Here is a 144,179-nt window from a genome sequence, read left to right as displayed (position 1 = left end):
ATAGAATTAGGATACTTTATTTTAGGGGTGTACCATAAAAGCACACTGGTCCCTGTATTCTTTTTATCATCATTTAGGTTTTGAATTTTTGTTTGCTTTTTTTGTTCGTTGATGTTTGTTTTGTCTTGTTTTAAATTAGAAGAGTGAGAGAAATCTGTAATCAGGCCAAAATTGAGAACTTGCCCCATGCTTCAGCACTGTAGTTTCTGCTGACCTTATGTTCTCAAAAGGGCACTTTTACTTTCTATTGTGCATGTATGATTGGTTTTTTGTTTGTTTTTGTTTTTGCTTTTAGGGGGCTTTTGTTTTTGTAATAATGATGTGGAAGAAAAATGCAGTAGTAAGTAAATGACTGGTTACAAACATGTTAAACAATTTTATTTTATAAAATTTAAGGGGAAAGGTTTAACTCTGTAGATTGTTTCTTAGCTCTGGTAAAATGGCTTATATTACTCCTCTAAAACATACTCAGTTCAGGCCTTTGTCTTTGTTAAGTGCCTTTTTTTTCTTTCTTTTTTCCCTTCTTTTGAAACTGTTCTCAGATATCCTAAAGTACAGGCTAATACGTCAGGGGATTCAGGAGGAAGAATCTCAAAACTTGCCAAGATCATGTCATGCTGTAATATTCTTCCTTTTCCTTATATGAATATGGATATATGTGTAAGATACATACATACATGCATACATATATATATATATATATATATATATATATATATATATATATATATATATATATATATATATATATATCTGTATATATATGTATACATATGTAATATATATACAAAACTAGTAGCTGCTGTACCATTGCATCCTTTCTAAGCACTCCCCTATTAATGCTTGCAAAACTGCCTTGTTTATTCCATTGCTTTTAGTCAATTCAAATGGATAGATTGGGAAATTGTCTTTTCACAAGATACTATTTTCCCCCTTTGAATATCTGTTTGTAGACGTCAACAGCAACAACAACTATAACTATATATATATATATATAGATATATATAGATATATAGATATAGATATATAGATATAGATCTAAATAAAATAAGTCAGTTGTTACAAGTAAAATAAATTTAGTGGACTCACTGACTGTTCCTGGATGTAATCCACTACTCTGTGCCCTTCAAACTTGGCGTGCATAATACTAGAGAAAGCATTGGAATAACAAGAATCTTAGAGTCTTTCTGGGTCAAGTTGATAAGGTACACAACGGCAGGCAAGACTAAAGACATGGGAGAGCTAGAGTTAGAACCATGGTATTGTTTCTGAGTTTTGAAGGAAGTTAGCAACTTTGTCAATATTAAAAATGCATCATGTATTCTTCTGGGAAATAATTTTTGAAGAATTCATATAGCTGCATATCTGTCAAAAGGTTAATAAACTTAGAAGTAGAAAGACTTCAGATTCTGAGGAAAAACACTCATATAACCCATAGCATTCTTGAGAGAGCTTCAGTTTTCTTATTTGCCAAATAATTACATTTGGCTTAATACGATCTAATGGTCATTTATGTTTCTCCCTTGAGCAAAATAACATAATATTCGATAGCTAATATTCATCAGTTTCTTGTTGAAAACAGATGTGACATGTTAAGGGAGACTAAATTGAACCAATCCTCAAAGCCCAGTACAGATATATCTAGTAAATGCCCCCTTTTAACTACATTTTAACTGAGGAGACTGGTGGCCAAAAAGGAGAAAGCAGAGGCTCCTGGTGGTGTTACCTGATAGCAAGACTGTTATCAGGTGGCCTCAGTTCAGTCATGTTACTCTTGAATTACTGTGTTTAGGGGGAATATCATTTAACCTTTGTGCCTCAGATTACCCACTAGAAAATTGGGTATAATAATATTCACCTACCTCCCAGGGATATCAGAGACTTTTTCAAAAATATTTTGAGTTTTTCTAAAATGTCCTACATAATTAAAAAAGTATTATCATTTTCCTGCAGAGGCTAAAAAATGTTTCCCTATGATGGGTATAAAAAAGTACCATATGATTTTTAAGTTTAAAAAAAAATCACTGGAATTCTAATTTAGATACATATTTGTTATTTAAACATATTATATTTGTGGTTGGATAAAATGCTTAGTTTCAGGTTAATAAGTGGGGAGGGGGTAAATAACACTAAGTTTCTTAATTATAAGTAGATTTTTTTTTAGCCATTTATGGTATTATTACACGTGTGATCTTTGCCAAGGTTGTGGAGCTGAAGCTAGCTAAAGCTTGGACGATTGGTTATTGGAGTTGATTAATGATCCCAGACATTTTATCTGCCTCACTTTGCCATATTCTCAGTCTGATTTCCTTATATTACTTGTTTAGTGATGGATAGCTAAACTTTTAACTTTCTGAGACTGAATGGGGGTCTCCTCCTTCTTGTAAATCGAGATTGTGTACTCTTGCTGTAACTATAGGTTTATCCAGCTTTGCACTGAAGGGGCAAGCACTACATACAGTCAGCTGGGTGTACTTTTAGCCAGTCTACCTTTGTAATTTATGCTTCTTCAACCGTGAAAGAGTTGGAGCCATCAACTGCTCAGGTGGTAGGAAAATGGGAGAGGGGGGAGGCAGGATTCTTTTCCTATAGCTGGGGAGGGGGTGGGGGGGGGGGGGGTAGAAGGAAACATGTTTTGCTCAACTCCAAAGAGGGAAGGAAGGTCATCTTATCCTACCCTCCACTGGGTATATTAAGCAGTAATACATAGAATTTTCCTTTTATCATTGGAAACAACAACAACAGGAAAAAATGGATGCCGCCTCTCTGAGCTAATTGCTTAGCAACATTTGTTAGGGGGTGTGTGTAGATTTAAATTGTAGCACGTATTCAGGGTCAGGAAAGAGAATGTAGGGGGATGAGGAACAAATTATCCAGTGTGTAAGTGAGTCAGCAGAAAGCGCCAGGCCCAAGCAGACAAAGCCTCTGGGTTAATTCCCAGAACTAGCTGAGGCCCATTTAATCTCTAGTGATAGGATGTTTTTCCTTAAAAGTCACTTTTTGGTTTTTTTGTTGCTTTTTCCAGATAAAGCCTTAGTTAGTAGCCTCTAAATATCAACTATGCAGATAAACACACAGATTTTCCACACGTTTTCTTTTTGCCATTCTTTAAATGACAGATGTTAATTAAGACTTCTACCCAAAGAAATAAGGCATAAGGGTTTTGTTGAATGTGTGTTTGTTCCTCTAGGGAAAATTAATGGAAACATAAAAATAGAGATATTTTGTGTGTTCATCTATCCTAAAATGTGAACTTTATATTCAAAAACTAAGTGCAGATACTGGTGCAAACTGTAGTTAGAATCATGGAATGTCTTTGGGTTGTTAAGATAAAACCATCCCAGTGTTCAATTCTGAGAAAGTTTTAGATTCTGTGGCACAGTGTTCAGGTTTGTGGAGCTAAACAGATGGTCAGACTATAATTAAAAAGCTTTGAATATTAATGTCAAATTCTTTCTTCATTTTCTTTAGTCTTCATTCTTCTTTCCTCTAGTCTGAGCTCTTCAGTTAACCATTCCATCAACCAATTGCTACACTAGAATATAAGTTGCTAAGAGTCAGGGGAGGAAAGGTTAAACTGTCTTTCACCTCCTTTTCTCACTCACGTTGGCCATCTATGCTGTGTTCCCACTGAATTCAAAAGTAAAGACTATAGGCATTTCTAGGAGACGGTTTACATCCCAGCACAGACTCAGACAGGGACTGGTAGGATTTTAATCAGACTGCTTTTGAATAACTTAGTATTAAATTACATTTTTCTCAGATACTCCCAAAGTACCGTTTGCTTGAAAGTAACTATTTGTGATCTTTGTTTAATTTCCTCATACTGTAATACTTCTTTTTTCCAGCCTTTCTTACATATGTACATTTTAGATCGGGTTAGTACTTAAATTTTGGACACTTTTCCGAACTGTTACCCAAACAGGTCAAGAATACTTTTAAAAATCTCAGTAGTAAAATCAAAGGGGTCTATATGTCCAGAACTTAGAGTCATCACTGGTGACCTGAATTATTTTTCTCTTCTTTGTGTTAAAAATAGATTTCTCTACTATATAATGTAGTAGCAGCTACATTGCATGGCTTCCTCAATACTCTTCAAGATTATTCAGAAGAGACACAGACCTTTTTTAGGCCTCTTATTTCACATAATACTCTGCCTTGCTTATTTTCATTACTTCCCCTGGAATAAACCTACTTTGCAAAGGTCTGAGTCAGAGAGGCCATATGAATCCTTAGTACCAATTTTATGTTCCTCAGAAAACTCTCTATACATTATTTACTCCCATTTGCCAATAATAATATAATTCTATTTTAATCTAGTTTTAAAATATTTTGTAATAAAGCACTAATGGAAACCTAATTGAAATACAAACAAGATGATTATTACCTAAGATAACTTGGAGATACTTCTGTTTTTGAAGTTAACAGCTCCATCTACCCTCTAAGCACATTTAGGAGTCAGCAGTAACCAAGACCAGCCAAGTGGCATGTTTTTCTATGTGACAACCTGCCCTTTATTTGTCACATCTCAGCTATATTATATTTTCTGTCCTTGCGGCCATAAACTTCCCTCCTTTTTTTGCTTCTCTATTCTGTTTGCAGGGGTAGTGTGCCCTGTGCCCGCATATTGGGTTTTCTTTCCTGTACCTGTGAAATTACCAAGAATTACCCCAATTTTGGCCAGAGGCATTAAAAGAGAAGTTATTCTCAGTTGATAAATGTATTACTGTTTTATATAGGTAGTCGGAAAGTTGACCAAGTTTGGCCAACTTTTAAAATCCTGGCTATGTTACATAATTAATTACATATACCTTCTGAGACCTTCAGATAAGCAAGGGGCCCTTTCACCAGTAGAGGTAGGTTTCCAACCTATACGTAATTTCCTGGCCAGCCTCCAGAGAAAGGATTCAAGCTTTGTACTGTTCTTTTGTTGGCTGTCATTGAAAAACTATATTATAGAATGTATCAAAAATATCTAATTGTTCTTAAGAAGAGTATGTAAATCTGGAGCTTGCCCTTGTTTGTTGCTTGCTAAACATTGTAAAGCTTAAAAGAAAAGGAAAGGAAATCTCTGGCTGGTGAAAATTTTGTGCCCCAAATAATGTGTTAATCAAAGTTATCTACCACGGTAACCAAGTGATGAGTGTTTTCTCTTTTATTACAAGCAAGAAAATTTATTTGCAGTTGTAAAACTTATTGTGGGACTGCAGGCCTATTTACTATAAATGATTGGAAATAAGGATTCTGATTTTTAGTCTGGGTTAAGCACATATTTCCAACCCTTGCGGTATGAATTTTCATAAAGGAAAGACTTTTGTTTGGTAACAGAAGGAAAAACAGGACTTATTTATACAGTGAATGTTCACTCTGTAGAGGAGCTTCCCTCCAGTTACACATCATGTTCTTACTTTAGCCGCCTCCACGCTTGATATAGATGTCAACATGTTTTACAATGAGTCTTGAAGGAAGGAGCCTACATAATTGTTGCTCCTCCGGGTGAAAGGCCCTGGTTACTGTACTGCATTTGTTTGTAGGGAGGTGTGTTTTTGCTAACTTGAAGGGATATACTGTATTTTAAATAAGTGTGTGACTTAATATTTTGGGATTTTTTTTCCTCCTTTAAAACTGGACCTGAACACAGCTTTGAGTTGATATTTGTAATAATCTCAGGACCTGAAAGATTGTAGCATTTAGTGTGTCTTAAAAATTATGTACTGTACCAGCCATGGATTTTTGTAAATATACCTGTCTCCCTTTTTTGTATTATTTTAGTAAAAAAAAAAATAATAAATTTAAATACAATGGGGTGGTGACGACATGTGGATGGGTGTGGGTATGTATGTGTGTGTGTTTGTATAAGGCTCTTTTGAGATGAACTGGTGCTTGTTTAATTTCCGGCTCTAATGAGAGCAGGAATATGGACAAACTGCTGCTACTGAACCCTGCACTGAGCCTAGCTGTTTCCATTGCATTTCCTAGTGATTGACCAGGAAATGACTAAGTTAAATTCTTCTTCCCACTGCCATCTTGCCTTTGAATTCTCAGTTCTACACACTTTTTGAACTTCAGTGGTAAATCTTTCCAAACTTTGGGTGGTTTGCTGGTCTGTAGTTTTTAAAGAGCTCTTGTCACTATTTTCTAAGAAGAAAGAAAGGTAAATTTTTGTAACCAAAAAAAAAATCACATTTCATAAAATCCTGATGAATTTTGGACATGTGAGAGGACTTGAACATTCCTAAATGTGGATCTGTGAATTTAGTAAATTGACCCCATTGATATACTCTTTCGGTGCAGGGATTTCTTTTTTTTTTTTTCGTAACAGCCTTGCTCATATTCCAGGTGTAGCTAAGCAAACCCCTGTTTTAAAGCAGGAGCCTTATTTGATTCAGTGTAGATGTTTTCCTGTCTATCCTTTGTGACAGGGCCTTTTACATGAGTGTTTTTTCTTTTTGTATGTGTTATGTGTTTGTTGTATTAAATAAAGAGGAATGTACATATTGTTCTTGTGTCTGTTGTATCATTGGACTAACTTGGATTTTAATATCTCATTCTTTCAGTGGTGGTTGAGTATCTCTTGCCTGTTTCACACTGTGCTCGGTGCTGTGGGATACAGAAGTAAGGGCATAGTCCCCACCCTCCATATATTTACAGTTTGCAATCACATGAGAAGTTAAAAGACAACAGTTCAAAATTTATCACAAAGGTGTGGTCCATGGCCATCTGACATGTGAGTTCAGAGCAGGGGAGAGATTGGATTGGAAAGATCTGGGGAGAATTGTCAAGTTGATGGCATTTGAACTGGGCCTCCAAGAATAAGTGGGATTTGGCTGGGAAGGAGGAAAAGGGGGCATCCTGAGCGGAGTCAGGGACAAACAGGAAGGAGGCCAGGCTGGTGTGAGGCAGACACGGGGGTGAGTAGGAGAAGCCAGGCTGTGGGAGTCTGGAATGCAGGCTTACCAGGCTCTTCCTTCAGGTTATAGGGTGTGTGTGTGTGTGAGTGTGCCTCCAGGATCAAGGTTTGCAGTTGTAGATACAGGAATTAGTTGCATAGGTGAGCATCTTTTAGTCTTGTGGAGGACTTCTTTAGGAAAAATATTAAGAGAAAAAATTTAAAATTCAACCTTAGAAATCCAGGTAGAGTGTGGGAAAAGGATGAGAAGATAGAAAGCAACTTGTCAGAGAAATTGAACGGTTTTGTCATTTATAAGTGTATATGTGCATAGAAGATACAGAAAATAACATAAGCCCCCAAATACAAGAGTGGTGGTACTTAAGTGTATTTTCAGTGTATTGTCATCAGGATGAAGAATTTAAAAGGCCTGGTCCTCATGCAGGGAGGAGGGTAGGCTGCAAGTGCTTTTATGAAAAACTAGTAACATTTAAGGACAGTTTTGCAAGTGTGTTCTTGACAGTAACAAGAAATCTGTAGTTAAATAATAAGACTACACTTAACTATGTTGTCACCATCTTGTAAATGTGTGTTAACATATTAAAGGTGCCATTGTTAAACCAGGTTTTTTAAACCCATAATTTCCTGAAGCTTATTTGACCATGAAATACTTTTCTTCATGTAACTTCAATTAACATTAAATTATATAAGGCATGTGAAGCACTTAGCCCAATGACACATAGTAAGTACTAGGTAAATGTTAGCTTTTATTATCATTCATACTAGTTCTGTTTTATTATTTATTATATAGTATATATATTTTTAAAGTTTTTAAGAAGAAGAAACATGACCCAAGGAGTTGAGGATTTCAGAATAACCAAGTCAGTTTAGAGAGCCGAGAAGTAAGCAGGTAGAGAAATGCAACCAGTTCTCTAGAGTTGAACGAAGGACGGGTGTCCAGAAGGGGGGCTGGTTCAAAGGAGTATAGAAAACTCCAAAGCAGGAAGTACGTTTTACACTTGTCTGTGTAGTCAAGAAACCGTCTCAGACCTTAGCTTTGGCACAGAAAAGAGTGTGGCTAGTTACGAAAATCGACAACTGTAGACGGAGCTCGAAGGCGGAAGTTAACAAATTGGTGATGGAGCTACTTTGCTTCTGCAAATTTATTCTAAGGGGAAAATGGCCTTGTACAAAGGTTTCTGTACGAGTGTGTTCATCTGTGTTGCTCATAACAGTAAAAGTTTGAACCAATCTAACGTGCTAGAGGGGATTGGTTAAGTAAAAATACTACTACTAAACAAAATTGTTCTAACAGAAGAAATGATTAAGATGTCCATGTATTAAATAAAAGAGCAGTTGTAAGTGTTAATGCACACAGATAGGCACAGAAAAAAGTATATGGAGGGACATACACGCCAAAATGTAAAGATTGGTGAAATGAATGCTTTTATCTTTATCATTTTACTTAAATGTATTTTCAATGAACATGGATAACGTGAGCAAGTTTTTTGGTTTGGGGTTTTTTTTAAGAAACAGTAGGTGGACTTAGTTGAGGAAAAGGGGAAAGAAATGGGAAGGAGCCTCTTGCTGTCTCATCACTGGGAGAGGGAAAAGAAAATAATTTATTTCTTCCACTCAGACCCTGCTAGATCCCAGAATTGGATCTGGCTTAGAAGGAAGACACCTGAACTGCTTGATTTAAAGTAAAGATTTTTCTAGAAGATTAATCTTGCACTTAAGTTAACAAGAAAAAAAGTACCAAATACATGATTATGCAGTGAACGCAAAGCATCTTTCCTACCCATGGCCCCATTTTCCTCCCTCAGACCAACCACTGCTACCAATTTCTCCAGTTAAAAGTATAAATATGCATCTGACCTTTGACCATAAATTTAGTGTACATATCTGCTCTCCCATACCTAGCATTTTTTTCTCTATTATCTTGGAGATTATTCCACACAGTACATAGAGGTCTGTCTTGTACTTTTTGACAGCTCATAGTATTCCAGAGTTATAGTACCATAATTAATTGTATCCATTAATGGGCAGTTAGGTAACTATCACAGGTTACATTGTGATATCCTGTAGGTATTTGCATGTCAAACCAACAGTCAAAAGTTCGTTTTGTGATGGATGATAGTGACTAACATTCCAGATCTGAAAGTTGGTGTCTGGAATCTGTGGCATCGCTTCATATCTATGTAAAGCTTTGAGGAATACTTGAGAAAATAAATATTTTCTAAAACAGTTTTGAAAATTGGAAGTAAAAGAACTGCTTCTAGGTGCACGAAGGGTTGCGTTAGCTTGCATGTGGGATCGTGAGCTTTTCAAAGGACAGCGACAGCCCTTCTGATGCAGGTGTCATCTAGTAAGATTGCCCTTCCTCATCAGTATGTGCCTTGACATGGCTTGTTTTCTCTGTCTCTGTGTCTAGACCTCTTCTGTGTTCCTGTGTCGACCTTCCACTATTTCCCACTATCGTTTTTCTAGTAGGGTGACACGGCATGCAGAATAGGCTGACATTAAACAGACTTGGGTTCTCAGGTCCCCATTATGAAGCTGGGCACTTGAGACAAGATGTGGATCTCCTTTCAGCCTGTTTCCTCATTTCTGCAGGGATAATTTCCAGTGGTGGGGTTTGTTGTTGAATTAGAGACAAGATATGGAAAGCACCTAGCATAGTGCCTAGCACATAAGAAGAGCTAATGAATGGTGGCTACTATTATTCTGTCTCTTTTCTGCCTTTTTCTTCTTAAATTCGTGCTTCCTCTTGCTCTCCTAATTTCCCCAAATATAGAAGTGAAACCAGTGTTTTAAAAAAATCTTAAGAAATATATATATATATTTAAAAGTACAGGAGTGGATAAGTATCAGTTAAAATTCTTTCATTGCAGGTATCAAACCCCTGGCATAAAAAGTAAAGGGAGACTGCTCTAAAAATGAAGTCTGTTAAAACAGTTAAGGGGAATCTTTCGATTCATGTAAGTGAGCCGTCTAGAGGTAAACCTAGTTTAGGTAAAGCTTTATCGACTGATTCAGTGTCACCAAGAGCCAGCCATCTGTCTCTGCCCTGGCATTCGAAGTGTCAGGTTTCACAGGTAGCCCTCTGACAACTACTGCCTCTCCCTTCATAGCCAATTGGCTGCTGCATTTCCAAACTGTATGTTAGTATGTGTTGTATATAGTCTATTTCTGCTTTATTGTACCTCAAATGCAAAGCAGTGCACTAATCATGTGCCTCGATCCATAGCACATGGTTTTCATCACTTAATACAAGATCTCATTCCCTCATTTTATTATAAATTAGGTTTCTCCTTCCTTCCTTAGTCCCCATTCCCTCTGTCCCAAAGGTACCCTCCCTTATTCTTTTAATATGTGCCCCTTGTTATGCATGCTTTCTTCTGTAACTTGTAGTGTTATTTTGTGTGTATGCAATTTTAATTTATATAAATGGTCCTGTGCTATAAATTGTGCTCTTTTCTACTTTTCTCCCTTATATTGGTCCGTGTTGCTCTCTGTACATCCTACGTGTTGCACAGCATTTCATATGATGCGCCCACCACTTTCTGCATATCCGTCCTCCTAGAGGTGGATACCTAGGGTGTCTCCAAGTCCTTATTACCATGAGAAAAGCTATAGGTAGTCTGCGAATTGCCTGTTCATCTCTTCTCATTCTATTGCATTTTCATCTTTTTGTTGTGATAATAATCTCTTAACAGTTTCAGATATGTCAGATACTTTAGTCTATTACCTGTCTTTTTAACTTTGCCTATGCCATCCATTATTGACCAGAAAACCCTTTTTAATAGTCAATTTTTGTCTAATTTATGTTTTGAGGGGTTTGTTATGAAATATTTCCCTTCCCCTAGATCACAAAGATATCCTCCTACATTCCTTTGAATATTCGGTTTTTCATTTAGAATCCTTCTGTTGTCCATTATACCTTGTATAATGTAGGGGTCCAGCTTTATTTTTCTTCATTTAGTGGGCCAGTTTTTTCCCAGCACCATTTAGTAAGTCAGTATTTCTCCCATTAATTTTTGGTGCCATTTTTATCATATGTCAAATGCTCATATATGCAATGGTCCATTCTGAGCTCAGTTCCATTCCATTGTTCTTTTTATTTCCATACCAGTATAGACTTATAGTCTCCCTTAATATTTAGTAGGCAGAGTCTCCCTCTTTGTTCCTCCATGTTCACTCAACTAATCGTGAATTGTTACTCTTCTATATAAATTTTAGAATAAAATCTTCAAGTTCCATTCAAAAAATCTAGCTGAAATATTTATTAGGATTGAATTTAATTTGTAGTTTACAAAGAATGGAATCTTTAACGTTAAATTACCTCATTCATGGTATATCTCTTCATCTATTTAAATCCTCTTTCATGTCTTCTAGTAAAGCTTTTAAATTTCCTCTGTAAAGGTATTGTTTGTGTATGGATTTCTAGGTACTTTATAGTTGTAGATTTTAAGTATGGTATGTTAATCTCTATTATGTTTTCTAGTGACTTTTGCTAGGATCGGGGAATGCTGTTGATTTTCACAAGTTGCGTTTGTATCCAGCAACTTTGCTGTACTCTCTTATTCTAATAACTTGTCTGATTATTTTATTAACTTTTCAACTGAGTTAATCATACACTCTACAAATAATGGCAGTTTAATCTCTCCCAGTTTTTTTCACATTTTATGTCTTATTTTAGAGTATTAGACTCTTTAATAAGTACTATGTCAGACAGTAGTTGTGAAAATGCCATCTTTGTTTCCTTCTTTTTTTTTTTTTGGCCACACTGCACGGCTTGTGAGATCTTAGTTCCCCAACCAGGGATTGAACCTGGGCCCACGGCAGTGCAAGCATTGAGTCCTAACCACTGGACTGCCAGGGAGTTCCCACCTTTGTTTCTTATCTTAACGGGAAAATATCTAAATTTTCTCCATTAAGTATAGCGTTTATTCTATATTTCTGGTTTATAGTTTTTATGAAGTTAAGTAAATTCTATTCCTAATTTTCTGGAAATCTTGATCATAAGTATGATTTGAATTATGTCAAGTGCTTTTCCTATAACACCTATGTACAATCAACCCACTTGCAGAAAATTTCTTAGAAATGTATTCATAATATTTTTTATTCTTATAAACTCTGTTGTATCTGTATTTGTTTTCCTGTTCTCATTCTCTGTTTTGTTTATGTGCATCGTCTCCCTTTTTCTTATTCAGTCGTGGCAGAGGTTTGTTCTTATTAGCTTTTCAAGGAACCATGAGTTTTATTGAGTTCATTATGGTTGTATCTTTTCTAATTTTTAAATTGAAATATAGTTGATTTACAATGTTATGTTAGTTTTGGTTATATATACCCAGTAGTGGGATTGCTGGGTCGTATGGTAGTTCCGTTTTTAGTTATATCTTTCTGATCTATTGTTCTTTTCACCAATATATAATGTCGCTCATTTTTCTTTATGATGTGTTTTTGCCCTAATATTAAATTTAATATCCCAGCTATCTATATCCTGAATAATATTCCATTGTATGAATATATTATATTTTTATTTATCCATTCATTAGTATGGACACTTGGGCTGTTTCCACTTTTTGATTATTATGAATAATGCTGCTATGAACATTTGTGTACAAGTTTTTGTAGGATATATGTCTTCAGTTCTTTTGGGTGTATACCTAGGAGTGGAATTCCTGGGTCATATGGTAACTCTATGTTTAATTTTTTGAGGAACCACCAAGCTGTTTCCCACAGTAGCTGGATCATTTTACATTTCCACCAAAAATGTATAAGAGGTTAAATTTCTCTACATCTTCACCAGCACTTGTTATCTTCCTTTTTTTTTTTTTTTTGGTTATAGCTATCCTGGTTGGTATAAAGTGATATCTCATCCTTTAGATTTGCATTTCCATAATGACTAATGGTTTTGGGCATCTTTTCATATGCTTATTAAGTATGTAGTGTATTAAGTATAATTTACTTTTATTAGTATATTAAATATATAAAAGTACTTTTTCCAGGAGAGTTTTCTTTCTTTTTTTATATTTTTTATTATTTTTCTTTTTGAAGTGTAGTTGATGGACAATATTATATAAGTTACAGTGTACAATATAGTGATTCATAATTTTTAAAGGTTATACCCCATTTATTACTATTATAAAATATTGACTGTATTCCCCATGTTGTACAATATATCCTTGTAGCTTATTTTATACCTAATAGTTTGTACCTCTTAATCCCCTACCCCTAATGTTACCTCTCCCCCATTTCCCCTCCCCATTTTTAAGCACTAGTTTGTTCTCTATATCTGTGATCTTCTTTTCTATTATATTCACTAGTTTGTTGTATTTTTTCTCCAGGCTATTGTAAATAGAGCTGCAATGAACATTTTGGTACATGACTCTTTTTGAATTATGGTTTTCTCAGGGTATATGCCCAGTAGTGGGAATGCTGGGTCATATGGTAGTTAGTTTGTTGTATTTTGTAGATTCCACATATAAGTGATATTATACAGTATATGTCTTTCTCTGTCTGACTTATTTCACTTAGCAGGAGAGGTTTCAAAGAGACCCTTTGTGCTGTAAACTTTCTAAGGCCTTGTATGTCTGAATGTATCATCTTTCCATCCTTACATTTAAGTAACAGTTTAGCTGGGTATAATATTCTAAGTTATTTTCCTTCATCACTTAGAATATATAACTTCATTGTTTTCTTTGTCTCCAGTGTCTTTTAGGAAGACTAATGTCAATCTAATTCTTATTCTTTTGTGAACTATCTGCTTCTCTCCAGAAGCTTTTAGAGTTTTGTTTTTGTCTTTAATGTTCTTAAATTTCACTGTAATGTGTCGAAGTTTTGGTTTTTCCATATTTATCCCATTTGGTACTCCATGAGATCTTTGAAATGGAGTCCTTTTTATCTTTCATTTTTTTAAAGTTCTTACTTATGATTTCTTTAAATATCTCTTCCCTAAATCCATTTTCTCTCTTACTGGGATTCATATTGTACAGATATTGACATTATTATTATCTCTTAAATGTTCTTTCATATTTTCCATCTCTTTCTAGTACCTTCTAGGAAAATTCCTTGAGCTGATCTAGATTATTATTCATTTTTCAGCTAGCTAGCCATTGTTTTTATCCAGTCTGTTGGGTTTGTTCAGCTATTACATGTTTCATATATATTTCCATTTGGTTCTGTGTAACTGCTTGTTCCTTATTATTAGCCTCTTTGTGAGGATCTTTATTATGCTTATTTTAAGTTCTTGATCTGTGTTGTTCCATTCTGGTTTGTCTATTAGGGTATGTTCCATTAATTGTCTCTTTGTTGTGATTATACTCCTCAAGTATCTCATTATTTTCAGGTGTGAGCCTGTTTTTTTCTTGGGTTTGGCAGCTTTCTCGGCTAGTGATATATACGAAGGGGAGAGGCCAAGATCAGGGCCCTAGCATATGCTTAGTGGGTTGGGAGCATCAGACCCACAAGGTCCCAGGCACCAGAGTCAGACCTTGAACCAAACTGTAGGTCCAATCCTACAGTTTATTGTTTTCCACTAACTTGCTTATACTGGCTTATTTCTGCATGTGTGTGGTGATTTTTTATTATATATCCCTGCACTTTGGCTTTGGGCATTCTTTGAGGCCTTGTTTTAAAGTGCGTTCCTCTAAAAGAGTATTTGAGTTTGCTTCTTCCAGGCTTCTAGGAACATTACCAACCCAGGACCACTTCAAACTAAATGCTCAGCTTAAGGATTTCAAGGACACACAGAGGAGGATTTTCAGCCACAAATGTATTTGAGTGGTTACTGCTGGTGGTTAAGAATTCTTGTAGAAGGTTCTAGGGTACCCTGCTCATTTTTTTGGTGGTACCCTGCCACCCAACCCTGAGCTGAGGTTGAGACAGGTAAGTCTCCTCTTGGTGAGGTCAGGGATGTTTTTTTCATTCCCAGCAATAAGGTCAATTGTTGGGGGCTCCATCATTTTGCAAGAGTTTATGATCTGACCTCCTACCATGCTGCTCTGAGGCTTTCTTTCCTTTGGACTACCTGAGGCAAATTAAAATCTAGACTGTAGGCCACCAGGAGTGAGCAGATATCTTCGGGGCAAATGTTGCTTTTATTGCTCACTTACCTCCTTTTTCTGACCTCGGTTGTTCTGGCTTCCTTTACTGTCAGCTCAGTCAAACTTAAAAAAATATATTTTTATGTTTGTTAAAATTTCACCCAGGACTTTGTGTTTTATATGGAGAGAGATTTCTCTGCACATCTAATCTTCCATAATGTAAAAAACAAAAGTCTTACATATAGGTTCTATAAAAATAGTTATATCTCTATATAAACACATAATATTAAAATTTAATATAATTAATATAAGATTATACGTAATAATTAATATGTAAATATCAAAAAGTTCTATATTAACTGTACATTCACACAGTCCAGTTCACAAGTCAGACTGTCCCATGCTGCCTGCAGTGCATCAGGTGTCCTGCTGAGAGAGCAGGAGTTCCATAAGGAGGGTTTGACAGTGGTAACTTCATTTACTAAAGTGGGAATCTTTCTGTGTCAGTTTCACCAGAAACCCCAAAGGCTGAGAACAAAACAGTAGGTGCCAAGTCCATCCACATTCTAAAGGGAAAAGGAGCTAGATCACCTGTGCACCACATGCTAAGAGATTGTGAACTAGATACTGGGAAGCACTGGCTCAGTGCTAGGAAGGAAGAGCTCGGCACCCACCTTCAGGCTCTGTGAGAGAATGTGAGAAGATTCCTTTGGAAGCAGCTGTCAGTATGCTGGACGTTTCCCTTCCGCTCCCCAAGCAGGAGAGGGTGGAGGTGCTTCCTCTTCACCCCATGCCAAATGAGGAGGCTTCTAGAGGACCATTGGGAGAGCGTGACACATCCTGTGGAGTATGAGGAACACAGAAACTGGTGTCTGACTCACTCCTAAAAGTCTAAAGACAAATGAGGAGTAGGTGGCTAGCTCCTGGAGAAGACAGAAAAGGAGAGAAGGCTGCAATGGGAGTGGTTTACACTCCCAAAGTTTCCGAGTTCCTGTGGGCCTGATGTGGTTCTCAAGAAAGGGAGCCAGATTTGGTCATTTTAAGAAGGAACCCAAGCCAAAGGGAACACCTGGACGGATGGAATGACCTCAGTGGTGGGGAGGCTCCTGGAAACTAAGGGGCCGGGGCAGGAATTCTAAGTAACTAGAGAAGGCATGGCCTACAAGGGAACTACAGCTGAGAGATCCCCAGAGAAGGAGAAACTATTGAGAACCTATAAAAAAAAAAGAAGCAACACTGGAATCTGCTGCTCCCGGAGGATACGGACACCAGCTTATCTCTACCAACAAAGTAAGACCTTACCTCTTTCTTCTTTCCCTTGCTGTAACCGGCCCACAGGCCTGGAAGAGCAGCCAGCAAGGGGGCAGGAGGTAGTGAGAAAACAGAAATGACACTGATCCTGACCCCCGTTCTCCTTCACATTTCCAGACTGGAGGAGGAAAGAAATGTTAAATTAACTGACATTTGAAGTTTTGATCTGATCCTGGATGAGACTTGGTCATACCTAGAAAAAAGAGACTATTCTTAAAATGATCATGATAACTCTTTAACCTGTTTGTCACCTAAAAGAGTAAAGCTGTAAACTTCATCCAACCATAAGAACAAATCATTACAGCAAGTGTGTAGGGGCGCTCATGAGAAAACAAAGTTGCTTTCTGTTTATACAAGTCTAGATTATTCCAGGAAGAGGTTGCCTTTGAAGAGCAGAAGAGTAGGTGGGATGTGTCCTACTGCCCTAACTGCCCATTTTTCACCCTGTGGCAGCCTCAGCTGACAATGGGGAGAGGTCTTACGCAATGACGTTTGGAGTTTTAATGTTAAACAGACTGGACTTTTTTAAAACCAAAGGGAAAAAAAAAAAAAGCCAACTGTCCTGTTATTTCCTAGGAAAGCTGTGTGAGCCACCCACGATTTCATGCCGGAGAGGAAGAAATCCACAAGCAGCAGTGGAAGGAGGAATAAATTGCTCTCTGCTTGTATCTAGCAAGTCCAGCTTGCTGGGGCATAGTCACCTCTACTTCTGAGTATTATAATGTACTGCAGCCTATATGCTACAGGATGTTATCAGTAAGGTTAATTTGCTAAAGAGTAAGACATTTAAATGGCAGAAACTACTATGTAATGGGAAGTAAACGACATAAAAATCTGTAAACTACACAGATGGAATGATTATCTTGCTGAAAAGTATTTACAAGAGTTGTCAAACTTAAAAATTACCTATTTTTCTTTTACAAAAGAGGCAAGTGTTTCTCATTTGCTGTCCTCCTCTGTGATGACAAGAGGGTATGAGGAGTATGGTGCTGTGTGGTCTGCAGTCTGGTTTTTGGCAGCCAGCATTCATTCCCATATCCTTATGTATTACAGGGGCTAGATTTATGGAAACATTCCCAAACTCCTTGCCTTCAAGGTTCTGGATGTGATTTCTTTCTGCTAGATGTATTCACGTGGTATTTTGTAGGTGGGAGGAAAAAGTGATGTTTTTTCTTCTGGCAGCACCTAGCAAAACGGGCAGGCCGTGGGAGACTTAAAGTTCTGCCGTAGCTCCCAAGTAATCTCCTATCAGCCCCTATGTGAGTACTTGGGGACCAGCTCTGATCAGCAGTGGGGGGACCTGCATTTTTCTGACCTAGGTGATAGCAGCAATCTCCCAATACTCTGAACTGCTGAATGTTAGTGGCAGCTTTCCTTAACTCCTGCAGCTCTTCTAATAGTGCCGTCAAGTGTCTACTGAATTGAATGCCCTGCACTCAGTTCCTTTCTGCTTGAAAAGCCTGCAGTGGTTTCTCTTTTTCTGACTGAGCCCTGATGGATACAGGTGCATAGCTGATCTTCTGAAAGAAATGAACATACTTAATGGGTCCTTTTAAGCTAAAAGTGATATTTTAAAGCTAAGTGAGGCACTGACTGCCTTTTTAAAAGAAACTCATGCAATGAAGAAATTTGAAAATGGATGTTTAGAAATGTTTTATCACTATGTGATTTTGTTGCCCCAAATGATGTGTTAAACCAAGATTTTCAAAATAATATACTGTATTACATTGCATTTTCAATAAAATAAAGAATAATAATCTTTCTTTACTGAGAGAAATTAGTACTTTTTTACTGTTAATAAATAAAATAAAAATATTTTCAAAATATTGTTTTTCTTTTTTAAAATATATGTTTTATTTCTATTTTGTGCATGTTTTAAATGTATCTACTACATTGAATCAATAGTACATGTACATAATTTAAAAATAAATACAAAGGGGGAGGCACAGGATTTTTACCACAGTGGATACACAATCAAAGAAGTTTAGAAATCACTGCCTTGAGACACGCCATCTCTAGAATCACGATTGATGGAAGCGAGTGCCTACAAACGTCTACTCTCAGATACACCCGCTTTCATTAGTCCTGGCTCTTTCCCACCAAAATTTCCCCCAGATTCCCAAGCTCATGGCCAGGTAGCTAGCTAGTCACTGCTATAGTTGCAGTGTTAAGACTGGACCTTCAGGGTCTGTTCCTACAGTTTCACTGGGCATAGAAAACTTGTCCCAGAACTCCTCCTGTACCCTCCCAGAGCTTGAAGGACAGAATAATGGTGGCCTCACAGTGGGTGGAGACTGGAGGTAGGGTCTCTCTACTTAAAGTGTGGGCACTTCCCCACGCGCGCGCGCACACACACACACACACACACACACACACACACACACACACACACACACACACACACACACACACACACCCTGAAGGTGCAGATTCTGCAGGTCATTTGGGTCTGTGCTCAAATGTCACCTTCTCAGTAAGGACCTCCCAGAATGCATTAGCAGGTCTCAATCCCTGGCCCCTGGCTTTCTCTGTCTTCATAGCATTCATCACCATTTGATAAATTTTATGTTTTGCTTGTTTACTTGATTATTGTCTGTCTGCCCCTTTCTAGAATGGAAGCTTCATGAGTAGAACTCTTCTACTTGTGCTTTCCCTAGCATCTGGAAATGCCTGCCTCACAGCAGATGCTTAATAAAAATTCATCGAATGACAAAATATTTGCTTTCCCAGCCTCCCCCGAACAACATGGGAACATAACCCAGGCTATGCTAATTAGAAGTACTCAGCCCAGAACTCTGACTCTTAGGTAATGACTTAATCTATTCCGGCACAAGTGGAAGCAGAGGAGCCAGCTACTGCCAGTGTCCTGGAGCAACAGCTTTGATGCCATTGTCCAGCCCCTGTCCAGTGTCACTGTGTTAGCACTGCAACTGCAGCGACTGTGCCTGCTGGTGTTTTCACTGGACCAGATCTGGGACAGACTTTTAGGTGAGGTTTCTTGCCTGTGTAGCTTCTAAGCCTAGTGTCTAGCCTTACCAGGAAGTTCTGAGGATCACCCAGTATCTTTTTAATAAAAATCCCTTTTCTGCTATAAAATTTTTTTTTAATCTAAAAAATAGGCTTTGGAGTTAGATTGCCTGAGGTCAAATACCAGCCTTATCACTGAGCAGTTAGTAAGGTTGGCTAAACCAAGAAACTGCCCTGAGCTTGTTCCCACATTTCTAAGTAGGTAAAATCCGAGTACTACCTCATAGGATTGTGGTGAGGGTCGCCTGTGAAGTGCCCCAGGACATAGTTTGAACCCTGGCAACCCTAGGTTATATAAGGTCAACAGAAGTGTTTTGTTGGACAGACAGTAGTGTTTTTAACTGATTGCTAACACTTAAAGGGGCATTGCATAAAAATTCTGGATTTACAACTTCTCTTGAAAAATCAGAAGCTCTGGCAACACTAACCACATTCCTACTTGCAACTAGATAGAGCTGAAAAGTCTAGCTCCTGTGCAGGAGGTAGGAACCCACCTGCCTGATTCACTCTTGTTTACCTGCCTGCTGTCTTCTGTAGGGCTTTGGGTATGTAGCCCTGCACTAGGAATATAAAGATTTTCCAAAGTTGCAAAATTATGAAGTTTGGCTAAATTGTCTCTAAGAACTTTGCTAGACTGATTTGGTTTTCTGTTGACACACAGTAATTCTAAAATTTAGTGGAATTTATTCCCAGACAGCCATTTTATCATCTTTAATGTTTCTTTGGGTTGACTGGGTTTAGCTGGGCAGTTCTCTGCTCCATGTGACATTGGTTGAGACTGTAGTCATTTGGGGGTGCCACTGGATTGGGACACTCAAGATGGCTCACTGAACATGATAATTCAAGCTGTCAGCTGAGAGGTCAGCTTGGCGTATTTCAGGACTCTTCCTGGGCCGTGGGGTTTTCACAGCATAGTAGTTAGATAAGAAGCAGATTGTGAAAGTTGCCAGTTTTAAGGCCTGGGACTCCAGAGAAGTCCCAGAACATTCTATTTTAGTTAAATCTGGTCACAAAGCCAGCCTAAGCTGGCTTTCAAGTGTGGGAGGGGTGAGTAGGATGAGTAATAAGCTTCACCTCTTGATGTAAGAAGCATCATATGTATGAAAGGGGAAGATCTTGGGGGGCCATCTTTGGTGACTAGTGGCTACATAGAGCTAACATTTTATGATTATCTATTTACTCTTGCTTTAGTGTAAAAATGGAAGAAAAGAATCTCTCTGCAGTTCAGTAAAAAGGAACTCAGAATTATGTCTTATTGCCCCTTATCATAACGTATCAACAGTTATTGAAAACCTACTTCCAATTAATTCTCCCACTTACTCAGAGCTGGCTTAAATTTGCTACATCTTAGAAAGTTGGATAAACAAATTTCTACTAAGGGGAAAATAGCTGACAGCATTCTTCTTAACTCCCTGCATATTTGCCTTTTAAATATCAGACACTTGTGAATTACAGGGTGATAAAATGAATATTTTATGTGTGACAGGGAGAGATCAATTCATTCACATTAAGTCATACTGGTTTACTCTTGAGTTGATTCTGGAAGTGTCACGATTCCAGCCCACGTGAAAAATTGATCAAAGTTGGCACAGCTAGAGCTGGTGAACCCTGAGAGGGACCTATGAAGAGAGCCCCATGCAAATGGGGAGTCCGGAGTCTGCGCAGTTGCATCTTGGCTTGTGAGGAAGATGATGAAGCTGAGACACAGGTGATATAACTCGTAAAAGGTAAGATTACATAGAGAATCTAGAGGAGCCCACAGGAGGTGAAGTGAATCATTTTAACCTTGCCATGCTGACCATAAAGGCCTGGAGAAGTGTCTGACCTAGACTTCCCGAGAAAACTTGAAGCCCGAAAGGTGAATAGGAATATTAATGCGAATGGTTAAGATTCAGGCAAAGAGAATAACACAAAATGTGGAGGGGGGGCTTGCCTGGTCCTGGAAGATCCCACATGCTGCAGAGCAACTAAGCCCGTGTGCCACAACTACTGAGCCTGTGCTCTAGAGCCCGCGAGCCACAGTGCCATAACTACTGAACCTGCACTCTAGAGCCTGCGAGCCACAACTACTGAGCCCACAAGCCACAACTACTGAAGCCCACGCGCCTAGAGGCCGTGCTCCACAAGAAAAGCCACCGCAATGAAAGCCCGCGCACCGCAACGAAGAGTAGCCTCCACTCGCCGCAACTAGAGAAAGACCGCATGCAGCAACAAAGACCCAATGCAGCCAAAAACAAATAAAATTAATTAAATCTATTTAAAAAATGTGGAGAGGAAGACAGAGAAGTTCGGCTACACTGAGCAGAGGGTGAGAGGAGATGAAGGTTAAGACACAGGCAAGGGTCAATTTAGGTAGGGTCCAGTGGTCTGAAATTTACCTTACGGGCAACGGGGAGCCACTGCGAGATTTTAAGCAAGGGATTAGTCGGCTGAGACTCAGAAGTGACTTGTCCAATTTATTAAAACAGGAAAAGAAACAGAAAATTAACTCCTAATTGTTTATAATTAATTCCTAGTGAATTAACTAATTCTAATTCCCTGCTATCCCATGGTTACCACTAACCTGCCAATTCAGAAGGCAAGATAACCGTTTCTAACTGGCCACTTGCTCTGCGGAAATGGCCTGTGTTTCAACCGGAAACAAAATGACCGCCACGCACGCCACCTAATGGCAGGATGCAGCCAAGCCAAGGCCGGAAAGCCGCAACACCGGAAGGGGCCGGCTGTTTCCGGTGAAAACCCAACGAAGCACAAGCTCAGCTGGCGAATCTGGGAGATTCGGCTAGCGTGCCCAGTGCAGTCGGCTCCGCGACGTCGTATGCGCGCTTTTGCGCAGGCGCGGGAGCTACCGCGTAGGAAACGCGTACGCAAAACCGTGCGCGTGCCCGATCTCCGTCCGGCGCATCGGTGCTGCTTCGAGGGTAAAACCTTTGGAGCTGTGAGGCGGATATTTGTTCTCTTAACTACAACTCCCAGCATGCCTCGCACCTCATTAATGGTACTAAGTGTAGTTTCCTAGGATAGGTTAAAAAGAAACTGAGATGACGATGACGTACCAAGGAGGAAAAAAATTGAATACGTTGTTTGAGCACATTATTCACCGAAGCCCCAGTGGCCTAATGGATAAGGCATTGGCCTCCTAAGCCAGGGATTGTGGGTTCGAGTCCCATCTGGGGTGATTGTACTTTTGCCTTTAAAATAATAAAACTTTTTACCTTTCCCCCTTCTTAAACAATTATAGCGAAAAATGCGAACTTAATTTTACTCTTTAAAGATGGAAAATGTATGCGTGGTTTTTCTAGGTGTTAGGCTACAGTTTGCGAGAATCAACACACTCCCATTTCCTTCTTCTGAGCCGTAACCCCATTAAGATTTCTGCTAAGTCAGCACGTTGAATTTTGACATCCCTTCTAGACATAAAATCTTCTCAAAGTTTTCTATTTCAAATTGACACCCACTTCCGACGTGCCCTCATTTTCTCCAGAGTCAGCGGTCTGTCAGCGAATGGCGTCTGAAATGACGCAGTCAGGAAAGGAACTAGGACCTTCTTTTCCCTTGCCCGGCCTTTCTCCAGGCTCTTCAGTTACACTCGGCTTTCGTTTGCTTTCGTCTTAACACCTTAGGACGCCGCTCGGTGTTCGATTAATAACGCTCCGCAAAGAAGGGAAGTGAGACATTCCACTGTCCTGCAGTCGATAGGGGGAGCCGGCAGTCTGGTTCCGACCGTACCATTAAGCGGCTGAGCAAGGGGGTGGTGAGGGAGTAAGAGGGGAGTAGGGCGCCGTCCCGCGCCAGGCTCGGACGACGGGAAAATGGCGGCCTTGGGGTCACCGCTGCGTACTTGGCGAGGCCTTCTCCGAGAGTTGCGCTACTTGAACGCGGCCACAGGCCGACCCTATCGCCACACCGCGGCCTATCGGTACCTCGTGAAGGCTTTCCGTGCACATCGGGTACGGAAGCCCGTGTCCGGGGGCTCCAGCGTCCCTTTCCCGGGAAGGGAGGGAGAGTCGGGTCTGGGCAGGGTGGAGCGCGCCTGGCCTTAGACCTCATTTCTGAGGCTCTGGTTCCCTCCAAACAGATCGAGGACCGGCGGGAAGGCAAAGTCATCCTGGGGTGGAGCCGTCCCTGAGGATTTCATTGGCTGTCTTTGGCCTGTGTGGAGGGGAAAGTCAGAAGGAAGTGAAATGGCGGAAATAGAGAGGGACAAGAAAAAAGATGTCCTTGGTGGAGAGTGTAGCGTCACAGGCCACAGCATCTACCCAACACTCTCCTTCCCGGAGGAGAGCTATTCTGGGAACCGGTTTTTGATGCAGAGAGGAAATATTGGGCGCTTCTTGAAGAGCAGGACTACGCCGCTTCGGGGAATGGTGCCTTGCAGAGCTGAGCTAGAAACCTTTAATGAGGTGGTACTGTGAGTTACAACATTAACGCGATATGTGACCAGACAACAGTTTTTCCGCCTGTAGTAGATAAATACGTACATATGGGAGGCCTTCATTCTTGGAAAATCCCTTTGTGAAATCCGCACTCCTTCTACCCCTTAGGCAAGATCGGATGGAAGATAGTTTCTTTCTTCAAAAGGGGCAACTGAGGCTCGGGGACAGTTGACCTGTACAAGCACATGTATAGGAACAACTAGGCTCTAGGTTACTTGGTTCCCAAATAAGAGTCTTCCATTTAATTGCTGACTTTAGAGTTCCTGATCTGGCTTGGAAAGAAGTTGCAGCCTTTCTCAGAAATAATAAATTGGAGAGTCAGCTTGGGCTTTAGCAAAGGAAACTTAGCGTCTTTTGAGCAATGTGGGAAAGGGGAGAACCGTCATCCTAACTCTTGATTTTCTGAGCCATGGAAGTTAGAATGCAAAATGTTAGAACTAAACTTAAACTAATTTATTTTTTTTGCGGTATGCGGGCCTCTCCCTGCTGTGGCCCCTCCCGCCGCGGAGCGCAGGCCCTGGACGCGCAGGCTCAGCGGCCATGGCTCACGGTCCCAGCCGCTCCGCGGCATGTGGGATCTTCCCGGACCGGGGCACGAACCTGTGTCTCCTTCATTGGCAGGCGGACTCTCAACCACTGCGCCACTAGGGAAATCCTTAACTAACTTTTAAAAGGTCACAATATTAGGGACTGTTATGAACTTGGCTAAAAACGACGAATAAGAGCCACATGGGTGCTGTCTTTTAGGAAGCTTACAATCCACCCGAGGAGCCATATAACCAAGGACTTAGAATAAACAAGTGCTAAGGGAGTAAATAGACAACAGGGGTCCTGGCATACTGAAGGAGTAGGCTTTCAGTAGGAAATTCATTAACCAGGGACTTGAATAAATTAGAGTTAGCAAGTAAGTGGGGGTTGGGGAAGATGAGGTCCAAGTAAAGAAGGTGCATAACTGAAAGCCCAGAGGTGAGAGGAACTGACAGGTGAGAGCTGTTAAGGTTTAGGGTGTGGTGGAGGAAGATGAGGTAGGTGGTAGGCAGCAATTTAAACTTTATTGGAAATGTAATGGGAAGTCACTCTTAAGATTTTTAAGGTGACATGATTATAGTTGTACCTAATGGAGGCAACATTATTGCCCTTGAGAAGGCCTTGGTAATGGCTCTGAAATTCCTTGGAAATACACCTGAAATTCATGCTAAAAATTCCAGAAACACCACTCTGTGGAATGCATATGAGGATATGGGGAAGGGTTCTATTTCCTGCTGGCTCAGAGCTAACTCAATAATCTATGCCCATTTTCTGTCTCCTCTCCCTAGGCTGAAGGGATTCAGTTAGGGAGGGATCTCCCCTTTCTCCATAGAGAAAATACAATTTCCTATTTCATTAGATCTCTTGGTCTCTTGTGGTTCATTTACTATGTTATATTGCTGATCCTTCTCTCCTGACTCCTCTGATTCAGGCTGAATCAAGCTCAGTTACGTTCTGTCCTATACTAACATAGAATTCCTGTTTCAGATTCTATCAATTTAGACTTATATAATAGAAATGAATGTTACCCTTTGTTGAAGCTTGACATTAGTGTTGGTCACTCATAAATTTTTAATTATAAAAAGTTAAATTGATTAAAGCAGATGAATTTTATTTTTGAGCAGTTTATAGGTGCCATTTTCATATATGTGATCTGCAAATCTTAAAGCACACATTCTAGTTTTCAGATTCCAAACCTAGATATTCAAGTAAAGAAAGGTCAAAGAGAGACATATGTAGGCAGTGGTGTCCAGAGATTAATCCACACTTGAACAGGGCTCCCTAAGTCATTTGAGGCTATGCACACATCTTTGTCTTACCTTTCCTGCCCCTTTCTCACAGCCTCAGAACATAAAACTAGTTCAAGTAAAGTCTGTGTACTAATTTAATCTGGAAGTTAATTATGATGAAGAAAAAACAAAGTTTGTAGTCACTTTGGAATGGATATGGCATTTCCAGCTTCTAAAGGTCATCAAAATACAGATTTTTCAGATGAATAAGTAAATTGTGAGAGTGAGTATAATTAAGTAGTATGAACATATGCATATTACTTTTATTTATAAAACCTTCATTTTGTTACTGGTGAGGACAAAGCTATTTTTCAGAAAAATAAGTTTTTAATTTTCATTGAAATGAAAGGCATATGCCATATTAACCGAAGTCCACAGTCACATAAAATAAAGCAGCCCTTCACTTGTTTGAAGGGGAGAAAGTTCTGTATTTCATTCCTTAGGTGATGTTAATGATCAGTGACCTGACTATATTCCCCATCTCTGCCATTAACCAACCATAGAGCCTCTCTGGGCTTTAGTTCCCTCATTCGTTAAATGAGGGTGTTTAACCAAGAGATAAACTTTTTTCCAGTATTAAAATTTGAGGACATGATGAAATGCTTCAGTGAAACTCTTTGTAAAATTCCTCTTTGATTACTAGGTGCCAGCTTTCCTAATCAGCAGCAGTTACAGAGTGCCTCTATATACGTACAGAGTGCCTTTATATATGTTATTAAGATACACAAACACATGTTTGTATGTCCTCTGCAATTTACTTTCATTCTAGAGAATGCTTGTTTAATAAATCTTTCTCTGTGGACCTGTATCTGCAGCTGGGCTGTTAATAGAATATCTGACCTTGCTACTTCTCCAGGTCACCAGTGAGAAGTTGTGCAGAGCCCAGCATGAGCTTCATTTCCAAGCTGCCACCTATCTCTGCCTTCTGCGCAGCATCCGAGAACATGTGGCCCTTCACCAGGAATTTCATGGCAAGGGTGAGCGCTCAGTGGAGGAGTCGGCTGGCTTAGTGGGTCTCAAGTTGCCCCAACAGCCTGGAGGGAAGGGCTGGGAGCCATGAAAATGGAGAGATTCCTTGGATGCTGCCTTCATACAAGAATTTAATAATTTCTATCAATATGTATTTATCATTAAATTTTTTTTAAAGTTTAGGGGTTTTCTCTGAAATTTTGTTGACTGAATTTCTCTGAAATTTTGTTGACTGAGGTTTTCTTAGGGAGGTTTCATCTTTACTCTTAGTGAATTTTCTGAAGTTCCTACACTAGGCTGCTTGATGTTCTTGATTTACTTTTAAAACTCTTTAGTTTTCTTTTTAATTTAAAAAGCAATACAGCCTATTAAGGAATTCAAATGGTACAGACATAAAAGAAAGCCCTCTTCCCTTTTCCCTTGTCCCTCCCTCCTCTCGCCCAACCCCATTACCAGGTGGTAACGATGATTACTAACAGTTTGGTGGGCATGTTTCTAGATGTTTCCTATGCATAAACAAACAATTATACATATATACCTTTTATCTAAGTACACAAATATGACGTTAAGGTCCTGGTAGGAAACAGATGGCACACTCATACAGGGTTACTGAGGAGAGTTAATGAAGGGATATTTATAAAGATGTGGGTTGAATTAAGGTCAACAAGACAGTGGGGGGCTGTTATCTCCCAAGCCTGACAGAGTTGACCCTTAGGTATAAGAACATGGCCACCACTCATCTGCAGGCTGCAGGAAGGCCAGGGAGAGGGCAATGGAATGAGCACACTGACCGCTCTGCTTCTGCCGTCTACCCTCCATGTCAAATTGCTCTTCCTTCTGAATTCTGTCTCAGGGTGAAGGGCTCTATAATGCACTTGGCTGACCAAGTCAAGAACTTGGGCTTCATTCTGTATTTCTCTTTCTCCTCACTCTCCAGATCCAGTCAGTAAGTTCTGCTTTTGCAAGAACTGTTAGCATCACTGTCTCTGTCCTAGTTTAAGCACTGGAAATCTTTTGGCTGAACTATTAAACTAGACTCCTAAGTGGTCCCCTTGCCTCTAAAGTCCTGAATTCCACAAATAAAAATTCTCTGTGAACTACCAATAGTTCTTTATCTGTGCCCCCTTTGTGGTATATGTCAGTTTCTTCTGGTATTGTAATTGTAGACGTATAATCTCTTTTTCCCTGGACTGTCTGCTCCTTTAGAGTAAGGATGCTGTCTCATTCATTTCTGTAGTCTATAAAGTGTCTTCCACAGTGACTTACATAGACAATTATTCAATCAGTGTTTTGAATGCAAGTCTCAGTTCTACTCACTAGGAGAACAATCTGAACAGAAATAACTCCAAGCACTTCAAAACATCATCTCTTCTAAGAGATTAACATTAGAATAATAGTATTAAGAGGTCAAAACAAGCATTTGTTCAATTGAACTGATCAAAAAAATAAAAATGTTTAACATACTATTTCCCCCTGTGTTATTTCATGGACATGGGTATATTATTATCTGAAGATGTTTTACTTTGCTAAGATGAAGAAAGCAAAAGGATTAGGATAGATTGATGTTTTGATTCCTTTAGTTAAAATATTGTGTATATAACAAATAACTTTTTTTTTCTGGCCGAGCCAAGCAGCTTGTGGGATCTTAGTTCCCCGAATAGGGACTGAACCCAGGCCACAGCAGTGAAAGCGCCGAGTCCTAGCCACTGGACTGCCAGGGAATTCCCATAACGTTTTTAAAGAAAGAGATTTGAGGCAGAACTGCCGAAAAGGGTAAGAAATACTTATGGGCTTGCAGTCATATAGACCTAGGCTTTAATCCCATCTTTATCATTTACCAGCTGTGTGATCTTGGATAGGTTAGTTGTCCTGAGCTTGTTCCCTCTTCTGTAAAATGAGAATGCCAACAAGGTGGTTGTAATAAGTGAGAGTAATGTTTACATAAAACATTTGCTCCGCACATAAGTGCCTGACAGAAAAGAAAACCTTGTTTTCTTCTTAAACCACTGCACCCTTATCCTCTCACCGTGAACCCTTCCTCTAAGCCCTATTGCCACAAGTCTTCTGAAATACAGACAACTTATTTCCCATGGTTTAAATGATTTGTTCAGGCCATTGCAGTCTTTATATAATAACCTGGACCTCCTGTCAATGGTCTTACCATCCAGAATTAGGTGAACTCGATGTTAGAAATAGACGGAATTGACTCTGTATTAGTGATAAACTTTCTATACTGGGAATGTCCTAAAAGTAGGGACTCCTGAGGTTTTGGCACTGTGTTAACTCACTGTAGTTTTTGATGTGGTACATGCTTTATCACATTCCTTTGCTGTCTCTTCTGACTGTCCTTTAACTTCAGCTGCTTCCTCTCACTGAATTCTATTAGTATTTAAATATGCTCAAGCCTCTTCCATCTAAAAACAACTATAGTTGACCCTTGAGCAATTTGGGGGATTAAGGGCACCAATCCTCCACAGAGTCAAAACTCTGAGTTTAATTTATAGTCTGCCCTCCACGGTTCTGCATCTTTAGATCCAACCAACTGCGGGTCGGGTAGTACTTCGGTATTATTGAAAAAATCCACGTATAAGTGGACCAGCACAGTTCAAACACATGTCAGTTCAAGGGTCAGTACTCAGCTTTAACTCAAATATCTTTTCAGCTCCTATCTTCTAACTCATTCCTCTTCGCAAACAAATTGAGTGTTTTCAATGAATTGAATGAATTTATTCAGTGAATTGAGTGAATTTTCATTTTCTACATTTTTTTTTAAAGTCTTTATTGAATTTGTTACAATATTGCTTCGTTTTATGTTTTGGCTTTTTGGCCACGAGGCATGTGGGACCTTAACTCCCTGACCAGGGATAGAACCCGCACCCCCTTCATTGGAAGGCAAAGTCTTTTTTTTTTAATGTTTATTTATTTATTTATTTTCTTATTAGTCATCTTGGAAGGCAAAGTCTTAACCATTGGACCGCCAGGGAAGTCCCCACATTTTTTAAACTTATATTGAGGTATAATGTACATATAATAAATATACAGGTGAATGAATAATGACAAATGAATGCATCTGTGTAATAACCACACCAATAAAGCTATAGAACATTTTCATTGGACCCCAAAAGTTCCCTTGTGCCCATTTGCAGACAACCCCCCTTCCCCACACCTGGTCCTAGGCAACCACTGACCTGCTTGCTGTAATCATAGATTAGTTTGGCCTGTTCAAGTATTTCCTCCAAATGCAGTCATATAGTATTTACTCTTTTGAGTTGGCTTCTTTTGTTCAGCGTACAGATTTTGAGGTTAATAATCCATGTTGTTTCATGTACCCATTTTCTGCATTTTTCATGACCATTTATTCTTTTTTTTTTTTTGCGGTACGCGGGCCTCTCACTGCCGCGGCCTCTCCGGTTGCGGAGCACAGGCTCCGGACGCGCAGGCTCAGCGGTCATGGCTCACGGACCCAGCCGCTCCGCGGCATGTGGGATCTTCCCGGACCGTGGCATGAACCCGTGTTCCCTGCATCGGCAGGCGAACTCTCAACCACTGCACCACCAGGGAAGCCCATGACCATTCATTCTTAATCCACTGCAGTCTGGTTTTTCGCCCTCTATTAGAACTGCCTTGCAAATTTACAAATGACCTTCATGCCACTAAACCCAATGGATCATTCCTTATCTTGCTGACTCGTAGGGAGTATTTGCCACTGTTAACCTTTCCTTCCTTTTCTCTTGGCTTTCATGATACATTCTCTGCTTTCTTCTCTCATTGTAGCCATTTGTCTTCAGTTTCCTCTTCTGTGTATGGCTTATATGTTGGTGTTCCTCATGTTCAGACCTAGGTCCTTATCTCACACTCTACATGCTTTCCCTGGGTGATCACCTCCATTCCAAGGCTTTAATTATCATCAACAGGCTAACTCCAGTCCAGGCCCCCCTGCCAAGCTATAGACCCGTCCAGCGGCCAGACACCACCACTTAGGTGACTCAAAGGCATCTCAAATTCAGTGTATCGGGCTTCCCTGGTGGCGCAGTGGTTGGGAGTCTGCCTGCCGATGCGGGGGGCGCGGGTTCATGCCCCGGTCCGGGAGGGTCCCGCGTGCCGCGGAGCGGCTGGGCCTGCGCGTCCGGAGCCTGTGCTCCGCGGCGGGGGGGGGCCGCAGCGGTGGGAGGCCCGCGTACCGCAAAAAAAAAAAAAAAAAAAGAAAAAGAAAAGAAAATTCAGTGCATCTAAAATGGAAACTCCTCATTCCCCCATAAAATCCCTGGTGTTCCCTGTTAGTTCATTGACATTCTCACTTAGCCACTTAAGTCGGAAATCTGAGTTATTTGAGACTGCTTCCTTTTCTTCACATCCTCAGCTAAATAATCACTAAATTAGATTTTACCTCCTAAGAATCTTGACTCGCTATTGCTGCTACCCTAGCGCAGACCTCTTATCTCCTGTATCTCTTCTCTGAACCACTGCCCTCCCTAATTGGTCTCGTTAAATCCAAATTGCACTCTTCAATCAATCCATATTCCACTATGTACAGATCTGATCTTGTCTCTCTCCAGCTTACAACCCTTCAAGTTAAACTTTAACAAGGGCCTGCAGGATCTGGCCCTTGCCAAATATCTTGAGCCACATCTCTACTCCCCTTACATTTGACAGTCTAGCCATACTGAAATTTGGTTCTAGGAGCCATGGCTTTCTTTCAACATTCTGCTGTGTGTGGCTTGCGGGATGTTAGTTCCCCGACCAGGGCTCAAACCCACGCCCGCTGCAGTGGAAGTGTGGAGTCCTAACCACTGGACCACAAGGGAAGTCCCCCAGAATTTGAATTTTTTAATCTACATTTAAATTAACAGGAACCATGTTTATAAAATTTGATGTTAGGTATGTATTCATGCCCCAACGATAATTGCAGTATTAAATTTTACTATATAGCCTTTACTTATTTACTATATTAGTTTATAAGTTACAGTAAAATGCAGAGTTGTCTGCTCTGGATGGCTAGCAAAATGTATGCTACTTGTACCTATTCTAATTTTTAATTACCTCGTTTCTAGCATGTATAGATTAAGAGTTTATACTGTTCTTATAAGTTCCTGTTTCCTTATGAGACCTTATTCCTGAAGGAATGGATATCATTGCTAGAATGTACACAAAGACATATTCACAGAGGTTTTTGTTTTTTCAGATAAGAGTTACTAAATTTTAAAAATTAAAAGAAGTTTACAAACAAAGAGAACAAACTTCTGTTAATGATAGTCTAGGTAATTTGGATTAACCCTTCTGTTGAAGACAGCTAAAAAACGTGGATGAAATTTTTTTTTAATTCTTAAAATCATTAAAGAGCTATTAAGATAAGTAGGGAAATACTAGGCCAAATCTTAGAACACAAGAACCAAGAAAAGTAAGTGCAGCACACAAAGGCACATTTTTGGTTTCAGGGCATTTGCCAGTTTAGTAGCAATAGCTTCAGTATTGAAACTGACCTGTATTTTTGGTGGGATTATAGGGCTAGTGAGGCAAAAGACAAAGTCCAGGGCCCACCAAGGTGGGCACTCTAATAAACTCACACTCACTTTAAACTAGGACCCTGGAGTTCACCCTCAAGTTTGAACTGGAACTAAAAAAAGCCCTTGCCAGGCTTTCAGACCATATTTTTGCCATTTTGGTGTCAAGGGAAATTAAAGCATTGAATTTGTATCATGGTGATCCTTGACAAGTACTTCAAGTTACTATCAGAGAAAAATAAAATTCCTCTCTGGAGAAAGATAGCATTATATCCTACTTAGGGCTTATATTATGCCTACACATAGTTTTTCATATACATGTTCAGCACACAAAGATAACTAGACACAGAAGAAAACAAGACCCCATAAGTGAAAACCAGGAAATAGACACCAGAAACAGAAACACAGAAAACATCAGATATTATAATTAGCAAACTCAGATTACAAAACAATTATGATCACTAGGGTCAAAGAACAGCCAACCTTGGGAATTTCATCAAGGAACCAGAAACTATAAAAAATGACTTAGATTTGAAAAACCAAATAAAAATTCTAGAACTGAAAAACTAAAGAATTTAATGGATGGGTTTAACAACAGACTAGACACACTGGAAGGGAGATTAGTGTGAACTATAAAATTTGTCAGAAAAAAAGCATCAAGAAGGTAGCTTGGCAAGACAAGGTGGAAAATGTGAAGAGAGTAAAGAGACATAGAGGAAACAGTGAAAACTTTATTTGGAGGTCCAGAAGTTGATGAATGACAGTATTTGAGAATAGCTAAAAATTTCCTGGAATTGATAGATGTCAGTTCACAGATTCTAAAAGCTCAATGAATCTCAAGCAGAATAAATAAAAATAAATCCACACCCAGATACATCATAGTAAGTTGCAGAAAACCACAGGCAAAAAGAACAAAATTTGAAAGCAGCCAGCTGTCTTCAAAGGAGTGACAGACTGAGAACTGACTTCCCAGGAGCAACGAAGGCTACATGCTGAAAGAAAATAACTTCCAACCTAGAATATCCATCTAGAATTGAGAAAGGCAAAATAAAGGTCTTTTCAGAACAACAACAATGGAAGAGTTCCTTACCAGCAGGCCAACACTAAAGCAAACCCTGAGGCAGGGTAGGCAAACTTCCCTAAAAAGCTAGATAGTAAATATTTTAGTCTTGCAGGCCATAGGGTATGGTATCTGTCACAACCACTCAACTTTGCTGTTGTAGCGCAAAAAAACCACAGACAATAACAAATCAGTAAGCCTGGTGGTATTCCAATGAAACTATTCACAAAAATTGGCAATGGGCTGGATTTGATGGGTCAATTGTATATTGCTGACTCCTGTTCTAAAGTTTAAACATCAGACACAAGGGAAATGACCCCAGATGGAAAGGCAGAGATTCCAGAAAGAAAGCAAAGCAGAGTGGTAAATAAACAAACATCGATTATATGAAACTTGGTTTTAAAAAACATGAACTGGGAATTCCCTGGCGGTCCAATGGTTAGGACTCTGCACTTTCACTGCCGTGGGCCTGAGTTCCATCCATAGTTGGGGAACTAAGATCCCACAAGCTGTGGGGTGCGGCCAAAAAAACAAAACAGTAAAGAACTAAAACACATGCTTAACAAGAGCATGTATCTTGGGAAGAGGTTAAATGGAGTTAGTTTTCTAGGTTCTCTGTATTATCTCTCTGGGGGAAGTGTAAAGACTTTGATACATTAAAAACGCCCCTTATAACTTCTAGGGTAACTGCTAAAAGAATAAAAACAGACTAAAATTTTCAAACTACTAGAAGGGGAAAAAATGGAATGATTAAAAGGCAGACAAGAAAGGAGAGAAAATTAAACATAAAACAGGTGAGACAAATAGACAAAATAAGAGCTTTAAACTCAAGCACATGTGTAATTACATGAATATGAATGATTAAATGCTTCAATTAAAAGACAGTGAATATCAGACTATTGAAAAAAAAATGTTGTTTTAAAATAAGAGATACATCTAAAATGTAAGCAACCAGAAAGGTAGAAAGTAAGAGAGGGATAAGAACTAAAATCTCTTCACTGACACATTAACATTTCAACATTTTAGTTTATTTTCCTCCTAAGGGTATTGTATATGTAATAGTGCATTCCTCTCAGACATATTAATTTGTAAATTTTTCTTTTATTGTAAATAGTTTTCAAAGGATGATATTCCAAGTATTGGAGTTGTTTGAATTTTCAGTTCTCTGAATAACTGGTGGGAAACTATCTGGTCAGTTACTAAACACTAGGATGATTCTAAGATTTTTGTTGGCCCAGTATGCATTTAAAGGGATCTTGGGGGAATTCCCTGGTGGTCCAGTGGTTAGGACTCGGTGCTTTCACTGGCAGGGCACAGGTGCCATCCCTGGCCAGGGAACTAAGATCGCTCAAGCAGCGCAGTGCAGCCAAAAAGAAAAAAAGGATCTTGGTACTATGATTGTTATTTCACGTAAATTTTTTACTGATGTTGATATTAAATTATAAGTTCCAAGACAATGTATATAAAATCTTAATGAAACAAAAAAGTTTACCATTATTTCCTTGCAAAGTACCTATGTCTCATCTTAAGGAATTAATATTTTACAAAAAAAAGTTAAAACTTCAGGGCAAGGCTCTGGGCTAGGATTTTCTGCTAGCTCATTTAGTCCTCACAACAGTGCTATAAGGTATGTATCTTCATTAGACATGAGATTAAGAAATAAATCGCTGCATGTCCCCACAGTTAGTAATCGGTCGACCTACATCTGGAATGCAGGGTGATGGCAAGCTAAGAACCCACAGGCTTGCTTTTCTATTGTCAGGGCTGCTGATACACTGAAAATTTAGCTCTCAAGCAGGAAAAAAATTCTCTACAAGATGACCTCCTTTCCTTTGTTAGAATACTGCTTAACTTTTATAGCTTCTAATTTAGACTAACAGCTTCCTGCTATATATATAAGTAACGATGACAAATCCGAATGGGGTAGGTGGCCTGTTTCGTAGTGCAGTAATTTCAGGCGTTATTTCCTGAACCTGATTTATTCCAGTTGGGGGTGCTTAAAGCCTCCTTGCATAGATTTAGGAAGATGACCCAGCTGTCAGATCTCCAGGGCTCCTTCTGTAGAGGGTCGGGCAGCAGTGAGAAAGGAGTCGAGTCTACACGATTTTCAGGTGGGCCCTTGAAAACGAGTTAATCGGTCAATGAATATTCGTCAGGAATACGCCCGGATTAGCTCCTAAGACTGCTAACCTCCGTCGAAACGACGGGTATGGTCTCTATTTACTTTCGACTCGGGCTAACCCTCTGGCACACTGGCTAGCTTGGGCTGGTTCGCCAGCACAGCGTGAAACGCTGCCCTAGCGGACCTGCAGCCTGGAGCGTTTTCGCGCCCGGGGCGGATCCGGCTCTAGGGTCCGTTGAGGCACCAGAGTCTCGCGAGATCTGGAGGGCTGGGGCGGGAGAGGCCCGCGTGCACGCGCCCGAGAGCCGTTAGGGTGGAACCCCTCCCGCACGGGGCGGGCGGAGCAAATACAGTTGGACGCTAGTTGGTGGAGCCCCCGCGGGAAACGACTAAGCGCGAGGAGCGTGCGCGCTCACGTCGCGGCGACGGTGGCGGCGAGCGGCGTCAGAGCTTGAAGGGGGGGTTGACGTCTTCTGGCGGGTGGCAGTGTTGGAGACGAGAGCTTGGTTAGCCGGTATTGCTTCTGTCCCAGGAACCCAACGGAGAGTGAGGGAACGAGGGTCGCTTTCAGGGGCTGCTGCCTTCCACGTACGCGTCGTCGTGAGGAGCGCAGCCCGGACTCTCCTGCAACCCCTCCAGCTCCCTTTTCCGCACGCCTCGAGGCAGCGGCGGCAACCGAGACAGCGTCTCACCTTCCCCCACCCCTTCCCCTTGTCCCCCCGCCCGAGAGGGCCCGGTCTGCGCCCCACCCCCGTCCGTCCGCCCGCTACGCCGCCGCCATGTCGGCGCAGGCCCAGATGCGCGCGATGCTGGACCAGTTGATGGGCACCTCCCGGGACGGTAAGTCTCTGCCAGTGCCCTGGGGGTGGGGGAAGGGATGGGGAAGGCGAGGGAAGGGTCTCCGCGGGCGCACCTGGGCTTGTGTGTGTGGCTGAGTAAGGGGCTCCTAGATTGGTAACACGAGGTCCCGGCTCCCGTCCCATCCAATCAGGGCTGGGCAGGCGGGCCTGGGGGGCGGCGACCGAGCGGATTGGCGGGAACTGCTGCCAATGGGGTCAGGCGGGGCCTGGAGGCCGAAAGGAGAGTTTGAGCCTTGAGTGTTGACTTGGCTGGGACGGGAGAGCCCACGTCTCTTTTGCGTAGGCGGGCGGCCTGTTTTGTCGCTGATTAGGTACCTGCGGACCGCTAAAGCCTCCGCCCCCTGAACTAATTCCTTAACCCAGAGCTTTGGGATCAGTCCTCGTCGCCGCCTTCCAGAGTATCCAGGAAGAACTGGCCCCCATCAACCACCCCCTTACCTGGGTCCGGAGAAAACCTTTACTAGGAATCCAGTCCCAGGGATGAAACAACCATTCTTATGGGAAAATCTGACCCAAACCATGGTTTCTTGAAGCGGGTGTGTTTGGCCCATTTTGTGAAAAGACGGATGTTACGGCCTGTTTTTTTCCGAGAGACCTCCATTTTGTTAGACAATTTAATAGAGGCTTTGTTCAGTAAATATTGACAAACCTTGCTTGTGCCCCGAATAGAACCATTTTGAAAATGTGTTGCCCAGTGAAGTAGAATTGAGGGGAAACAACGATCCTTTTAGGCGCTTAGGTTAGAGCTTGTATAGAAAACCACTAATGGCTGGATATCTTTTTGTCATAGAGAATTTCTAGATAAGATGAAATGCTGATGCTTTTTTGGTGGTGATAATTAGTAATGTACTCTTTGATATTCTACTCAAATCCATGCTAATATGGAGGAAGGGTCTAGTTCACTACTTTTTCTCTTAAAGACAAAGCCAATACTTGCTCATTTTTGTATGTTGCTTGTTCAGGCAAATAGTTACTTAGCCATTAAAGAAATGCTTTTTTTTGACAAGTTATTTAAATTGTTTGATGTAAGAGAAAAGGCACACTCAACTTTTTAGCAGTCGCTATTATAATTTCCTTGAATGCTTTGCAGCAAAATATGTGAGTAAAACATTTTATCGAATTCAAATGTTTTAGCAGTGTATACTTTGCATGGTTTTTCAGTTTTCCTAGTTCAGTTGTAATAAATACCCACATTTGGAACTTATCTTCGTAGAACGTATAGAAAAATAGGTGTAGATTGCAAACCTACTTGTGGTTGTGTAGAGAGGAGGCAGGATTGGGAAGGAAATGAATTTCATGTGTGTAGTAAACCCTTGAAAGTTAACGTTAATTAAAAATGCCACTGGAGAAACTTATCAGTTACCATTTTTCCCTTTTAGATAAGAATGGTTTTTTATAACATATGGTATTGAGAAGGGACTTAATCCAGAATCTTAGCTAACAGAATAATCTTTGTAGTAAAATTATAGAAATCATTTCATTTAAGACATACTTTACATGATCCTTTTAATCCTAGATGGGTACCGTTTTGGGTACCTTCTGCATGGATTGAATTCCCTAATTTTACTGGGAGGGTAGTTGGATCAGAGTAACTACTATCACCTGATAAATTTCCAAACTAGGCAGCCAATCTAATATTGCAAAGCTGAATTAAAATGTGTGTGTGTATATATATATATGTGTATACATATATATATATATACACACACATACACACATATACGTACATATATATATTTTTTCTATTTGTGTAATTAGCAGACACTTGGGTTTCTTAAAAATCCACTCTGCTTTGTATACAAATAAATTTATATTTTTATGTGTCTGTTACTGGATTTTTTTTTTTTTTTTGCCTCCAGACTAAGAGGATTTACCAATGAACCCATGTTTACAAGTCCACGATATTATTTAGCTGAAATGACTGGATTTTCACTGCTGTGTTGGGCCAGAAGTAAGAAACATACTACTTTCAAGGAAAAGAATTGAATTTTTTTTAGATACCCAAATTAGTTCTTTTATGTATATAAGACAAGAATCAGAGTATTCTTTTCCTTCTTACCAGATAATGAGTTTACATGCTTCATCTTATGATTCAGGACCTTTAAATAATTAGGACTTTTTTTTTTAGCATACAGTCAACTTGAAGTTATCCAGGGATAGGGGGACGTGGATACCTTCCTGAATAACTCATGTAATTTGAAACCATATAATGGGAAGCTTTGTATTGGACACAGGAACAGCTTACAGGGAATGCTGTTGGGTGTCTTTGGTACTAAGAGGTGGAAATGGGGATCCAAGAGGTGGGAGAGAGATGGAAAAGGTAGGTAGGAGGGTATTCAAAGCAGCTGTGTCCAATTTTTTTTTTTTTTTTTGAATCCCAGAGACTGACTATAAAGCAACCAACTGTCATTTTGTCAGGGTGGCAGTAACCACCCCCTCAACTCTTAGTGTCCTGTCTGTGAGGGAATCTGAAGTGGCACAGGAGGCCCAGAGTACTTTCTCTTTTACCTTCTTTGCCCCCCTAATGAAAGATTTATTTCCTCTTCCCCTCCCCCAAATTAGAATTTTTAATTAGTTTCTTTTTAAACTCCTTGGAGATTTAAGTCTGTTAAATGTAACTTACTTTGAATTACTTAAATCGATTAATCATGTAGATTACCTAAACTTTACTGAAATTCTCAGGAATAGGAGTTTTAGTAGGGAAATGGAGAGGTAATTTTGGATCCCTGGGCACTCCCAGAAAGGACAGTCCTGGGTGAGTGGTGGAAGTGGGAGGCTTTGGACAACCAGAGGGCAGCATGATGGTGCTGGGAGGCTGGGCAGGGGGATGACCAGGAGGTGGGAGAGGAATGCATAAGGGAGGTGGGAGGGCCAAAGACAAACTTTGCCTTCTTTGCAATTTTGCCTAGGGCCCTGGTGGTGGCAACCGCCTGTGTGCCACTGAAAATCGTGCCGATGCCTGGCATACTGCATAAATGGAAGCAGGGTACCGCGTGAGTTGAAACATTGGTCACACTGTATAAAGTTTGTATATGTGAATCAGTGTAAGTCATACCCATGTAACCGGGGGTCTGACTGTATTTGGATTTTTCTGATGAGGCGTCGTGGGCTAAGGAAAAGAGCACTGGGCTGAGGCTCAGGAGACCTGGTTTCTAGCCCCAGCTGTACCTCTAATTGTAACTTTGGGTAAGTCACTTAACCTTTTTTGCCTCAAGTTAAATCTATAATTTGTTAACTGAGAAGCCAAGTAATTTCCTATGTTATCCTCAAAAATGTTGAAAAATAAGTATATTTTAAGTTTTTTAAAAGGGAGGAACTGTAACTAGATATAAATTCGTATCTTATTTTGTCTGAAGTTTAAGATACATTAAATTTTATAATTACCTTTGTTTTAGTTGTTAGCATTAATAGAAGGGAGAGGGGCAAGTTGTCTTCCCCGAACATACTCCATTTGAAAGCAGGGAGGAGCAGCACAGGAGAAGTCAAGCGGCAGTTCAGCTGAATTGTCTGTGTGATGGTTGGAGGAACCTAGTGTCCTCACACAGACTGTAGTTACTTTTGTTGGGTTGGTTTAATTGGAAGGATGTCCCTTAGCTAAAGCCCTTCTGCCAACAAATGCAGTTTAGTTATGAGAAGTCTCTGGCCCTGACCCCAGAAAGGCCTTGCAAGGTTCCAGGGATAGGAATTAAACAAAATTGAGGGTGTGAATTTAGATTATATCCTAAGTTTAGCAACTGAAGAAGTTACAGAAGGTAGTTTTGGGGATTAAATACCTCTTAATGGCTTATAACCCTTAAATGGGAACAGAGACCATCTCGTAAAGGTTACACCAGGCCAGAAATGGCATCTGCCCTCAAAAACAACCAGTAGACTAATGGAATTCAGATTATAGATTAGAATTTTATAGCATAGTTAGTTGTCCGTTATGGTTAGGGGAAATTGAAGCTTTCAGATAATTTTAGCTGTTTTTGATGGTAATCCTTCTGACCATATGATGTTCTTGCTCAGTTAATAGAGTACATTAATCATAATTTAATATTTTGGCTGATCACATATATATGGTAGTTGCAGTTTATGGGATGTAAAATTAAAAGGATATGCATCCTAGGAGATACCCAGGAAAATGCAGTTCAGAAAATCATTTATTTGTACCTAGTACAAGTTTAGTGATACGTAACTGTTGAACCTATAGGACAGTATGACCTCGCTGGCTTTCTGCAAAATAAATTATTGAATCAATGATTGAAGTAGCGTTTTCTTCAGTGGATTTTTTTCGTAAAATCATCTTTACTGTAATCTGTGTTCCTTGACTTGTCATCAACACTGAGAGCATTTTCTTTTCATTTTCTCTCATTAACATAATGAATCATATTTATTTCTTGGTCAGTTGTAAGTCATTCTTCTATTCCACTTGGATTGTTCATTTTAAGTGAAGGAGGCATAGCCTTTAATGTGCAAATATACATTTTTTTAAATAATGATGGGCTATATCTAACTCTAGAGCTTGTAAATTCTTTAACATTATAAGAAATTTTAGCAAATATAAGGTTAAGTAGTTAAACATAAACTTAAACAGAGTTTTAGTAAATATTTGATTTTATCGGAAGTCCAGGCATACCAGAACGCTGAAAACTCTGTTAACACCCACATAGTGAATCCATTTAAAAAAACTTTAACTCACTTTGAACTCTGAAAGCTATTTGTCTACAGAGCAGCCCAGGTGATGATAATATCACCTCTTACAACTCTGCATTGTTCTTGGATTCTCCTTTAACACCCACATAGTGAATCCATTTAAAAAAACTTTAACTCACTTTGAACTCTGAAAGCTATTTGTCTACAGAGCAGCCCAGGTGATAATAATATCACCTCTTAAACTCTGCATTGTTCTTGGATTCTCTACAGTTGTTTAGCTCTCCTCAAGTAAATCTATGCTTCTGAGACATTCTTTTGCTTCGGGTAAAAAAATAAAAGCAAAGAAAAATCATTTTGTCTGTCAGCCCATAAGCTTTATAAGCAGCAAGTAAATACTTTGATTTGGTTTGGGTTAGATGTTATATACGGATAAATGGTAGTGAGCTACATGTTCAAGATGGGTAGCAAGAAGTCAAGGGCAAGTAGGTTCATGGATGGGGGTGAGGTTTAGTGAGGGTTTCAGTACCAGGTGGTTCATATCAACGTTAAAGCTTGATGTTCCTAAGGGTTCAGGCAAGTTTGGGGTTGCAAAGATAGGCAGAGGGCTTAAAATAGTAAGTGTGGCCAAGACTAGATAAATGAAGCAGGTACTCCTCAAGAATGGAATTCCAGAAAGGTGCTTGAAATGTTAGTATGTTCATTGAGGACGCATAATTGATTGTATACCCAACTTAGTAGTCTTACTGAGAAGTTGTAGACTGTGAAGATGAGGAAAGTTAGAACATTTTGGGGAGAAAGAATGAGGGAGTGGGAGGGAGGGTAAGTTTATGACAGGAATCTTATGGATTCAGCACCTGCAAAAAAGTCATTCTGTTCCTTTTCAGTTTAAGATATCATACACTGGCAGCTGCTGGGATAGAAATTAGAAGGCAAGGCCAAAATAGATCAGTTAATCAGTTTTGTAAGATTATTGAGGATAGAGAGAAAAGTAGTTTGTAAAAACTCTGAAATTGGCTACAGCTTAGTGTTTTTGTTTTAACTGAGTAACTTATGACTGAAAAGTCAGAGCCATTAGAAAGTAACATGTAACTCAATCAATCAGCCGAATAAATGTTATATTTTTCTATTTAACATGGCCTAGAGAAAGGAGTCTTCAAAACTTTTTTCTTAAAATACTCTTACTAGATACTGATCCTTATGTTCTAATTTAGTTGTGAACCATGTGCAATGATGTTAACCTCTGTGATTCAACATGAAAAGAATTTAACCAGCTGCCCTTGCTGAATCTTTTGTCATGTCTCCTGAATGCATGGTAAATTGTTTTTATTTTCTTGAGACCTCAGGTTTCTGCCGACATCAGTTTTCTCTTTCAGAGTCAAACTCTCCAAAGCTTTGCTTTTCAGTAGAATAGGTTGGATATTTATTGGATAGTATTTACAGTATATATACACCTTGCTGTTCAGCTGCTTCTATATTCTGTCCTACTACTATGATATACCATATACCCTTTTCAGTTACTTACTTGAGGGTGTTTAGATCAGGGTTGGCACTATGGCCCACCTGCTTTTTGTAAATAAAGTTTTGTTGGAACACAGTCATGCCTATTTGTGTATATATTGTCTGTAGCTGCTTTGCCTTACAACAGCAGAGTTGGGTAGTTGCAACAGAGATATATAGCTGGTAAGCTTAAAATATTTGCTATCTGGCCCTTTAAGAAAAAGCTTTTTGACCATTGTTCTAGATCAGTGTTTATCAAAACTGTGGTGCCCAGATCATCAACCTTAGCATCACCTGGAAACTTGTTAGAAACACATATTCTTGGACGTACCACCCCAGGCCTACCAAATCAGAAGTTCTGGGGATGGGGGCCAGCAATTTGTGTTTTAAGAAGCCTTTCATGTGACTCTGATGCACATTAAAAGTTTGAGAAACTCTGTTCTGGATAAATGTTTTCCAAATGTAAATCACATATATCACCTGTACTATTTTTTACCCTGTTTTCTTTTTGTTTAATTTTTTATGTCAGCTCACTTTCTGAAAATTTAAGCTAATTTTAAAATGAAAGTTTATGTCACCAGAAAAATAAATTCAATGAAAAACAACATGGTGTTATGAGATAACTAGAGTCTGTTGTCACTTACCCTATGCTAAAAATTAGAACTCGTTAGCTGTATTAAGTACGTACTAAGCACCAAGTGGAAACTTTTTTCTTGCCTTAATCATGATAAATAATCACTAGTGATTGAGTGGTGTTTAAAATGTCATGTTGGTGAAGTCATATAACATCTAAAATTATTTTTTGTCCAAATCCCGTACTTTAGGAAATACTGTATTAGTTGCTCATACGGAAGGAAAGCTGCTTGAACTGTATATACCTAAGCCACTGGGTAGAAATGACTTTTCCTTAGAAATAGACAGAAATACACACCCATGAGATGGAGAGATATAGAAGTCCCCAGAGAGGTCCATCTAGACTTCTAGGATGAAATTACGTATTTAGCTTCATCTTACCTTTCCATTAATGTTTTGGTCCATGGTGGTCAGCAATTCTGCAGGATTTCACCAACTTCTTCCGCAGTGGGATTGTGAAAGGTGCTGGCTGTGAGAAAAGCTGATTATTGAAGAAAACCCCTGGACTAGAAACTGGGGGGAAGTGCTGTGATTCTGCATTATGGACCGGAACCAGCAAGGCATGCTTACTAGAAAAACAGTTGATTCACCTCAGTTTTTAGAATTTTGAGAAATTCTGGTATGAAAATAAATCAAATGATTTAATTTGCCTCATAGTATTAGAGGGAATACTTCCCCAGACATGGTGTTCTGATACTGGCCGATGTGTTTTAGGGTGTAGTAATTGCTGGGACTAGAACCTGAATGTCCCTAGGTTGCTGAGTTGCTTCACTTTTTTTCTTGCGTTCTTTTTCTTAGAGATTATGGACGTACTTGCTTCTGTTGCCGTTTGACTCTGCAGTAAAGTAGTGACATAGGACTCTAATTCTCGAGGGACTGAGAGTCCAGTAGGGAGTGAAGATTGCACATGAACAGTTACGTTTATTTTTAAGTGAGAAATTCTGTGGTACTGATTGCATATAGGTGTCTAATTTTGAAAAAAGTTTTTTAAAAAATATAAAAGACCACCAAACACCTATAGGAGAACAAGTGTTATTTGTTGATTAAGTAAAGTGTTACAAATGAAGTCGCTCATGTTCTCCTTCACAGTTTCAGTCCTTTCCCCCAAAGGCAATTCTTGTGACTGTGTCACGGATTTCCACGGTTTTCCTGCTCTGTTGTTTGAATGGTTGTAAGGCTCAGTCTCCTTCATGGTAATCTCTGTTTTTCATTTTAACTTCCTTTATCATTGAGTTGTCTGTTGCCTCTGTCCTTTGATATTCTTATTTATTTTTCCTTTTTATTTCTTCATTAGTTTTAGATTTGGGGAGGCTCTGCTTAGCGTTTATAGCTATCACCAACTATGGAGAACTTGTCTCTTTAATAGACAAATCAGCCAATTACTTTTTCTTTGGTTCTTTTCAGCTATTTCCTCATAGCCAGAGATAGCTTTCGTTACTTCTAATTTTGTGTATAAAAAGTTCTGGATGATAGAAGGCACCAGATATCCAGAGTACGAGTGTTATTGTATCAGAATTGCAGCTCTGCAAGTAAGTATCAAAATATGAAATTTAGCAGGCTGCAACTTTTTAATGACTGACTTCCCTTTATGACATATACCATAAAACAAATTGTATATAATCCACTTTTAGGACTAAATTTGTGGGTAACTGTTTATTCAGGCTTTTCTAATGTGTGTCTTAAATCTAAGAGGAGGAATATGTTGATCTCCTAAAGCATATATCCCCCTGGAAGAAATGTGATGGCATTGAGCCCTGCCAGTGACCAAGATTCTGTGCTTGTATAATGAGGGAAGATAGGGTTGTGGCAGGGGTGGAATAGAGCCCTTGGAATGTAGCTACTTCAGTATTTCTTTCTGCACATTTCCTTCACCATTCTGTTAGCTCTTAAAGACCCTGAGCTTTTCGTCCTGATACCCAGGCTGTTTCCCAGTCTCATTCCTTATAATTTTTTTATATGGATTTTCATAGACAAGTAGGCTGATAGATTTAAAAAATTATTTTAGCATTATTAATCTTTGGTCATATTCAGCAAGAATGAACTTGTTTTGGAAATTTCTTCTGCAGTGGGCATTGCATTTTTAAAATGTCGGGCTTGTCATGGTGATTATGGTGGGGGTGATATTGGTACCTATTTGTAATGATAAACCTGTAGGACCATATGAAAGAATTAAGAGGGATGGCCTTTCAGTACCCTTATTTTTTGCATTTTCTGGGGGAAAGGAAAGCCTCTACTAATACTCAGTATGATTTTATAAGTTCTGTTAGAAAGAATGACTTGATACTACATTTGGAAGGGAGAATGCCTTAATTAGTTTTTCCCGCTGCCATCTTTGGCTGAGTATTTTTTCTTTCCTTTTGTAATAAATGTATTCCTGAAAAGTTTGACATGTATCGAGTCCTATTAAATGTTTTTAAAGCATCAGTAATCATATAATGTTAAGACATGGTAGTGAATCTTTTCAAAAAATAAACCCTATACTTTGTACTATATAAATATACAATGAATTAAACTGTATTTATTAACAAGGTAACATGGAGTAATAAGAGTTTTTTCTTTTAAGGTTATTATAAAAGGGTTCTTATAGGTGAGCTTTAGGCTAAATTCTAAAGGAACAACAAAGGTAGGTGGGAGATGTTAGTGGATTTGGTGAGACTATTGGAGGAGTGTGTAAAAATGATCGAATTTGTTCTTTACTGTAATAGTTACAGTGAAGCAGTAGCTTTTATCTTGGTTCCACATGAAGACATAGGGGTTTACTTGTCCATATGAAGACATGTGTTTACTGCACAGGACAGGTCTCTTCCTGCTCTGTTACTAGACTAGAAGTTGGTCTTTATATAGTTCCCACATTATTATGTGGAGTCCTAGCTTATGTTGTAGGTAATAAGAAGGTGGAACATTTGAAGATTTGAGGGCACAGGGAAATGAGAAGCTTTAGGCTTATTCACTTCTCCTTCTAGCTCTGGCTTTCCTTTCACTGAGAGGGTATGGAATTTATTTCAGAGGGAATGTGCCTGCCCTGTCCCAAGCCAACAGTGACACGTGGCCCCTAACAAGTATGCCTGTGGGGAGGGCTTTGGTTGTCACATTGGAGAATGTGAGAGAGCTTTTCCTCTTCTGGCCCCATTTATAAACTAGGATGCTTCCATTTGCTTTGTGTGCTGTTGAGTTTTCTCTTCTCTGTTTTCTCTAAGCTAAGCTCTTAGCTGATTCTGTACAAAAGAAATACTAGTTGTTTTTATAAATTGCTTGCCATTAATGCCTGATAAAATGCGGTAAAATAAGGATTCTGCATACCATTATATATGTCAAATATTACAAAGTTTAAGGTTCTTTTGAAATTACAATACTAAACTCAGTTCACTTTTGCTTAGCCTTCACAGTTGTTGATCACATAGCATGGTCATCCACTCACAGCTTAAAAAAATACAGGGAGCATCGGAGAGAATGGGTAAAGTAAAATTTTGATGTTTTTAAAATAGCACCTAAATCTATGAAAGTTGATTTGATTTATTGTTTGTATGGGTGGGAGAGGGTGGTTGGCGCTGGAAGGGAGGGGGTGGATATTGGGAAAATAGCATGCACCATGTAAAATGATGTCAGATACCACCTAGGCTAAGATTTTTAAGTGTTGCTACTATAGTTTAAGTCTGTTTCAGAAAGGGCAGGACCATAAAATGGCAGTGTTGGGATTTACAGTGGGTTTATCTTTCCCTCCCTACAGATTGAAGGGGATTTTGAGAATAGCAATATTTGAGTAGTTTGGACAGAAGCCTCCTTTTTAGAGTGGGCTGTCCATATTCCCTGAGTAAAACTGCCTCAGTAGCACCTCATGCTCTGTTAACGTGACTGAAAGACCTTGAGAGGAATAATATTTATTCTAGTTTTTATTGTATACCTATGACTCAGGTGTTCTCAAATATAGGTTATGATTCGTGAAACTCATGAAGGGGTTGAACAACAGAGGTTAAGAGAGTTGTTACTCTGAAGGTAGTTGCTTGGTAGAAAAAACATTAATAGAAATTTTGATGCTTCCATTCAGATGAAGAACACTTTTCCTTTCAAAGTTCTAAATCAAGTTTTTAATCTCATCATTATAGTTATGTACAAAGCCTAATTAATTAGTATTACGGAGGTCATAGAGAAGAGAGCCTGCCATGTTTTTATGGAGAGGGCATTTTGTTGTTGTGAACTCAAATAACTTGGTCTAACCTCCGCCCCATTATTTTTAAACTTTTTTCTTTGTTTACACATTTAAAATCTGGGTGCAGAAAAAATTAAGTCAGATGTTACCCTAAAAATATTTTTCTTGCCCCAGCTTTGCTATTCCCCTACATGAAGCCATTTGCCAAAGCCAGATACGACTTACTTATTGTTTCCCAAACCTTCCTGCCTCTATAAGCTTTGTCAAAGGTATTACCGCCAGTTTGGAATGCTCTTCTTTCCCCTTTCCTTTGGTCTAAGTCCTGTCTTTCCTTCAAATAATGGCTTCTACTCATTGCATGAAGCCTTCTCTAACCTCTTCAGTCCTTGGTGGTCACTCTAAGTCTTAGAATTCCTGAAGTACTACTATTTGGTAGTATTTCATCCATTACAGACATTCATCTGGCACTTGGATCATGCTTCCTTTTGTTATTACTTGTTACTGCATTTAAATATCCTGTTTCTCTAGGAAAATGAGGGGCTCCTTGAGGGTAGAGAGCTTGTCTTAAATGCCTCTTTGTAATCCCATTGCCTAGCACAGAGGATATGTTCAGCATTGGGCTTGATTCTATTATTTGGATCCAATATTAGTGTAACAGAGCAATTGTTCTTTTAACTTAGGTTATTTTTATAATGAATATATACCCAGAAAACCCAAAGATAAAGTACATTGAATTAATAAAGTAATTCCTTGTATTATAAGGAGATTTGGTTCATATTTGTTCCTTATTAATTATAGTTCCCCCCTGCCCCCTCCTTTGTTTTTTAGTGGGTGCTGTTTTACCTAGTTTCTTTTGAAAAACATGGTTTGGGCCAGATATATTGACAGTCTATATTACTAGTATTTTTATTTTAAAATTCTTTGTTGGTTTAGCCAGATTATACTTTCATGGCTTAAGCCCAAATAAAATACATTTATTAAATACTGTATGGTAATATAGTCAAATTATTTTAAAATGTTAACCTTAAAGTCTCTCAAGTAAAATTTAAAAAATATCAATAAACATATTCAGTTGCTAGTCCCTCTCAGGGTATTTCTATATCTCAAATTATTAGGAATTTTATTATTTCATTGTTACAAAGATTTCTGTACTGTACAGGCTGATATTTGATAGCTGTATTTATTGTGTTTGCTGCAGTTATCAAATGTTTATAGAGCAACCATTCGTATGTAGTGAGGAGTTATTTAAAAATACTTTTTGGCATTTATAGAAACTGACACTTAAAGGTCCTCAGGGATAATTTTGCTTAATTCATATTTGGAATTGTTCTCATTTTATCTGGTAGCAGTGTCTTCAAGGCACATATGTCTTAATATTAGATTTATGTCGTGATTTCAGAGGAAATGTTTGACTAGTAAAACTTCAGAGAATCTTGATTTTAGTCGAAGGCCTGGCTTGTCATATTCTTGAGCCATTAGTTTGACAAAGCACTGAAACAATACTGCTGTTGCATTACTGAAAAACTTAGAAACTTGTAGCTGGGAGACTTCTAGATACGTAAGGTTTTTTTTCTTCAAAAATTTGTATTATCTTTAAATTTCTTAGCATAATTTGGGTACATGCGAGAAAGCAAAAAGCCTCTAATAAAGCATTGCCATTCTGGTGTGAGCTCATCAGAGTACCATTCTGACATGAGCTTAAGGCCCTCACCAAAGTCTTGATGAAATATACTTTATAAAAAAGCATTTTTCAAAACCCCAGTTTGCCCAAGGACCACTTTTCAGAGCTCCAGCCTTGGACTTTTACCTGTGATCAGTCATATTCTTCTCTAGGGTTACACTTGTTAAGTCAATATTTTAGAACAAAACAAAACAAAAAACCCTGATTTTGTTCACTTTTGTTTTCATATACAAGAATCTTTACAGTCAACATGTACTTCTAGATGCTATATTGAAATTGCTGGCAGAGTCTATTCTATACAGACTGAACAATCTGGCCCCTTGTTTTATTTGTAAAGGTTCAATGTATCTATGCCTGCCTACTTCAGTCTGCAAGGGAGTGTCAGAAAGGCCCCGCATTCGCCGAGCCGTGAGTTATCACTAACTTTTCAGATGTGTTAATGAATGTGGAACAAAAGCAGTTGTGTTTAAAAGGAAAAAAGGACCATCAAAATAACCTTTATTATAGTAGCAGGCGTGAACACTAAATTATTCCAAATTGTGGTGTCAAAAATAACCTACTTTAACTAGAGACTAGCCTCTAGAAAACCTATTGTTGAACTGCTCTGAAGCTATCATTTTAGCTATAAATTACTATTCTTAAAATTTTATAAACCTGGTTGTAAATTAATATGTTCTTTAAGTCTTTTTAACCAAATTAAAACAATTTGAACAAAATCTTACCCCGCCTAAAAATGATAGTATTTAGTTGACTTTGAGTTAAGCTCTTCAAAATAAGACCATGTGAAAGGGGTAAAGTTTTAACCTTTTTTGTTATTCACATGTGAAAAACAAATTAATTTAGATAATTGAATCACTTCATAGATGAAAGTTTTTAGTTCAGTGGTGTTTAAAGTCTATTTTGATACCAACAGTTCTCGCTTCAGTAATTCACCAGTAGGTTTTCATTCATCAATGGCGATATCAGTTTAAGGCTAAAAATAAAACACGTTCATTTCCTAGGGCTTATCATTTTACTTAGAGGAAATGTCCTTAAGAGTCCCCCCACCCCCCAAAGAGATTCTAAGCAAAAAAAATGTAACTAACATCTATATTTTGTTAATATAGTTACCTTTCTTTTTCTTAGATTCTTTAAAGTTTGGAGTAGATAGGCATATTTGATTAGGTTGGGTGCTTCTGTTGCTTAGGAGGTGTATTATGTTAAATGAAGACAGAATGAATTTAAATGTACCCGGTTTGGCCATATATAGCACAGACTACATAAAACTTGGAGGTGTGGGACCTTTGGAGGCATTAAAGTTAACATTTCATTTAGGCAGTATGCCTTTGTTTGACTGGTGTGTAAGTCCTTCTTCCAGGTTTGTACGCTCTTAAACACGTTATTCTACCCTCTCTAACTCCTCCCAGCAGCAAAAGGGAGACACTTCAGCTGGAACAAAATAGTGGAAGAAATGGCGTCTGGGGTTCAGTGGGGATTCGCAGTGTGTATGCAATGTTTGCAAGATTACTTTTTATGTTTTTCAATTAATGTAAATAATTAAAATATAAATCAGTGCTTAGTGTCAAGTAGGGAACATTGTATACCAGTAGAAATTCTCCTAGTGGGCCTGCTGCAAGTCACTTAACCTCTTGGGGCCTCAGTTTCCTCATCTGCAGTATGAAGGAGTTGGACTCGATAATCTTTAAGGTCCATTCCTGCTCTACATGCTATGCTTTTCTGAAGTACTCTGTTTAACAGAATGCATTGCTTTCCCACTTTGACTATTTGAATTACATGTGCAGTACACATACTGCAACTGCATGTTGTCTAAAATAGTTTTTCTGTAGGATATTATATAAAAACTAACCCCTCTTGAGCTGATTTATAAATGTGTGTGTGTATAGCCACACATAAAAAGCTAGTGATGGTAGGGCTCTCAGAAAATAAATATTTTCCAGTTGTCTAACCTTGAATGTTATTAACTTTCCTCTATTACAGGAGATACTACTCGTCAACGAATCAAATTCAGTGATGACAGAGTATGCAAGAGTCACCTTCTGAATTGTTGCCCCCATGATGTCCTGTCTGGAACTGTACGTGTTTATTAAATCTATTGTTTTGTCATTGGTATACTACGAAAACAAACTATTTGATAGTCTTAATTTCGTGTCACATTATTATGCAGTGATTTTTTTTTAAACACTTGTTAGCGCAGCAATTTGCATCCCTTATATTCAGGTTGATAATTTAGATCTGCAATAATTGGATTCCTCACAAAAATGATTGCTGAGTTTTACTTTATAATTTTTTCCATTCTTCAGAGCAAGCTTTTAAAAAGCATTTCTTATGTGAAACATAGAGGCAGTTATTATACAGCAGTTGCACTTTTAGTTTAGAAATAATATAAATGATTTTTTTGTTGTTGTTGGTACGCGGGCCTCTCGCTGTTGTGGCCTCTGCCGTTGTGGAGCACAGGCTCCAGACGCGCAGGCTCAGCGGCCATGGCTCACGGGCCCAGCCGCTCTGCGGCATGTAGGATCTTCCCAGACCGGGGCATGAACCCGTGTCCCTTGCACCGGCAGGCGGACTCTCAACCACTGCGCCACCAGGGAAGCCCTGTAAATGATTTTTTAAATTGTTTACTTCACTGTTGAGCAGAGTAGACTTTCATCCAAAACAGTATACATTTTTATTAAGATTTGTGCATATTTGAATGTGGGGAAAATATACTGGTAAATACTTCGGCAGGCGGACTCTCAACCACTGCGCCACCAGGGAAGCCCTGTAAATGATTTTTTAAATTGTTTACTTCACTGTTGAGCAGAGTAGACTTTCATCCAAAACAGTATACATTTTTATTAAGATTTGTGCATATTTGAATGTGGAAATCATTGTGGGGAAAATATACTGGTAAATACGTAAATTTACACAATTTGTGAGTATTGTTGTCGGTTAAAATTCACTTATATTGCTTACTCCTAATGATGTAAAGCTCACTTAATTTAAGTTCTATATCTAGTGATGTTGGTTAATCTTAGAGCATCATTTTAATTTGGTAGATAAATCACATGATGATGGACCTATTTAAATGGGACAGAGGATTTGATTCCCTGGCTTTTGGATTTGATTGAAATGATAACTCACTTTCAAGAGCTTCCATTCACAAGGATAGCAGAGGAGGGCTGGTAGGGCCTAAATATTTAGCTGACTTTGTCATTTGTCTGAAATGAAGAAAAGATTTCAAACTTCCATTTGCAGAAGCAATGAGTTCCCTTAATTAAAGATGTCTAAATTAGTGGTTTCTTCTTTTTTTTTGGCCGTGCCACGTGGCATGTGGGATCTTAGTTCCCTAACCAGGCATGGAACCCGTGCACCCTGAAGTGGAAGCTCAGAGTCTTAAAGAGTGGTTTCTTCCTGATAGGAGGAGTTAAATACCCCAAATACATAAGTATCAAGGCATTTTTGATCGAAAACACCACTTTTTCCAATAGTGAAGACTGTCGAAACTATATTATGTTAAAAGGAATAGAAGAGCTAACATTTAAAAAATATGTAATACTTAAATTTTTTTAAGTATAGTATTGAAAGGGAAGACATCCAGTTTCTGAGCACTTGAATTAGGACTGTGACAGATAATTAACCCTCATATCTGCTCTTTAGAATTTCCATAATTAAAGTATTTTCTACTCTGCTATAATACAGTTGAAATCTATAATATTAGTAATTATCTGTAGTATTATTTGATTCTTCACATTTATTATTGAATTTAACATTTAATGATATTTAAGGCTAAATTATCACTTCAAATGAATTTTGAGGATAAGATTAATTGATAAAATGGCAGAATTTAAATTTTAGTACTTTAAAACCAGCCGTAGCAAGACTTTGACATATTATTATATTCTTCAGGTGTGGCATTAATAATAATGAAAAAAATCTGCCATCACAATTGTACTTTTACATTCTATAATGTATACAGTGCAGTCACATTCATTTATTTTTCAAAATAATTCTTTTGGGTGTATGTTCCATAGTTAGCCTTAATGACAGTAAAGTGATTTATTCAGCATTATTTAGTTGTATTGATTTAAGGTAAAACTGGAACCAAACCCAAATTTTCTGAGCTGTAGTTTTATTCAACATGTTTTCTACTCTGTAGGTAATACTTAATCCTTCATCAAGTTAAATAAAAAGGATTAGTGTTGGTCTTGGACTTTCCTTCTTATAAAATTCTTGCTGGTGGATTTGTAAGAAGCACATTTTTTCAAATTTTAATATCTCTGAAATATGCATCTTAAAATTGATGATAGAAAAACACTTTTAATTTGTAACATTTTTCTTATAGTACAGAATTTAATGATGAGGCTTAAAATTGATGGTGTCTTGGATCACATGAAAAACAGTTAAGGAAAGCCCTTGGAAAGGCACTTGCCAGGGAAACTCTGTATGAGAAATATCTCCTTTTTGTCATCTTAATAGGCAAGAGATTGTCATATGTAAGGATGGGGTTAAGTGGTTGTGAACCTCTTAAGCAGAGTTTTAAGGGCTGGCTCTAGGACTTTGTAAGAGTGCAAGGTTGTCACAGTGTGATGTCCTTGAGAACTTGAAATCATCCACAGAGTGACTTTCTCATGACCCTTATTACTAAAAAGGGCTATTTATAACAGTTTATCCTATGTACAAATGGTTTGTAATTACAGAGCTCAGACTTCTTTAGCATCTAGTCTCTGTAGAACACACGCTGTTCTGGCACGGAATCTAATAGTTCACACTTCTGTGTGTTGAAGATGCTTGTTTATTTATTTATTTTTGACGTTAGATCAAGGATGAAAAGAACTAAATTGTAACTTTTTATAATACTTTTTCTTTGTTGTGTAACTGAAGGTTGCCCTTTAGTTTTCCAGACCTTGTTCCTCAGATCTGTCACTTCCAGCAGAATATGACTCATCAATATTCTGGATTATTTAGCAGAATAATACACAGAAATATATTCTTTGGCTTATTATTATTATAAAAAGGTTGAACTTTATACCGAGCACTTGGAGATGAAGAGTATCGTTTCTAAAAATATACTCATAACTGACAGTATGGAATATTTTTGGAATTCAGCTTTTTTTTAAAATAAATTTATTTACCTTTATTTATTTATGTTTGGCTGCGTTGGGTCTTCATCGCTGCTTGCAGGCTTTCTCTAGTTGCGGTGAGTGGGGGCTACTCTTCATTGTGGTGTGCAGGCTTCTCATTGCGGTGGCTTCTCTTGTTGCAGAGCATGGGCTTTAGGCGTGCAGGCTTCGGTAGTTGTGGTTCACGGGCTCAGTAGTTGTGGCGCACGGGCTTAGTTGCTCTGCGGCATGTGGGATCTTCCCGGACCAGAGATAGAACCCTTGTCCCCTGAATTGGCAGGCGGATTCCCAACCACTGTGCCACTAGGGAAGTTCCTGGAATTCAGCTTGATGAAAATGCCCCTGTAACATTTTACCATTCTTTAGTCTGGTACTCTGGTATAACTAACTTTTTTTTTTTAATTTTATATTGGAGTATAGTTGATTTACAATGTGTTAGTTTCAGGTGTACAGCAAAATGATTCAGTTATATGTATATCCATTCTTTTTCAGATTCTTTTCCCATGTAGGTTATTCTGCTATAACTGACTCTTAAGCTAACAAATTAATTAGAGGAGGTAAAATGTAGAACAGAGAATCAAAATAATTGTGTGTATATGTATCTTTAGATTATGGTTTTTATAAGAAGCATGAATATTTCTATAATTAGGAAGTTTTTGTATTTCAAAGGCATGGATTATTTTCCTGTTCATCCAGAATTTTTTGTTTTAGTCTCACTCTTCTCCTCCTTTGGAACAATTAGTTTTCTCCCTCTTCTATTTACCATGCAGAAAGTAGACAGCATCCCCTTTCAGATTTAGGCAAAACAAAAAACCTAAGTACAGTTGTCCCCCTGCCCCCCCCAAAAAATGAACCACATTATTTCTCGCACATATATTCCCTAAGGAAAGATAAGTATATTGACGTGCTTAAAAAAAAATCTTTCCATCTAGTTCCTAGTGATCTAGGAAAAGGATATATGATAGTAATAATTTACAGAAGGCATTAAATCTAAAGCAGAAACTTGAGATTAAGATCTGCAGAGATGGAAATATATACTCTCATAATGCATCTATCCTAAATTCAGAAGTGGCCACTACTAATTCTTATAGCCTTCATCATAGTATAATTTTAGTGTTGACAGGCCATCATGTTTTCTAGTGTAAGGCCATCTTTTTTTTTTTTAACATCTTTATTGGAGTATAATTGCTTTACAATGGTGTGTTAGTTTCTGCTTTATAACAAAGTGAATCAGCTATACATATACATACATCCCCATATCTCTTCCCTCTTGCGTCTCCCTCCCTCCCACCCTCCCTGTCCCATCCCTCTAGGTGGCCACAAAGCACTGAGCCGATCTCCCTGTGCTATGCAGCTGCTTCCCACTAGCTATATGTTTTACATTTGGTAGTATATTTAAGTCCATGCCACTCTCTTACTTCGTCCCAGCTTACCCTTCCCCCTCCCCGTGTCCTCAAGTCCATTCTCTATGCCTGCGTCTTTTTTGTTTTTGTTTTTTGCGGTACGCGGGCCTCTCACGGTTGTGGCCTCTCCCGTTGCGGAGCACAGGCTCTGGACTCACAGGCTTAGCGGCCATGGCTCACGAGACCAGCCGCTTCGCGGCATGTGGGAACTTCCTGGACCCGGGTATGAACCTGTGTCCCCTGCATTGGCAGGCGGACTCTCAACCACTGCGCCACCAGGGAAGCCCTGGCCATCATTTTATATAGATAGAAAAATTAAGGTTCAGAGAAATTGTCTTTGTCAGATGTCTCACAAAGAATCACAGTATATTACACCACACAGGAATCTTAGGGTTATTTTAATCCGAATACTTTTTTAAATGTTTTTTGTTGTGTTGTTAGTTGTTTTAGATAACACAGTTACCTAAGACAGTGACTTTAAGAAGTTTCTGAAATGTCCTTAGAGGTACCTCATTCACTGAGGACCTGGGGACAGGCCAGTCTTTCCTATTTTGATGGGAATTTTTACACATTTTAAATACAGGGATTTTTCCATGACATTTTGTTTTTATAAAGAGTCTGCAGCTCTGAAATAAAATTTAAGAAAAGCTGATATTGTGAAATACTTAGGGACAGGAATATAGTAAAATTTTATCTGCCTTTTGAAGTGATTGGATGGGAGTATTTATTGGTTGTCAAAAATCCTGAGTTGATTTTACGGTGTCCCCAGTAGGTTCTGGGTTTTATCCAAAATGAAGTTTTTATTAATTGAAACTCCTTTATTGTTTCTCTAACGCTTTCTTTTAAGGCCTGGTTATAATCAATTCCTTGGATACCTACAAACCTGAACTTTAAAACTGCTGAAGTCTCTTTGATAGTACAAATTTAAAGGAGCCATGAAAGTTTAGAGAAGCAGAATAAGTGATAAGAACTAAACCTGCACAGAATTTTCTCAGCCACTCAGTAGAATATAAGTTTCATAGTAAGGGCAAGGACATTTTGTTCACTGCTATATCCCCAGCATCTAGAACGGTGTCCCTCCATTGTGTTAAATGAATAATCAATCACCCAGAAGTAGAAAGTGAAATAAATGTTCCAAAAACTAACTTTGAGTTTCAACAATTAATGACTGTGGAAAAAGTATTACCTTCTAACAGATAAGGAGCTGGAGGGTATTCTTTTTTTTTTTTTTTTTTGCGTTACGTGGGCCTCTCACTGTTGTGGTCTCTCCCGTTGCGGAGCACAGGCTCAGCGGCCGTGGCTCACGGGCCCAGCCGCTCCGCGGCATGTGGGATCCTCCCGGACCGGGGCATGAACCCGCGTCCCCAGCATCGGCAGGCAGACTCTCAACCACTGTGCCACCGGGGAAGCCCTGTAGAGTATCTTGATATTGAGTTGTGTATCAAAACATGACAGCAGTGGTTTCACATGCAGATGTGAGAAAATTCGTCTATAGACAGTTTAAACTCATAACCTCTTCTCCGGAAAGGGTTTGTTTTGGGATACTTAGGCGTTTTTAAACAAGTGTTTTTAACATTAGACCAGGTGGTCTAGTGGTTAGGATTTGGCACGTTGACTGCTGTGGCCCAGGTTTAATTTAATCCCTGTTCAGGGAACTGAGATCCCAGAAGCCGCCATGGCATGGCCAAAATTAAAAAAAAAAAGAAAGAAAACAAAACATTGGCCCAGATGACTGGCTTGAATTTTTTTTTTTTAATTTCTATGACCGTCAATTTCTAGAGCTTCCAAATTTGCAAAACTGCCAGATAGCCCAGGTTTTTACCAGATCTGGATTTTGAAGTGTCCTTATATTAATCAGATTTGCTGCTTATATTTTATTCTCGGTTTCTTACAAAAATACGCATCCCTTTAACAAGCAGTAAACCAAAAATACATTTGGTGCTTAGGAAATCAGAGGCGTATTAAGAGCTTCCCAGTGAATAATTAGAGCTTTACTGTTAAACTTTAAAAACCCAGTCCTGTATATAATTTGGAGTATTGTTGGCAAATTGACACATGAATACCCTGAGCTGTTCAACTTGGGGTACTTCTGTCCTTGGGAAATAACCTTTTTCTGTTATTGAGAATAATCTTGCAGTCATTAATTTCATATTCTTAAAATAAGTTAATATACTTCAGGCTTATGGAAGTGATTTTTTTAAGGGGACCCAGAGACCATGTGTTCTAGAATCTTGTTCTAGTTCAGTCTGTCTCTAATTGAAGTTGGTCAGCATGTTTGTCCGTGACTTGGATTAATGGTTAAATACAAATATACATACATGTAAATAAGATGAACTATTGTGCTGATGTCCAGTCTTTGTAGATCAAATACAAGTTAATTTTACTCTAATTTTTATTCTGTATGGCACGAACCCATGTCCCCTGCATCGGCAGGCGGACTCTCAACCACTGCGCCACTAGGGAAGCCCGAGGAGTCTTTTTAAACTTCATTAATAGAAAATTTCAACTATAAGTAAAAGTAGAGTTGTTGTATAATGAACTTCATGTACCTGTATGCCAGCTTCAGTAAATATTTTACACACAGCTACCTTATTTCATTTATAATTACGTATGTCCTCTGTCCTGCTGTTTGTTTTGGCTTTGTTTTTGTTTTTTATTTGTTTTGTTTTGGCTGCATTGGGTCTTTGTTGCTGCGTGCGGGCTTTCTCTAGTTGTGGCGAGCGGGGGCTACTCTGGCAGGCGGACTCTCAACCACTGCGCCACCAGGGAAGCCCGGCAGGTGGATTCTTAACCACTGTGCCACCAGGGAAACCCCCTGTTGTTTTTTGAAGTGGATCTTAAATCTTGGACCTGTCATTTAGGATGACTCTTGAAACATTACAGAGTAGCAAAGACCCATAATTTCCAAGCAAAGCAGAGTGAGGTCTGGAAGTCATTGTTCAAGCAGGTTGTTTTTCATAGCCTTGATACTTTGTCAGCATGTTTCACTGTCACATTTATTTCTCTCTCTCTCTTTTTTTTTTTGGCCACGCCATGGCAGCTTGTGGGTTCCCCAACCAGGGATTGAACCTGGGCCCTCGACAGTGAGAGTGCAGAGTCCTAATCACTGGACCGACGGGGAATTCCCACACGTTTGTTTTTCTGTACAATGATTCTCAATAAATGCTTATTACCTAAGAACCAGGAATCGCCACTTAGTAGTCCCTGAACTCTCTAGATCTTTTTTGGAGACAGGCACAGTTTTATAAACTGCATTTTAAACAACTCTGAAGAAACTAGTGTGTTCTCTGAGGCTATTCATTGAGAAAGGTGGGATAGAGTTATAAATGCATCATTTGGAAGATGTAGACAATGAACACAGAGCAAACACATGGTAAGAACCAAAAACTTGAAACGTTTTTATTACACAGGTGATTAACCACAAACATCAAGCAAAGTCATGGACTGTCTTATCACTGGAAGTATTTTTTTAAATGTGATGCATTCTGTCTTGATGTGCAGGTGGCAAGATCAAATGACTTAGTATAATCCTTTCTGTTGGGTTGGCCAAAAAGTTTGTTTGGGTTTTTCTTTAAGATTGTTAGGGTTTTCCAGTAAGATCTTACGGAAAAACCTGAACGAACTTTTTGGCCAATCCAATAATTTGATGATAGTTACTCACGAAGGGATCTTTTTAAAGCATTTGGTGTTTACCTATATTGAATAAAACATCTTGAATATATATTACCCCATAGACGTTTTTGGTCTACAGGGTCAAAAAATATAAGCATATATGTTGATGTATTGGATAATGTAATTTGTAAAATATCCAAATTCAGGTAGGTTTTTATGTGTCACCCCCCCCCCTTTTTGGTATTTATTATAACAGTGTTTGCAGTAATGAAATTTAGGTAATAATGGAATTAAGCAGAGAAAGAAATAGGAAAGGGCAAGCAAGAGGTATCAGATTAATGAGGGCTAAATGGAAAAAGTAAAGAGAATTCACAGTAAAAGTTAAAAAAATTCCCCTTCAAGAAGTGATTTATCTCTCTGAGAGTGTTGCTAATTGCTGAGATCAGCATTCATTCATTTATTCACTTAAATACTTATTGAGGACCTACTATGTGCCATGTGCAATGCTGGGGATACAGAAGTGGACAGGGGTTTCTGTTTTAGTGATGGGGGCTTACATTCTAATGTTCTTTCACAACCAAGTGTGAAAAGAAATAATGTGATTTCAGGCATGATGTTAAGTGCTGTGACAAAAATGTGTAGTTAAGTCTGAGACAGTGGGCTTAGGTCTGAGACAAGGGGCTACACTGACAGTGAGTGGAGAAAACTTTTTTTGGTGAAATGACATTTGAAGAGATCTAAATGTGAAGAAAAGAAGCCAGTCATTCCTGAGTGGAAATGAATTTATCATATGTTGCCTCCACACAGAAACTTTTGGTGGTTCCCTGTTATTTATATGGTCAAAATCTAAAATCTTTAGTAGGTCTCTCTCTCCCTTGAATGAATAAATCAGTTTGGTCCTCTGTTTTGACCAGACTGATTTATTTGTTTATTTTGCGTTACGCGGGCCTCTCACTGCTGTGGCCTCTCCCGTTGCGGAGCAGAGGCTCAGCGGCCATGGCTCACGGGCCCAGCCGCCCTGTGGCATGTGTGATCTTCCCGGACAGGGAACGAACCTGCGTCCCCTGCATCGGCAGGCGGACTCTCAACCACTGCGCCACCAGGGAAGCCCCAGACTGATTTATTCACTGTTGTCTCACTACTCTCCTTGCCCAGCATGCTCATTTTTGCCTATCTCCATTTCTCTGCCTGGAATAACCTTTCTGTACAAACTTAAATCCTGCCTGGCTTACTACACACAATTCCTCTGAACCCCCGTGTAGCACCTGCCTTCCATACTACCGAGTGTGCACTTGTTTTCTCTTATTTATATATGTTCTTCCTCTCCTCAATTAGAATAGTCTTTGTGGGGCAAGGCCATTTGTTTTAATTTTAACTAGCTATCTTTGCATATCTAGGATTAGAAATGGGTAAGAAGGTATTTCCTACTATATTCTTCAAAAAAACATACATTAAGAAAAGGTAGAAGAAGAGCTATATTTTTCTTTATGTACTCAGGAAAAAGTGAACTTGGAGGAAGGACATTCAAGTGAGAATGGGCAGTTAAGAAGTTGGGAAGTAGTAGAAAAGCAGGAACTACTTTGTGCATGCGCAGTGTGCCCCATTCCTCTTCACCCACCACTCATGTTTGACTTGTTAGTTTTGAGTGACAGGATTGGAATTAGGAAAGAAAAACCTTAATTTTTGTTTTAAGACAATAGTGGCATAACTGAAACTCATATCCAGGTTTTGTTATTTCAAGGCTTCTTCCATAGTATACTAGGCTTTCTCTTGTTCTTGAGCTGGGTCTTTATTAGGGCTCAAACCTGTGTGCCCTGCACTGGCAGGCGGATTCTTAACCACTGCAGCACCAGGCAAGCTTCTTGAGCTGGGTCTTGAAGCAAGGACTGACCATGGATGGAAGAGAGATTTTGTAAATGTGAGGAGGAAGAAAGTGAAGATGTAAGAAGGAAGGTCAAAGTGTAGATGATTTGTTTTATTTTGAAAATAGCATTGGCATTGGAACAGTATATGGAATGGTTCAAATGCTAGGCTAGGGGTTTGTATTTCCTGTGCTCTCTGTCCTGCTGTCATGGTTTTGTTTCACTTTTTCTCCAGCTGGTATATGTATATATTCCTTTTAGTGCTTTACCAATATTGCTGTCTATTCTTATATATTCCTTGCTGTCTGACAAGGATGTTAGTCCAACCAGTAGTGTGGTGTTAATGCTTCTGAAACAGATTTTATCATGTCATATTTCTTTCCAAGTAGTCAAGCATTCTTGCATTCTTCTCTTCGTCCAGAGTAAGTTCTGCATGTGTTGATTCACATTCAAAATCTTCTAAAATCTAGTCAGTCTGTAATTTGATCCATATAGCAGTCCTGAAGTACATGAGAAAAGAGAAGTCCTGAGAGATTAAGTGAATTTCTCAGTTAAATGAATAATGAGAGGTAAAGGGATATTTTCTGAGTTGGTCAGTGCCTACTCTGTCTTACTTTGTTTATTATTTTGGCAATATAATCTTCGAGTATAAGAGAAGAAAGCATAAAACATGAATATTTCCCATTATTCATCATCCCCCACCTTCCCAGGACTAAACCCTATTAAGAATTCAATGTACATCTTCCACTGTCCTTTCTGTACCTTTTTTTTTTTTTCTTTCTGTACCTTTACAAGTGTGTGTGCATGCATGTGTGTCTGTGTTCTAACAAATGGAATCTTTGAATTTTTCTCACCTGTCTTGGAGAAGCTTGCATATTAGTGGTCTACATTGTTTTAAAATTTATTTTAAAGATATATATATATTTAATAAATTAATTTGTTTATATTATTTTTGGCTGTGTCGGGTCTTTGGTGCTGTGCGTAGGCTTTCTCTAATTGCGACGAGCTGGGGCTACTCCTCGTTGTGGTGTGCGGGCTTCCCATTGTCGTGGCTTCTCTTGTTGCGGAGCACGGGCTCCAGGCGCACAGGCTTCAGTAGTTGTGGCACGTGGGCTCAGTAGTTGTGGTTTGCGGGCTCTAGAGCCCAGGCTCAGTAGTTGTGGCACATGGGCCCAGCTGCTCCGCAGCAAGTGGGATCCTCCCGGACCAGGGCTCGAACCAGTGTCCCCTGCATTGGTAGGCAGATTCCTAACCACTGCGCCACCAGGGAAGCCCGGTCTACATTTTTTAAATGCCAATGTACTATTTTACAACATGGCTATTCCCTAAATTACTTACCCAGTGACTATTAATATGTTAATTGGTTTTGGTTTTGGTGTGCAGTATGGCAATGAAATCCTTGTATGTAATCTTTATTTACATTTGTTGCTGTTGCTTTAGTTTAATGTCTTGTTTTTTTCATTGCGAATATAAATTCCTTGATAGCACGAATTAATATTCTCATACCTTTTTGTAATTCCCTTTAGGATCTAGCTCACAGAACTGAGCAAATGTACTAACATATAACAAAGCAAAAATATTTGCAGATACTTGGAGCTGTTACTGTGTCACGTTTCTATCACTGATATATTCATTAACATATTAACTGCCATTAGCTAAGTTAACCCTTTGATTTGCACTACCATAATATTTTGTTGATTTTGATGTTCAATTTCCACATGCTTCTGTTCCTTCAATTTTTTTCTCCAAAATTGAAGTGGCTTCATTGATTTTTCTGCTTATAAGAATAACATATGCTCATTACATTTAATTCAACCACTGTCAAAAAATTCAAACAAAATCTTCAACCTCACAGCAATATCTGTATCGGAAGTTACAAAAATGGCATTTTATTATATGTCTTTCTTGGCCATCTTCTCTTTTCTCCACTTAGTATCAAGAACGTTGTTTCTAATGGCTATGTAATCTATTATATGGCTATTCCATAATTCATTTAATCAGACCCCTTTTGCTAGGCTCTTAAAATGTTTCTAATTTTAAAAATCAAAAACACCATTTGTTAAACTTTATTGTTCATTTGTCTTTGTGTACTTACTTGTTTCCTCAAGTTCCTAGAAGTAGAATTCCTTAGTCAAACTGTCAAGTTTATTTAATGGTTAAGTCATGGGTTGTGCAAACCTGATCTTCTGTGTATGAGGGAAAAATAAGAGAAATAAACCATTTTCCTCGTGATGCTTAGGGTTCATTTGAGGAGATAATAGTCACCTTCGGAACTTCAAAAGAACAGTTAAAAAGTACTTAACAGAGTCAACTTTATTAAGTAGTAAAACATAATATAAAATGTTGGGAGGTTATAAGAGAATTCTGTTATCAGAAGTAGGTATAGTTATTTGGTCAAAACTTCATGGAGGAAAGGATTTAGGATGGAAAGGACAAAATGCAGAACTGAATTTATCCAATTAAAAATAAGCATTTTTCCAATAATCTAAGAATTTAGATGTCCGTTAATTGAAATACCAAGAATAAATTTGCAGAAAGAATTTGAAGTAAATTACTTGTTAAATTTAAAAGTCTTCCTGTGGCTTTCATCATAAATAGTTACTTTAAGTTAAAATAAATAACCAAACATTTTAATTTGTTCAGTTTGAAGCTCACCTATTTCAAAAGAGAAGCACTAGCCGCAGGAAATATCTGTGCACTTAGTGTTCAAAGCACCATTGCACTATCAGTGGTGAAGTCAGGTTTGATTTGGCTTTTGAGAATTGGTCCATGCTTAGTCATGGTGTGGTTCTATCATGGTTCCCTCTGGTGGCTTTTTAATCAGATGACTAGGGTCACGGAGAGCATTAACATCGGCATACTTTCCCTTCACTCACTTTCACAGTGGCAGGTAATTGTTGAGTTTATTTTGGCTTTTTATTTTAAATACTCTTCACGTGCATGACATGATGCCAGAATAAGTGGTTAGTAATGATGTTATGGACAGAGGAAAATAGATGACTAGTATCTAGAATTCTGAAAATTTGCCTTGCTACACCTACTGTTCTGCTGGGTCCCTGAAGAAATAAGCACTGAGGCTATTGCGGGGGGCGCGGAGTAGGGGGTCTTCGTTTTAACTAGGCTCTTCTAGCTCCTACAGCTTTGGCCACCAGATCTACTTTGGTGAGCTAGACGAGACCAAAAGCTGCAGAGGCTTATAGCCTAGCACAGTGAAAAGCCCAAGTAAGTTTTCCTCCTGGAGGAGAGGAGCACATAGGAAAAAACAGAAGAATAGCTCAAAACACCTTAGAAGGAAAGCAGTTCCAACAAAGAAGATAATCCAAGGAGAGGCTAAGAAGACCTTCTCCTCCAGAGCTCAGACAAGTTTTGTCCTGGGGTGCGTCTTGACCACCCTTGCTCGTTAAGTCCAGGGCCCCCTGTGCCAGTGTTCTTCTCTGCTCTCTTTTCTTAGTTTGGTACATTCAACAAATATTAAATATTTATTTAAGCATTCTTGTGTACCTGTATACAGGCCCAGGTACATAGTGGATAAAATAGAAAAAAATCCTTATCCCTTTGGAGCTCATATTTTCCCTTCTGTAAATCCCCCCCCAAGGCATATATTACCCCCAGCTCTACTCCTGTCACCAAAATTCCACCTCTGCTACAGGGATATAATTGGGTATTTTTTGGTGTTCATTTTGTTCTTGACCCATGTAGTTTCTTCTTTTGGTTGGTTGTGTGATGTAAATTTAAAGATAGACTGAGGAAAGCCTGGAGTTCCTGCCAAAGGATAATATGGGTGGACAACAGAGATGTTTAGGTTAAACACAGGCAATTTATATGTTTTTGAAAACAGATTGGAAATATAGTTATGGAGAGGATAAAAATAAGGGAGATTACTGAAGGAAAGGCAGTAGACGGCTGCTTTGAATATCTGCTGTGTGCAGAGCTTTTTTAGATGTTACGGGGGATGAATGTCAACTAAAAATATTAAAAGATGGTTAGTACTGAAATAATTGGAACTAGCATAATAAAGTGGAAGGGGTGTTAGACTAGAAATCTGCTAACCAGATTTCCTAATAAGTACCCTGAAGAAGTCAGCCTTTCTGGCCTTCAGTTCCTTTGTCTGTGGAATGGGAATAAAACTGGATCAGTGAGTGGTTCACAACACTGTACGTTAAAAACTTCTGGGAGGCTTTTACAATTCAGTTTTTGGAGGGTTGAGCTTGGGCCTGTTTTCAGAAGCTTCCACTGATATTATTTAAAAGCTCCCCAGGTCTAGGTTGAGAACTGCTGCACAGGATCAAAGGCATTTCCAATTATGACGTCTTAACATTTTATGAAATAAGCATAGCATGAACAACTATAGCTGTGGAAATATATGCAAATAGGATTGTTGAAATGATTAATGTTAATTAAGATATTATTATTAAGAAATCAACAGGCTGGTGTAACAAAGGGGGTAACACCATTCTTTTTGCCATTAACTTCTTTCATTCCTGTCTTATTTTCCTGCATGGTTGGTTGTTGTTTTTTTTTGCGGTACGCGGGCCTCTCACTGCCGCGGCCTCTCCTGTTGCGGAGCACAGGCTCCGGGCGCGCAGGCTCAGCGGCCATGGCTCATGAGCCCAGCTGCTCCGCGTCGCGTGGGATCCTCCCAGACGGGGACACAAATCCGTGTCCCCCGCATCGGGAGGCGGACTCTGAACCACTGCGCCACCAGGGAAGCCCTCCTGCATGTTTCTTATAAAGAGTGTTAAATGTTTTTCTGCAGTTTTTTCTTAATAAATGTTGCCTAATAAGCAGCTTTGAATTTCCACACAGTTTCAGTTGCTGTTTCTTATCACTGGAAAACTCCTTAGTTTGTTAATCCAGGGACTAATGAATGAGAGTAAGCAATGGGGCCTGGAAAATCTCCTCATCCTCAGCAACACTGACACTTTAGACCATTAGTGTGATGAGGACTTTCATAATGGTGGTGAATATTCCTTATTATTTCCAAAAGGATAACTTTGAGGACATTGTCTATTTATATTTTCCCATCATTCCTTTACATAATTAAGAACTGAGGTAATATAGTTTTATTGAGAAACTTTTTTAAAGATAGTCATAAGATCTCAGAGTTGGAGGAAAGAATAAAAGTTATCTGATGGTTGAATTCTTTATTCACTACCCTACAGAAATGGTTGTCTAAACTGTATTTGAACCTCTCAGTTATCTGGCAACTAGCTCTCAAGAAAGCTTATTCCATCTTTGGAAAGCTCTGATTATTAGAAGGTTATTTTCTTATGTTGAGAGGACTAAAGTCTCACTCTCTGGAGTCCCTTGGGACCATAATACACTCTGTTTCTGCTTCATGTTGAAAAGTTCTTCAGTTGACTTTTCACATCTTAATTCTTCTCCAGCTAATTACATCCGTTCTCTGGCTGTTTTGTATAGCTTTGTTTTGAGACACTTAATCTTGTTTATTCATATCTAAAGTTATCTGATGGTTGAATTCTTTATTCACTACCCTACAGAAATGGTTGTCTAAACTGTATTTGAACCTCTCAGTTATCTGGCAACTAGCTCTCAAGAAAGCTTATTCCATCTTTGGAAAGCTCTGATTATTAGAAGGTTATTTTCTTATGTTGAGAGGACTAAAGTCTCACTCTCTGGAGTCCCTTGGGACCATAATACACTCTGTTTCTGCTTCATGTTGAAAAGTTCTTCAGTTGACTTTTCACATCTTAATTCTTCTCCAGCTAATTACATCCGTTCTCTGGCTGTTTTGTATAGCTTTGTTTTGAGACACTTTATCTTGTTTATTCATATCACTTTTTTCTTTTTTTTTTTTGCGGTACGTGGGCCGGCCTCTCACCATTGTGGCCTCTCCCGTTGTGGAGCGCAGGCTCAGCGGCCATGGCTCACGGGCCCAGCCGCTCCTCGGCATGTGGGATCTTCCCGGACCGGGGCACGAACCCGTGTCCCCTGCATCGGCAGGCGGACTCTCAACCACTGCGCCACCAGGGAAGCCCTATTCATACCACTTTTGAAATGTGTTAGCACACAACAGTGTGTGTTTTGGAGGAGAGGGGTTTGCTTTTAAAACCAGCCTTCAATAAGAGATTTCTCAACTTTGCTCATACTGTATTCTGTAAGTTAATTTTGTATCACATAAATTGATCTCAGTCATGCCACACTATAACCCTTACTTTTGACTAGTAAGTTTTTCAATTTGTCAGATTTTTTGCTTATAACCTAGTTATTTGTAAATTGGACTTCTTAGATGTAGCTGTAGGAGTTCATATTTATTCCTTCACACTAAATTTTATCTGGTATATCAATATTTTTGAATCTTAATCCAGTGAATTCACCATCCTTTTAAAAAGCTTGGGATATTGTACAGAATTGATAATCATATCCTTTGTTATACACATGTCCACGTGGTTGGCAACCATGTCAAATAGGCAAAGTCATTTTTAGATAGTATATACAAAGCTAAGGCCCAGACCTATGTGCTGTAGATACTCGAGGCCTGTCCCCTGCTACTAGAAAGTTCCCTCCGAGTAACGCTGGCATGTATTTACTTAAAGATCTGCTTTCTAAATCTTCTGTAAACCTCGAACACTCTTTTCTTGGCTTTCCCTAAGGTTAGTGTGCTTCCTCTCACTTTTTAGATCCATTTTAAATGTATCCTCTTCGGAAAGGGCTTCTCTGGCTACCTCATCCCAAGTAGCCTCTCACAGTAATGGGAGCATTACTGTTTTATTAGATCACTTAACTTTGTTCAGCGACACAAGTATGGTTTATTATTTGCTTCCCTTCTTCTAGAATGTCAGCTCCATGAGGTTGGAGACTGTATCTTTTGTCACTTGGTGCTATGTCCCAAGCACCTGGCATAGTGCTTGGCACAAGTTAGGTACTCAGCTGTCAGTTGAAGGCTGACAATGTTTACTGCTGCAATGTTTTGTTGTAGTTTTACTTTGTGCATAATTTGTGTAACAAAAACAAAAGGAATATTTACTATACCTTTTTGAATTATTGTATTCACTTTCACCAACTTTCCAGAGATTCTGTGACATTCCAGTGATGGGATAGCATACCTCTAGTTGGAAAATCTCTGCTTTGCTCTGATCACCTTTAATCACATCTGTAATTATCTTTACATCTAGCCCATTTTTTTCTGTTCAGTATGCTTCCAAAAGGATTTCATGAAAGATCTTATCAGTTGCCCAGATACATGTAAAAGTGGACAGAATTTTAGAAATTTTTGTCTTAGATATGAGAAAAGCCTCTAATTGGGTAAATAATATCTAATTGGAATTTCAAGTAGAAGGATCCTAGTAGATTCCTTATTGAAATAAATATCTACTTGGTGTTTATTTTATTTCCCTGACATATGCTTATCAAAGTGGGGCTAGATACTTATTCTTTGTGAAGTTATATTGGGTTTTAATAAATTATCTCTTTACTAGTTCACCTGGAGTCTTGTCTGGAATCTATATCAAGATTACCAGTCTATTGTTTGAGGACTCCATCTTTATTTGAAAATTAGAATGTTATTCAAAGAATATTGACTATAATTCAGCAGTTTGATTTGCTCGCTCTTCTGATTTTAGTTTAGTTTATTTATTTATATTTGGCTGTGTTGGGTCTTCGTTGCTGTGTGCAGGCTTTCTCTAGTTGCGACGAGCGGGGGCTACTCTTCATTGTGGTGCGTGGGCTTCTCATTGTGGTGGCTTCTCTAGTTGTGGAGCACGGGCTCTAGGTGCGGAGGCTTCAGTAGTTGTGGCCCGCAGGCTCAGTAGTTGTGGCTCGCGGGTTCTAGAGCCCAGGGTCAGTAGTTGTGGCACATGGGCTTAGTTGCTCCGTGGCATGTGGGATCATCCCGGACCAGGGGTCGAACCCGTGTCCCCTGCATTGGCAGGCAAATTCTTAACCACTGCACCACCAGGGAAGCCCTACTTTGATTTTAAATTAACTTTGTCTTTCTGTGTTAAAGGGCCAAGTGAAATATGTTTTGAGATAAAAGCTAGAAGCTCTTCTCAGATTCTGACAGGCTTTTCCTTGTCCATGTGTTCTTAAGTACACAAGTGATCATGGTTCCCATCTGTTGGTAGACAGAATTCATGCGGGTTATTCCATGCAGGCACCAAGTTTTATACCTGTCTGTGAAATTTTGTAATTTGAAAGTCCATAAATAAACATCTGTATGACTTAATCATTATTCTGAAGAGAATTGTGGTTGTTAATGAATTTTTGAAAAAGTATATTTTCTGTTTTAATAATATGTGTGTTTTTTCTCCCCCCACCCAGAGAATGGATCTTGGAGAATGTCTGAAAGTCCATGACCTGGCTTTAAGAGCAGATTATGAAATTGCATCCAAAGAACAAGATTTTTTCTTTGAACTCGATGTATGTCATTTTGCTTCAAGTTAGATTATCTTTTGCAGTAAAATATTTTGAATATGGATTCATATCTCTTAATGGGAAAAGGCTCTTAGCAAATCATCTTTTTTGTGATTATATGAAGGGTAGTACTAAATTAAGATTATGTACTTTCTTGACTAACAATCGTTTTTAAAAATAGGTGAAACTGGGTATTTTAAGAAAATGTGTGAAAGTTGTGCACGTCATATATTCTTTTGAAAATTAAGCATATTCTTCCCAATTCAGGTGGTTGTGATTAAGGAACTACCATCTTAAGCAAATGTAAACAACTAATTTCTAGTGTATATAAAGCCCTTTAGTTACTGAATTTTTACATTCGTTTTTGTATTTGTAAATACATATGTAGAGAGAGGGAGGATATTAAGGACAATGTTGTTTTTTATGTAAAACTAATAGAAGAAGTATTAGAGGAAACAGAAGGTACAATTTAGGTATCTAAAGGGCTCAAACTCTTGACTTTTTTTTTTTATACAAACCTGAGAATAATTGGGACTTTTTTTTTTTAATAGAAAACGTACCAATCAGCGTTACGTAAAACATACTGATGACCATAAACCTTATATGTTTTATCAGTGAGGTAGTAGAGGTTTCATTTGGTTTGGGAGATAAAGTAGTAAATAGCCCCCCCCCCACCCCGATCTACTTTTTTGAACTTCCAGGAATTTCTGCTAACGGAAATGAAGTCATCAATGTAAACATAATTTAATATGGGGCTGGAGCAGTCAGGGAAACACCTTAAAGTGATTGTGTTATGATTTAATCTACACTGGGCATAAAATACAGCAGAAATTCACCACCATGTAGATGTAGGGGTATGGTGTTTTCAATCTTTTTCTCTTATGGTATGGTAATACATTGTTTTTACATATCAAGTATCTACAGATTAAATTTCTAGAAACAATAACTGAGTCAAAGGCCAGTTTTGCCTGGTTGCCCTCCATGAGAATTACCAATTTATACTCCCACCAGTATGTATGAAGTTATCTATTTCCCATAGGCCACATAGTGTGCTGTCAAGATTTCTATGTAGCTTTGATAGATGAAATGTGAAATATAGTGTAATTTTAATTGGCATTTCTCTTATGAGTGAGTTTGAAAAAATTTTATAGATTTAAGATCTGTTTTTATCTCCCTTTCATTGAACTGTCAGTGTACATTTTGCAGGGGGTGGGTGCTATTTGCTAATCTTGGATGTTAGTATTTTTCTAATTGATTTGCACTGACTCTTTACAGATAACAAAAATTAGTCCCTTTTCTCAGATAATACATTGCAATTTTTTCCTATTTCTTTTTTGGTAGTTGTGAGTCTTGCAAAATGTTTGTATAGTTGTCCAATTTATTAATCTTTTAAAAATCTATTCGATTAATTCAAAAGGTCTTCCCTATCCTGATGTGATGAGAATTCTATCTCATGATTTCTTCTGGAATTTTTATGGCTTTGTTTTATATATTTAAATCTGTGATCCAACTTAAATTTATTCTGTTATAAGGAACTGAGGTATAGATCTCCCTTTTTCCAGATAGCTGCTTAGTTGACCCAGCACTATTTATGGATTAGTTCATCTTTTTTTAAAGATAAAATTTAAACTAAAAGAATTAAATAGCTGTTTGTTTCTCATCACAGATAAAAGGTTTTATTTTGCATTTTCATGAAATTCATGGGTTAACCATTTTTAGAATTTGGTATGTGTTGAATAAATTTTTATTTTTAAACATTTGTGTTTTGAATTAGTTGTATTTCTCTACAGTAAGATATGAAAGTCTAAATCGGTTGGTTTGGGAATAAATCTTTAAAGTTTACTTTTAAATGAATTATTTAATTATAGATATATTAATATATGCCCGATGAGTGTCTTTTATATAAATATTGACCTGGATTTTTGCAGTGTAGACACTTTTAAAATTCTCAGTGGTTTATTCTTTGAGAAAAGGGCAAGTTTTTCTGCTTGTAACATTTTCATTGTGAAAAATTTGAAAACAGATTATTAAAAATTATCTGTATATTCAGAAATAATTACTGTTAACATTTAATGTATGCTCTTCCATTTTTTCTATGCTACTTTATTTTACAAAAATGAGATCTTGCTGCATTTAACGTTTTGTAACTTTTTATTTACAAATAAATCATGACCATTTTCTTATATCCTTAACGTGTTCTACTAACACCTTTTTTAAATGGCTGAGGATTAAATTTTCCAAGTGTTACCTGGATATTTAGGGTATTTACAACTTTTCACCATTAAAAATAACTGTGAAGAACATCTTTGAATATTAATTCCTCCATATACCTCTGATTACTTTTTTAAAAAATTTTATTTATTTATTTATGGCTGTGTTGGGTCTTCGTTTCTGTGCGAGGGCTTTCTCTAGTTGTGGCAAGCGGGGGCCACTCTTCATTGCAGTGCGCGGGCCTCTCACTATAGCGGCCTCTCCCGTTGCGGAGCACAGGCTCCGGACGCGCAGGCTCAGCGGCCATGGCTAACGGGGCTAGTTGCTCCGCGGCATGTGGGATCCTCCCAGACCAGGGCTCCAACCCGTGTCCCCTGCATTGGCAGGCAAATTCTCAACCACTGCGCCACCAGGGAAGCCCTGATTACTTTCTTAAAACAGATTTCTACAAGTAAAATTACTAAGTCAGGGGTCATTTTTAAAGCTTTTGATAACGATTACCATGGTGCCTTTTTATAAAGGCTGTGCTAGTTTGTGCTTCCTTCAGCAGAGCATGAGAGTGGCAGTTTCCTTATAGCCTTACCTTCCCTGGGAATTATTTATGTCTATTCTTTGTCAATTTGATAGATGATGAATAGGTTTTCAATTTGTAACTGAACCCAGTTTTATTTTTTTATTCCCATGGTAGCATTTTAAATAATAAAAGTGTAATTTGTGAGTAAAGATATTTATGAATAAGGTTGATTTTTCTTGCAGTAATTGTCTTTTAATTAAACTTTGTAGGCTATGGATCATCTGCAGTCATTCATTGCAGATTGTGATCGAAGAACAGAAGTGGCTAAGAAAAGATTAGCAGAAACTCAGGAAGAGATCAGTGCTGAAGTTGCAGCAAAGGTAAGATTTTCAATCATTTCATTAATACAAAGTATAGTTTTACCTCACTACTTTTGTTTTAACTTTTTATTTTGAAATAATTACATTCATAGGAGATTGCAAAGACATATATAGGGAAATTTTACATACTCTTCCTTTAGCCTCCCTAGGTTAACATCGTACACAACTACAGTACAGTATCATAAGCCAATAAATTGGTATTGGGCCAATCCTTACATTTAATTCCGATTTCACCAGTTAGGCATATGTGTGTATAGCTCTATGCAGTTTCATCACGTGTTCCTTGGGTAACTACCACCATAATTAAGTTACTTAACTGTGTAGCATCACCACATACTCCCTTGTGTTACCCCTTTAGAGCCACACCCATTCCCCACTAGGCCCTGGCCACCACTAATGTATTTTCCATCTCTATAATTATGTAATATCATTGAATATTATGTAAGTGGAATCATGCAGTATGTATCCTTTTGAGACTGGCTTTTTTCACTCAACACAGCTTCCTTAATATTCATACAGGTTGTTCATCAGTAGTTCATTCCTTAAATTTTTGAGTATTCCTTGGTATGTATATACCACAGGTTAACCGTTCACATATTGAAGGACATTTGGGAAGGACATTGCGGTTATTGGCTAATACCAATAAAGCTGCAGTAAATCTTTACGTACAGATTTTTGTGTGGACATACGTTTTCATTTCCGTGGGATAAACGCCCAAGGATACAGTTATTGGATCATTAAGTAAATATATTTTTAGTTTTGAAAGCAAGTGCCAAACTTTTTTCTAGAGTGGCTGTACCATTTTTCATTCCTGCCAGCAGTGTGTTAGTAATCCAGTTTCTCCACATCCATGCCAGCGTTTGATGGTGTCACTATGTTTCTTTCTTTTTCTTTTTTTTTTTTGGCCGTGCGGTGTGGCATGTGGGATTTTAGTTCCCCGACCGGGGATCAAACCCGTGCCCCCTGCATTGGGAGTGTGGAGTGTCTTAACCACTGGACAGCCAGGGAAGTGCCACTGTGTTTCATTTTAATCATTCTGAAAGGTGTGTGGTGATATCTCACTGCAGTTTCAGTTTGCATTTCCCTAATGACTAATGATGCTGAACACTTTTTTCACGTGCTTATTTGCCAACTGTATAACCTCTTCAGTGAAATGTTTGTGTATGTCTTATGCCCATTTTCCAAATGGATTGCTCATTATTTTAATGTTGAGTTTTGAGTATTCTTCAGATGTTTTACTCTACTCACTACCTTTTAAAAATGTTTTGTTGTCTACTTATATGCAAAAAGTAAATAGAAAAGTATAGTGAACCCCAATGGATTCGAATCCATCAGTCTTGTGTTATTGTTTCATTATTTTAAAAGCAAATTCTAGACGTCATATCATTTCACCTCTTAAACATAACCACAAAATTACATCCATAAAGGTAACAATTTAAAAAAATTATCCAATATCTAGAATGTGTTCATTTTTCCTGTGTAGAGTTGGTTTGTTGAATCAGAATTCAAAGTCCACATACTGACTTTTGTTGGTTTGATTGGCACATTTTATGAAATGTATAGTCTGGCACATTTTATGAAAACGCAGAATGGAGACAAAGTTACTCAGTAGAGTTTAGGTGACGTGATTAAATATAGTGCTCATATATGTGTGTACAAAGGGAAATGGATTCCTTTGTTTGAAGAGAGGGTTACCTTTAACCAACTTTTTCTGGAAAGTTCCCTTAAGATGGGGACTGTAAAGATGGGCATCCTAAAGTACAAGGAATCTCATTTCTCATGGTTGAAAGAGATCCACAGGTGTTGGCTAGACCCCAGCTGTATTGATTTATACAGTATTGTATTGGTTATATATCACCACAGAAATGCTGTTTAACAGACTACCTCAAAACTTAAAACATTAAATATTTATGTAGTCCATGAGTCTGCAATCAGTGACTTAGGCTGAACTTGACTGGGCAGTCATTCCTGTCTCAGCTGGGCTCACTCACATGTCTTCCAGTCGGCTAGAGGCTGCTGAACTATGGCCTAGAAAGCTAGCCTGGCCATGTTCCCATGGTGGTAGCAGAGGTGCAGAAGTATCCAGCCCAGTCATACAAGCATTTTTTAAGCTTTCCCCTATGTCATATCTGCTACCGTCCTGTTAACCAAAGCCAGTTACATGGCCAGGTTCAGAGTCAGCATATGATGGTACTCAGTTACGTAGCAAAGGGCACAGATGCCGGAAGGGTGAAGAGTTTTGGTCGTTAATGCAGTCATTCTGTGGCAGGTATTTACAGAAGATAACATTTTGTTAAAAGTGGTAGGATAATGATAACAGAGTTGGGGATTTCTTTGAGGGACAAATATATTGGATTGAGGTAAATTTAAGAAGGAAAGATTACTGGCACACTACTTTGTTGGGACTGGATGTCCATTTCAAATCAAAACCTTCTTTGCAGAACTTGCCTGGTAGTCCAGTGGTTAAGAATCCTTCTTCCAATGCGGGGGACACGGGTTTGATCCCTGGTGAGGGAACTAAGATCCCACATGCCATGGGGCAACTAAGCCCACGCGCTGCAATGACTGAGCCCGCACTCCACAACTAAGACCCAGTGCAGCCAAAGGCAAAAACAAAAACTTCTTTACTAATATTATTGGCCACACAGGCTGAGTACTTATTTTGTAGCCAAAGTAAAGACTGTGTTTATGTTATCATATGCTGTTAAAACAATAAGAATGAACTAGATTCCCACGATGATGGTGGTGGTGAGGAGGAGGCATATCAAAACGCAAGGCAAGAATTAATCCTAATGGAAAGACATGGACTAAGAGAGAAGGGTGCCGTGCTTGTCTACTGAATATCAGTAATGTGCTGCGCGCATGTATAGGCACGTTTTCTCGTTTCTCACAATTTTGTGAGATTATCCGTACTTCTCAGATGAGGAAGTAGATTCAGGTTACGTAATATGGCCAAAATTGCATGGCTGTTAATTGGTTTGGCAGTTGGACTCTAAAGCCATATCTTTGCTTTAAAGAACATCCTCCAGTTCATTTCTTTTACTCGTGTTTGAGCGTATGCTATTTCTTGGGCATTGGAAATACAAAAATGGTATATAGATATCTTTAAAGTGGTGTGATATATATAAAAGTAATGGTCATAGAAGATACGAAGATGGCACAAAGGAGGGTATTGCCCTCTCTGCTTAAGTGTCTTAAGTGAGGGTAAGGTGTGGTGATTGATTGCTTCACATAATAGACTCGAGTTGAATCTTACTGAATAGACAGACATACACTAGGCAGGTAAGGGAGGTAATGGACGACATCACAGGAAGAGGGAGCAGTACGTGCGAAGTCACGGGGGAAGAAAACAACAGGGTAAGTTTGGGAAACTAAATAAAAGTGTAGATTTGTTGTGAAGTTGGAGAACAGAAAGAGATAGTTTGGAAAGGTACAAAGAGCCAAATTGTGTACAAAAATGTATTTTATACTTGGACTGCACTGCCAGAGCAGAGGTTGAGAAGTAATAGTTACATTGAGATCAGTTGTACCCCTGAATTCACTGAAGTAAAGGCAGGCAGGCTCAAAACATCTTGATGTCCCACCAGTTCATTTATGATATGCTCAGAAAGCACTAGTTATACTCCTATTGCCTTAGATAATTTATGTCTTTTTATGCAATATTTTGAACTTTGGTACATTCTGCTTTTTATTCATGATCTTTTCTGATTCTCTCCAGGCAGAACGTGTTCATGAGTTAAATGAAGAAATCGGTAAACTGTTGGCTAAGGTGGAACAGCTAGGAGCTGAAGGGAATGTGGAGGAATCCCAGAAAGTAATGGATGAAGTAGAGAAAGCACGGGCAAAGAAAAGAGAAGCAGAGGTAACTAAATTCTTTATGGTAGTTTATAGAGCCTTAGTGTCTGTACTTCCTAAAGAACATATATTTGACTAGAAATTATTGAAAAATTATTACTATTAAAGGAAATTTAAACCAGTTTAAAAATATTTAACTAGTTTGTATCATACTAATGGGTTGTATATCAAAATTAGTGGTTGTTTTGGAATTTAGAGTCATTGATCCTGTTGAAATTTATAACTAGTAAATGAAATTAACTAAACTAGCTAGTCATACACAGCAGTCTCACACACAATCCACACACGTGCAGTCTTCATATACATGGTCACTATGATACCCTACCCCCTACTCCATGGCCCATGCAACTATAGTATTCTCCCTTCTTACTTAGTACAGTCTGCTAACACATTGGGAGCCTCCTCTCATTCTTCCTCCACAGCACAGATCAAAATCTGATATCTTACAGACAAAGTTCTATTTTGTTTGGTCCCCCTGATATTTTTTAGAAAATCGAATGCCTTTGGATGAAAGTGTACTCTCCCCTTTACCATAGTCTCCATTGTTCCTAACTGTATCACACCTGGGTTTAATTTTTTCTTACTATCTAGCCTTTTAAGGCAGAAGCTCAGATAATTGGTTTATTTTTTAATTTTATTGAAGTATAGTTTATTTACAATGTGTTAATTTCTGCTCTGTAGCAAAGTGACTCAGTTACACGTATGTATTGTTTTCTATTCTGTTTTATCACAGGATATTGAATACAGTTCCCTGTGCTCTACAGTAGGACCTTGTTGTTTATGCATCCTACGTATACTAGTTTGCACTTGCTAATCCCAAGCTCCCAATCCTCCCTCCCCACACCCCTTAGATCATTGATTTTAGACCATTTAATGCTGTAAGTTTTCTTCTAAGCACGATGGTAGCTTAGAAGGTATGAAACAGATTTTCATATATTGTGTTTTTATTTTCATTCATTTCTAAATATTTGCTAATATTGCTTTGTGATTTCTTTTTTGACTTGTGGGTTTTGAAGGCATGTGTTTAGTTTTTACATATTTGGATTTGTTTTTTTGTTTGTTCTTTTCAGATTTTTTCTGTTAATTTTAATTCAATTCTGTTGTGGTCAGAGAACATGTGTGTGATTTCTGTTTTCTTAAATATGTCAATACTTGTTTTGTGGCCCTGCATATGGTCTGTCTTGGTGAACTTTCCATCTGTACTTGAGAAGAATGATATTCTGCCTTGTTAAATGGAGTGTTCTATAAATGTCAATCGAGTCAAGGTAGTTAATAGATTTTTTTCAAGTGTTCTGTATCCTATTGAGTTTTCTGCCTATGAGAGGAGTGTTGAAGTCTCTATAGTTGTGGATTTGTTTATTTATGCTTTTCATTTTGTCAGTTTTTGTTTTATTTTGAAGCTCTGTTATTAGGCTAATAGACATTTAGGAGTGTTGTATCTTTTGATTAATTTAACCCTTTATTATTTTGACATGTCCTTCTCTGTCCCTGTTAATGTCCCTTGTTTTGAAATCTCCTTTATCTTACGTTAATAAAAGACTCTCCAGCTTTCTTCATAAGTTAAGTTGTGTACTATAAACCCTAGAGAAACCACTGGAGGGGAGAAAAGAGTTATAACTAATAGTAGCAATAAAATGGAATCCTAAAAAATACTTAATCCAAAAGAAAGGCAGGAGAAAAGGAACAAACAACAGATTGGACATATAGAAAATAAATAGTGGGATGGTAGACTTAAGCCCAGTGTACCAATAATTACATTAAATGTAAATGGTCTCAACAATCCAATTAAAAAGCAGAGATTGTGAGACTAGATTTAAAACAAAACAAAACAAAACAACAACAAAAAACCCCCACAAGACTTAGCTATATACTAGCTACAAGAAACCCACTCTAAATACAAAGACACAGATTAAAGGTTCTAGGCTGGGAAAAGATATACCAAGTAGCCATTCTAGATAGCTTTAATGTCTTAATATTAGGATTTCTTGAAATGTAGTTAATATCAATCCAGAAAATAAATACTATGAATTTTAAAATGCACAAAGTATTTTATAGCTAGTTTATTTCCCCAGAAGACTCTTGGGTAATGAAGCCAGCAGTCATTATTACTTTCCTTCCATATATTGGAGTTTTCATAAAACTTCATATATATACACCTGGTGATTTACTAGTATTACCCAGTAGCTCAATATTGTTAGCCTGTTATGTATTATCAGTTGATTTTTACTTAGGACAGTGCATTAAATTGTTTACTTTGCTATTATAGATTGTGTTCAACTGTACGTAATAGGAAACTTAACTTACAATGACTGAACCAAAGAAGGGTTTTGTTTTTCTCATCTAATAAGTACTTGAGGTTAGGAAGCCTGGGGCTGGTACAGTAGCTCCATGATGCCATCTAGCATACAAGCTACTTCTAACTTTAAGTTCAGCCATCCTTACTATGTGGATTCATCTTTATGCTTATCAGTTTGTGGTAGCACTATGGCCACTAAGCCTAAAGCCTTTCCTCTATGCGTAAGTAGAAAGAGGAGGAGTAACAAGGCACAAAAGTTGAGTTGACTCGTCTTGTGTGTTGTGTTTTCAGTTTTCCTTTTTAAAATTTTTTTATTTTGAAATATTTTAAGAAAAGTTAACACATCGTGTGAAGAATTCCCCTATGTCCTTCACCCAGACTCTTCAACGTTTTACCACATTTGCTGTATCATTTTCTTCCTACATGAGTGTGTGTGTGTATTTTAACTGTTTGACAATAAGTTATAAATATGCTGCCTCTTTATCCCTAGATACTTCAATGTGTATTTCTTAAAAACAAGGATATTTTATTATATAATCACAGTACAGTTATCTGAATTAAGAAGTAACATTGATACAGTACTATTAATTAATCTGAAGACTTTGTTCAGTTTTTGCCAGTTGTCCCAATAATGTTCGTTTTGAGAAAAGAAAATTTTTTTTGTTTAAGATCCAGTCCAGGATCACGTATTGCATTTAGTTATGTTTCTCTAGAGTCTAATATAATCTGGTACCTCAGTCTTTGTTTTACATGATCTTGACAGTCTTGAAAAGTATAGGCTAGTTATTCTGTAAAATGTCCTTCACTTTGGATTTGTCTAATATTTCTTTCTCATTAGATTTTTGAGAGGAATACCACTGAAATAATGCTACAGCCTTATCAAAAGGCATGTGTTAGTGGTTTGTTCATTTCTGGTGATGTTACCTATTTTTCCACTGTGAAGTTACTGTGTTTCCCTTTTGTAATTAATAAGTGTCTTGGTATTGACATTGTAAGTATTCTGTTTTCCATTGCTTCTTGATCCACGGGTTATAGCAGCTGTTGATGATTTTCGTCTGAATCTGTTGACTCCTTTTTAAAGAACTTTCCTGTAGATTCTGTCAAGCAGTGTCCACTTATATCTCCTTAGCAAAAGCTACATGGAAGCTTGGAAATGTAATGTTTTTAGCTGGCCATGATGCTGCCTTAAACAGAAATCAGAATCCTGTTAATAAGGAAAAAAAGTAGAGTGGATACGCAAATCCACTAATATTTATTATTTCATTAATGAACTTAATATAAATAAAATGATTTGAGTACAAGACATCTTAATCTCCATAAGACACCTTTCATCTTTGTCTTTAGAGCTACTCTGTTTGATGGGAAGTCTTATCATTTGTACTCCCTGTCTGCATTTACATAGGGGGGAAATGATATGTGGGCAGGAAGGCAGTGGAAGGAAGCTGTAATAGTATGGAAGACATGCAGTCCTTTTCCCCAAGCATGAGCGACTGCTGCTTCCTTGATCCTTCACTGAGGTATACTTTTGGGGTTGCTACATCTCATTTTTAACGAAAATTATAGAAAACAGAACATTGAGAAAGCCTTTTAAGAAAGTTGTATCATGTTACTGTTATGGTACTTCTTGACAAAAGAGGCTCTGATCTTTCATTTCCAGTGGAGAAGTCCCGAGGACAGAGGATTGGGGTAATGGGGAATCTGTAATATTCGTGACAAAATAGTCATGCTTTTGTGTGTTCATTAGAAACATTTTTGGTATAAACATAGTGTATTTTGTGTAATTGTATGATTTTAATGCAGTTTATATGAACGTTGTTTCTGTCACTTTTGTTTAGGAAGTTTATCGGAATTCTATGCCAGCTTCCAGTTTCCAGCAGCAGAAACTTCGAGTCTGTGAAGTTTGCTCTGCCTATTTAGGTCTTCATGATAATGACAGACGACTGGCTGATCATTTTGGGGGTAAACTGCACCTGGGATTTATTGAAATAAGAGAGAAGCTTGAAGAATTAAAGGTACATTGGTAAATTAATATCCCTCACTTTATCCAATATAGCCACTCATTCTTTTTGATCTGTGTAAGTTGTCTTTTTGTGTAGTATTCTTGATTGTGATTCAAGACTATTCTTAACTGTGATTCTGTTAACAATTCATACTGAATAGTGTAGGATTGTAAATGGAAATACCAGCTTGTTTAATGGATGATATCTGAGAAACAGACTTTAAAAATCCTCTTACTCTGGGAGGAGGTACTATTTTGTCTTGGATACGATGTTGAGTTAGGGAGGAACCTTGCAAACTGGGTTCTAAAATAATGCCTAAAATTTCCAGTGATACTTTCTTTTTTTAATAAAACGAATAGTAATTTAGTATGATGTTTACTTTAAAGGAAGATTGAAAAAATGATCCAATATTTATTTGAAATATTTTGCAGTTCACTAAATAGCAAACTGGTAGGACCTCTAGTTTTATGCTTTTGCCCCCATTTCAGAAAGGACTTAGAAACCAATTTTTTAAAAAGGACAATCACTGTCGCTTAAATATATAGGCTGTTGTGAGAAAGGCAACACAGCTTTTACTCGTCTGCTGAGTTCTGAGAAGATAAGCAAACAAAAAAAAAGGTTATTTCTAAAGAGGTGAACATAAGCAGAGTCAATGGAAAGGATCAATTTACTTTTCAACAATCTGATGTGGCTAGTTTTTTTTAAAAATGGTGGCACTGTAGCATTTTGTCATGAACTGAGGACTGTCTCAAAGATGGGAAACACTGGGAAGTGACTTTTTGTGCAGTTATCACTGAAATTAACCCAGGATCCATAGATTGACATTTAAAATAATGTGGAATCAGAATCACCTAGACACGTCTCCATATTTGTAGTTAACTGTGAGCTCGTCTCAGTATTTGGAGTAGCTAGGATGACCTTGGGTAAAGTTTTTGAATTTACAAAAAGAGTTTCACTATAGCAAATGATTGTTTGGATTGAAGTTAAAACTCAAAAATGGTACCTAATTGGGAACCTTTGCAAATATAGACCTAGCAACAGAACTGTTTAGCATTTCACTGGTACTTTTTAAAAGCAGCAGCCTCCGGGTTGTAACTAGAAGTCGACAGAAGACATTTCTATATTGGAAATCTTTAAAGAGTTTAGAATTCAGAAGACGTTAAGAGGAGAAAAATCTTGTGAAAGTGACTTTGAAATATTAAGAAGTCGTGGAGAAACATGAAATTTTATATGGAAGGGGGGAAAGAGTTTGGAAACCAGACTTGTAAGCTTAATGATTATACCTGGCAAAACTTCAAAATGAATTCTTATTAAAAACTTTTTCATGTTAGATATGGTAAAGTTTAGGATAATGCTAAGAATGGGCCCAGTAAATAATGCTTCTCATTTAGTATTATTTGAACTGTCATTGTTTTTTAAGAGAGTTGTAGCTGAGAAGCAGGAGAAAAGAAACCAGGAACGCCTGAAAAGAAGAGAAGAAAGGGAGAGAGAAGAAAGGGAGAAGCTGAGGAGGTATGGAGTAATTGAGTAGTCCAAGTATCTGAAGTTGAACATCCCCGGTTCTAAAAAGAGATGTGATTATACAAGGTTGTAGATGTTAATAAATCTGGACATGAGAAATTTTTGTTTACTCTTAAAAATATTACCATGTGAAACAATGTTTATTCAAGTATGTTAACTTACGGCTGTTTAAGTTAAGGAGATTTCCTTCAAAATGTATGGAAGAGGGAATAATGATTGCTTCACATCTGTATGTTCAGTAAGGTATATAACAAGGCCCTTTTCTAGCCCTCTGATTTTCATAATGGGCTAGCTTTGTACCAGGCTGGCATGGAACTATTTTATGATATATACTTGTTGATAGAAGGTTTGGGTATTTTTTTGTCCGCTTCTTTCATTGATTATTTTACATTGTACTTCGATTCTGTATTTCTTCAGTTTAGGAGCTATAAACTTAAAATTTTTATTCGTTTATTAATAGCTAAATGTGCACAATTCTTTTTATATTGACATTAGTTGATAAAATCATATCCTTCATATTTAGAATGTTTACATGTTCTGGGTCACTTTTACCCATTGGCAGCAAGTTGTGTGGCATCATGTTTATAAATTCAGCAATTTTCAGATGGGAGGGGTATGCCACAAAACATTTACCTGTAGTTCTAACTTAATAGTGTTCCCTTAATTGTATTACGTATCTCTGAAATTTAAATACCTTCTCTTCAGCAGATGTCCCTAAATTAATTAAAATCTTTGACAATACAGGACTAGGTTATGTCAGCTTCTTTCAAGCTTTGATCCTGTTACACTCAGTCTATTTCAAGACGTTTAAACTGACTTCATTTGTGTTACATGGCTTGTAACAGGTAATCTTTTTGCACTGTAATGACAAAACAAAACAAAGCTACATATGGACATGTTCCTGTTTAGAGGAACTGCTGTCCTTCTTCCGTTGATATATATGTTCTTCATTTACTGGTAAATTTTACCTCAGAGCTTTATCTCTGTTCTCTTTTGTGTATACTAAGTTTCTGTGGAAATATTGCCCAGTGTTGTAATATTTAAGACAATATGAATGGTATTTGAAATCTCAGTTTAAGCTAAAATTCAACAGAATATAGTGCCACTAGTATAAACTATTGAACTGAGGTGATAGTCAAATGAGAAACAAAATTCTTTGCAGGACTACATTTTCACATATGTAAAGTTAATGAGAAAGTACATCACATCTTACTCCTTTAATGACAAATGGCAAATTGCCTTTAACATTAGTTATAAAATGTTAACACTGTTTCAGAAATGGACCTAAGTATGGAAGATGAGGAAATTACTAGTAAGTAGAAAATGACACACAAAATGGGATTCCACCTATGGTATTGCAAAGGATAATGATAAAAGTTACTGTCACTTGATGCTTATTATGTGTCAGCCACTGCACTAAGAATTTACCTATATTCATCTAATACTTGAAAGCCCCCTGTGAAATTGTTATTACTATCCCTCTTTTGCAAATGACAGACTAAGCTGAGGGAAGATACATAATCTGCCCAGGCCACATAGATAGTGAGTGATGGAAACAGTTAAGATTTACATCAGGCTGAATCCGAAGTCATGCTGCAACCATGGTATATATTCTCCACCAAAAACCCCCTGTGACTGACTTCCTAGTAACCGTAACGTTAGCTATTACTATCCGTTGAGCTTTAATTATGTGCTAGGAAATATGAAGAGTACTTTATATAAGAGTATTGTGTGTCATATTAAGAAACATTGTATGATTGAATTGAGTGTTCTAGGGATTATAGTGTGAGGTGATAATTACAAAGTATTGTCTCACAGATCACAAATTTTATTCTGTTCCCAGAGGGAAAGAAGAAATGACAGAGATAAAAATAACGAATTTTTTCCAGGCTAGGAGGTGGTTTTTGGAGATTTAGTGAGTTGTGTTTTAGTCTTCTAAGAGCATATTCTTTTTTTTCAGAGCCAGGTAGCCTAGTTAAGGGGTATGCCAAAGTGGGGAAGTCTGTAAAGTTTGTGGTGCCTTTTGGAAAAATTTGTGTACATACATACAAGCCTTATATTTATAAAACTAATATAAAAATTAGAAATGTAATTTTAACAGTACATTGTACCTTTTCTTCCTTTTTCATAGTTACTTTTCTAAAAATAGATTTTTTTTTTTTTTTAGGTCTCGATCACATAGCAAGAATCCTAAAAGGTAGGTATTATACAAGATAAGTTGTGAAGCTGTGTTTTCCAAAGGTAGTTTTTATAGATTAAATATCTTTCTTAAGATGAATGAGAATTAATTAGTTACTCTTAATTCTTTTGTAGCTCACATTTGAGCAGTGTCATTTGAGAAGTTGGTCAGAAGATACTCATGAGCTACAGTTTAGTTTTATCAGAGTAAAATCACAAAGTGCCCTGGAGTTATAGAGAAAGCTAAAAATATTTCAGAATATTTTATTAAAATCTTCTTTAGAAGCTCAGAGTAAACATGTGACGGGATTTATTTTTAAAAATCAGTTTGGGTCGCACATGTAAGAAACACATGCTGAGAGGTTGTACCTGTTCAAAATATAAGTAGTTGGATACATTTTGAATGAGGGAATCCATGGTGAGTTAATTAAGGGGGAAATGAAAATGTTTGTTTGCACCCAATCTAGACTTTGAGTTTATTACTTCTCCCCTTGTACAGTGATCCCAAAAAGCTTTAAAGGGGCATTTTTTAAATGCCCCTTTAAATAGAAAGAGGACAAGATAACACTTTGTTTTGACCTTTGGCACTAATACTTGTGGGCTTTGAAGCTTTTTTTTTTTAATACAGTTTTTGACAATTTTTCTCTTTCTAAGGTGAGGAAACATGGTGCACTTCATCCTTCTTAGTTCTTCACTTGCTGTTCTCTCATTCCTGTTTTGAGCCTTTCTTTTTTTTTTTAATAAATTTATTTTTGGCTGGGTTGGGTCTTCGTTGCTGCGCGCGGGCTACTCTTCGTTGTGATGTGCGGGCATCATTCATTGTGGTGGCTTCTCTTTGTTGCCGAGCACGGGCTCTAGGCGTGTGGGCTTCAGTAGTTGTGGCCCGCGGGCTCAGTAGTTGTGGCTCTTGGGCTCTAGAGCGCAGGCTCAGTAGTTGTGGCGCACGGGCTTAGTTGCTCGGCAGCATGTGGGAACTTCCCAGACCAGGGCTCGAACCCGTGTCCCCTGCATTGGCAGGTGGATTCTTAACCACTGCGTCACCAGGGAAGTCCCCTGAGCCTTTCTCAAATGAGTCCATGCCTACGCAGAGTGCCCTTTCTCATTTTTTTCAAATCCTACCATTCCTTATTCAAATCACATCTTCTTTTTTGAAACCTTCCGAGTATTCTTGACTCTGAAGAGTGACTGTTTCCCAAGAACTTTTTCCCTGTAAACTAGAGCATTTGTTGTTATGAAAGAAAAACCTTATGTTTCTATTAGATGTCCCTTACTACTTTTTAGCATCTTTCAGTGGTATTTCTGCTTTAAAACACTAAAAAACTAAGGCATGAAACAGGACCAGTTGTGTCAGCTAACTTACATTGTTGTTGAGTTTTTCAATCCAGGATGAGAAGTAGAAATATTAAATGACGATACTGTTCTTTTTTACCGGTTGCTTAATGCAAGCTTCTCCCTTTGTTGAAGAGAGATTTAAACTCTTTGTACATAGAACATCTTTAGATACTCAGGCCAGAAATTTAATTTCTATTACTCTAGTCCAAGCCACTTCTTACCTCACTATTTACAATAGCCTCTTAAGCAATTTCTTAATTTCTGTTTCTGTCATCCACTTTCCTTCGCCTCAGTCTGTTTTTTACACATCGGCCAGAATGAGTTCTTTAAAAAGTGAAATAAATCATATCAGCCCTGTCTTCAAACCCTCTAAAGGTCTTCCATTTCATTCACAGAAGTTGAAATCCTCACCATGGCTTTACAGCGTGCCCTCGGGGAGTGACAGTTTATTTCTTGTCTCAGCATGTTTATTAATAGGTCCCCCTTTCCCTCTGTATAATTTGATGTTGAGAGCATCCTGGTTTGAGTGACCAAGTACTTGGTCATCCTGCTTGTTTAGACTCCTGATATTACTCTGCCTTGCTAATTTCATTGCAGCCAAAAGGGTTTCTTCTATTCTTTTGACATGTTGAACTTTCTCTCACCTTAGGGCCTTTGCACCCATGTTCCCTCTACCTGAAGCAGTCTTCTCTGAGCTGGCTGATGAGCTGATTTCCTTACTGAATTTCATCTTTGCTTAAATGTGATTTTATAAGAAAAGCCTTTCCTGCCTATTCGATACAAAAGATGACCACCTCCTTTTGTTCTACATTTTTACCCTTCTTTATTCCCTGACCTATCTTTATTTACTGCCTACGTATCTGTGTAGGCCTCGTTCCGGAGTATAAGCTCCCTGAGGTTAAGGACTGGATTTGCTGCTCAGTCTCCCCAGTTCCTAGAGCAGCGCAGTAGGCACCCAGTAAATGGTGTTACTAGACAACTAGTAAAATGAAATTACGCGCTGGGAGAAATAATTTGTTATAATAGCTCAAAGTGAGTGATAAAATATCATTTGATAAAACTTGTATGGAATGAATTTTATCTTTTCCCTCTTTTTCTTTTCAGAAATATTTAATTGTGAAAGTACTCTACTTAGCTGTGGTTGTGACATCGTCTGAATAATGTGCTTTTGAGCTTACTCTTCTCATAATTTGATTAAATACCTCATTCTTTAAAGTGACTTAAAATTTTTAAAAGAGCTTTGCTGAGGCTTAATTTACACTCCACACCATAAGTTTACCCATTTACGCGTGCTGGTTAATGACTTTCCATAAACTTAAAGCTGTACAGCTGCCACAGCCCAGTTCAGAATGTTCCCATCGCTTTGAAAGTGGCTGTTAACAAAATTCATACCTTCCTTCCCCATTGTTTTCCCTCAAATGTTTTACATCCTCTACATATGCCATCCTCATCCTGGCCGCAGACACAATACACAAGTTAGTTTTGTGACCCAGCGGAGGCTACAGAAGTGTTTTTCCTTCTCTGTACACCTACAAAAAGTAAATACTTTTTTTTTTTTGCAGTTAAAGTTCTCTAAAATGATTTATGCATGTTAATTTTTTCCTCCCAAATAAATAATGTACTGCTTGAATAGAGAACTGTCTTAACTGTTTTGATTACACTGACAAGGCTCATTGTGGGCATTTAAACTTATTTCAGTGGTCATATAACCTTTTCAATTTAGCAAGTTAGTAACTTTATCCTAAACAATATTCTTTATCACGTGTCTCCTTTCTGTCCATGTTCACTAGGTACATACTTTGTTTCTAAAGTGTACTAAAAATCTTGGAAGTTTAAATGAAATTGCCCTTAAAGCATCTAGATAATACAACCCCTGGCATGTAGTAGTGTTACAGATTGTTTCCTTCGTAAAAAATATTACTGATGTAAATTTATACAACACTGATTGACCTCTGAGAACTACTGTTTAATTTTTATTTCAAAATTCTAGTATGTAGTTATTAATATACCAGCAATTCATTTTAGCATAGATTTAGCTGATTTGAAATAGTATTGGCGTTAAATAAAGCTACTGAGGGATAGTTTCTCTTTAAAGAGGAGGCTTCAGTAAAGAGAAGTGTAGTGCCAACAAAGCTAAAAACTAACTATCTTTTGTAGATCCAGGTCCAGAGAGCATCGCAGACATAGGTCTCGCTCCATGTCACGGGAACGGAAAAGGAGAACTCGATCCAAATCCCGGGAGAAACGCCATCGCCACAGGTCCCGCTCCAGCAGCCGTAGTCGCAGCCGCAGCCACCAGAGAAGTGGGCACAGTTCTAGAGACAGGAGCAGAGAGCGATCCAGGAGGAGGTACTGAGGTCCATAGGAGGATATGGAACTACCTTTACAGTTTAGACTTGGAATACTGGTGGTTTGAACTTGGCATCTGCTAATTTGTACACATTTGTGTGTGAGTGTATAACATTTTTTTCCCTGAATATATGGGTAGTTCAGAAAGAATATACTTATGAGCAAGAGTAAGAAATTGGAACCAATATGTGCAGAGGTTATTGCTTTTCTCTGCTTAGTGTGTCTTGGGAAAAAGTACTTTATGGGCAAATAATTTTAGGTACCAGTACTGTTAGAGCGCTTTTCCAGTATGTATTGGTGAATTAGGGACTCTGAGAAGTCCTTTCATTAAGAGTTGTCTGACTTGCTGTTTTCTGAACTTCTTTGAGCTGGTGTACTTTTTCAGAGCAGACATTCAGTATATTTTTGTTTATCCTGCACTATAGATATGCATTGTTATATACAGTTAGTTGGGCAGGGCAGGTTCAGAATTTTAAAGGAAGTTAGACGTCATTGGCATGAAAATTCAAAACGTGCAAGGAGAGCAGACCCAGGGTGAGGTATGTTTTAAGGACTTGAATATCTAATCAGGACAAAGGATTAGAATGTGGTGGAACCTTAAGCACTCATGGTCTGTATAGACCAAGCTCCCCAAACTTCTCAGGTCCCATTATGGCCCTAAGCCAGGTCATTTCTATGGAACAGAAACATTTTTTGAGTGCCTAGTATCTACTAATCTTAAGTTTTCTGTGGATTACTCCACATAAAGTCCGTGATAAATTTTTAACAGCTTTCTGCAGATTTTGTTTTTTTTGCCCCCTCAGCTAGCCATTCCCCGAAACGGCTCACAAACTGCGTTGGATATAATAGGCTCTTTTATTTATTCCTTATATTCTTGCCTTGTTCCAAGTAGGTTCCCTCCCCCACCCCCAGCTTTACTGAGGCATAATTGACAAAGTAAGTTGTAAGACATGTACAGTGGGCATTGTGGTAATTTGCTCTACATATACATTGTGAAAGGATTCCTTCCATCTAGTTAATTAACACCTCCATCACCTCACATATATTTTTGTTTTTGGTGAGAACATTTAAGTTCCACTCTTAGAAAACCAAGTAGTTCTTCAGGAGACTTTAAATCAGTAATAATTGTATACCTTCTACTGTATTAAAAAAAAATAAGTATAATGTAGTTGAGCAGCTTTATTCAAGTGAGTTAGGACACAGGCCTAATAACATCTTTGACAATAATGAGCACTGACAAAGTGCTAAACTGGATATCAGTAAATAATACGGGAGCTTAGATGAGGGAAGTACCAGAGTAACAACCAACAACAACAATGGCTGCAGGGAATAGCCTAAAACCCAGAGTGGGTGTAATCCGACTGATAAAACCAGGTGGGAAATATTCTGGGTATTATAGGCAAATGCAGAGAATGAGCAGGGAATCGATGAGGGCAGAGCTGCGCATGGTGTGAATTCTAGGCCACTTATCTCATTCTTAAAACTAGGCATACAGTACAGTGTCCAGAACAATACACTTAAAACATTCTTCAGGAATCTTACCTGCACTGTAAATTTTAAGAATCATCTTGCCGGTTGATAGGTCTCGATAATTTCTCTTGTCAGCTTGGCTACCTGTCATTTTTTCTGATGTCTCTGAACTCTTAAATGTCGTTTTTGGTGGTGGGGATGGAGAGATGGGCATGAAGTCTCCTCTTCTGGAACCTAGTCCCTAAGGTTTCCTCTGTTAATCAAGACATATAGGAAATTTTTCCACCATACCACCTGACACCCCTCATCTAGTATTTTCAGCATGTTGTTAATAAAGAGGATTATTTTTGTAAAATTATTTCTGTTCCCAAGAGCACTTCTAATCTTGATACTCAAATTACTTTTTCAAAGCAATATTTTGTTTTTTGCCAAAAATTAGCAGACAATTGCTACTACCATCTACAGTTACTGTATAAAAGAGAATATCAAGTTATTCCTACATAGTAGTTGAGTTTAAATTTCAAGGTAAGCCCCAGTTAAAGGTCTTTTATAACTTGCCATTCTCCTGCTCCAGCTGTGAGATACTGGTCTCCAATATAAGTAGATTCTCTTTGTGGCCTTTCCGGGTAACAGTTAGCCTTGGTAAATGAGGACCGTTTGCATTTTTCTGCTGCGTTCAGACACATACAGTGCAGACTTCAGAGTCAGACTACTTGGATGAAAGTGGCCTTGGCCAAATTATCTAATTACCCCTCCTGTCTTTCCTTATCTACTTAGTAGAAGGGTGCCTGCTTCGTCAGGATATTGATAGTTTGAGTGAAATACTGAGTGAAAACTGCTTCTGTAATAAGGACACTGTAATCTCTGGCAGAATACTAGTTGATACTTAGAGTTTGTTCTTATTTCTCTGGGACTTACCAGCAATGCGTGTCCTTATTCTTAGGCATCGTCTCAGTCGTCTCTCTTCATGTTCCATTCCTACAAAGACACGGATAGGAATGTGCACTCTGTGATTTAACACATCACTTTAAAATCAAGCTTATTAAAACCTTAATTAAGTAGAATGCCAGAAACGGACATTTACTCTTTCAATCTTTTTGGTTTAATTCTTTTTAACTGTATTTCTAAAACTGGGTAGTACTTTTTCCCCTGCCTTAGAAGTTGAAAGTATTACTTAATCAGACCTCAGATCCTAATTCTGCATGTGGGTTAAGTGAGAGAATTATGTAAAAGAAGTACCATGTCACCCGTGAAGAAGCAAATAAATGTAATATGTTACTGATTTATTCTAGATGTTGAAGGTATAGAAGATTCCATATTAATTCTGATCCCCTAATGTCCTTTGGGTTTCCTTTTGATTGAATCTCTGGTATGAGCTTATTACCTTTCTTCTTGACTTGGGTATGGGAATGGAAAGGTGGTATTAAACAGTTACAGTTAATCAAGGTTTATTACAGTGTGATCATCTTTCTCTGTATTTTTTTCTGTCGGTTGAATGAGCTAACTCCGCAGGAATAAGGCAGAGTTTTAAATAATAAATGGTTGCTCAAAGCCATATCATTGAGTAGTTCTCTTACCTGAGTGTTGGCACACTGTTGCCTGCAGGCCAGATGTGGCTCCACAGCCTGTTTTTATACAGCCAGGGAGCTATGGATGATGGTTTTTATATTAAGGGGTTGACAAAAAGAAAAGGAAGAGTATACCACACTCACATGACCTGCAACACCTAAAATACTTATCCCTCTGGGCAGACAGCAAAGAGGAGAGGGTTCCTGACCCGTCCTAAGCCACTGATTTCCATCTGATTGGGAATCTACATTCTATTGTATATTCTTAAAACATTGGATAACATCTTTAAGGTATTGTCTAGATATTATTTTTATATTAATTAATTGTTTGCTGTGAACTGGAGAAGCTTTAGGGTTGCCTCGAAGATCATGAGAATGTCCTGTAAGTCATTTTGGCTTATGGTTTTTGACCCTTAGCTGTTTGTCTTCATCCATCTCCTTGTTTTAGTACCCTTGTCAAATACAGTAGTGCTCTCTTCTTGGATGCATTCTGTATAGCTTCAGCTAATCAGTACCTTAATATTTATCCGATTCTTTCATTTGGATTTTGGGTTTCCCAACACATTTTGCTCCTCAAATTAATATTTTTCAGATCCTCAAAAGAGAGATTCAGAGAACAAGACTTAGCATCACGTGACAGAGACAGGAATTCAAGAGACAGATCACCTCGTGACAGAGATCGAAAAGATAGAAGCGGTCCTATGAGAGCGCTAATGGCAGATCAGAAGACAGGAGGAGCTCTGAAGAGCGCGAAGCAGGGGAGATATAATTAGCTGTGTACATATCCTCAATCCTTAAGCTTCCTCTGGAGTTACATACTATTGTTTAGTTTACAGCTGTTCAGGGTGACACAGTGAGCAGTTCCAGACACCGATCCAGCTAGGCTTAGGTGTATAGCATCTAACTCGATCTGAACTTGTTTTCTTTGATGAAGCCTAAAACTACATCCATAGTTTCTGGTGAACTTGTAATACACTTCTGAAAGTACAGTTTTATATAATAAGATGCTGATGTCTTTATTCTTTCTAGTAGGAGTGATAGTGAATGAATTGTGTTACTTGCCTTGGGATTTTTTGAACATTTGTAAAATGCTGTCTTCCTTTCTCGTCCAAAAAAACAGAAACTTTGGGAATTTCTTTTTAATCCTTCTTCCTTTGACTCCGTATCCCCTGATACCTCTACCCTCTAACTGTAAGAGAAAGGGGTGCAGGGAAGCAATATAACTTCTGTTCTAAGGTTCTAGTCCCATTATTAATTACTAGCTGATTACAGTTCAGAACATTTATACTGGAATGTGTGCTGGAGAAATTTAAAGTACCGGGAGTTTTGTTTGTCTAACGGTGCCTATTTTAGAGTGGGAGGTTGAACAGCTGTTGCATTACATGCTTTGCTTTTTTATTGAAATTTTGAAATCAAACATGTCTTGATTTTTCTGTTCTATTGAATAGCTACGTTCAGGATGTTTTGAGACGGGGGGTGGGGGCAGGGACTCTTTCATAAGCACTTCTTGTTTTATTTTGTGTGTGCGGAGTATAAAGATTACACCCTTATTGTAAAAAATAATAAAATGAAAATCACCACCACCATTAAACTGTAACTTGTCTAGTAAATTGTCACTAGAACTACTTGCTGTGGCCATTTCTATTCTGTTACTAATAGTGCCTTACTGTGCAAGGCACCAAAGGAACTAAATATATACTTACAGATGCAAGATGAACTGTTGCTCCACCTGGGCCCTTGCTGGCTATATTCCAGCTACTTCAGGACTGTAACAACCACTGTAGAGAAGGACCAGACCTGCAGAAGAAATTGAGTTTATTTGTTTTGTTTTTCTTCACATTGAGCAAATTGAAATAAAAACATGGTGTAACCAGTGTAATGAGACTACGGATTTCTGCATTGAAAAGCTATATACCCACTCGTGTTTAAACAGTAGTTAAAACTTGAGATTCTTGAAAAACAAGAATATAATGAAATAAGGGTCTGTGAGTGAGTATAGTTAAGATCCTTTCAAGGACTATTTCTATCTTTAGTTCCGTAAGTTTTAACAAATTTGATGTGACAGGAACGTAAGCCTCAGAAACTGAAACTAATCATTTTAAGTGACATCAGATTTACATCTAAAGGGGACAAACCTCACGTTCCCAGTTTACCAAGTTGTGCCTCACTAAATGAGGTTTTCCTGCCATATTTGGTTCCACACATTTAGTTCATACAAAGTTTTATCGGAGACCCAGCTGCATCAGTACCCATTTATTTTTGGTTGCTCAGAAATTGTTATCTCCTTTGTTCCTAGTGGTCTGTGCTGTTCTCTTCAATCCTTAAAAGCACTTTAGACTTAGTACCTTAGGGTGTGGAATGAGGTCCAAAAGGTTAAGCTGGTAGGTGCAAGGAAGGCTGTCTGGAACCTGACCCACCATACTGATATATGTGGAGTTAAATACCACATATATCTAAGTGGCCACCAACAAACAGGTCAGCAATAGCCAGTGAAGGACATCATCATCATCCAGGGGCTGGGGCCCATGGCAGGTCACCTCACCTGCATGTTCCTGAACTGAATAACCCCATTTCATTAGTAGTAGTATTTTTTTTTTTTTTGCGGTACGCGGGCCTCTCACTGTTGTGGCCTCTCCCGTTGCGGAGCACAGGCTCCGGACGCGCAGGCTCAGCGGCCATGGCTCACGGGCCCAGCCGCTCCGCGGCATGTGGGATCTTCCCGGACCGGGGCACGAGCCTGTGTCCCCTGCATCGGCAGGCGGACTCTCAACCACTGCACCACCAGGGAAGCTCTGGATAACCCCCATTTTAAAAGATCCTTTTAGAACAATTCTGTGGCTTAGATACTGCTAGTATTTGTTTATGTTTTTAACTTATTTGGCTGCATTGGGTCTTCGTTGCTGTGCACAGGCTTTCTCTAGTTGTGGCGAGCAGGGCCTACTCTTCGTTGCAGTGCACAGGCTTCTCATTGCAGTGGCTTCTCTTGTTGCAGAGCACAGGCTCTAGGCACGCAGGCTTCAGTAGTTGTGGCTTGTGGGCTCTAGAGCTCAGGAGTTGTGGCGCACGGGCTTAGTTGCTCTGCAGCATGTGGGATATTCCTGGAGCAGGGCTCCAACCCGTGTCCCCTGCACTGGCAGGTGGATTCTTAACCACTGCGCCACCAGGGAAGTCCCACCGCTCGTATTTGGACTTCAGAGTAAATGTACATTTTTGGTAGTCATCCTTGAGCCAGGGTAACCATTCTGAGTTAGAATAACCCTAAAGTCTCATACACAATTTGGTATTTTTTTTGTTATCTTTAGAGAAAGTTTAGTCACATTTACAAGAACACTTGCTCCTCTGGGGATGTTATGCTAAGTATTTTCCTTCAATAAGACCCTCATTTTAGGGACTTATGCTGACGCAGTGGATAACAATTGGCCTGCCAATGCAGGGGACACGGGTTTGATTCCTGGTCCGGGAAGATCCCACATGCCGAGGAGCAGCTAAGCCCGTGCGCCACAACTGCTGAGCCTGCGTGCCACAACTACTGAGCCCACGTGCCACAACTACTGAAGCCCACACGCTTAGAGCCTGTGCACCGCAACAAGAGAAGGCACCACAAGGAGAACCCTGTGCACTGCAACAAAGAATAGCCCCCGTTCTCCAAAACTAGAGGAAGGCTGCACACAGCAACAAAGACCCAACACAGCCAACAATTAAAAAAAAAAAAAGATTTAATTTTATTTAAGACCCTCATTTTACTGTCAGCAAGCATTTTCCCCAAAGCTGCATTGCTGAGCTGTATCAACAGTATCAACTCAAAAGAAAAAACCCTCCATTTGTAAGGAGACTTGTTTTTTCCCAGTAAGACTTTCTTACCTTTATGATAAAAAGTTAAACCTTAGTTTTAGGGTTGATTTATCAAGTTCCTGGTATTTTTACCCTCCAAGTTCCATTTTAAGAGCCTACTTTCATATACAATTTCATAACAGCTTTCAACATTAGCCCTTTGAGCCAGAGCCCAGCATGCATTGCAGTTTTGTCATTCAAGGTAGTAATTTGTCATTCATTGTGGCAAATGTAATTTGTCATTCAGTATGGTACCTTTTCAAAAGGGTAGTGTTAGGTAACAGCCCATCACTGTAAGTTTTTATAAACAAATGTTGGTGATAGTTTAAAATCGTAAGTACTTACAGGGTTTAACATTAAAGATCCAAGTAAATATTACATAACTTAATAAAAGCATGCACATTTAAGGTAGATACTCAGCTAAGAACAGGTACAGCTATGCAGATTGTTAAGCCATTGAAACATACCCCTCAGTTGGTAATTAGCTGCTGCCCTGAGCTTCCTGCGTGCCTCCCCTGCCCCCAGACCATCCTCGCATCTCTTAGGTTTAGGTCTGGTGCAGCTGAGAATCTTCAGAAACTTGATCCGGCACAATATGCTATACTGATACTTTGGGGGGAAATTTCTTGTCTGTTTTTCCTATCTGGAAAAAAGCTATTTACATCCATTATACCTTGACTACTGGTATTCAGATTTTCCCAGGGCATAAATAATGCAATAAAAGTTACTAAGTTGTTCTTTCTTTTCATTACCTGTTGCAATTTGAAAAGAAAAAAATCTCACCTTCAGCAGAGTGGGGAAAGGCAGGAGAGGGCTGAGAACAGGGGTTTGATGGCAGAGGCAGACTGGCAGCGGGGGAGGGGGGCTAGGCATGGGACTACCAGTAGAGTGGTGCTGGGGCCACAGGTGAGCAGGGCTCTGTGAGGTACTGGGGGCAGCAGATGTTTCAGAACTGTGAGGTGTACCTACATGTTCTCCAAGTACCAGCAGAAACCAGGATGTCAGAGGTTTGGGGTCTACAAGCACACCTAGGGTCAGACCAAACTACGTGGCAGCATGGCAGGGTTCCGGCTGAAAGCGAGGCATTCAGACACACAGAACTGGGCTCTCAGTCAAGGATCCAGCAAGGTGAGGCCACATAGGAAGTGCCAGCACCAGAACCTGCAGATGATGCTTTGGGAGAGGCTCCTAGCATCCCAAACACAATGCACTCCTTTACCTGGATACTGTTGGGTGCTTGTAACACAAGATCCAACTCAAACAGCCTTACACAAGGAAGGGTCTGTTGGCTCACATGATTGAGTTCCATGTGACACCTTCATTCTCAGGTTAGCACAGAGCCAGATATCCAGATGAAGAGAAACTGTTACCAAACCAGGTTCATCTTGCCTGACATTCAGGGAACTGAAACGCTGAGATTCCAAGATTTGAGACAAAGAGAGGATGTCTTTGCAAGTTAGCCGAGGTAGGAGATGGGAGAACCGATCTCAAGCCTGCCTCCCCGAAGGCAAGGGGCTCTCAGGGTAGCGACGGGATGATGAATAAAGAAGCAGGGTGGCATGCTCTTGGATTGGAAAAATTAATATTGTTAAAATGGCCATACTACCCAAAGCATTCTGCAGACTTAATGCTATCCCTATCAAATTACCCATAACGTCTTCCACAGAACTAGAACAAATAATCCTAAAATTCATATGGAACCATTAAAAGACCAAGAATTGCCAAAGCAATCCTGAAGAAAAAAAAGCAGGAGGTAGGGCTTCCCTGGTGGCACAGTGGTTGAGAGTCCGCCTGCCGATGCAGGGGACAGGGGTTCGTGCCCCGGTCAGGAAGGATCCCACATGCACCGGAGCAGCTGGGCCCCTGAGCCATGGCCGCTGAACCTGCATGTCCGGAGCCTGTGCTCCGCAATGGGAGAGGCCACAACAGTGAGAGGCCCACCTACCACAAAAAAAAAAAAAAAAAAAAAAAGGAGGCATAACCCTCCCAGTCTTCAGACACTACTACAAAGCTACAGTAATCAAAACAGTGAGGTATTGGTGCAAAAGCAGACATGGATCAATGGAACAGAATAGAGCCCAGAAATAAACCCAAACACCTACGGTCAATTAATCTTCGACAAAGGAGGCAAGAATATACAGTGGGAAGAAGACAGTCTCCTCAGCAAGTGGTGTTAGGAAAACTGGACAGCCACATGTAAATCAATGAGGTTAGAACACACCCTCTTCACCATTACACAAAAATAAACTCAAAATGGCTTAATGACTTAAACAAGACATGACACCATAAAACGCCTAGAAGAGAACATAGGCAAAATATTCTCTGACATAAACCCTACCAGTATTTTTTTAGGTCTCCCAAGGCAATAGCAATAAAACCGAAAATAAAGGAATAGGACCTACTCAAACTTACAAGCTTTTGCACAGCAAAGGAAACCATAAACAAAACGAAAAGACAACCTACAGAATGGGAAAAAACACTTGCAAACAATGTGACCGACAAGGGTTTAATTTCCAAAATATACAAACAAGTCATACAACTCAAAAGCAAACAACCCAATCGAAAAATGGGCAGAAAACCTAAATAGACATTTATCCAAAAGAGACATACAGATGGCCAACAGGCACATGAAAAGATTCTCAACATTGCTAATTATTAGAGAAATGCAAATCAAAACTGTAACGAGGTATCACCTCACACCAGTCAGAATGGCCGTCATTAAAAAGTCGACAAATAACAAATGCTGCAGAAAATGTGGAGAAAAGAAAAGCCTCCTACACTGTTGGTGGGAATGTACGCTGTTGCAGCCACTGTGCAAAACAGTATGGAGGTTCCTTAGAAAAATAAAAATAAAATTACCATATGATCCAGCAATCCCACTCCTGGGCATATATCCAGACAAAACTATAATTCAAAAACTACATGCACCCCTATGTTCATAGCAGCACTATTCACAATAGCCAAGACATGGAAACAACCTAAGTGTCCATGAATGGATAAAGATGATGTGGTACATACACATACAATGGACTATTAGCCATAAAAAAGAATGAAATAATGCCAATTGCAGTAACATGGATGCAACTAGAGATTATCATACTAAGAGAAGTTAAAGATGAATACCATCTATCACGTGTGGAATCTAAAATATGACACGAACCTATTTATGAAACAGAAGCACGGACATAGAACACACTTGTGGTTGCCGGGGTGAGGGGGTTGGGGGAGGGATGGAGTGGGAGGTTGGGGTGAGGAGATGTGAGCTTTCTGTTTGGTTTTTCTTTTTGGTTGTGCTGCATGGCTTTTGGGATCTTGGTTCCCCGACCAGGGATCGAACCCAGGCCCCCTGCAGTGGAAGCACCGAGTCCCAATCACTGGACCTCCAGGGAGTTCCCCGTAAGCTCTTATATAGAGAATGAATAAACAACAAGGTCCTACTCTGTAGCACAGAGGACTATATTCAATATTGGATGATAAACCATAATGGAATACGTGTATAACTTAATCACTGTGCTGTACCGCAGTAATTTAACACATTGTAAAATCAACTATACTTCAATTTTAAAAAAAGGGGGCGGCTTGAGGTGTGTGGCGTGTGGGGAAAGGTGATTGGGAGAAGGCGCGGGAATCATTCTGCGCAGGCGTAACTAAGCGATAAGCTTCTGTAGTTTGGGAAAGTCACCGAGCAGGCACCCACGCATGCTCAGCTGGAGGGTGGGCGGTCCTAAGCAGCCTTAACCGGCTCAGCTGCAGTAGATGCAGTTGGGAGTCCAAGTTCCTGGGAAATAACTCACGCACACATCTTATTGTTCAGGCTACGGGCCTTAGGAGATATGCAAGTATTAAAACCACCTTGATCAGTGAAGGCAGGTGAAGTGGATTTGATTAATCCTCATGCACTGTTTCGGTCCCCCAAATCTTTTGATCATTCCTCAATCTTTTTTTATAATTTAAAAATAAAGCATTAAAATTTTTTTAATTTTTATTTTTATTGGCCGCACTGAGTGTGTGGGATCGTAGTTCCCCAAACAGGGATCGAACCCTCGCCCCCAGCAGTGGAATCGCGTTTTCTTAACCACTGGACCACCCGGCAAGTCCCTCGTTCCTCAATCTTGAGGGAAGAGTGGCAATGCCCGCCCTGGATACTTCCTGCTGATAAAGCGTGTAGACCTAACAAGGACTTGAGTAATGAAACTGTTTAGTGCTCATTTGAAAATATTCTCTTGCTCCTGATCAAGTTAACATTTTGATCCCAATAAGCAAATGGCACCTATGTGGCAGCTGTCACAGCATTCATAGGCCCGAGGTTGGTAATCAAAACCAAAAAGATGTACCTTCGCAGGGGTGGGGAGCACACAGAATGCCAGACATATTGATAAACTTCCCACGTCAAGCCAGGGATCTGTGACCTACCTTTACGTGTTAAGAGTGTCTCGATCGTTACCTGTGTCTCGATCGTTACCAGTTGGGCTGAAACACTTTGATATTAAATATGGAAGGGACATGGGCTGGGAAAAGTAAGTACGATTGCTACAATATCCTGACCAAGTGGACTCTTGAAGGGGGAAGACACCCAGGATGGTTTTATCTGAGGACACGAGGAGAGGACCAAATTTCAGCTAAGTCAAAAAACAGAGAATGGGAAATTCTGTTGATTAGCCTAACCTGATGTTACATCTGAGGGCTTTTTATCCTAAGTATCAGTGAAGGTAGGGGGTGGTTGAAAAATTGATGACAGGCATAACCAAGGGGGTCAGCATGGTCAAATACAAAAAAGGTTTTGGGTGACATATGCAACAGGTAGAGAGGTTACCTGCTTTTGCCAGAGTCTGAGAAAGCCTAATCATTGAATTGTCCTTCCAAGCCTGGGAGGTCAGAAATACAGAGGAGACAAAAGAAATCATTCTGGTAACCTAATACGTTATTTAAGTAACTTGCCTTCTGAAGAATTTTACTTAACCAAAGCCAACACTGCAGCAGTCTTGTTCACCTTATTTTCTTTCTCACAACTTAAGATCTGCTAGGGGTTCACTTGCCCACTCGGAGAAGTCAATGTCGGGAGTCTGGAACCAGCTGAGGTTTGGATGATGATCCGGGGTGCGGTTTCCCTTCTGCAGCACAGTCTCTATTTCCCGTCACGTTCCTCAGAAGGTCCAGTCCATTGAGGATTGAGCTGGTCCTCCGGATGTTTATCCTTTCAAGATTTCAGTCTAGAGGTTCATCGTCTCCTCCTTTAAGAGCTCCCTAAAGGGGTTTTGCTACAAGTCCAAAGTTGGGGATCCAAATGCAGCAGAACCCAGACATTCCCAGGAGTCCTGTAATTAAATTGTCTCCTGGTAGTAGGAGCTGCAACCCTGGCTGCAGCTTCCCTTCCATCAGGGAGCAAGGCTCTCTGTCCATGTGAGAGTTCAAAACCCAAATGTTTAACAGAGGGCTGAGAAGTCTATGCCTTTTTCTTGGACACCTTATAGCCTCGTTCGACCAACAAGTTCATAGCCAAAACCGTATTTTGGTCTGAGATGTCCTTTGTCTTACTAGCAATCAAAGATCATCCACATACTGGAGCAGGGCTCCCTCGTTTAGTTGAAGTTCCCTCAACTCTTTTGCCCGGATTTCTTCAAATATTGTGGGCAAATTTTTAAATCACCTTCTGCAGTGTCCCTTTGGGAACGGCTGTAGGCTATCCTTTTGGGGGTTGGAGCAATAAAGCCTGCAACGCGCAAGCCTGCTCTGGTGGTACTTTCATGTCCATTTGTCCAGGTGCAAAGATAACCCTGGTATTTAGTAAGTCTCGTATAGAAAGCTGCCTCAGTAAATTCCCTGGTGGTCCAGAGGTTAGGTCCTTGGCGCTTTCACTGCCAAGGGCCAGGGTTCACTCCCTGATTGGGGAACTAAGATCCCGCAAACCATGCGACCAAAACAACAACAACATAGAAAGCCGCTTCAGGTGAGGCTTCCCCATCTGACAGTCTAGCAGCTGGAGACCAGGCTTTTTCACGTTTTCTCCAGACACCTCAGTTACAAACACAGTCTCAAAAGAAAGTGTAGAAAGCTGGATATTTAAAACAGAGTAAGTGGGGGACTTCCCTGGTGGCACAGTGGTTAAGAATCCACCTGCCAATACAGGGGACATGGGTTCGATCCCTGGTCCGGGAAGATCCCACGTGTTGCACAGCAACTAAGCCCCTGTGCCACAACTACTGAGCCTGCGCTCTAGGGCCCGTGTGCTGCAACTGCTGAGCCCCTGTGCTGCAACTACCGAAGCCCACGCACCTAGAGCCCATACTCCACAGCAAGAGAAGCCACCGCAATGAGAAGCCCGCGCACCGCAACGAAGAGTAGCCCCGGCTCGCCACATCTAGAGAAAGCCCACGCACAGCAATGAAGACCCAATGCAGCCAAATATAATAATAAAACAGTAAGTGACCCCCGTATTGATCAGAAAGTCCAAAAGTTGATTTCTTACTGTCCTAGTCACGTGGGGTTCTGTATGTGAGATATTGATGGACTTGGCAGGATTAAGGGGAGCCCCTGGGTCCCTATCGTTCTCAGTTAGCTCAGCCACCTGATGTGCCACTTGTTTACCTTCTTCCAGAGTCTTCCTTAGGATGGCACAGTCTCTTTTCCAGGGTCCCTCCTGTTTGCAATATTCACGGTGGTAGAAATCCCACTATTGATTGCCCAGTTCGAGTAGAAGCTCGGGGCCTCCTACCTTTTGCCAAGTCCCTCGTAGGGTCCTCAGCTTGGTCCGGCTCTTCCTGTGTAAGGCAGCCGCCAGCAGAGTGGCCTGTTGTTTCATTCCCTTGTTCCCTTTTCTCCTGAGCCTGGTCCCTGCCATTGGAAACTGAAGGCAATCTCAACAGGTTGAGACTCGGCATTCCAAGAGCACCTTCTGTTTCTTCTGTATATTAGCGGGGCGGGGGGAACCTGACCAATAAAAGTCATATTAACCATATTTAAATTCTCTGGGGCCTCAGAGTCTGTATCTGTATAATGCCTCTAAGCTTTAGAGACCCATACTAGAAACTCTGAAAGAGCCTCATTTGGGTTCCCTTTTACCTCTTGTACTTTATTAAAGCTTCTTCGGGCATCCCTCTTTGAAATCCCGCAAGAATACAATCTCAATCGTACTCGAGTTTTGGCCTATGCCCAACATTCACATCCCAATTAGGATCCCCTGTTGATAGAGCCACGCTCGCAGCATCCCCTACCGCCTGCCAGGGGTGTCTACATGAAGCACATCTGCCTCCTCCCAAGCTTTATCCAGCACCATCCTATGTTCTTCTGAAGTGAGAAGGGTATTTAATAAATTTTGAACATCTGCCCAGGTCAGGTTTGGAGTTTAAAAAAAAAAAAAACAGGATGAGAAAAGGTATTTCCATTCTCTTCGGGTCACCTCTGTTAAGTTGGCATAGTGCTCTTACAATTAAATAAATCTGAAGTTGAAAGTGGGAGTGGACCCAGATCAGCCCCATCGGCTGCCCGGTCTCAGCATTCACACCCCCAGTGGGGACTTGCCTTGCTGGGTATTGCCCCACCTGAGTTTGGGTGGCTCCCTGGCCAAATCCAGCAGCAGGTATGAGAAGGGGGAGCTCACTCCTATTCTCGACCCTCAGAGACCAGAGGGGCCCAAGCCGGAGGCTGTGGCTCAGACAGTGGAAACGAAAGGGCAACAGCCCCCATGATATAGGGTCAACGGCAAATCCTCCTCCTTTGAAATAGCATGAAGCAAAACAGGTTTCCTTCCTTCCCTTCCTGTTAACCTTACATCTTCTTTGCATAGGTTTATTCTGATACAAACATTGTATCTAAAGGTACTTCATCCCATGTTTTTTCTCATTCACAAAATGAATCTAGTTGCAGAATTATATTGTAAGTTCAGGATCCACTTACAGGCCATTTTGCTCAGGAGACTAAAGGATATTATGGCCATGCAGTGTTACCAAAAAAAATACCATCACTTTCTTTTCCATGGATTCATAACTGAACGTCTCCCAATTTTGGAAAATACAGCCTAGAGGGCTGCAAGGGGGAACTGAATTAACCTTTCCCATTTTGAAGGGGCTTTGCTTCCAGGTGGTCACAATAATGAAGTCTTTCTAAGGGTCCCTGCCACCATCACCAAGCTCAATCCCCAGCAGTCAAAGCTTAACAACGGAAACAATCAGACACAGAGGGACACAAACAAGACCAACGACAAAAACCCCGGGCCTCTAACCCAGGTAGAGTAACTCAGCACCTGTAACCTTTTATATTGTCGGCCAGAATCCCTCCAGGTAGGCAGGCCCCCAGCCCACGATCTGGTCAGAATTATCGGACAATTTAAGCACAGTTGGATTTCTTTAACGTAGTTACTCACCCACAAGATGTCTTCCAAACCCAAAACCGTCTGCTGCAAAATAAAATATCGGTGGCACCTGGCAGGGGAAATTTGGGGACGGTCGTGGAACAAATGGACCAGGCAGCTGCTTGGACCTTTCCACGTGCTCTCTGTACCAGCAAGAGGCCAAAAAGCCCCAAGCAAAAGGTCCATCTGAACTTCCCCTCCTGCCCGGCTCGCCAAACTTTACCGAACCAGGTTTATCGTGCCCGTCGCACAGCAAACCAAACGCTAAGACGCCAAAGTTTGGGGCAAAGAGTGGGTTTATTCCGGCCGAGAGGGGAGAGAGAGAGAGAGTTTAGAGGGGGGAGAGAGGGGAGAGAGCAGGGAGAGAGAGGTGAACAAACCTCAGATCTCAAATTTGCCTCTGGGAAAGCCAGCGGCTCAGGGTATTTATAGGATGGCAAATGAAGAAGCAGGGCGCGTGAGGGGTGGGGCTTGTGGGGAACGTGATTGGAAAAAGGTGCAGGAATCATCCTTCTGCGCAGGCGTAACTAAGCTACAGGCTTCTGCACATGTGAAAGGTCACAGAGCTGGCATCCATGTGTGACCCCTGGAGGGTGGGTGATCCTATCCAGCCTTAACCGGCTCATCTGAGACTCCAAGTTCCTGGACAGTAACTCAGGCAAAAAACATCTTCATGTTTAGGCTACGTGCTGTTTGGGGGACACGCAAGTGTTTACGACCTCAATTACCTCAGTTACCGGAGGCAGGTGGAATGGATTTGACTCATCATCACGCACCGTTTCAATACCATCGCGTCCTGTGTCTGTAAAGAGCATGGCAAGCTTTTCTCACATCTGGGGCCCGGTTGGGGTGTGTTCCCATTTGGAACAGAGTTGGTGACATCCCTGATTGGCTTAGGCCTGGGCTCCAGAACCACACAATGGCCAGGGGACTGGGACTGCGCCACCAGCATGTTTGGCCTAGATGTGTCAGGTCTGCCTCCCAAGTTATCCCTGCTCACCTCCACCCCCAAACTGGGGTCACCGTCAGACCACACGGCTGCTCCACAGTCAGCGCAGGAGGTCGGAGCAGATAAGGGAGAACCCCCAACATCCCCAATGACTCCTTTGCCTGAACACACGCCCTCGTGCCGGCAGCCAGGCCAAGTGCTGGGAATGGACCTTGTTCTCTGCCTCCTCCCACAAACCTGGCGCAGAAACACAACTGATGTTCAACGAACGTGGAGTGAATTATTGACATACATTGACCCACCTGATCTCACCTGATTCGTGTATCACTGTGGTACTGGTGGGAGCTGTATCCTATCACATCCATTTTACGGAGGGAACAGAGCAGAGCCAAGGTCACGACAAAGTTGCCCAACATCTCTTTGCTCCTGAGCCTGAGGCTGTTCCTGGCACGGCGTTGTGAATGGTATGTCCCAGGAGGGAACAACAAAGGTGCAAATGAACGGTATCATTTCTAAAACCTCTTTATATAGCCTTATTTGACTTTTATACTATCTCTAAAGCTGGGCATAACAGAGGAGACGCTCATATTTATCCAAATTTGGATATATGAGTTACATGTTTTAGCTCCCTGAATTTTTTCTTTTTGAGAAAGTTTGGTGCAAATTACTTGAAATCAATGTTAAGTTCTAGCAGGTGATGAAATGTGAATCACAAACTACTCCTGTCAAAAATGTTTATATTGTAAAAAAGAATGTGTGTATATACATGTATAATTGAATCACTTTGCTGTACAGCAGAAATGAACACAACATTTTAAGTCAACTATACTTCAACAATAGCGAAAAAATTTTTTTTCAATGTTTATATTGAGTCGAAGCCTCATTTCAGTTTACAGGAAAATGAGACACATTCGAGATATTAGTCACTCTACAAGACTGGCCTGGTCTTTTCAAAAAGTCCATGTTACAGGGAAGAAGTTCCAGGTTGAAAGAGACTCAAGTGAGAAACCCTAACAGTGCTTAAACCCTGACTGGACCTTTGTTTAAATTAATGGAGCAACTAGGGAAGTTGGAGCACAGATTGAATATGAACTTAATTTCATTAAGTGTAATGGTAGAATTGCAACTATGTAGAAGAATATTCTTATTTTTAGGAGATGTGTGCTGAAGTATTTAGGGCTGAGGTGTCTTCATGTCTGCAACTCATTTTCAAATGGTTTGACAGTTTTGTACAGACATAGAGTAAATGTGGCAAAATGTTAACAGTTGTTAGATCTAGGTAGAGAGCAGCTGGGTGTTTGTCATGTCATTTTTTGCAACTCTGTATTTTGAAAATTTTCACAAAGTTGGGGGGAGATCTTAGATTTTTCCATTTGTATCATCACTTTTAAAATGCTCTGTCCTGGTGGGCATATGCATCTTTTAGGCAGGTTCTCCAAATATGGTCTCTGGACCATCAGTATGACAATCACAAAAGAAAATATACGAATGGCCACGAGCACCTGAAAAGAAGTTAACATCGGTCGTCAAGAAAGTGCAAATGAGGGCTTCCCTGGTGGCGCAGTGGTTGAGAGTCTGCCTGCTAATGCAGGAGACATGGGTTCGAGCCCTGGTCTGGGAGGATCCCGCATGCCGCAGAGCGGGTGGGCCCGTGAGCCACAACGACTGAGCCTGCACGTCTGGAGCCTGTGCTCTGCAATTGGAGAGGCCGCGATAGTGAGACGTCCGCGCACCGCGATGAAGAGTGGCCCCCGCTTGCCACAACTAGAGAAAGCCCTTGCACAGAAACGAAGACCCAACACAGCTAAAATAAGTAAATAATTTAAGAAAAAAAAAAAAAGAAAGTGCAAATGAAAACCACACTGAGATACCACTGCACATCCACTAGAATGTCTAAACGCGAAAAGGCTGGCAACACCGAATGCTGATGATGTGGAGCTACCGGAACTCTGGTATGTTACTGGCGGGTCTGTAAAATGGCGCAGCGACTTTGGAAGACACGTTGGCAGTTTCTTACAAATTAAACACATCCTTACCATACAACCCAGTAATCCTACTCCGAGGCACTCAAGAAAATTGACAGCCTACGTCCACACACAGACTGATAATCCGAATGTCCACAGCATTGTCTTCATAAAAGCTCCAAACTGGAGACAACCGCAGTATCACCCACTAGAGAGAAGATAAACAGATCGTGATCTGTCCCTACAAAGAAAGGAACTATTACCGCTACCTGGGGCAACCTGAACAAGTCTTTAAAACCCTGGGCTAAGCTAAAGAAGCAGACACAAAAGAGTATGTTTAATTACTATTCTGTAAAATCCTAGAACAAGCTAAAGATAATCTGTAGACACAGAATGCAAATTTGCCTGGGGTTGGAGATCAGGGAGAAGAGAACATTGACCACAAAGGGACACGAGGGACCTACCTGGAGTGTTGGAACTACTCCATATCTTGATTGGCAGTGGTTACACGGGTGCCAACAGTTGTCAAAAGGTACTCCTGAGATGGATGCATTTTCTTACCTCAGTGAAGTTGACAAAATATCTACACACTATTTTTTTTTCCCCTGGGGGCAATACGGGCTCTTTTATTTAATTTTTTTTTTTTTTTTTGGCGGTATGCGGGCCTCTCACTGTTGTGGCCTCTCCCCTTGCGGAGCACAGGCTCTGGACGTGCAGGCTCAGCAGCCATGGCTCACGGGCCCAGCCACTCCACGGCATGTGGGATCCTCCCGGACCGGGGCACGAACCCGCGTCCCCTGCATCAGCAGGCGGACTCTCAACCACTGCGCCACCAGGGAAGCCCAATACGGGCTCTTTTAGACAGCGTTTCTCAAAATGTGGTTTGCAGACTGTCTGCATCAGAATTACCAGAAAAGCTGGTAAAAACCTGACTTGGGGGCCGCTCCCTGTGCCCAATCTCAGGATGAGGTGTGGGCTCCACACAGGTGACTCTTCCGCAAACGAGGTGTCCATAGCTGTAACCTCGGAGGCTGCTGTGAGCTGCTGGGCCAGCCTGTGTCAGAGGCAGTTCTCCAAAGCTCCATAAAACAAACCGGTACTGGGGGCAACATTATTAGTGTGGATTTCAGACAACAGCAGTTGGCAGTGCCTGGTGGAAAAAGAAACTAGAAAAATTACGCAGAGGAATTCCACGCAGACCAGCCTGCCGTGGAACCTTTCCAGCTTCTATTTAGCAGAAAGGGAAAGACACGCTCTGAAGGTGAGGCGAGGCTGCAACTTGTGAAAATGTACCTCGGTGAAAGAAATAATGACAGGTTATAAGAAAAGGCAGTCACAGGAATGCTTTCTGAAGCTCGTCGTTCTCAAACCAGGCTGCACGTCAGAATCTTTTGGACCTTGCAAAAAATATAATTTCTCTTTTTATCGAAGTAATACATGAATATGGGTATTTTTAAAAAGTGAATATGGTTTTATGTTAATAGTACTAAAGGCGGTATATTAAGAAAAAGAAGAAAAACCTCACTACTCCTGTAACCTCGCTCCTGTTCCTTGGAGATAGGCATTTAAGTGTTTTAACCTTAGGGATGTAGCTTGATGAATTTTTACGTATGTACCCAGCTCCACCCAGATCAAGATCTAGAGCATTCCAGCACCCCTGAATATTCCCTGGTCCCCCTGCCCAGTTAATACTCCTCCCCCCTGACCAAGATAACTGCTGTCCTGACTTCTATCGGCATCAGATGAGTTTTAAGGCAACCACTTTAAATGATTCTTGCCATTCCTTCTAGTATTTGTCTCCATATTTCTAAATAGTAAGTGCGCACTGCTATTCCTTCGTTTGCCAACTTTGGACAGTAACTAGGAGCTTCCTACTTCGGCAGGTCAAAGGTCACTCTCTTACTCTCCCCTTCCCCACCAACTGAAGCTGAAAAACTCTCTGATTTCCAGGCCCCAGCATCACACCACCCACGCTGGGCACCTGGATCTTTTAAGCTCCACAGGCGATTCTAAACAGCGCCGAGCCCAGAGGGCCCCAAGCCGGTGGCCCTGAAGCTGACGTTAAACCAGCCTGACACTACCAGACACGGACGTTCGCTGCCGAGAAGGGCTTTGAAGCGAGTTCAACCTGAACATGTCATCAAGCTCTGGGGTTAATCTGTAGTTGAAATAAGAAGAAAGCCATGAGAAACACGAGAGTGCGTCTAAGATTTTTATTGCCTGTCAGGTGTGCTCTTAGCACTCTCCATCCCTTTCTCCCGGGCAGCCCCGCACTCTGTACAAGCTCTTAGTTCGAATGGACCAGTAAAGGTTTCTCTGAGGAGCTCGGACACCTGGTCTGCCTTTAAAGAGGAAGGCTGGTTTGCACATGACTGGCACCACGACCAGAGGCTGGTACAGTCAGTCTCCTGTCCTCTGAGGAAGTCTCTCCAGGCTGGAGGCTAAGCAAACCCTCCCCCCACCTTGCTGCCACTCCCTCCAGGCCGGAGGCCCTTCACTGAACCTCAGTGGGAGACACCTTCAGGCTGGGGTCCTCACAGTTGTGGCAGGAAGAGCAGCCTCACGCCTCCCCACATTTCTGATTTCCTTTCTCCCTCGGACCCCAAGCTTTGTGGTGGCTTCGCCGGCCAAGAGGGGGTGTGTCCTCTCTGCGTCCTCCCAGCCTTGGGCATCAGCTGGCCGGACGCCCCGCCAGTCCCACATGCCAGTCACCGCAAAGAACCTTACTCTCTGCCAACCCCCGGGGTGGGGACAGGACCCTCCTTCCTCTCTCCTCCGGGGTGGCCACGTCTCGCGCGCTGCCCTCCGGATGCTGTCGGCGTGCGTGGCCGCCTGGAAGTGGCCTTTGTAGCAATAATGTCATGGCTGCCAAATCCCAAGGCCACTAAATGGGAGACTCACTTCCTGGGCTCAATGAGAAGCCAGGTTGGGATCACCTGTGACCGTTCATCCTTTTTGTCCCTCTAGGCCTGAAAGGGTGCACACCTGTGACTAGGCAGGTAAGTGGGAGAATGAGAAGTGGCCGTTTTAATGAGGGAGAAACTGAGGCTCAGAAGGAAAAACCCAAAACCAAAAAAACCCACAAGGTCACAGAACAAATCCACTTCAGCAGCTGGACACTCAAATGGGCGCTCAGCCGCGGGGCCGCAGAACGTCTCCTTCCCCGCGGATGTGACCTCCCTGCGCCAGGAGTCCGCTCCCTGCTTCGCCGAGGCGGGGCCACTGAGCAGAGTGGGGAGACCTGGAGGCCTGGGTCCGGGGAGGAGGCTGCCCCGGCTCTCAGCCTGGCCTCCCCCAGCAGGCTCAGGGCGGGCAGAACCCAAGTCACTTGGTCCCCCTGGCGCAGACCCAGGGTCTGGGGGAGGCACAGTCTGAAGCCACGAACTTGCCTCCCTCCAGGCCCCCGCAGTTGAGATCCGGTCCTTGCTGGTCTTCCTCCGGGAGTCTGGGGAAGGGCGAGAAGAAGGGAAGGTACTCAGGCTGACGGGCCCTCCCAGCCCTTGTGCCCGCTGCCTGGGTACCGCTGGGATCGCTGCATGGAGCCCGGGGGGTCTGGAAAGAGCTCTGAGGCAGGAGTTATGATGATGTGCCCCGCCTCTTGCCCCAGGGAGTCAGCTGTGTGGCCCTGGGCAAACCACCAAACCTCTCTGAGCAGCACTCCCCTTATCCATAGAACATGGTGACAGTCCTTCCTGGGTGAATGCGTGGGACCCAAACAAGGGATGGGGTGATGAGGACTAAATGAAACCAAGGGACATCCTAGGCTGGGGGTGGTGCAGGGGGGTGAACCTGGCGACACATGGAGGGGAAGGCCTCCAGCCCCTTTGGCGCCTGCTGTGGTATCACGTGGGTCACACTGGGGGCCCAATGCTAGCGTGTTGGGGACAGAGGGGCCGCCCACCCAGGCCCACGGTCACTCACAGCTGGGGTGGCAGAGGGGTCCCATCGATCCAGTGCCAGCCCTGGGGGCCTCGTCGGGCCCCCACCCAGGAGTACTTGGTGACTGGGTATCTGCTCAGGAAGTCCTGAGAGAGAGAAAAGCAGCTTGTCATTCTTCTCGGGCCACTGATACGGCTCACCTGGGGCTTCCGTCCCCCTACCCCATCCCCCATCCCAGGTTTCTGCAAGTTCTCAGTTCCACAAGCTAGAGAAGCGACTCATCCCTCCCCAAACACCAGGAATTGGGAAGCTGTATTAGATGCCTGCTGGTTGACAGGCACCGTGCTCAGGACCGAGGACCAGAAATGGGGGCAATCCCATTTCAGCCCTCCCCAAGGGGTGACAGGACGTGATCGCCCATCCCCACGAGCAATGCACGATGGGTACTGAGCAGACAGCGAAACGAGGCAGCTCAGAGAAGAGGGGGTGAAGGGCATGAGCAAAGCTGGGAGCCTACAAAGCAATCCAGGTGACAAACAGCAAGTAGCCTCACTGGGCAGGAGAAGAGCGCTAGGGTTGATTAGGCTGCAGAGGCGGCCAGGGAGCAGATGGTCAACAATACAGTCACCAGCAGGAGCATAAACTACATGGCATTCATTCCGGAAGTATTATGAAGACCATTCAAAATAAGGGTGAGTATGAAGTCCCTGGGGCAACATGGGGAAAAGTCATAATACATGAAGGGTTATAGTAAGTGAAAAAGCTGAATTAAAGTTGTGGCATGGACTTCCCTGGTGGCGCAGTGGTTAAGAATCCGCCTGCCAATGCAGGAGACACGGGTTCGATCCCTGGCCTGGGAAGATCCCACATGCCACGGAGCAACTAAGCCCGTGCGCCACAACTACTGAGCCTGCGCTCTAGAGCCCGTGAGCCACAATTATTGAGCCCGTGTGCCACAGCTACTGAAGCCCGCGCACCTAGAGCCCGTGCTCCCAAACAAGAGAAGCCACCGCAATGAGAAGTCTGTGCACCTTAACGAAGAGTAGCCCCTGCTCGAGGCAACTAGAGAAAGCCCGCGCGCAGCAACGAACACCCAACGCAGCCAAAAATAAAATAAATAAAATAAATAAATTTATTTAAAAAAAAAAAAAAAGTTGTGGCATGATTATAAGAATGAAAAAATGTGTACGCACATGGGCGCAGACACACAAGGAACAAAAGGCAAAACAAGTATGTTAGAGAGCTAGCGGAGATGCTGTTTTCTTTTAAATAATTGTCCCCAGCGTCATCTTATTTTTAGTAATGAATTAAAGCAAAAAATTGTATTTAAAAAGTTTCAACTTGGAAAAAGGATGTTTCAATATTGTAAGACTGGTGGATAGAGGTGGGGACAGTGGTCCACACCAGCCCAGTCTTTCCAGAACATAATCTGTGCTACAAAAAAAGAGTGGCAACACAGTTCCTATTGCTTGGACGGGTAATTCCACTTTGGGGAAGAAATCCAAGTACATAAAGGGGAGAAAATGAACTTTCACAAAATTATCACACTGCTATTTGTAAAGAAAAAATGGAAACCACCCAAATGCTCTGCAGTCAGGAAATAACTAGGCAGATTATAGGACATCAACATGATGGAAACTCACAGAGCTGTTAAAGATGATGAGCACACGGAAGATGCAGTGACGCAAGAAAATGCAGATACAAAATCACGCCGAGTGGAAAAAAGCAGACCACGCCAGCAAGCCCATGCCGAGCAGCACACATTCGCGTTAGTGATGAGAAGCCACGTAAATCTGATGTATGTTCAGTTCTTCCCTAGAAAAGTGTTTATGTTGACAGAGACAAAACCTCTATATTTAACCCTGGGGATTAGAAAGCAAGCACCAAGTGATGCCCATCCCCTTGGTGACACTCCTATTTTTCCTTGAGGTCTCAGTTTAAAGGTCACTTCCTGTAGGGACACCATTCTGACCCCCTCCCCTGGGCTGCCACAACCTTCACAGTTTAGAGCATGGTGTGTGGCATTTGGCTGGCTTGCTTCCTTGTCAGTTTTCTGTATCAGACAGTGAACTTGGTGAGCGCCGGGTGCCTGCCCTATTCACCACTGACCACGACAGCCCAGCACATAGTAGACCAGCTCAACAAAACTGGCCCCCCTCCCCTGTGTCACTGCCAATAACCAGCAAGGGCCACAGGTAACAATCGGGCTGTCAGGCCAGCCCTGCTCCCAGAGGTGTTGGTGCAGACATTCAAGGGAACATCAGCTGGTCAACAGCTGGGAGAAGAGCCAGAAGGAACTTCCAGACTGAAGGGTGCCAACCTTACCCCTTCTGAAATCCCAAAAGCCAGACTGCACAAGGCACACGTACAGCCTCTCCTGGGCTGGTCATTTCCTCTCTGGCTGGACTCCACAGGCTGGGGCCCTTGGGCAGGGTTGGGTGGGAGCTTTGGAAGGGATGAGAAGGAACCTGGGCTGGGTTTGAGCTGTGAGTCAGAGGGCACAGCAGCTCCAAGCATCTCACTGCCGTGGCTGCAGCAGACTCGGGGCTCCTGCTGGCCAGCCCCGACCTCCTGGCAGCAATCAGCTACCTGATCGGGAAGACACACCAGAGCTTGGAGCTCCTCCCAGGGCCGAGAAGGGGGCTATCACTGCAGAGCAGAGCTTTGGGGCTAGGCCACCCCATATTCAAATTCTGGTCCTGTGACTTGCAAGCTAAGTGACTCTAGTTAAGTTACCCGACCTTTCAGAGCTTCAGTATGGTCCTCTGTAAAATGGGGAGATGTTTTGTGTACAAAGCCAAGGGCATGTAGTACACACTCATTAAATGAGGCGCCTCCAGTCCGTTGGATGGTGTACAAAGCTTCGTGTCTGACTCCAACATATGTGACCTCATTTGATGCCTTGGCATTGCCAAGGTGATCCTTCCCTTCTCTCTGTCCTAGCCCCAGGCCATGCGGCTCTCCCTCCTGGGCCTCCTGTCCCCACCCAGCTCCACCCACTCCATTCCGTCTTTTTCCTTGCAGCTCAGACACCATTAACCTGTTCCCATTGTTAGCAAAAATTATGGTGTGGGAAAAGCATTGCCTGGAGATATAAGTAAATTCTAGAAACTTCTGTGTAATTTATGGCTCAAAGGACTGCTCCGTAATGGCACAGGTATCTGGGGCCTCCATCTACTCCAGCTGGTGCATCTCCAACTTTGCCACCAACGTGGGGGGAGGGGAATGTGATCCTGAGCAGAATTTACCTGAAATCTCATATTTTACATATTAAAATTAAGGTAAATTGTTTTCCATCCTTTCATACATTTCTTTTTAAAAAACTGTGGTAGGTTAACCAAAAAAAAAAAAAAAAAAAAAGTAAAAAACTGTGGTAAAATATATATATAAAGTTTACCATTTCAACCATTTTTAAGTGTATAATTCAGTGGCGTTAGGTTCATTCGCATTGTTGTGGGACTATCGCCCACCCCCATCTCCAAAACTTTTTCATCTTCTCCCACTGAAACTTTGCACCCACTATACAACTCCCATTTCCCCCTCCCCTTGGCAACCACCATTCTACTTTCTGCCTTCAAACATTTCTGCTTTAATATTTAAATGTTTTAAACTACTTAATTTTCTGAATCCTATGATATTTATTCGTTTTCATCTTTCTGCACTCAAAACGTGGCTTACAGTCAATGTGTACATTTCAGGAAGCTTCTTCCTTCCCTGACCCTGCAAAACAAAGCTGATCTTAAACCAATGGCTAGTGAGTCTAATGACTGATGGCACAGAGGCACTGAAACTTTCTCCTTTCCTCTAACCTCTTGGGGAGGACAAGACTTGTCTATCCTGGGGCTGCGTGTACTACTGGCACCTTGGCGTGTCCCTGGGGTCTCGCATCCCAGCTCGTGGAGCCTGTCCTCTGCCAGCGGCCAGCCTGTCCTCCGCTGCTCTTCCCCATACCTGCCTTGGTGCCTCCTGCAGCTTCTGGCCCTTGTCCAGAACTCAGCAGGGCTCCAGAGCTCCACAGTCGTCATATTCTGGATTTCAACTGCCTGAGACCCAAATCTTCACTTTGGTCTTTTTGCAAGGGGCTTTTTGGAAGCTCCTTTTTGGAAAAAGCTTATCCAAACTTTGTGATATATTTTCTGAATATATACTTGTGTTACAAATGATTGATCCTGTTTGCTTAGTTTTAAAAGAATTCAAGCTCCGTTTGCGATGTGGGTAGTTCAGCTCATCTCCCCTCTTTGAGGACCCCCAGCCACAGGGAGGCCATTTGTTCAGCCGATGTCCGAGGTCACAGTGGACTGAACCTGTCTGATGAGAGGCCCGAGGGCAGGGAACTTCACCAGTTTTCTGATGACACTTGCTGTGCTCAGTGGGTCTGACTCAGGAGATGGGCCGCTAAGTCCCTGCCCAGCTCGCCCCCCTCGTCGGGTCCAGGCACTCTCTAGGGACTCACCAAGTTCCCACTGGCCTTCATTTTGTAGATGCAACCAGGCTGGGTTGGGCAGAAAACATTATATTCTGATCTCTTGCCTCTGTGGGCTACCATTACTCTAGTATTTCCCCCTAATCATAGTGCATACTATTTGTAGGACATTTAGACAATTTAAAAAAGCTTTAAAGAAGAAGGAAAATAATCGCTCATAATCTTGACTCCAGTGATAACCGCTATTAATATACTTCCTTTCAGTATGTTTTCTTTGCATATATATTTACCATATTGGGATCACACATGACTTTTTTCAATCTACATTGTATCTTTTTCATTTCCCCATGTTTTTTGAAAAATGTGTTATTCCTGGTAATAAAATAATCCATGTTCATGTAAAACATTTTCTCCAGCAGATTTTTATATCCACTTCATGAGAACCCTCCCAGAGAAAAGAAAAATACGGAAGCTGCCTTCCCTGCAGTGTGGGGTGGAATACCTTTGATTTTAGGACTGGGCAGGAAATGAAATTTCATATGTGAGGAAATGTTAAGTAAAATTATCAACTCAAATACAGAAGTATTTTGGGAAGAAAAAAATCCTGGCTAAATAAACTTTATTACAAGATGCCAAGAATTAAAAAAAAAAAAAACCACAAGATTAAAGGAGGAAACATAAAAGATATTACCATCTTAATGTATGCAAAAAAAATCCAATGAAATTAGACTCATTCATGCTTAAAACTCTTAGTAAAACAGGAATAGAAGGGAACTTCCTTAAATAATAACATAAGGGGGAAAAAAGGATATAAGAATGGGAGGAGATAACAGCAGATGAGAAATGTCGACAAAATTTTGGAAGCTGGACAACATTGATTGGCTTAGCAGACCCAAGAAAGCCTAGTGATTTTTCAAGGAAAGGGTGGAGTGGGAGGAAGCTGAGAAACATGCTAATTTGTACTGAGAAGCCCCAAAGTGCTCAAATATTAGAGGCAAGGTATAGGAAAATGCCAAGGCACAGAATAAAAAGCACTTGCATAAGAGCAGAGATAATGCAGGGAGCAGAAGAGAACTTCCAAAACACTATAATTAGTATTTACAGTGAGATAAGAGAAGATGCTTCATCCTTGAAACAGGAACAGGACACCATACAAAAGGAACATTTGAAGAACCAAAAAGAGTTCTTAAAATTACAAATAAGGCAGCAGAAATAAAAATGAAGAAAAAGACCCACAAAGGACTATTATTGTTAAATTTCAGAACACTGAATAAGAACAAAGGTGAAGACCCTGAAAATTTCCAGAGTTTGGGGTAGGGGGGCTGGTAAGAGTCACATACAAAGGATTGGGGATCAGCGTGAATGAGACTTCTTAGTGGTCGGACTAAAAGGTGGAAGGCAATGGAGCAAAATCTGCACAATTCTGGAGGTAAACTATTTCCAACTTAGAAATCTGTACCCAGCCAAGCTATCAATCAAATGAGAGGTTAGAATAAAAGTATCTTTAGACATGAAAGATCTCAAATGTCTTCCAGCAAATTTATAGAGGGTGTGCTTTACCAAGAAAAGACATGGAATCTAGGAAACGGGATCTCACACAGGAAAGAGGCAAAGGTATATTGAGGATGAAGGTAAAAAGAAATTCCAAGTCAATAGCTGGGTAGCAGGCCTCGTGAGCAGCCAGTCCAGACTGAAGCAGGAGACAGAGGATTCCAGGAGGCTGTCTGTCCATCTCCTGAACTATTTTTTAGTTTCCGGGTTTTTTTTTTCTTCTGGTCCATGCTGCCTTGCCCACCTTGACCTTCAATCACATATTCCTGTCATATATAACCAGAGCATCGTGCACCTTCCCTTCATAGCATAGATCAATACAGTAATTAAACATCTATTTCTATGATTTCCAGATTGCTCTCTGCCTCACTCGCCGCTCTTAGCCACGTGAAGGTGGAGGCTGTGCTCTCTGGCTCTTCGTCGAATCCCCAGTGCCAAACGCAGTGTAGGTGCTCAGTAAATGTTTATTAAGGCACTGACTGAAAGAATGGTGCTTTTTCATGCATATTAGAACAGCTAATATAAATTCTTGGCACTTGCCCTAGGTTAGATAAAATTAAGCCAAGGTTTGGATCCAGTTTATAGGTCCTTTTTTGTAGCCACTCTCAGACCCACTGACTGGATTATTATTCAGCAAATATTCACTCCTTCCCCTCCACCCCCAGGGTGGGAGTGGGGCATGGAGTATACTACCCTGTCCCTTTGATGTTGGGCTTGGCCATGTTACTTGCTTTGCCCAACGGAATGTTAGCACATATGACATGAGAAGTTCTCAGTTCTTGCCCTCCTGCCGTTTTTCTTACAAAGAGTTTCTCTCAAGAAGAAGGACGAGAGAGTCATGGAGCAAACACAAACCCAATCCATAGGCTCAAGCCAAGCGCAGCCAATCTGCATCCCGAAGCTGAGCTGTCCTGCCATACTCAGCCCAAATTAGCCCATCAACGGTCCTCCCACAGACCAACGATCAAGAAAGAGATGCCTATTGTCTTAAGTCAGTGACTTTTGGGGTGATTTGTTACCCAGTATTATTATAGCAATACCTGACTGGAATACCCACTAAATGTAATTTATTTTCCAGACTACCTCTCAGAGAGTACATGTGTGTCTCTCCCACAGACCGGCCAGCACAGACTTGTTCCTGAGCTCACTGTTAAGTGCTTGGTCACCAGGTTGGATGGGAGCATCTCCGCTCCAGCCCTCCCAGCTCCACTTCCACTTCTTAGAATGAAGAGCAAACTGAACATCTTGGAGACCTGAAGTCTGGTCCTCCTGCATGTCACTTTATTTCTCCAGGCCTTGGTGACTTTTTCTATAACATAGAGTTGGACTAGATCTTTGAGGTTCCTTCTAGTACCGAGAATCTAATCTGTAATGATAACCACGCCCCTCTCCTGCCCACCTCCCCCCCTCCTCACCTGGGTGTGTCTCAGCAGGGGGAGGGTAGCATGGTGGGCTGAGCAGAAAGCCTGGCTGGCCTCCCAGGCCTCAGCTTTGGCAGAGAGGTAGTAGCAGTGCTCCATGGACCACATCCAGCCCTGGGGGCATGGCTGGCACCTGACCCCTGCAGCACAGAGACCACCAGTGAGTGCAGGGTAAACTGTACAGAGCTGAATGTGTGGATGTTCAAAAATCGAGGGGGCGGGGGCGGACTTCCCTGGTGGCGCAATGGTTAAGAATCCGCCTGCCAATGCAGGGGACACGGGTTTGAGCCCTGGGCCGGAAAGATCCCACATGCCGCGGAGCAACTAAGCCCGTGTGCCACAACTACTGAGCCTGTGCTCTAGAGCCTGCGAGCCACAACTACTCAGCCCACGTGCCACAACTAGTAAAGCCCGCGCGCCTAGAGCCCATGCTCCGCAACAAGGGAAGCCACCGTGATGAGAAGCCCGCGCACTGCAACGAAGAGTAGCCCCCGTTCGCCACAACTAGAGAAAGCCCACGTGCAGCAACGAAGACCCAACACAGCCAAAAATAAATTAAAAAAAAAAAATCGGGGGCAAATCTGCAGGCATGGAACTGGCAAGCCTTGGAGGGGTAAGCAAGGCGGGCAGGCCCTGGGAAGGCCGCACAGCTTGTACACAAGGCCTCTCCACAGAAGGAAGGGGCTCTTCTCCCTTACCTCTGCTCACCGAGCCCTGCGTCTTCACGCTGCATCCGCGTGGGGGGCATGTCTTTTTCTAATTCTCACAAAGGAGCTAGAAGGACTAGACACCCTGCTGGGGGAGCAGGGGAGGAGAGGGGACGGGGAGGTGCCATACCTGCTTTCGAGGCCAGGGCCACAATGGCCACCGTAGACACCGCCAGGAGCACGGCCATGACTGCCAGGGCCCAGCGCAGGGACCTCATGTACATGGGCAGCCCTGTGGGAGGGGAGGGGACAACCAGGAGACACAGGTTAGGAGATGGTCCCAACTCAGGACCATGCTGACTCCTATACCATCAACATGCCCACCTCATCGCCCACCCTCAGGCCCAAGACACCAGGATAAACCACTCAATTTGGGTCCAAACCTCATACCTCGGAGAAAACTGCTAGAAGATATTCCACTTCTTAAATAACTAGAAGACGTAAGATTCTCTTCAAGAAAGAAAGTGGCTAAGAACCATTTATCGAGCATCTGATGTGCATTAGACATAGGGCACAAATAGCACCAAGGATGGGGCAAGGGCCCCGCACTCAGGGAGCTAACAGGACAGGCAAAGGTAGCAGGAGATCAAACTCCACACAAGAGAGGAACGAAGGCTAGATTCAGAGTTCGACAGACGCCCAAATTCAAGTTCGAGTCCTGACTCTATGGGCCCCTCAAGTGTTCTTGGTGGTTTTCATTTTAACATTGGAATCACATCTGCCTCTTCTATCTCTCCAGGTCACTGGAGGCCACTAATGAAGCTTCACACAGAGAGTGCCTTTTGGGCTGCAGAGCGCTAGACAGATGTGAGTTGTCAGCTGCCCAAGGACCTAGGGGACCAGATGGCTGGAATGAGGCTGTGGAGGGGAAAGGAAGACAGGAGGACACTCCAGGTGGGAGGAAGGGTGCAAAGGCTCAGAGATAGAACATGTTCAGGGACTTCCCTGGCAGTCCCGAGGTTAGGACTCTGTGCTTCCACTGCTGGGGGCCCAGGTTCGATCCTGGTCGGGGAACCAAGATCCTGCAAGCTGTACTGCGTGGCCAGAAAAAAAAAAAAAGAACACATTCCGATGCCACATCCTGCCTTGTAGATGGAGTAACCAGGGAAGTCAGAGCAGAAAACTCGAGGAGTAGAACATAGTAAATGCTTAATCACAGCCAGAATTATAAGCAGCTTTCCACCTGGAAAGACGCACCCATCTGAAGTAGCTGAGCTCTCAGAACTTGACCTCTGCCACGACTCAGACGCGAGATGGATCAGAGCAAACACCTTGCTGCAAGGGGCCCAGGACCCACCCAAATCTTGGGGATGAGGGTCAGGAATGCCACATAATCAGTGTGAGGGTCCTAAGAACTCAATCATTATATTTCCCAAAGCCTGAAACAGCAGGCGTTAGTCTGTGGCAAATATTTCATTACTTTGAAAAGAGTAATTCCATTTAAAAGACCAAGGACATTGTATATACCCACCACCCGATTTCCTTTTTGTATCTGGGATTGACATCTCCAGGGTCACACCCTCTGCTGCTTTCCTTCACTGCTCATCCCATCGTCACTGTCTACATTTCAACTACCTTTCCACCCCACAACTGAAACACCTTCTGCTTCCTCCTAGTCAAATCCCATGGCTGGGGTGGAGCCAGGTTTTGTGCGACTTAGTTTATCCAATTGGGGCAGGGGGGCATCTTAAAAAATAAAATACAGGGACTTCCCTGGTGGTGCAGTGGTTAAGAATCCGCCTGCCAATGCAGGGAACACAGGTTTGAGCCCCGGTCTGGGAAAATCCCACATGCCGCAGAGCAACAAAGCCCGTGTGCCACGACTACTGAGCCTGCGCTCTAGAGCCCGCGAGCCACAGCTACTGGAGCCTGCGTGTCACAACAACTGAAGCCCGCGCACCTAGAGCCCGTGCTCCACAACAATAGAAGCCACCGCAATGAGAAGCCCACGCACCGTGACGAAGAGTAGCCCCCACTCGCTGCAACCAGAGAAAGCCCGCGTGCAGCAACGAAGACCCAACGCAGCCAAAAATAAATAAATAAAATAAATTTATTTAAAAAAATAAAATACAAAGTTCAGCACAGAGGCTCAAAGGGCTCCTGCCATCTGCAACCAGAGAAAGCCCGCGTGCAGCAACGAAGACCCAACGCAGCCAAAAATAAATAAATAAAATAAATTTATTAAAAAAAATAAAATACAAAGTTCAGCACAGGGGCTCAAAGGGCTCCTGCCGGTGAGAGGCCTGCTTGTGTCATTGCCTCCAGGTCCATCTACTTCGGCCGGTGGCCTCTGCTCTCCCGGCGGAGCCTGACCACGCTGGACATCACCTCTCCCAGCTCCACTTCCTCCAGGCACTGAGAGCATTCTTCCTCTGAATGTACCCCTCCTGGCACCATCCCAGACTGCCAGGCGCTTTTGTTTTCTCCTGCCCAGACTGAGGACTGCTGGAGGGCAGGGTCAGGACGGCCGTTTCCTCACATCTTCCACACCTGATGTGTTGAGTACAATGTGACAGGCGGCAGCAAGGCTGGACAACCACTGAGATCCAACTGCTGCTCCCCTTCCCCAGACGGGGATGGGACTAAGCACTTCTGACATGTGCTTACACTCTGAGGTTAGTGCTACTCATTGAGTAACGATTTACAGAGCACTTAAGTGCCAGGTGCTGGAGATTCAGTGAAAGGCTAGACTGTCACCTGCCATGCCCCGCGGGGCTCAGAATCCAGGGGAGCATACTTACAAGAGGGATGCTGGAGCTGGGCAGCACAAGGGCCCGTGGAGCATGGAATAGGGACACCTGATCTTGCCTTGGGGACCAGAAGAGGTGACTCTGAACCAACACCTAAAGGGGAATAGTCTCCATTTGAGGATCCAGCTCTTCCCCAGTTTTATTTCTTTATTTTTTAAGTTAATTATTATTTATTTGGTTGGTTGCACCGGGTCTTAGTTGTGGCAGGCGGGCTCCTTAGTTGTGGCATGGGAACTCTCAGTGGCGGCACGCATGTGGGATCTAGTTCCCTGACCAGGGATTGAACCCGGGCCCCCTGCATTGGGAGCACAGTCTTAACCAACCGCGCTACCAGGTAAGTCCCTCCCCCCAGTTTTAGGCTCTCTGCAAAAGCCAATTTCTCTTCTGGGCTGAGGGCTCCCGTATAGAACATTCCCTGAGTCCTTGATTCTTCAGTTTACACCTGGACAGTGCCTCCGGGACATCTGCCCCAAAAAGCAAGGGAAGAGACAAAGCAGTGACGTCTCCAACCCTCTCCACAGTGGTCTCCTCCCTCTTGGGTTCACAAGGAGGGGACATGAAACAGCTGGGTGGCAGCATTACCACACTGGCCTGGGCAAGTCCCTGAGCCTGTGCCCTAGTGTGCCCTCTTGTTGTCACCAGCTTGATCTAGGCGGTAAAGGCCACCACAGGCAGAAACCACAATGCAGAGATCCTCATCCAAGCAGCCTCCCTCAGACCAAGCTTCAGCCAGGAACTTGAAAGTTCTTTAATCCCACACTTCCCAGAGAGGAAGCCCAAAGCATCAAGTGTCTGCATGCACCCTGCAGTATTTCCTGCCCGGCATCTCCCTCCCCTGACGTCATTCCTCTCCACACCCCCGGGTTACCTGCCTCATGTCCAGAGTATAGTTTCCACGTGGCAGCTCTCCCTAACCATCCAGTCCCAAAGTCTGCCTCTCCCCTGGACACTGGACACTGCTGACCACATCTTCCAGAAACTCTCACCTTTTTCTGCTTCTCTGCATCCTGATTCTCTTCCTACCACCTACATTTTTCTTTCCCAGTCTGTGGCTGGCTCCTCTTCCTTTTTTTTTTTTTCCGGCTGTGCTACACGGCATGGATGTGTGGAGGGGGTCTTAACCGCTGGACCGCCAGGGAAGCCTGGCTCCTCTTCCTTTAAATGACATCACTACCTGGAACTCCCAAAGGTACCTGCTTATTTCTCCCACGCCTCTTCCCCCATTCTCCATTCTGCAAGGATAACCCAATCAATCCATCATTCAGCTACCCAGCTCAGCAACTTGGGAATCATCCCCACTCTTCCTGTTAGCGCATCTTCATCAGGGCAGTGGCCCCACTCTCTAATTCAACCTTTGAACACTCCCTCCCACCTCTGCCATAGATCAAACCTTCATCGGCTCTTGCGGAACTGGTGCTATCACCTCTTAAGGTCTCCCTTCCTTCAATCTCATGCCTGTCCTGACCTTCCTCCACAGTGCTGGCAGAGCTCACTTTCTAGAATAAAAATCCAACCATGTTACCTCCCCACGACTCCTCACTTCCTTGAGTCCTCACTTCCTTATCATCCCACCCTTTTAGTCACAGACTCTCCTATTATTAATCTGATAAAAAAAAAGCTACAAACTTGGGCTTCTCTGGTGGCGCAGTGGTTAAGAATCCGCCTGCCAGTGCAGGGGACACAGGTTTGAGCCCTGGTCCAGGAAGATCCCACATGCCGCAGAGCAACTAAGCCCGTGCGCCACAACTACTGAGCCTGCACTCTAGAGCCCACGAGCCACAACTACTGAAGCCCACGTGCCACAACTACTGAAGCCCGCGTGCCTAGAGCCCGTGGTCTGCAACAAGAGGAGCCACCGCAATGAGAAGCCTGCGCACCGCAACAAAGAGTAGCCTCCGCTTACCACAACTAGAGAAAGCCCGCACGCAGCAATGAAGACCAAACACAGCCAAAAGTAAATAAATAAATTTATTTTTAAAAAAAAGCTACAGACTCATTGTGGTGGACAGAATAATGTCCTCCTAAAGAAGTCCATGTCTTAATCCTTGGAACCTGTGGATATGTTAGGTTACAAGGCACAGAGGAATTAAGGCTGCAGATGGAATTGAGGTTGCTTATCTGCTGACCTTGAGATGGGGAGACTATCCTGAATTTCTGGGTGGGTCCAGTGTCATCACAAGGGTCCTCATAAATGGAAGAGGGAGGCAAAAGGACAGGAGAGCCCCAGAGATGGCAGTGGAAAGGTTCAGCCTGACACTCGCTGTTTTTTCTCTTTTTTATTAGCTGCGCTGGGTCTTCGTTGCCGCGCACGGGCCTTCTCTAGTTGCAGCGAGCGGGGGCTACTCTTCGTCGTGGTGCATGGGCTTCTCATTGCGGTGGCTTCTCTTGTTGTGGAGCTCGGGCTCTAGGCGCGCGGCCTTCAGTAGTTGTGGCACGTGGGCTCAGTAGTTGTGGCTCGCAGGCTCAGGAGTTGTGGCGCACGGGCTTATTTGCTCCGCGGCATGTGGGATCCTCCCGGACCAGGGCCCGAACCCGTGTCCCCTGCATTGGCAGGCGGATTCTTAACCACTGCGCCATCAGGGAAGTCCCGGTTGGTTTTGAATATACAGAGGACCATGAGCTAAGGAACTCAATCGCCCTCAGAAGCTAGAAAAGTCAAGGAAACAATCATCTCCTAGGGTCCCCAGCAGGGATCACAGCCCTGCCATCTGGCCTTTAGTCTCTTGAGCCCATATCAGACTTCAGACTTACAGAACTGCAAGATAATAAATTAGTGCCATTTTAAGCCTCTAAGTTTGTGCCAATTTGTTACAGCAGCACCAGAAAACGATACACCTCTCATGCAGAAAATGTGCTCACACCCAACTCTGCAAAAGTCCCCGCGTGATTAGAGTCCCTGAACCCTACCATGTCTAAGAACCCCTGGCATAGATAGGCCCTCGGGGTTTGGAGCCTGTCTAGCTGACCGGTCTCTTCTCAACCGGTCAAGCTTTCAGCAGTTTAAGCCTCTAAGTTTGTGCCAATTTGTTACAGCAGCACCAGAAAATGATACACTTCTCATGCAGAAAATGTGCTCACACCCAGCTCTGCAAAAGTCCCTGCGTGATTAGAGCCCCTGAACTCTACCATGTCTAAGAACCCCTGGCATAGAGGCCCTCGGGATTGGGAGCCTGTCTAGCTGACCGGTCTCCTCTCAACCGGTCAAGCTTTCAGCAGGTTGTCTGCTGGGGAGGCCTCTAAGCCCCTCCAGCCAGAAGGCGCGCTCCCACCCCCAACTCCTACTCAGCTTTCAGGGCTTTAGCTGCAGGAAGCTTTCCCATGCCCTCAAGTTCACCAGCCACTCGCTTCTGGTTCCTTGTCCAGGATTTTTGTATTTTTCAGGCTCTTTCTTCTTCCCTGCAAGTCGCCACCCCCCACGCGGCAACAAAAAACCTCACACACACCCTAGCACAGTCTGGCCCGAAGTCCCCACGCAGTAGCAGCAGTAGCTGCTGAATGGATGAGTGTTAGGGGTCAAGTGGTCCTCAATATACGAGAGAGAAAAAGGAAGTCTGGACCTGCGAGAGATCGGCGAGCCGAAGTCAGGAGTCGGGAGACCGCGGTGCTGCCGGGGCGCCACCGCCGTCACGTGATCCTGAAAGCCCTCCCCTCGCTTGGAATTCCTTCCACCTCCACTTCTCAAAGACGCTGCGCACACTAAGAGCGAACGCGAAAGTTCTTGGAGGGTCGGAGAGGGAGAATAGCGGTTTTATCCTTTTACTGCCAACAAGTTGGATTATAATTACGTAGACAAAAAGTTACCGACTCTACGCCAGAGAGGCCGGGTGGGGTTCCTCCGCCGCAGCGGCCCAACGCTGGGTGGGTAGCAGGCGGGCCTCACCTTCGTCGACCCCCACACGGGAGCGCGGCTCCCGGCGCCGGCGCGCGCTTACCTATGAGCTTTATGACTCGGGACAGCTTCTTGTCGAAGTCCATCTCGGCGTGGAGCACGGCGTCCTCCTTGCAGCGGCAGCGGCACGTGGGGGAGCCCGGGGACTCCGCGCGCCCCTCGGCGGTACCGGCCCAACCCTCGGCGTCGAGGTCGCGCTCCGTCCGGGCTGCGGCCAGCGGCGTGCCACGGCCCCAGGTGCCTCCCGGAGACGGGGTCAGCCGCAGGAGCGGGTGCGCTGGGGAGGCGTGGCGGGAGAAGGCCGGCGATTCCGGCACCGGGACGGTGAGGAAGCGCGTGGAGGGCGCCGGCGAGGGCGCGCGGCTGCTGCCGGCCGCGCCCACGGGCTTCACGCGCACGTCCACCTGTAGTTCCACGGGGGCCCAGGCGCCCCGAGCCGGCTCACCGGGCGCGGCCCTGAGCATCTGCTCGGCCCCCGGCGTCTCGCCGTCCCGGGGCTGCTCAGCCGCGGCTGGGCCCGGCGACGGCAGCTCCGGGCTGGCGGACTCCTGACGGCGGAAGGCTTTGTAACCCGGGCTGGATGGCAGCAACCGCAGGGGCGCGGGTCGAGGCGAGGGCAGCTTCTTCCCGCCCGACAGGTCCTGGCCCGCGCCCGCCTCCTCCTTCACTGCGGGAGCTAGACTCGGGCTGCTCTCGGGACTCTCAGGGCGTCTTTCCTCCGCGGGGACCTGGGGCTGCTCCAGCTCCGGGACCCGGCTTCCCAAGGGCTCCATTGGGAACTCGGCTCCGTCTTGGTCTTCCCCCGACGCCGCCCGGGCTCCCTCCATTTTATACGCGGAGCAGCCGAGAGGTGCCGAGCGGGGTGCACCTGGGCCCAGGCAGGGAGTTAGCTTCGCCTCCCAGGTCGGGATTGGTTCCGACGGGTCGCTCTAAACCGTCAAGCCACGCCCTTCTCCGTCGCCACACCCACTTCCTCCTCCCAGCCAAGGACCCTGCTGGGATTGGCTGTGGCTCGGGTTCTGTTGGCCACGCCCCTTCAGGCCCCCAGCCTCGCCTTCACTTGGCGAAGGAGAAGAGAGGGGCAGAAGGGTCTGGCTGAGGGGTTACCCAGAAAGAGCCGGGAGACGGGTAAGGGGGAGCCCAGAGCGCAGACCCTTCTCTCTTCCTTGTCCCTGGCCCCACCCATTTCCCCCTCCAGCCCTCTGCCATTGTGCTGATTTTTGAGAGTTAGGGAAGGAGCGGCACACCTAGAGGACTCCCCCAAGGCAGAAGTCCCAGAGACATGTACTCTGGAGGTCTGACTCCTACTGGGCTAACTCAATAAAGACTGAGAAATGAATAAGCTTGAAAATGTGTATTTTCACGGCGGGAGAAGCCTGGTCCCCTGCCAGCCTGGTGTGGAGGACAGGGTTCCCAGCCCTGACCAGTAGTCTGAATACCATGAAAAAAATACAGACTCCTGGCAGACTCCACCCAGACCTACTGAATCTCATAAGGGGATAAGGCCAATTTTTAACAAGTGCCCCAGGATAGGATTGGCAGATAAAATACAGACCATTCGGTTAAATCTGAATTTCAGGTAAATAAATAAATAATAGTTTTTTTGTTTTTTGTATAAGAACGTCCCAAGTGCTCCGTGGGATATACTTATATTTAAAAAGTATTCGTTATCTGAAATTAAAACTTAACCTGCCTCCTATATTTTTATTTGCCAAATCAGGCAAGTCTACCCCAGGGACTTCTGCTGGAGTGATCTTGGTAGCAGCATTTGGAAAGACCACAGACTCGCTACTCCTGAGAGACGGGAAGGAAGCAGGATGTGGAGGGGAAGGATCTTAGGAGGGGAGGTAAACTACTGCAAAGGATGCTCCCTGAAGACAAGCAACTGAGAGAAAAAGTCCAGCAGAAAGAAAGCACTATATGAAAACACTTTATGTTTAATCTCTACCAAACCCAGGCTATGTATTTAATGTGGGGATATATATATATGCCTGAAAATGCATTTAAAAAGATGTGGAAAGATAGATACATACCAAAGTGATAATACTAGTGGATTTTGCTGTAGGTTGTCTGGGCTGGGGCAGGGGGGAACGTCTAGGAGACTTAACCTTATCTGCAATGTTTCCACTTTCTAGAAACAGAAGGTATTTTTGTATATTCTTACATAAAAATTCAATTTTTAAAGAGACGGCATATAGTAAGTTATTTTTTAGGGCTAATAAAGATTACTAAAAATATGAAAATAGTTCAAAAAGTATATAAAATATAAAGGAAAGGTCTCTCCTGTCCCTGTATTTCACCTCTCAGAGTCAGCTGCTGTCCCTGTGGAGATGGGCTGCTTGTTCATTTCCAGTGTGGACTGGAGCTGAGAGGGGAGCATCCTGACTGGCCTTCCTGCTTAAATATCTTCGCCTGGGATGACGATCATCACATATGTAGTTTATAAAATCAAAGACTTCTTACCTTCCACGTGTTTTGGCTCAGAGCGAGTCCGCGAGGAAAACATGATGTGCGTCACTGTGTCACAGTCCCTAAGAGGGAGACGCCAAGGCCTGGCTCCCCCAGCCACAGCCCACCACCCTGGGCTGGGCTCAGACTCAGAAGCACCCAGGGCCATCTAAACTCCATCTTGAATTTGAGCTGTAGACCACAGTGCCTGTGGGAAGTTGGCGGCACACACCGGCGCTGAGGGGTCACGGGCGGGGAGACCGAGGGCAGCAAGAGAAGTGGGCGCTACATGCTTGTGATACAAAATTTAAATATTACAGAAAGACACACTGTAGAAAGTGAAAGTGCCCAGGATTTCATGCCCCAGAGACCTCTGTTACTAACATTTCCACATACAGTCTTCTGGATGTTTTTTCTATGCATACACTGACCTCAATTGCTATTATACGTACATATATTTTGTTTCCAAAACTCCACTCATATTAAATGCATACCTATACATGATTTATTTAAGCAGTCTCCTCCTGGTGGACATTTGGGTTGTTTCCTTCTGCGTGACATAGTTCCTGCAGTGCTGCAAACGCTACAGTTATAATTCAGTGACCATCCTTCTACATTGTTTTAAAAAATCACTTCTTTGATGATATCTTCAGAATAGACTAATTAAAATGGAACCAAAGGGTGGTCACAATTTCAAATTTGATGGACAGGGCCCAAATGACCCAGATTACCCACAAGAGGCTGAGCAAATGAAGGATGAGAGAGGGTCGTCCACACAGCATCAACAGGACTTGATATTTCCATTCTCCTTAGTCTTTACTAATCTGATGGGTGAAATTTCAACTCGAATTTCTTGAGTTATGAATGAGGTTGGACATACCTTTCTTTTTTTTTTTTTTGGCTGCATTGGGTCTTCCTTGCGGTGCGCAGGCTTCTCCTGTTGTGGAGCACGGGCTCTAGGCACGCGGGCTTCACGAGTTGCAGCACGCGGGCTCAGTAGCTGTGGTATGTGGGCCCTAGAGCACACGGGCTTCAGTAGTTGTGGTGTGCAAGCTCAGTTGTTGTGGCTCGCGGGCTCTCGAGTGCAGGCTCAGTAGTTGTGGCGCACGGGCTTAGTTGCTCCACGGCATGAGGGATCTTCCCAGACCAGAGATCGAACCGGTGTCCCCTGCACTGGCAAGCAGATTCTTAACCACTGCACCACCAGGGAAGCCCCCTGAACATACTTTGTTAATTGTGTTACTGAGAAGTCTTTGCCAGTCTCAGGGCCTGTGAAGAGGGCCATGGAGATTCCCTCTAAGGCCCGTTCCAGATCACCGGTTGGTTCCAGGAAGTGGCTCAGCAGGCACCCTTGTCACGCCCTCCTGGAGTTCACTGCTCCAGGAGGCTGATGGTACCGGGGCCACCTGAGCAAACTGAGGAGTTGTAAGAGCATAAACTGAGCCATGGCTGGCTGCTCCTAGAGAGGAAGCAAACACGCCCAGCCCCGGCTCTTGGCCGATGTCACCCCCTGTGGCATCCTGAGCTCTTCTAGGGTCCTTGGATGCACAGGTGGTGGCAGGGGGAGGTCTCTGCACTGCCAGCTCCCTGGCACGGTCCATCCTCAGCTCACATTCCACCTGCTCAGAGGCTCAGGGGCAGCCAAGCCAGTGTGGCACTCCCACCCCTGGGTCCCTGGTCCCTCACCTGTGACTGTCTTCATAGCACTCGGCACTGTCTTCGGCCAACGTGTTCACATATTTGTTTCGTTGTTTACTATTTGTCTCCGGCCCTCTGGCAGCCACTGCTGTAACCCCAGGACAGTACCTGGCAGGCCCATCCCCGGCTCTTGGCCAATGTCACCCTGGTGACATATTATGAATATTTATGAAATAAACATTGCCAAATGGGGCGCTGTGCAGGGTACTTGACATACCTTGTCTCATTTCTTCTTTTTCTCCCCCGATTTTTCTCTGACAAATTTTAAACATTAAGAAAAATAGAAAGCACACACAGCGAACTCTTAAAGACCCTCCACCTGGACTCAACAGTTAGCATTTCATCATGTTTGTCTTTGTCTTTCTCTCCATGCTAATGTACTTTTTGTTGCCGAACCATTTGAATGTGCTTCAGACCTCGCGAAACTTGTGCCTTAAATACTTCAGCATGTATCACCCACGAATATAGTATTCTGCAGAAGTCCATACCATCCTCACACCAAGAAATGAGCAAGTACTCCATACTAGATGATATTACAGAGACCGTATTTAAATTCTCCCAATTTTTTTCAAACTAGGATCCAATCAAGTTTCACACAGTGCATTTGGCTGTTATGAGTAAATACTCTTCACAATAACTCGGTGAGGAAGACACTAAAATTCCTTCTTTACCGGAAACTGAGAGTGAGAGAGGTTGAGGTACTTGCCAGGGTCACAGAACTCCTAAGTGGAAGACTCACGATGCCATCATGCATCTGCGACTGCCAAACACGTCTTTTCTCCCCGTTTCCTGCATCTTGTTCCCCTCATCCTCTGGGCTCTTGGAGGTTTCTTTCCCAGTCTCTGGTCCATGCAAGTCATGGGCTGGGGCCAAGGAGCAGGAGTTGACCTAGTTACTCAGCAGCCGGGGCCTCGCTTTCAAGTTCCTCCAGCCACCTCCTTACCCCGATCTTATCCCGGTTGTTCTCTGGGACATTAGCTTTCTGCTGGGAGTGACAAGGCATCCTGTTTCTGCCTCAGTTATTTGGTGAAGGATCCGCTTGCAGCTAGAGGAGAGACAAACGTGAATCCAGTGGAGGAACAAACGGTGGCCTTCAGTCGGGTGAGCAGGTAAAGGTAAGGCTGCAAACGGGGGTGAGAAAATATTCCACCTGGACGCGTGCAAGCTCATCCAAGGAGACTTGGAAGCCGTAACAGGACAGGAAAACAGCTCCCTGAGTCACCGTCTGCTTGCTCCCGGCATGTCAAAACAAAGATCCTCCCTTGCTGGGAGCGCCACTCCCGGAATCTGCTACAATGCGGTGCACTGGGGCTTGTGAGTTACTGACCTGTGTGAATAGACAGCCCTGATGAATAGATAGTAACACTGTCTACTGAGGCACACCCAGCTGATCTCTCTGGGCCTGGGGCTCAACACCCGGAAAGACCTGGATGGGAGCCGTGCAGGGAACAGGAGACAAGGGCAGAAAGAGATGAGGGGGGAACAAAGGGACGTGAGAGCAGAAGCGGCACCCACCGCCTCACACCGCTGCTACGCAAAAGACTCTTCATCAGGCTGTGTGGGACCCCTAGAGCCACAGTCTGAGAGCAGCAAAAGGAGAAGACAGCAGCGCCCAGAAGCACCTCGGTTAGCGGCATCCAGATGTGGGGGACCCTCCCCCACCCCCACCCCCGGAGCCAAGTCAGCCCGCCGCGGGGGAGACTTCCTAGCGAGTCCTCGGGCACCGGGATCTCCCAAGTCAAAGCAGGCCTCGCGAACTCTAAACAAGGGCCTAGAGTATATAACTAGGAAGGCTGACTAAATGAGGATGTAAGTCTAAGCTAAGATGTTAACAGCTGGAGCACGTGTATTTCAAGACAAAGGTGGTAACTATTTATATAATCAGAAAAAAAAAAAAGCCGTTTTCAGGGAAAATGAGGGATGGAGAAAAAAGTGGAACATAAGAAAATGTCTCCCAAATACAAGAATTTGGCAAGTTTTCCCAGCCCTGCTTGATATAGAGACACAGCAGACATTCTAGTCCCCTGAGACGCGGGGGACCCTTGCCTGCCCCGTGCGACCCGCCGCCAGTGGTGGTGATAACCTATCACTGGCAGTCCCCACTCCCGAACTGTTAGGGAAACACTGGCTGAAACCGCCTGCCCTGGCCGGGCCAAGACAGTAACAATTTGCATGAGTTATCTTACAACAGGAGGTCCTGGTAAGGAACACGGAACTAACAAGCCACCACCAACCAGAAGAATACGGGGAAGGTCAAAAGGAGAGAGGAGACGCCCGTCCACATGTCCTACCAACGTCCCAGAATCCTCCTCGCTGGAATCCACCTTGGCTGAGCGGTTGTGCGTGCCACCAGAAAGGACCCTGAGTCAGAGTGACTGGCCAGAGACAACCCGGAAACGAATCCCATCACCATGAAGCCCGAGACTGCGAGCCACGTGACAGAGCCGTCCTCCTGGGTTCCCTTACCAGCTCCACCCGGGTGCCCCTTCCCGATAAAGTCTCTTGCTTTGTCAGCACGTGTGTCTCCTCGGACAATGCATTTCCGAGTGTTAGAAAAGAGCCCACTCTCGGGCCTTGGAAAGGGTTCTCCTTCCTGCAACAAAACTGAGGCCCGGAACCGAAGGGCGGGGAGGGCCAGCTGGGAAGGATAAGGGGTCCCTCAATACTACTGTGCAGGTAGCTGGTAAGTTTGGGGCACATCTCTCATCTCTCGTCAGCCTCCCTGTCTAACCCCTTAGTACAGGGCTCTTCTGCCTCCCTGGCCTTCTGCCCTGTTTCCCACTGAGACCCTTTGGAGGTCTCAGCCTCGTGCTCAAGCTTGGCCCAGCTGTCAGTGCCTTGATGGGTCCCGGCCACCCACCCTCCTCTTATGGACTCAGACAGCTGAGCCCTTTAGCCCATGGTGAAAACTCACCATTGAAAACCATCTCAGGACTTCCCTGGTGGTGCAGTGGGTAAGACTCCACGCTCCCAACGCAGGGGGCCCGGGTTCGATCCCTGGTCAGGTAACTGGATCTCGCATGCCGCAACTAAAAATTCTGCATGCTGCAACAAAGATCCCCCCCACGGCAACGAAGATTCCGCGAGCTGCATCTAAGACCCGGCGCAGCCAAAAAAATAAATAAATACACAAATACATAAATAAATAATAAAAAAGGAAAGACCTTATTAAAAAAGAAAAGAAAACCATCTCACCGCCACTTAGACTGGATCCTGCCTGGTCTAGAGTTTAGTATTCTCTTGTGGTCTGAGTGGCCCCGTCACTAGGGCTCCATCATCTATCTTGATGGCTCCAGCTCCTGTTCTGCCTATTCTTGGCTTCCTCCCTTCAAGGAGCTCCCTGCAGCCAGGAGCGGGGAGCCATGTCCACAGTACCTCCCCCACCATGTGTGAATAGTCTTGAATTCTGGTATATGTGTGATTTGGTGACCACCAGCCTGGTTTTTTTTTGTTGTTGTTGTTGTTTTAAGATGTTGGGGGTAGGAGTTTATTAATTAATTTATTTTTGGCTGTGTTGGGTCTTCGTTTCTGTGTGAGGACTTTCTCTAGTTGCGGCGAGCGGGGGCCACTCTTCATCGCGGCGCGCGGGCCTCTCACTATCGCGGCTTTTCGTTGTGGAGCACAGGCTCCAGACGCGCAGGTTCAGTAGTTGTGGCTCACGGGCCTAGTTGCTCTGCGGCATGTGGGATCTTCCCAGACCAGGGCTCGAACCCATGTCCCCTGCATTAGCAGGCAGATTCCCAACCACTGTGCCACCAGGGAAGCCCCACCAGCCTGGTTTTTCAGACGAGAGCCCAGAGATCTCCAGGTTCAATCACTGTGTCTGGGGAAACACCATCTGCGACATTGCATTTTATAAGAAATATAGGGGCTTCCCTGATGGCGCAGTGGTTGGGAGTCTGCCTGCCAATGCAGCGGACATGGGTTTGACCCCTGTAGCAGCGAAGACCCAATGCAGCCAAAAATAAAATAAATAAAATTTTAAAAATTTATTAAAAAAAAGAAAAAGAAATATATATCTGGTCTGTGTCCCCATTTCTGGCACATAGTTCCCAAAACCCCTGGAATTTCTTAAGTGATGAGAGCAATAAAGGTGTCTTTTGTTATGTTTGTAAGGTGACTTTTGGACTACACCAAAGCATGGGTCTGCTTGTCAGGAGAACCAACCATGTGACTAGAGGGCTGAAACTTTCTTTTCTTTGCTCCTTTTTTTTTTTTTTTTAAGAATTTCAACTTTAAAAAAAGTATTTATTTATTTTGGCTGCGCCAAGTCTTAGTTGCAGCATGCAGGATCATCATTGCGGCATGCGGGCTCTTTAGTTGCGGCATGTGGGATCTTTTAGTTGTGGAATGAGAGCTCTTAGTGCAGCAGGTGGGATCTAGTTCCCCTACCAGGGATCGAACCCAGGCCCCCTGCATTGGGAGCCTAGAGTCTTACCCACTGGACCACCAGGGAAGTCCTGAGGGCTGAAATTTTCAGTACCACCCTTGATCTCCAGGGACAGGAAAAGAGCAGAAGGTTGAATCAGTCACCAATGGGCAATGGTTTAATCAATCATGCCTGTGTAATGAAGCCTCCATCAAAACCCAAAAGGATGGGGTCTGGAGAACTTCTGGGTTGGTGAACATGTGGAGATGCAGGGAGAGTGGTGCCCTTGGAGAGAAGGGCATGGAAGCTCTGCCACCCCTGCCCACATTCCTTGCCCCATGCATCTCTTCCACCTGGCTGTTCCTGAGTTATATCCTTTTATAATAAACTGGTAATCTAGTAAGTAAACTGGTATCTTGAGTCCTGTGAGCCGTTCTAGCAAATTAATCCAACACAAGGATGGGGTCATGGGAACCTCTGCTGTATAGCCAGTTGGTTATAAGTACAGGTGACAACCTGGACTTTCAGTTGACACCTGAAGTGGTGGCAGTCTGGTGGGACTCAGTCCTTAATCTGTGGGATCTGACTATCTCCAGGTAGACAGTGTCAGAATTGAGCTAAATTGTAGAATAACCAGCTGGTGTCTGAGAATTGATTGGTTGTGTGGGAATACCCTCCCACGTGGGAACTGATACCCAGAATCCTTACCATCCTTGACCTCTGTCTCACATTCTATAAAATTCAACCCCTCAGGGCTTCCCTGGTGGTCCAGTGGGTAAGACTCCGCGCTCCCAATGTAGGGGCCCGGGTTCGATCCCTGGTCAGGGAACTAGATCCCGCATACATGCCACAACTAAGAGTCCGCATCCCACAACTAATTAGTCCGCATGCTGCAACTAAAGATCCTTGTGCCGTAACGAAGACCCCGCGTGCTGCAACTAAGACCTGGCACAGCCAAAAAATAATAATAATAATAATAAATAAATTAAAAAAAATTCAACCCCTCACCTTAGGTAATAGCTGCAGAGATTAACGACTTGTTAGTTGAATCCTATCAACTTCCTTTCTTATTTCTGCATCACTATTGTGATGGACAGGGCTCCTAAAGATTCAGAATGGGTAGTAATGTGCTTTTCAGCATTCAAGGGCAAGAAATGTCACCTTTCTTTATTTTCCTAAGTCATACGATATCCAATTCAAGCTGTCACTTATGAAGATGCATGAGAACTTCACTGAGTCAATCTCCAGGGCTCCCTCTCGCAAGCAGATTAAACAAGGACCCCAGGATTTATTGGTGCCTTGAAAGAGGAGGCCCATTCTTGGGTTTTGGGTCCTGATTGTGCTGCTGCTTCTGCCTGAGACAGATGTAGCCTCCAGGTGCCGGTCTTTACCAGGCTTAACCCCACCCTTTACATGTGGGTGCAGGCAGCTGGGACCTGGGTCTTCTGCCTTCAGACTGGAACGACACCGTCAGCTCTAGTGAGTCTCCAGCCTGCCAACTACAGACCATGAGATTGCTTGGCCTCTATAAGGGGGTGAGTTAGCTCCTTATTATACAAATAGGAAATATAAACATATGAAATATATATACAAACATATCCTTGTTGGTTCTGTTTCTCTAAAGAACCCCGACAAATCCAGCCTTTGTGTTACAGACTCCCTCCTCCCTGGCCAGCCAGCCTCCACATGCATCCCCTCATGCCCTCCCCTGGTTGAGGCCCTGCCCCCTCCCTGTCCCTCCAGGGCAGGTCTCTGGCACTGTGGGAACACCTGCCCTCCACCCAGTCTCCTCCATCCTTGGGCTGTTTTTGGACTCAGTCCTTGGAGTCTTCCTCTATCCTAAACCTCCTGTGTTATGATTATTTTATGAGTCTAGGCTTTTAAAAATGAAAGCACTCAACTCTCTCCTGGGGCTAGGAACACCTAAATTTCCAGGACAACAAGTCCAACTGCCTTCTGAAGAGGAAGAAGCAGAAAATACCTCTCTGTTTTGGTAATGAGTCTATAGGAGAGTGAGACGGCTAACCTTGCATCAGACTCTTCGTACACATCAGCTTTGTCTCTTTATGTCAGGAGCAGAGGGGATGAGATGCTCAACTCCAGAGACACCCAACCTGCTCACGTCAGAGTCCAGAGGAGGGGCACCCGGGGCTAAGCAGCTCACGGCCTGTGCTGTTGAATGCACACCCTGGTCAAGAGACCCTCTGCTAGACCCTGTGCCCAGGCCCCAGTGGGTGACTGATCACAGAGGAAGATGTGGGGTCTCCCTGTAAGACCCCAACTACCGTCTGTATGCCTGGCAGTGCAGACCTCAGTGAGGACAAAGAGCCTGGTCTTCCTGGGCAGGTGGGAATGCTAGGCTAGATGCTAGGCTAGATGCTAGGCTAGATGGTGGTACTGGAGCCAGCAGGCAGCCCAAGGTCGCTCAGGACAAAAGGTCAGACGAAAGGTCTCAGCAACCCCACAGCCCATTAGGGATCCCCTGACTGTCTTTAGGGCCCAGGACTTGGCTCTATCGGGATTGAACTGACCTGGCTACCTCTGCTTGTCAGAGGCATATGGGGTCGCCTGTCGGAGGCATGGAGTCACCTGCCCTCCTAGGCCCTGGTCCATCTCAGTTCTGTGCTCTGTGATGGCTCCCTCTCACCTGTCTCCCCTGAGCCCCTTCAGCCACCTTCAGCCACAGGTGGGCCTGCTTCCTGAGACCTGTCTCAGATATTGGAAGGGTTCCAACTTTCCATGTGAGAAAGAGGAGGGGTCTCACACAAACACTGTGTGAGACTTCGCAGGGACTCCCACCCTCCTCAAGAGGGAGAATCCAGGGATTCTCCACACGCTGCCTCCAAGTCCCGACCTTGCGTCTTCCCTGCCAGCCTGATGCCAGCACACCTCATGGTCACAGAAATGGGATTTGTGAGGCTCTTCCTTGGCCCAGGTTAATAACACTGGTAAAGACCCCAGCCTTGAAGGGAGACCAGGAGCACACGACAGCGTGACACACCGTCACTAACACCTGTGCAGAAGGCTGGGCTGGGGAGGGGGATCTCATTACGCCTCACTCTGGGTGATGTCATGCAGAAGCTTTCCAAACAGCGAGCATATTTGTGCAGACCCTACCCAGTCTGCACAAATACTCATACACGGTAATGAGTGTAACAAGATTGCCAGTCTGTCAAGTACAAGGAGAGGGATGGCCAGATAGAGGTGGTCACAGCACAGAGGGAGGTGGAGATATTCCCAGGTGCTGTCCATGTGCATTGAAACACCCCAGCTTGCTAGAAGATGTTAAAGCAAAAATGCAAGCAAGTAGAGAAAAAGAGGCTTCTTTCCCCAAAATAACAGCCAAATTCATCAGTTGGTGAAGAACTGATGTCGGATGCGGAGGCTACTGAAGACCTCTGGCTGCGAAGGAAATCTATTTAAGAAAATAGTTTAAACAGTTTGCTAAAATTTCTTCTTTTATTTCCGTAAAAGTTGATATCGGGCTTCCCTGGTGGCACGGTCGTTAAGAATCCACCTGCCAGTGCAGGGGACACGGGTTCAAGCCCTGGTCTGGGAAGATCCCACGTGCCGCAGAGCAACCGAGCCCGTGCACCACAACTACTGAGCCTGAGCTCTGGAGCCCGCGAGCGACAACTACTGAGCCCACGTGCCACAACTACTGAAGCCCTCGCACCTAGAGCCTGTGCTCTGCAACAAGAGAAGCTCACCGCAACTAGAGAAAGCCAGTGCGCAGCAACAAAGACCCAACAAAGCCAAAAATAAATAAATAAAATAAATTATTTTTAAAAAAAGTTGATATCTGGCTGTCCCTGTTATAATAATTCAGACTGAGAACTTTCCCTACCGTGTACCATGGATGTACATGTATCTATCTAATATCGATCTGTCATCTATTTATTTATCATAGGGTAGAGTGGTGGAGATGGGTTGGACAAATAGAGAGAGAGAGAGAGACGGAAAGACAGAGAGAGAGAGAGGGGGCGCTGGACCAGCTTCTGTCTTAAATACAAACATCGTGAATCCTTTGGTCAAGTAGAAGTTGTCTGCCACTCAGTTCTGGTTGATGTGAACAAAAACCCTCTAGGGAGGCACACTTCTGGGGGAAGGGTCTTACATCCCTAACAATCTTGGGACCCAGTTCATGGACTCCATCAAGGTTCACCCTTCTCCGTAAAGGAACAGACACTTCTATTACTGGGGACCCATCAGAGAGCCCAGGCCACAGGGAGCCACATTATATGCCGTTCTGTGACCACAGAACCTAGCCTGCACACTCCCAATTATAGATCCACATGCATAACCTTGACAGGAACTTCAGGGTCCAGACTGGGAGATAACCATTGTCAAGGTTAAAGGTCTTGCTCCCATCATTAACAGTTCCCAGTTTCATGATGAGCTTCTGTGCTTTAGAAGAAAATGGACTTTACTCATTTACCATAAAGATGTGGGGGGGATGGGAGTTTTCAGGGCAGTATTTCTTAACTGGTTTATCTGTAGATTCCTTTGAATCTTCAGTGAATGCTGGGAACCCTCTCCCTAATAAAATACATGTGTTGGGGGTCACAGATTCCCTGAAGCCCACCCATGAACAGCAATGTAAGGACCCCTGGTCTTCTGGCTGAAGCTCTAGCCAGCTGGCTTATCGATTCCACTGCATGTTTGCCCATGAAGCTTTCACAGGCCATTGGAAGGCTGTTTTCCACCTGTCTCATCAGAGCCCCAAAGTGGGATTATGTGACTGTCATATGTGACAGATTGAAATACCATGACTCAGGCAGCAGGAGAGCCAGTCTGGCCACAGTGCTCAAGATTTAGACACTGATTTTGAGCCAGAACTGTGCCATTTCTGCAAGCAAAATGCAACAACCAAAACAGGCAGTTAAGCTATTGTTAATTTTGAGGAGACCTTCACAGTGATGATTAAGACAATGTATAATTTCAAAAGCCTAACGGGCAACCTCCTGCAAGGACCATGACGGCTCTGGCTGAGTAGGCCAGCCTTCCACAGACCTGTGTTTCTCTGGCCGCTGAGACAGCTCAGGGTCTGTTCGGGCTACCAAAACCTCCCTCTCCTTTGTGGTCTGGAGATGCATAAACATGAGACCGTCTGGCTTGTCTGTCTTAGAGATTTTTTTCAGTTACGTGGGGATCAGACAGTTTCCTGATCCCAACCTGACACAGAAAGAAAAGCTTTCTTGTAGCTTTTCTGAGCTGAACTTCCCTGTCCCTCCAGCCTCCCCTCCTCCTGTCACCATGGCAATGGGTAGAAGATGAGGGGTTTAGTGCTATCTTTTGGGGGGATCTTAATGTTATCTGTTGAATTGTGTCCTCCCAAATTCATATGTTGAATTCCTAACCCTCGGTACCTCAGAGTGTGACTGTTGGAAGATAAGGTCCTCGCAGATGTAATTAGCTCAGGTAAGGTCACTAGGGTGAGCCCTAACCCACTGTAAAAAGAGGGGATTTGGACACAGACATGCCTGCAGAGAGAACACCATGTGAACATGAAGGCAGACTGCGGTCATGCGGCTACAAGCCAAGGAACACCAAAGATGGCCAGCAAACCCCCAGAAGCTAGGAGAAAGGCAACATTCTCCCTGACAGCCCTCAGCAGGAATCCTGCGGATGCCTTGATCTCGACTTCTAGACTCTAGAACTGTGAGACAGTACATTTCTGTTTAAGGTACTTTGTTACAGCAGCCCTAGGAAACAAACACACTGACCTGGGCCTTTGACAGGCCACAAGGAAACGCCTCACTGTCCCATTTCAAACATCAAAAAGTGCTAAACTACCCAGATTTTATAGACCAGGTGGCAGAAACATAAACCCACCCTTGGGCCCACCTAAATCTCTGTCCACTGGAACTGTAATGACCTTTCTGTCTATAGAGGTGTGTGTGTGTGTATCTGAGATATTCTGGGGACAAGAGAAATGAAGGTGAGCCATTCACGGGCTGGCTTGAGGAACTAGGCTAGAGTCAGCAGAATGGTGCAAAGACATGTCTTCTGCCTGAAAATCTTATAATCAAATACCAAACCTCTGCAAGAGTAGTATTGCCGTTCCTCCCCAGCAGAGCCCCTTGATGGAGACCACAAGCACTGGAATAGGTTTGCCGCTCCAGCTAATACACTGAGCACCTCGGGGGGGAATTTCTACTTGTGGGAGAAGAGAGGTGAGTTGGGGCCCACAGAAGCCAAGGAGTCCTGGGCTGGGGCTCCATGCAGGAGCCTCTTCTCCAAGGAGCATCACCTAACTCCCCAAAAGCTGCAGCTGGCCCCTATCTGTGAGAATTAGGAAAAGGGGGTCCCTGTAGGCAGGATCACCGAGAGCAGGTAAATTTGAAAAGTGTATCCCTTCCTCCAGGTGGCATGGCTCTGTGATCAGGTAAGAGCTGAATTCCAGATCCTAGTGGTCCCCCAGGCCAGGCGCCCTTGTGCAGTGAGCAACTTGCACAAACGTACATGGCAACCTATCCACAGGGCTCAGTGAGCAGTGACTACTGAGAACTTTCCCTCTTTCCCCTCTCCCCATCCCCCTCAGTATAGGACAAGGAGGGAAGGAGGTCAGCCGCCTTTGGGAGCACAGCGCTTCTGGACAGAAGCTATTCTCTGAAAGAGTGGGGATGTGGGGTGCAGTGCTTTCCCTCCATGAAGCCAAGTTGACAGCTACAAGAAAATCCCTAGTAAAGATACGGGGGTCTCTAAAAAAAGAGGAGGTTGGAGTCTCTTTCCACCTGAATGTTTGCTGAGTTGCAGAAGGCACTTGCCCCTTGGGTCTGTTCTGGAGCAAGTGGACATGGCGGGGGTGAGGTAGCTCAGGGCCAGACTGTTCCAGGAACCTGGGAAGCCAGCCCTCTCCCTTCGCCCATCTGCAGAGTCTCTAACTGGAGGTGTGCTCAGGGAGGGCACGAGGCAGGCCCATCTGGGCTCTCCATCTGGCACCCTTGTCTTCCCAAACACCTTTCCCAGTCCCGACAGAGAGTGGGGTATCCTAAGCCAGAATTCCTCCAGACAGGTCCTATGCCGAGTGTGGCTCTCAGAGCCGAACTCAGGGGGGCCACCGGCCTCCCCTTTTGAAGAACAAAGCACTGTCCACCCGAGGTCGGACTCGACCATTGCCCCAGACCCACCGCCCCCTGCGGAGATGGCCGCAGGCCGCGTGTTGCAGGGCAGGGAAGGTCTAGCCCTCATCCGCCCCCAGCAAGGCCTGGAACTGGCTCCAGTCCCCACCACAGAGCTTTCCCGCACTCACCAGAACGTTCCACACTTGGAGCATTAGCCTGCCGAAGTTAGAACGTGGTAGTACATCCTTGTTGTCACTAGATGGCGACCCTGTGTAAAGGGAAAGCAAAATGCCGCTGGAAGCCGCCCACCGCCGGGATGCCTCTTTCTCTCGAGGCGGGGTCCCTGGAGGTACTCAAGACAGCAGAGGCCGGATACGGAAGGTGCTTACTTTCGGGTCCGCCCGGGGGCTCGGGAGGCGTGGCTCCAGAGGGCAATTCCTCCCCCAGTCCCGGGGTCCTTCCCCAGCAGACGACCCAGGGGCCAGCCCAGCGAGCCGGGGCTCCCGGAGCTGTGCGCAGACGCGAAGTGACTCCTCGTTACCGAGTTGGGACCTGTTTTGCCCCCCAAATGCTGTTTTCAGGTGAAGCAGTATCTCAGGGCAAGGACGTGAGCCCTGCGAGAGGGGGAGAGAACACTCACCTGCTGAGCGGGGGCCTCCGAGGCACAGACTCCGGGCTCAAGACCACCGCGAAGGTGGCTCCCGCTCGCGGAAGCAGCAAAACCAGACACAAAACCAGAGCGGCTCTGTGTGCTCACAGCTGTACACTTTAAACAACCACCACCACCACCACAATAATAATAAAAGCTCTGCAGTGTGCTTGGAAGCTTGTGGAACTGCTCCACAGTCACGCATATCACGGCACCAAAATCGACGCGTTTGAGTTATCGATGAGTCCGTTAAGGTAGAGGAAAAGGCCCTTGAGAGCGAATTTTCTGTGGCCCGATTAGACCTCACGCTTGGTGTGAATTCACTCGGCTCTGCAAAAATGCCGAAAATGCTGGGCTCAGGCATCCTAGAACATGCCTGTCCAGGGCTTCAGGCTCGAGGCTCCGCGAGGCCATCGGTGTCACCTGTGGGTAATAAACCGAATGAGGGAGGGGGCGGAGCTTCAGAGAAACTTTCACCAGTCGTTTTCAAAGCCAAACCAGGGAACGTAAAAATGTTTCAGGGACTTCCCTGGTGGCGCAGTGGTTAAGAATCCTCCTGCCAATGCAAAGGACACGGGTTCGAGCTCTGGTCCTGGAAGATCCCACGTGCCGCGGGGCAACTAAACCCGTGTGCCACAACTACTGAGCCTGCGCTCTAGAGCCCGTGAGCCACAACTACGGAGCCCGCGTGTCACAACTACTGAAGCCTGCACGCCTAGAGCCCGTGCTCTGCAGCAAGAGAAGCCACCGCAATGAGAAGCCAGCACACCTCAACGAAGAGTAGCCCCCACTCTCTGCAACTAGAGAAAGCCCGCGAGCAGCAACGAAGACTCAGTGCAGCCAAAAATAAATAAATGTATTTTTAAAAAAAGTTTCAAAGGCTGTATTCTTACCCCACTCAAAATGAAAACAGTTTTAGTATTACAGGAAACAGGGCTTTTTTTTTTTTTTACCACTTTGAATCCCTGCTTAATTGAATCGTAAAATGTCTGTGAGAAAAACAAACTCTAACCTGCTTTTTAGACCCCAAAATGTTCCTTAATGTCTGGGCATATTTGAAAAGTCACATATGGAGGCCACTTTCTAATCCTTACCTTTTACATCAATTCACAATACTGTGGGCTATGTGTATGTTTCACTTCGGCCCTGAAACAACTCCAGCAGGGAGATGGGGAACTGAGGCTTACAGCAGGGAGGTGATTTGCCCATGCCCAGTAGTAAATTAACAGCCCAACTAGCGCTGACATTACTCTGCGCCACACTACAAGAAGCATTTGCCAAGACCGCTGTGTGCCAGGCACTGTGTAAGATTCAGGGAACTTGGGGCTAAATATGATGCTTGGTCCCTCACTTCTCTCAGGTTGAAAGTTATTCAATCAGAGAGATGTTGGAGATTTCCCTGGTGGTGCAGTGGTTAAGAATCCGCCTGCCAATGCAAGGGACACAGGTTCGAGCCCTGGTCACATGCCGCGGAGCAACTAAGCCCGTGCGCCACAACTACTGAGCCTATGCTCTAGAGCTTGCAAACCACAACTACTGAGCCCACATGCCACGACTACTGAGCCCCGCGTACCACGACTACTGAGCCCCACGTGCCATGACTACTGAGCCCGCGAGCCTAGAGCCTGCTCTCCGCAACGAGAAGCCACCGCAGTGAGAACCCCTTGTGCCACAACGAACAGTAGCCCCCGCTCGCCGCAACTAGAGAAAGCCCCCACACAGCAACGAAGACCCAACACAGCCAAAAGAAAAAAAAAGAGGTTTAGACAGCAAGTATATACAGTGTGAGTTTTGAGTAAGTGAGAAACTGACCCGGGGCTTATTACCTAAGCAGGAAGAGGATCAGGTGCTGTGTGAGGACAGGTGCTGACACCCAAATGCCTCTTGGGTATGCTGTTCTCTCTTCAGAACAGCACTTAGGATAGTCTGAGGGCTTCTCATGCGCACGTGTGATCCATCCTCTTGTGTGATCAACTGATGCGTTCAGTCCGTGAATAATTCTGATGCTGCCATCAAAACCCTTCACACGTTCCTGTCAGTGGGATCAGGGAGACCCCGGCTCAGGAATCCTGCTCTGCTGACTTCCTGTCCTCACGAGGAAACTGGAACATTTCTGACACGGCAGCCCAAAGGCACAAAGCATACCCTTGGGCACACTTTAAATATCACTCTGAATAATTCATCTTGTGCATTATTTAATAACTCTCTGCTCTGCAGAATGTTTACTTACACAGTATTTTCACTTCAAACTCAAGCTGAACCATTTCAGAGAACTTTTGACCCAGTAATTCCACTTCTGGAAACTTCTTCCATAGAAATACTTGTACAGGGACTTCCCTGGTGGCACAGGGGTTAAGAATCTGCCTGCCAATGCAGGGGACACGGGTTCCATCCCTGATCAGGGAAGATCCCACACGCTGAGGAGCAACTAAGCCCGTGAGCCACAGCTACTGAGCCCGTGCTCTAGAGCCCACGAGCTGCAACTACTGAGCCTGCATGCCACAACTACTGACGCCCGCACGCCTAGAGCCCGTGCTCCGCAACAAGAGAAGCCACCGCAATGAGAAGCCCACGCACCGCAACAAAGAGTAGCCCCCGCTCGCCGCAACTAGAGAGAGTCCGTGTGCAGCAACGAAGACCCAACACACCAAAAAAAAAAAAAAGAAAAAAAAAAAGAAACACTTGTACAACGGCACAAAAGTAAATATGCTAGAATATTCATTGCAGCATTGCCTGTGCTATTAAAAAATTAGAAACAATTTAAATGTCCATCCCTAGGAGAATAATGAAGTAATAATAATTATGGTATCTCCAAACTGTAGAATTCTATGTAAGTGTTAAAAAAGAATGCAAGAGAGCTATATGAAGTGACATAAGAAGCAAGTTGCAGAATGTATTAACTTTTGTAAAAAAAAAAATCATAAATATTTATTTTACATATATTAAAAAGTACTTAGAAGCAGATGTAGTATACCAAACTCAAGCGAAAGTTTAAAATTAAAAAATTTATATATTGTTTGCATGAAAACAGCTTATGTATTAACTTTATAATTTTAAAATTTTATTTTTGTCATTTTAGAAAAAAAGTACAAAGTCAGATTTGGTGAATACAACAAAGACTTGGTGCAAGTTTTTTTGGGTCACTTGCAGGTTCCTGTTACCCTCCAGGGAGAGGGCTAATGCCTGAGACATCATTCTCATTGTGAAGTCAATCTTTTGGCCAGGAACAGTTTTTCTTGCCTGCAGAGGTTGCTTCCATCAGGAAATGCTGAGCACAGTTGCCCTCTCACTCTCAGAGCTGGTAGCCAGTGCGCTCACCCGGCAGCTCAGCTTCCATCCACTGCTTAGGCTCTCATCGTGAAGCTCCGAGGGCCGGGACTGCGTGTGTCCTTGGCCTCTGTATTCCCAGCACCCAGCAATGTGCCCAGTGTGTATTTGATGCTCAATAATTGTTAAAGAATTTGTTGAAGGAAGAGCTTTTGATCTCTCTTGGCTTGATTTTCAGGTTGGGGAAGTGGGGTGTCTGTGAAGGTGGCTGGCAGTTCCTGGGTCACGAGTCTGGGGGTGTCTCCTGG

The 144,179-nt window shown here is 42.2% G+C and overlaps 4 protein-coding genes and 1 non-coding gene across 7 annotated transcripts in view; 4 read left to right on the top strand and 1 right to left on the bottom strand.

The window, feature by feature from the left end:
- The first annotated feature begins 22,383 nt into the window (after positions 1-22,383).
- Positions 22,384-22,456, top strand: TRNAR-CCU (transfer RNA arginine (anticodon CCU)). Its single transcript has one exon. It is a non-coding gene; the product is annotated as a tRNA-Arg (tRNA).
- A 562-nt stretch (positions 22,457-23,018) lies between these two features.
- Positions 23,019-26,682, top strand: FMC1 (formation of mitochondrial complex V assembly factor 1). 2 transcript variants are annotated; one of them, XM_024742489.1, is made up of 2 exons: positions 23,019-23,228; positions 26,388-26,682. In XM_024742489.1, the coding sequence occupies exons 1-2, from the start codon at positions 23,091-23,093 to the stop codon at positions 26,589-26,591; spliced, it is 342 nt and encodes a 113-aa protein (XP_024598257.1). In that variant the 5' UTR covers positions 23,019-23,090; the 3' UTR covers positions 26,592-26,682. The 2 variants fall into 2 exon arrangements, with proteins under 2 accessions (XP_024598257.1, XP_024598256.1); XM_024742488.1 differs by lacking the exon at positions 23,019-23,228 and adding an exon at positions 23,310-23,681.
- An 8,865-nt stretch (positions 26,683-35,547) lies between these two features.
- LUC7L2 (LUC7 like 2, pre-mRNA splicing factor) lies at positions 35,548-92,541 on the top strand. Its single transcript, XM_024742487.1, is given in 11 exon segments — positions 35,548-36,023; positions 50,614-50,708; positions 68,896-68,994; positions 71,983-72,093; positions 75,812-75,955; positions 80,080-80,256; positions 81,665-81,756; positions 83,933-83,962; positions 87,433-87,624; positions 91,255-91,349; positions 91,352-92,541. Coding segments are annotated over 11 exon segments (1,176 nt in total). The 5' UTR covers positions 35,548-35,962; the 3' UTR covers positions 91,432-92,541.
- A 16,169-nt stretch (positions 92,542-108,710) lies between these two features.
- Positions 108,711-125,673, bottom strand: KLRG2 (killer cell lectin like receptor G2). Of its 2 annotated transcripts, XM_024742529.1 has the most exons (5): positions 124,417-125,673; positions 117,865-117,966; positions 117,022-117,167; positions 109,675-109,778; positions 108,972-109,198 (listed from the first exon to the last, which is right to left on the bottom strand). In XM_024742529.1, the coding sequence occupies exons 1-5, from the start codon at positions 125,198-125,200 to the stop codon at positions 109,078-109,080; spliced, it is 1,257 nt and encodes a 418-aa protein (XP_024598297.1). In that variant the 5' UTR covers positions 125,201-125,673; the 3' UTR covers positions 108,972-109,077. The 2 variants fall into 2 exon arrangements, with proteins under 2 accessions (XP_024598296.1, XP_024598297.1); XM_024742528.1 differs by lacking the exon at positions 117,022-117,167 and having other exon boundaries at positions 108,711-109,198.
- Positions 125,674-140,214: 14,541 nt separating this feature from the next.
- Positions 140,215-144,179, top strand: part of CLEC2L (C-type lectin domain family 2 member L) — a 29,678-nt gene continuing 25,713 nt past the window's right edge. Inside the window, exon 1 of the mRNA XM_024742520.1 lies at positions 140,215-140,649. Coding sequence (XP_024598288.1) covers positions 140,215-140,649 — 435 coding nt within the window. The remainder of the gene's footprint in view (positions 140,650-144,179) is intronic.

Source organism: Neophocaena asiaeorientalis, unplaced genomic scaffold (assembly GCF_003031525.2).
Source record: "Neophocaena asiaeorientalis asiaeorientalis breed wild unplaced genomic scaffold, Neophocaena_asiaeorientalis_V1.1 scaffold598, whole genome shotgun sequence".
Lineage (NCBI taxonomy): Eukaryota > Metazoa > Chordata > Mammalia > Artiodactyla > Phocoenidae > Neophocaena > Neophocaena asiaeorientalis.
The sequence above is the reverse complement of the archived record's forward strand: the minus strand, read 5'-3'. Positions and strand labels throughout refer to the sequence as shown.

What these genes read in the sequence shown, in the direction of transcription:
- KLRG2 (XM_024742528.1), bottom strand. Translation starts at nt 125,200, where the DNA reads ATGGAGGGAGCCCGGGCGGCGTCGGGGGAAGACCAAGACGGAGCCGAG. An exon ending in CCGAGTCATAAAGCTCATAG is followed by an intron (nt 117,967 to 124,416) that starts GTAAGCGCGCGC and finishes CCCCTCCCACAG; the next exon opens with GGCTGCCCATGTACATGAGG. An exon ending in ACCCCTCTGCCACCCCAGCT is followed by an intron (nt 109,199 to 109,674) that starts GTGAGTGACCGT and finishes GCCCTTCCCCAG; the next exon opens with ACTCCCGGAGGAAGACCAGC.
- FMC1 (XM_024742488.1), top strand. Translation starts at nt 23,463, where the DNA reads ATGGCGGAAATAGAGAGGGACAAGAAAAAAGATGTCCTTGGTGGAGAG. An exon ending in AGCTAGAAACCTTTAATGAG is followed by an intron (nt 23,682 to 26,387) that starts GTGGTACTGTGA and finishes CTACTTCTCCAG; the next exon opens with GTCACCAGTGAGAAGTTGTG.